General features: G+C 38.7%; 3 protein-coding genes across 4 annotated transcripts; 1 reads left to right on the plus strand and 2 right to left on the minus strand.

The window, feature by feature from the left end:
* Positions 1-9,950: 9,950 nt before the first annotated feature.
* Positions 9,951-69,432, minus strand: SLC26A7 (solute carrier family 26 member 7). The gene is made up of 18 exons (XM_072329441.1): positions 69,141-69,432; positions 57,127-57,237; positions 54,341-54,517; positions 50,490-50,650; positions 45,030-45,182; positions 44,367-44,449; positions 42,937-43,084; positions 40,537-40,650; positions 37,334-37,411; positions 36,179-36,274; positions 29,726-29,832; positions 27,092-27,158; positions 22,255-22,392; positions 19,940-19,988; positions 16,836-16,936; positions 15,865-15,919; positions 15,673-15,776; positions 9,951-13,588 (listed from the first exon to the last, which is right to left on the minus strand). The coding sequence occupies exons 1-18, from the start codon at positions 69,328-69,330 to the stop codon at positions 13,553-13,555; spliced, it is 1,968 nt and encodes a 655-aa protein (XP_072185542.1). The 5' UTR covers positions 69,331-69,432; the 3' UTR covers positions 9,951-13,552.
* A 23,960-nt stretch (positions 69,433-93,392) lies between these two features.
* On the minus strand, positions 93,393-102,322 carry OTUD6B (OTU deubiquitinase 6B). The gene is made up of 7 exons (XM_072330080.1): positions 102,153-102,322; positions 100,733-100,887; positions 98,737-98,832; positions 97,841-98,153; positions 97,157-97,218; positions 95,875-95,981; positions 93,393-95,602 (listed from the first exon to the last, which is right to left on the minus strand). The coding sequence occupies exons 1-7, from the start codon at positions 102,241-102,243 to the stop codon at positions 95,518-95,520; spliced, it is 909 nt and encodes a 302-aa protein (XP_072186181.1). The 5' UTR covers positions 102,244-102,322; the 3' UTR covers positions 93,393-95,517.
* A 14,186-nt stretch (positions 102,323-116,508) lies between these two features.
* On the plus strand, positions 116,509-138,255 carry PIP4P2 (phosphatidylinositol-4,5-bisphosphate 4-phosphatase 2). Of its 2 annotated transcripts, none has more exons than XM_072330155.1 (7): positions 116,509-116,793; positions 122,443-122,591; positions 123,966-124,072; positions 125,492-125,615; positions 130,267-130,319; positions 135,555-135,645; positions 136,678-138,255. In XM_072330155.1, the coding sequence occupies exons 1-7, from the start codon at positions 116,688-116,690 to the stop codon at positions 136,819-136,821; spliced, it is 774 nt and encodes a 257-aa protein (XP_072186256.1). In that variant the 5' UTR covers positions 116,509-116,687; the 3' UTR covers positions 136,822-138,255. The 2 variants fall into 2 exon arrangements, with proteins under 2 accessions (XP_072186256.1, XP_072186255.1); XM_072330154.1 differs by having other exon boundaries at positions 116,549-116,793; positions 122,446-122,591.
* Positions 138,256-144,179: the final 5,924 nt, after the last annotated feature.

The raw sequence follows: 144,179 nt of genomic DNA on the forward strand, positions 1-144,179 counted from the left end.
TATTAGAAAGATTTAAGCACAGAAATTGATTACGGAAAATTATTTTTAAATATTGAGTGTGCTTTAGATATGCAGTTAAGTTGGCTAGATTTCTTGTTTACCATGGTTGAAATATGAAAAATAAATGAAGAAACACAATCTTCATACTTCAGTTAATGTTCAGGAATCAGCGTTAAAGTATTGGGAAGCACTTCACAAGCCCACCTTTGTTGGCATATCCTGGAATGCAAAACAACTTGAAAACAAAACAGCATAGAACTTCTGGTCAAGACAGCTCTGTCTTCTGAATTCTGAATTCTTATGATTCTATCTGGTCTACTGGTCGGCAACTCTGCACATAGCAGAGGGGTTGAAACTAAATGATCATTATGGTCCTTTTCAACCCAGGCCATTCTATGATTCTCTAAATTAAAATTTGGATCCTGTAAGCATCCAAAATATCAGATGCAGCTCAAAATTTCAGCAGAAAAGGCAATGTGGTTCTTACCTCCCATAAATTAAACTCATTTTTCCCCAGGACATTGTAATTTCATTTGCATCATTGTTATTCGCCACCAACATGGAAGGATTTCTTTCTCATTTTACAACAGACGGAATTGACAATTTGCTATCAAAATGTTTTGTGTAGTGAAAATTACTTTGCAATTAACATGTAAGATTTATTAAAAGAATTCAAGCATGTTGAGCCCTTTAATTAATGATGCAACAAAAACCAGCAAAACAAACAAATGAAAAACACAACTAACCAACCGAATTAAAAAAACCTCAGAAAATCTAAAAGAAAAATCCAAAGACATGAAATACATGTTCTGTTGGTGGTGAGCAAAAGCAATTTTATGTGCATGCTTCTGTTATTTGCCAAACCAATTTCAATAGTGGAAAAAGGTGTTGTTTTTTTTTTTTTTTTTTGTTCTTATAGTGAAAAAAAACAGCAGCTTTTTCCCCAAAATCCATCCTGAAAGTGTGTGAAACTAGAATAAAATGTAAGGATTAATTTCTTCTGACATACTTATCCCCTCTTTAACCATCTCTGTTTTATGATGCTGCTGGGTACTATCAGAATTCACCTCCTTGCCATGGCAGGGAATATCTCAGGCTCAACAAAATTTCAGGGGAGGGGTCATTGCATGAATCCAGCAGTTCTTCAATGATGTTTTTTGATAACCAAAGATCTGATCTCTGTCATGTCGATAAAGATTGATTCTCAGGAATGCTCTGCTGTCTCTGTCACTGCAAGGTCTGGCTCCTCTCAATTGCTGGCCAGAAGACAAGCCTCATTGCCATTATTCCAGAGGTAGCCCCACAAAATCATTTTTAAAAATTCTGGCAATTCAAAAAATATTTTATGTCTGATAACAAATTTACCCTGTTTTCACTTTTCTGTGGCTGGATTTTGATGTAAGTTACACCAAAGGACTTCTAGCAGTGAGGATCTTCAACAGATGAAGTCATAATCCATGGAGGATGCTTTTACTTGTTTGCACTTCCAAACTCAGGCTGGGCAGCATGTGAGATTCCCATGAAGTCTGAGGTGGGATTCTGAATGCTCCCCAAAACCTTCAGACCTTTCTAATGCAGATTTTGGCTCAGAGTATTGTTTGTTCAGTGCTTAAAAACCATACTGAACAACAACGAACAACAACAAAATCATCCATAGCCTTCATTCAAATTCTGAAGTGTTTATTATACAAACAACGAAGGGCTGTAATCAAAGATACCTGCTGTTAAAATTGCTATTATGACCATATTTTAAAGTAAAGACACAATTTTTCTGTAATTTACAATGTTTTATGTTCTGGAAAGCCAGATGACTGTTCAGCCAAGAGTGGCAAGGAAAGTAAACTGGCAGTTCCTGTCTCCAGAGATCAGCTGATGATATTGATTATGCAGTGGTATAAAGAAGGAAACGAGGAAGCTGCATTAATTGTTGTATACTCATCATAGTATTCAACATAGAAGGGTTAAAGAATGAATGCCTGATGAAAACAAGTAGAAAGATTGGGAAGGAATTATTCACAAGATGAGAATGAAGAAAATACTTGGGATGTGTGTATTTCTGTTTGTTGTTAATGACATTACAGACTACTAAGTCTAGGGAGGACCGATATGTAATAATACTACTTATATTTGTCTATAATATGGATATAGATGCTTAGAATTATACCTACATTCAGGAAATTGTTGGCAACTTAGTAGTCAGAGCCTGTAAGTCATAGATACAGATGCAATGGAAATGACACGCTTGGAAATGTAAACTGTCTGAATAGGGCTCTCATGTCATTTGATAGATTGCCCAAGGAGCCAGACAGCCTTTGCTTTTCTCACTAACTGGTCTCTTGAACTTAAACATCTGTTGGGCATGCAAGGACATTTCAAACACTAGGATAGCTGGTGGGAATATGTCTTGCTACTGTTAACCCCTTAGTGTGACCATCTTTGAGGATAACGATCTACACTGTCAGGAAAACTGGTTCAAGTTAACTTGCTGCACTCTTTGCATGCAAACTTAGACCTGGCCAGGGAAAATGAATTAATTCTCTCTGGAACCAAGTTTGAACTGATATTTTTCCCCTTCCTGTGTTTTTACAGGAGGTAAGTTGGCTGCAGTTCATTCTGCAGTGACCACTGGATTTACTATTGAGCAACTGTCCATTTTGAGACAGTGCAAAAGGACTCAACCTATTGAGTTTTTGCCTTTACTGCATTACAAAATAATTCAGATGACAACATAAATGAAATCAAATACATAAGAGAGTCCACAAACATTTTAAGGGACAGAAATATTTTCAATAGTGGAGCTTTTTTGTTATTTTTTAAAATCAACTCTTCCCCTTTGGTTTATCTTTTGGACTGTTTTGAAATATAGTGTGATTATTTTGTTCTTCCACCCTTCTACTGTCACAGTTTTTCTCTAGGACTGTTTTTCATCAGATAGGAACATCCTGTACAATACAAAAAGAAAAGTTTTTTTTTTTTTTTTTTTTTTTTCCTTTTTCAATAGAAAAAAAGAAAAATAATAATAGTCCAAAGGTTTCACTGTGGAATGAGAAAGGGTCTGATGACATTTTCTAGCAGCCAGCAAATCATGCTGTCATGCATAGGGAAAAAGCCACTAAAATATCCCCATCTAAAATATCGCAAAATTATGTAGAGCTCAATCCTAGGGAGCCATCTGCCATGTGAAAGCTCCACTGATTTCTAAAGGCGTTCATTGCAGGCAGGCTTGCAGGACTGGACGCATAATTTGTCCCTTTTAGAAACTGTAGCTGTCGAAAAGATGCTTTCATCAAACCACGTGAGTGGCAGAGGCAGGCTGACAAAATGGCCATGAATCTCACTGGGCAAAAAAACAACAAAACAACATACCCTCAAAAGGAGTTTTCATGCTGGCTGAAGAAGTGCCACAGCTACAGGTGTGGAAATGAGCTATTTGTGAAAGGATATGGCAAGATGGCAGGATATCCTGCCATGTGTATGCATGGAAATCTGGCTGCTCTCTGTGAGATTTCTCTTCAGAAAGTGTGCAGATAAGGTTCCTCCTCTGTAATTGCCCTTTTCTGAATTGTAAGTCCTTAAAACCAAAGTTAAACAACACCAGCCCACATGGAGGAATATTTTTGTAATATATAAATATATATTTGTATATATATAAATATATTGACTGAGATATGCATATGGGCATTTAATATGTTGGCATTTCTTGTCATTTTATTAGCAAATAAATGTTGATGGTGGCTTGTTGTGTCCTGCCTTGGGACAGAGAGGTGTTCTTGCAACCTCGCGGTTCTGTGTTCTGGAAACACTGAACTTAGATGTGGAGGAAACAAGCTGCAGAAAGGCAGAAGGGCATTTGTTTTACAAATTGCAGCCTGATGAGCTCGGCAACAACATTAAATACCCATGGAGAGTTACTATAATACAAATACTAAATGAAAAATCATTTATGGCAACAGTGAAAGCAAAGCCTTTGATATATAACTATATAAAGTAGACAAAATTCCATTAATTTTCAACTTGGGACAGACGGCATATTTGAATTTCCAGACATGCCAAATGGCAATTTTGGCTTCCAGTCTTTGAGATGTGGCTGATCTATTATGGGTGATAACAGCATATGCTACTTTCTGAGTCAGTTTCTGTTATGTCATGCGAAGCACCACTGCTAGTAATGGGAGGCATTTTTGCATTAGCTAAGTTGCAAAGTGAGGTTCATAATGTAGCAAATATTGGAGCTGCAGAGGTAGATTCAGTACTTGAGATGGATGTCAGATTAACAGTAAATAAATCAATGAAAGCAAACCTCACTTGGCAAATCAACATGGCATGTAGTTTGTTCAGATTGTTTTTATTCCATGTCAAAGAGTTGTGTTGTTTCTTGACAACATCCTTTAGCCTGGGAGAATAAAAGAAGACATTTGGCCTTTGTGAGTCTGTGTCCGAACTTGTATGTCCTGGGGAGGTACAGGGTTGCTTGAGATGCTGCCGAGCAGCAGTGAACAGGCGAGGAACAGCAGCGTCTGAGAGCAATTTGATGGAGCAGATGTTGCATCCCGGCACTGCTCAGCTTCCTCAAGGCTCTGTCTGGTGTCATCCCTTTCCTAAATGAGTTTTCATAATGAATTTATTTGTTAATTGACACATAAAAATCTGTGTTAATATGGAAGTAAGGGCCTATCTTGAATTTACATTGCTGTGAAATTGTAGAAAATAAAAAGCATGAGCTTGACTACCACCAAAACTTATCTTCTCCTTTCCATGGGGAAGAAACAACTGGCACAGCCATACTTTACACTGCACACAATCAAACATCACTTCTTTTTTGCTGGTACTTGCTAAAGGAAATAATATTTATATTGGAAGATTGTTTTTGATACTTAGGAAGAGGCAGCACCTCCAGTCACTGGTAAATGTTTTGGCAGATGCTCCTGGCCTTGTTGGGCACAGCAGCACTAGAATACTATGGCTTCACATGGTGCCCAACCGGCAACTCTGGTGTCACCAGTTATCCCTCTGCTGCCCAAATCAGGCAACGAGGAACATCTTTTACGCCTGACACAGGTGTAAAGTTGTTCCCACTCTGTCTTTCATGGTTTCCCCAATTTTGACAGCAGAGCTAACAAAACACAGAAGTGGTTTTATTTTCAGACATAATCTAGGGCAGCTCCTTCAGTACAGTAGCCTAGTTGTTACCAAATGGCACGAAAAATCCAGAAACTAGCTCCCTCTTGAGATGATGTGATTCAAATTTACCTTTTTCCTTCAGATGAATACCCTGTCTGGTAGTTGGTGAGGATACTTTCTACTAAAGCTATGGCAGGAAAAGTTGAAGCCTAACATGAGCAGTTTGGACAAGGAGGAAAGACTGTTTAATGCCTGGAGAAGTTATATGAATGAGAGGTGCTGGGACATCAATCTCTCTTCCCAGGATATGTTTATATTTAACACTGAATCCCCACTTCAAAGATCAGAACCCAGGAACTTCACCTGAGCTTATCATGTGTCTGGGCAGAATTGAGAAGAACCTGGCTCCTACTTCTCTGCTCCACACATCAGGCATATATATATACATGGATACAATCCCCCTGAGCCTGGTTTTCTCCACACTGAACAGCCCCAACTCCATCAGACTCTACTCTTATGTACTCATGGAATTCAACGGACTCCCTTGAACACACCCATATCTCTAATACTGGGAAGCCCAGACCTGGGCACAGTAGTTTTGGGTCAGATTTTGTTGTTCTGTCAGCTCGTAGTTTAAGCTCTCAGACCACACTTACATACACACAGCCCAGGTGAGCAGGATGTTACCTTTATTAGCTGAGGACCAGGAAGAATATAGGTTTGGCAGCCATACAAACTACATGGACGTCTTTACCCTGATCAGTAGGGCTGTAAGGCCTCCAGATACACTTTGTGTCCTCTACGTTAAATTAGTTATGCTGTCCTCTGCATCATGCCTGCATCTGCACAGGTCAGCTGAAGGCATCTCTCTGCAGCACTCTGTTGTGCTCCCTGCTCAGTGGCACAAACCAAGGCACAGGGTGCCAGGTCCACACTAAACACTGTCAACAGTGCTTGTGGCTAACTGCTGACTGGCCCTGACTGACTGTCTAGGTCTGTTATCCTAGCCGTGAATTAATCACATTACTGAAAATATTTCTCCTTTACCTTTCTCTCCTTTAGTTAGCACACTTCTAATTCTATCCAAAGTTTTCTTGGAAACATGCCATGAACTGTGCCTGCCATTACCCCTGCTGGTTCCTGATGAAGTACCTGAATAGCAACACTGATGGAGAAATGATTGAAGTGCTTTGAGCACGGTGTTTGCAATGACTGTCCACAATACGGAGGTGTTAATGCTCAGGATACACCTGTTCCTCCTTATGGACCACCTGTCTGTCTGAAAAGGTGTACTCTTGTGAGGCTGGAAAGAGGCAGATGTGAGTATCCTCATATCTGTACTTAATGCTGTGATGGGTGAAACACTTTTAAAAGCTGCAATTATTCTTACTCTAAGAAATCTTACTATAGAAAAAAACAAAAACAAAAACATAATAACACACCACACCAACTTCTTCTTTTATTGCTGTAAAGAAATTAGAAGGTTTTTAAACCTACGTCAGCAGGATCTATGGCAGTGTGGGGGAACTATCCCTCTGTGAGGCAAGTGGCTTCTCTGCAGATAATTAACTTTCCTGATGACCAAGTGCCTGACAATAGCAAATGGTTCAAATTTTTATCGTCTACCTCTCTCTCACCCAGTATCTCTATACAGCCTGACATTCCAGCTGCCCAACATGCTTGTCAGCCTTTTCACTTATGCACAATATCACACGCTCCCATTCCCTTGATATTTCTTCTCCCATCTGTCCTCTTCCCACACTCTACTGCCTCCTCCTAGTCCCAACTCCTGCACAATCCCACAGTCCAGCAGTCTGGTCTCTGCCTTTGCATCTGCAGTTGTGCTGCAGCTATTGTTGCACCCAAAAGCATTTGGGCTACTCAAGCTGCAGATGAGACTGTAGGATAAAGGACAAAAGAAAGGGGTACAAGCAAAGACTGCAATCTCCTGGTCTGCAGTGTGTCATGGGTCCCCTTACAGTCACCATCATCTCCATTTCATGGGGTTAGGAACTGAAGATATTAGGCATACTGGAGATATGTGAAGTGGAGGCAACAACAGAATCAGGTCAGCAATGAACGTGAAATATGACTGGAAGATTTAAACACAGATTTACTGCTGAAAATAAAATGAAAATGCAGATTGCAAATGTAATATTCCAAAACCTGTTTCAAATCCGGAAATGTTGCAAGATCAAAAAAAAGAGATTTATTTTTTTCTCTTATCAGTTAGGATTGCTCTCATTCTATCAAAACATGTCTTCTCTTATGGAGGTTCTCTAAATTAAGAATTTGGCTATAGGAACCAAGCTAAAACAGAGTGAAATTCTATAATTTGAAATGAGTTGCAGACAGCTGAAGAAGGAACCTGAAAGAAAATGGAAAGCATGTTTGAAATTATTAGTTTGTACTTCAGTACTACACTGGAGTATATACTGAGTACAAGTCTGTGACTGCCAAATTTTATTGGGTGGGAAATGTCATTATGTCATTTCAAAATATATTAGAAGAGACCTTTAGTAATAGAGATGCAGAATCAGCGGGTCCGCAGAAGCAGAATGGAAAAATAAGCTAAAGACATTACAGTTAATTACTGTAGTGACCACTGATGATCCAGTTGAGATGGGCCCTAAGGCAAGCATGATGTTTGGCATCTGATATGTGAAGTATGCAGACAGTCCTCCTCAAAAGTACGGGATTAGTAAACATTGTACTTCTTCCTTTATCATAGAGATGACACAGGATGCTCATCAGTTTACGGATGGAATAGGCTCGAGGAGCACGTCTCTATGAAGGCCTGTACTTGTGGAGGACCAAATCAGCAAGAGGACATGTGATAGCAAGAGGAGGTGTGTGATGTTTGCCAGCATGAAGCCATATGGCTGCTGCTTGGGTAATACTGCTTCCCATTTCCCAACACTATCTCCATCTTCAGTCTACCACAGATGAACTGTTACTATAATTACTATTGCCTGTTCAGGCTTCGAATGTTTGAGAAAGCAAGTCCCAAGAAGTTATGAGTTTGATTTAAAGATGATTCTGAGATTATAAAATAAGGTTACCAGATGACATACACACACACACACACAAAAAGCACCTCTTTGATGGAGCACGTTCTTTCCTGTCTCCTCATGTTTCTAAAAACTTTGTCTCTTTCAACCAGTTTGCTGGTTCAGTCTCCTCAGAAGCTACAAGCTGTCCATATCTGTAACCAAATGAGAGCTGTTAGGAGTCATTCTGTGATGCTCCTGGCCCTTTGTGGACTAACAGAGACCTTTTGTCCTGAACTGATGAGCAACAAACATTTTTAACCATATCACAGGATCTATGGGTGTCAGCTTAATTTGATCATGGTTTTGTTTATATAGTCTTTGATTTACTCAACAAGGCAAAAAATGTGCAAAACCAGTGATCTCCAAAATCTCTCAACTGCTAGTAACTCCTTCTCACACGGAATATAAGACTATGTAGTTACTGGGAGACAGTGGGATTTGGGTGAATGTACAGGGTGCAGTTTAATTCAGCACTGTGGAGTTTTATGGAATTCTTAAGTTCTGGTTGCATTTTTAAAGCACAGTGGGGATACAAAGCATTTACAATCGCCGAGTCTGTCAGAGGGATAACACAGACATTTACGACCACCCGTGCAGTAGTATGATTCACTCCCTCAGTTCTCAGTCTTTATTCACCTGAAGGTTCCAAGCATGAAAGGGTTTTTTACTACTGGAAAGCACATTAGGAAAAAAACTACAGATATCCATTTCTCTGCTTCTGCATGTCATGCTTTTCAGAAGTGTCATGGAGCCAGAGGATTCCTCTTAGGGGAGGAGCTGCTCCTCAAGAGACCTCTCAAATCCCTGGTGAGAGATGACCTTGGACTGCAACACCAGTTCTGGGAATGAAAAGACTGGTGTTACTCAGACGTCTCACTCCAGAGTGGTTTCCTCACCATTTTGTGGGTGTCATCGAGTAGTGCAGCTCTAGAAAATAGCCCCTATGAATTTGTGGCATTGGAAGTTGTTTATGCTTTGCAAACCAGTGTAAAGTCAAAATGTGGACGATGCATTCATTTTGGGGCAGATATTTTTATAAATTTCCAGACATGAAAAATTAAGCTGCTACTTTCAAGGCCAAAGTTATAAGGGAATGTCAATTTCTTTCTCATTAACGCTATCACAGTCATTAGGGATGTGAAAGAATTTACCTATAATTTCCCTAGTACTAGCGAAGGCCACAGACTTTTATATACCATCAGTGTGCACTATGTGTAAATGCAAAAGATGTTCAAATTGCAGTATATACAAAGAGGAAGTATTGGGAATATTGGTCTGAGATTTCTGTACCTCTAATGGAGGTAAGAATCTCTGCTAGATGCTATACTAAGAAATGTGAGGAAGCCAAACTTCTGAATATAATGTAATTTATCTAATTCGTAAGATCTAATGCGTGAGTCTCAAGAAAGCAAGGTATCTCATTACAGACCAGTTAGTAAAATGTGTAGTTAAAAAAAAAAGCTGCTAAGTATTGTAGTAATGAGGATGGTTTCCTCCTTCCACATGTGAATTGTCTCATACTGCAATTTGTTTCCACATAAATTTATTGCTGTGCATGCTAATATTCAATGCTGAAACACGAAATAAAAATAAAAATAAAATGCATTGTAAAACATATGGAAACATGCAGATTATGTGATCTTTACTGAAAATCCATCTTCATGATGAAAGCACCATTTAGCATCCACTCTGGAAGTGCACTCGTTCATTTATTTATGAGATGCTACTTTCTGTAGACAAAGAAAATCTCTTCCAAAAATAGGAGTGCCATATTTTCAAGGCATACTGTGTATTTTATTTTTGTAACCAGTAAATGTCAAACAGTATTCACACACAGTATTGACGCATTAATGTTTTCATTCAACAGTGCAGATACCTTTCCTCGTTACATTATATATTTATGGCACACAGAGCTGTCAAATAAATTATGTCAAAGCAGCTAAAATCAGACCTTGTGACACTTGAATCATAGAATCAGGGCAAATAACCTTTAAAAAGAAAGACATATGATGAGAATTAGAAACATTTAATTTGCATAAATATAATGTTAACAGTCTTTTCCTTATTACATATTTTATGCCTAATTTGTAATTGTCACTATGTTCATTTCTTTACATCAGTTTGCACTCAGTTTTTTTTTTCCTCATTGATTGCTTTGTTTTGGTATGTGTGAAACACAAATTCTGCAGGAAGCATATGATCAGATCCCTATTTTAACATATTCCAATTAATACATCTTAAATTTGAGGGAAAAGTCTTCATTTGCATAATGTAATATCTAACACTTACTTAGGATTAATTCCTAAAAATAGCTGAAAATTCCTAAACACGACAAGCAAATGAAATCAGTGAAAGTATTGAGCATCTCTTGAAAATAATATCTTAATGTTTTCCTATGAAGTGCAGAATATACCAAAACGTGCAACACTGAAACATGGATTTTCATAATGTAGATGATTCATACCCTTTGAATTAAGGAATAGAAAATGTGAGCATGGAGTACACATACAGGAAGCAGAATGAACTGCTAGACTTTCAGAATTTCTTTCTGCCCATAGCCCTTGTTGCATCACGCAGAACAGCACGTTAGGAGAGGAGATACTTCCTCAAGCCTCTCAAACCTTCAAAACCAGCAGGAAGCAAGGGAGTTCAGCACTTCTTCAGTCCAGGATCTTGTAATGCTGCTCAGTCTTAGGCATGTGAGCACAATTTAAAAAACTCTGCATTCATCTGAATCATCCCTATAATTATTCAGGTAAATAAGGCCAGAATATACAAAAATGAATGTCTGTATCAAGAGAGCAGAATAACAACACTCCCTTATACTTCTGGCTGTATTTTATCTCAGTTTTTAGATCAATGCCAGGGCATTTAATGCTAACTGCTTTGTGCAGTCCCTTTGCTGCAGGATGTGTTTGTCTCACTTCCCCTCCTGACTCAGAAAAAACACAGAATGATAGAATCATAAACACACCAAAGTTGGAAAAGACCTCCAAGATCATGCAGTCCAACCATCCACCAATCACCAATAGCTCCCACTAGACCATGTCCCTCAACAAAATGTCCAAACGTTCCTTGAACACCTCCAGGGTTGGTGATTCCACCACCTCCCTGGGCAGCCCTTTCCAGTGTCTGACCACTCTTTTGGAAAAGCAGTATTTCCTAACATCCAGCCTGAACCTCCCCTGGCATAACTCGATGCCATACATGGTGTGCCATACATGGGAGATTTGGGGTACACTCCTACCTATCTACAGTCTAATACTTCCTGATGAGCTTGAGGGAAGTCAGAGGACAGTCTATACAGAAAAGCATTTAAGTTGTTACTAAACTCCTTATCAGGTTGAAATTAATACTAAAATCCAAAACTAAAATGTTTTGGGTGCTTCTTTGAATCTTCACAAAGAATTGGGCAGCTGTTGGTCAGTCGATGGAACAAACATACCATCAGCAGAGATTTGCTGAAAGTCACATGGATGAGACACTCAGCATCTCACAGCCTACAAGCAGAGAGGTCAGTTGTTCTGTCAAGCAGCTCTGGTCTGAAAATGCTCAAACTCAGCACTAATATTTTAGAAGTAATTGTGCAGCTTTCTTTGCTGCCCATCTTCTACCTGCCATCATACATGCCATGATGCTCTGTACTGCTGAGATACAATTGTTGTGATACCACTTGCCAGAAAGAGAAGCTAATTAACAATCTATAGTCTCAAAAATAAAATTAAAAATTGGTTAATGGTATAAAATAAAATATATTACAGGAATATCATGAGTATCCCAAAAGCCAGTGTTAGAATATAAGCAAATTCAGAGTTAAAAGGTAAGAAATGTATTTCATTCCTGATTCTACTCCAAGAGACAGTCAAGCAGTAATCACAGCATAAAGACAATTTGAATTGTAGTCTTACACTGATTAAACACATTTTTAAACAATATTGTGCTACAAGAAGGTCCTTGATCTAATGCCCATCTCAAAACATCCATTTAGCTGTAGAAATAGTTATTCCTATCAAATACTGGGGAAAGTGGGAACCACTTTGATTAGCAGTACAAAATCTTTAACTTAATGCAGAGTTCCGAAGGACTTCATCAAGAACTGACATTACAAATAATTTTAACAGCATCTGTGTTACTCCATTAAGAAGATAATTCAGAACAAAATTGAAGGTCTCATGGAAGGTGTTATTGTTTCTAAAGACAATGTTTTAACAATTCTATTAATCAAAGTATCTCTAAATTTTCAGAAAACACATACAGCTATCAAATGATAAAAACTTAGTAGGAAAGATAGCTTTTTTACATTTACTCAGCTTGTAGTTAAGGAGAGTTCTCCATTCAGCTGTGACATACAATTGATTCTTCTACAATGAAAGTACAATGTAAATAGTGTCTAAAGTGTTCATAAATTACTAAGACTGTCTGAAGAATTTAATAATTAAATGTTATTGACTGCTATAACCTGTCAAAGTCATTTGCAATCAACTTCAGCATCTGACATGAATGCACTTTGAACACCTGGACAATGAATAAAACTTACTTCTTACACAATCAAATTCCAGCACTGACCAAATTACAGCTCAAGCTGGAAATGCAGACTACTCAGTGCTGAAAACAACAAAACATTTTGGAAAAATACGACCAGATTTTCCTCTTCAGTCTAAGATAAAAAATACCTGTGGCACTGTAAATACAGCAAACCATTATAATAACTCCTGACATATACCAGAGTGGGAGACAATCCAACCAATATCCATCTGCCTTCTTTCAACAAATAGTGCTTCCACTGACCTTGGAAGGCATAAAAAATCCTACAAAAACCAAGTACAAAAAATGCAAGGATATGTTGGCTTTGCTGTGATGCTGTTACTGTAAATGGCTGTCTTGAACAACGAAAAGGGTAAACAGCTCCATCAGAAACAAAGTATGCATTGGTATATGGCTTCCCCAAATATAATGTACCGATTATAACACTGTGCTTTTAAGAAATCCTAATGTCTCATTATTCCATGCACAAAACTACGTATATGTATTACAACTAATAATTACAATAGAAGATATCTAAAAGAATATATCTCACTGTTAAACACAGTCAGTACCCAACATCTGCTTTCTAATAATTTGTCTCTAAACGTGTATAAGAATATTATAAAAGCCACTGCAGATCAGCCGCAGGAACAATCATTGAGCGATGGCAGAGGAAAGATCTTTTCTTCTGAATGGCAGATCTGTCATTGCTGAGTGTACTTAACATATATGGCATAGACAGTAGCATCTATGATATCTCCTGGAGGAAAAAAAAAAAAGGGTTGAGGAGAAACCATGGTGTAGATCATTCCGCATGTGAGCTGGTTAAACTCTCCACATGGGATGGCTTGGCATCACACTTCACTCTGTTCACTGAACTTGCTGTATTTCTGAATTGTGAGAAACAGAAAACAAATTATTACAATGTTTTCTTAGAATACCACGTAAAATTTGCAGATGAAACAGTGCTAGCTTGCAGTTGCCACCATTAAGAAGACTTACAAAACAGAAAGTTATTTATGATGAGAATGAGTGGCATAAAGCAATAAATATGTCTCTTATCAACTTAAAAATGAACATGGCACAATATTGACCTTGGATGTACATAAGACTACCTTTGCCATCCTGAATGCAGCAGAGACACAATGGAACCACCAAGTCTTGCCTCTAGCTTTCTTCCACTAAAAATCTGATGTGGGGGTATCAGAAATGGAAACCCAGACAAAGCACTTTCTATAAATCTCCACCTCCTGCTCTTTTGTATCCTGTTCTGCCACTTCTTCTTTTCTCGAAGTTCCTGCTGACCTCAGCATCTTAACCCCGGTCACAGCATAGTGATGCTAGTGAGATCACCCTGCCACTCTACTTCTGCCCATCTTCTTTTATCTTCAGATGTGAAAGTGAGGAACTCACTGAGAAACCAAACCACATATTTCAAACACTATAAAGCAGAATACTAATGCCTATACTAATTACAATTGGAATTTCAGACTATATTCAAGCCTTTCAGACTGCACCACTTCACCAGTTTGCTTAGGAGGTGCGGTAGAAGCATGTTCTCAGGTCATGGCAAAATGGACTTGAGCTCCTTTTTATTTTGAATACTTCTCCTGTTCTTTCCATGCCCAGCTCCCATAAAGTGGGAGTACCAGCTATCTCACAGGAATGCTAGGAAGATTAACTAGTGTCTATAAAGAATGCAGACTTTTTATAACACAACAATCATTCTAATTTATCTAATCAGGCAGATTATTTTGCAGAGCAACAAAAAGAATTGTTGGAAAGCACTGAAGAGAACACACTTCTACCAGTTAATCCTCCAGACCAACAGAGCCAAATCACCTAATCTAGATATATCAGTGGAAACAAAAAGTGACTTTTTGTTTTTGGTGTTTTTTTGTTTTGTTTTGTTTTGTTTTTGTCTAAAGGCAACTCTAATTTTATTAGTAACATGTGCCAGATCATGGTAAAGGGGGGAAAAGTGAAAACAAAAACTGCAGACCATAATTAGTTAATAATTAGTCCCTTGAACGGGGTTCCAAGAGGAGCTTTACTCTGGTTTGGAATCATAAATACAACCACAGGAAAGCACGCTGCTTTACACTGGGATTACAACAGTGGAATCACCAAAGTTGGAAAAGACCTCTAAGATCATCCAGTCCACCTACCACCATATTTCCCACTAAACATTACAACAGAAAAGACTCCATTATAAGGAAGGCTCTGGTTTGTAGTTTTTTAGCAAGGACTGCAAGACTTATTATTGAACAAATAATGTATGAGCAAATGCACTTTCAGGCCTCAAGTCTCAGTTTCCAAGACAAACTTTCTTCTTCCTTTTCCCTCTAGCTCTCCCTTCCACATCATACACTTCCTCTCTCCTCTTTCCACCAGTGAGCCAGCAGAGCACTCTACACTGCAGGGCAGACATGTTATTAGCTCCAAACAAACCTGCCAAAAATCCAAAACTGTTTTGGTCAGTCCAGCACAGCACTCTTCTTCAGTTTATCTCACTTTTCTCTTACCAAGCACAAGTACACCCTAGGGCCATGTTACTGTGCTAACAGAGATGTGCTGCTTTAAGCAATGCAGGCTGAGGAACAGAGTGTTGCTTTGCAATGTATGACAGAGTAGAAGATAATTTGCTTCACCAAAGGCTGCATTGGTTATTCTGAGATGTCATTACACTTTCCAATGGAGCATGCACACAGATTAATGAACAGAACAACAGACCTCTTGATCCAGCTTAGAAGATGGAGAAGTTACTGCAAAAGGAGAGAAGGGGATAGGAAGCAAGTGCAAGCAGGAAAAACATGGTAAATGCAATCCAGAGACTAAGGACTGGCTGCAGAGAATACAGATAAAATATTTCTGCACAACAGGTTCACTGAATACGTGATGTTTCCCCACATGAAAGCTTTATCAAAGCTCAGTGAGCACCCAAGACCTCCCCTACCCCTGCTGTAAGCCTCACCCTGGGAATCTGACTGGCATCGATTGCTGAGGAAACAGACTCAAAGAAGATGGGGTTTTCAGATTCGAGATTTCCACCATACTGCATTGCTTTAATCAAGGAAGCTGTAGATAAACAAACACATGAGGGCTGATAAAGTGGCAAGGACACATAAATGACACAATAAAAGTTTTGCTGGAAGTTGATACTTGCCTTTGCAGCATGCGAGCAACACTTCGATGTGTCTATTTTTACAATCCATGTAAATCTATAGATGTGAAAATGTGAAATTAAGAAAAGAAAGAAAGAAAAAAAGAAAAGGGGTTTAAAGCACCAACATCATACACAACAAGTACATATTCAAATAGGCAGAGCATGATGTGCTGCTGCTCAAGCTATACTGACAACAGCCACCAGAGAGAGCCCCTCCATAATACAAACAGCACCGAACCATGCTGAGCAGGGAAGCATTATTTTCTCCCCTTATCCAGAGTGTTCTACAGCTTTGCTGGTAATAAAATCAATTTGATAAAGATCTGATTAATAATGTACCATTTAAAATAACATTTTTAGGATTTCTTTTTCCAGTATGCCCTTTTTCAGCAAGTTTCCCCATCTTTTCACCATAAGCTTACCTACCAGCCCCTAAAGTCAAGTATTGGACCTAGGAAACTTTGGAACTTGTAGACTCGTATACTCATAGAATCCTTAGAGTTGGAAGAGACCTTTTAAAGGTCATCTAGTCCAACTTCCAGCACTCTGTCAAAAAAGTACCACAGACAGTAAGCCACTGTTTTGTGGGGTGACCTCATTGCAACCTTATAGTACCTAAAGGGAGCCTACAAGTGTAGATAATGGCAGGACAAGGGAAAATGGTTTTAAGTTGAAGGAGGGAAGATTTAGGTTGGATATCAGGGGGAAGTTCTTTACTATGATTGGTGAGGTGCTGGAACAGGCTGAACAGAGAGGCTGTGGATGCCCCATCCCTGGAGGTGTTGGCCAGGTTGGATGGCACCCTGGGCTGCCTGGTCTAGTATTAAATGTGGAAGCTGGCAGCCCTGCCTGTTGCAGGGGGGACTGGATCTCAATTATCCTTGAGGTCCCTTACAACTCAAGCTATTCTGTGTATTATGTGTGTATTTATAATTTTTTAATGTACAGAATGCATCTGGTATTACTAATACCTGAAGCAACATGGAGACTCCAGTGTAGTCAAAGAAATTCAGTCCACTGCAGTCCAATATCAAAACGCGTTGCTCACCCTGACATGGCTGCAGTGACTCACCTGAACATTTGATGGAAGAGAAAATGTTAATAACAAGGGATAAGTCAAGAAATGTGTATAAGAATAATGAAAGTTCAACAAAATGAGCCCAAAATATCATAGTAAAATTTGTCGATTGCATATTGGGATATGCATTAAGCAAATAGCACTGTTTAAAAGCATAAATGAAGTACCATCAGAGCAATGGGATGAGATGATGACAGGCAGAATACATCATAAGATGTATTAGAAAGAAACAGTCTCTTAACGACAAAAAAAGAAGTTCATCTTCACATTTAAATATCTAAATGAGCCTGGCTTGTTTGGGAAAGTTCACATGGGATTCAGAGAGCAAATATATTTTGCAGATTCTGATGCTGTGTTCATTTCTGTAGTATCTAAACACTTTCTTATGCTTTTACGATAATTCTCCTATAAGGAAGAAAAGTCCGTAAAGCAGAGTGTTTCATTTCGCCTGTTTTTTGTCTGGTTATTTTTCACATATATGCTAGAAAAAAAAAAAAAAAAAAAGGTAAGATTTGTGAAGGTCTTATATTCATTCTTCAGCCCCTGGCCACCTTGTGCTTAATCTAAGCATATACTATAGTAAGTGTATCCTGAACTACCACACAGATGATTCCTGGCTTTCATAAAAGGAAGATAAAAAAATAATGTACATCTTATTTATACTGCTCTGTGGATAAATTGCAGCTTTAATAGCAGTTATCATAAAACATAAACTCAAAAAAGGAGAGTCCATTTGAATGCAAAGATAGGTTAATAGACATGGTTTTGACGTAGCCGAGGAAAAGACTTTAAAGCTCCAAAGAGGTGCAGCATTTCCCTGTCGAGTAGATTTATAATGGTGCTAATTCCTTTCTGACAGGAGTCTGAGAGTCGGAGCTTTTTGGGTTTACACCTCCAGAGCTGTGCTGTCCAGCATGAATAAATGCCCTGCAAACAAAATAAGGAATTTCAAAGGAAACCTGCAGCCTGCCATTACTGTAGTGGAAACCCAGGAAGGATATATGGGATCTGCTGGGTTGCTCACTGTCATTTTTCCTACACACCTCCTTTGTTTCCAAAACAGAAGAACCTTTTATCTCTGCTGCTCATTCCCTCACAAAGCACATACACAATTATATCTGCAGGTTCTGAAAGTTTTACTTTAAAAAATGCCCTGGGGTTGATTTTCCCTTTTTTATTGTTACATTGCTTAGATAAAAGTTAATGTTTGACGGTTCAAGAATAGACTTTGAATAAATGTAATTGCACATAACTTAGTTCAGAATAGCAGTAAAAATAATAAATAGAAAAGGAAATAAATAGGAAAGGACAGAGGATAACAATACCAATTGCTTTAGCCTAGAAATGTTGCATCTTAGCATAGAGGCTGAGATCACCTTAAACATGAACTGCACTTAGCTGGTGTTAGACTGGTACAGTATGAAAAACTTCTAGTATTATACTCAGAAATCTCTTCTCTGACAAACCTTGTGATGGTCAAGCCAAGCTCACACATGCATAAATGCTTAGACAGAGGCAATACTGGACTGGATCTTCCAATACTCTCCCACCCAGTTGGCATCCTGCAATTCAGTGGAGGGTGTGCAGGTACAGACCTATTGCTTCTCTGAATGACTGGGAAAAGGCAGCAGAAGCCATTTAATATAGTGCTGATATAGACAATGTCAAATCAGTATTCCCTAGAGGTAGAAGGGAAAGATTTGGAGAAAGCTGCCATGCTTTCCAAGATGACTGCTGTGCCAATAAGGATTATGACTTCCCTTCCACCCCTTCCTAAACATTTAAACCCCTTGTTTTTTTATCCTTTGCTATGGATTTTTCTTTTACTTCTTTTCTCTCCAGTTTTTAAGCTCCCATGAAGAGTCACCCTACTCTGCTCAGTACAAGGTACAACAATTAGTCCTCATGGAAACCAGAAATGAGGTCTTGTGCTGTTCGTCATTTCTGTAATGTAAGGAACCAACTTATCCAAAAGAAGATCGAAATGCATGCTGACAAGACCTTCCAATAGACTTTCCACAAATACAATGCTGTTCACTTATTTACTATTTTACAGTACAGCACTGCACAGTCCTCAAGAGCCATCATCACTACATTACTGTGTGTTGCAGAAAGCATTCTATTGCACCCAAGTAAAGTAAACACTGCAATATCATAAAAATGTCATGAGCCTAGTTAATAAGTGTGAGATGTCAAAAAACAGCCCCCAGATCAGATTCCCTACTGAGGTCTCAATGCTTGTATGTGTTTTAAATAAACACGGCATTTGAATTCCCTCCACAGTGAAGTCATCTGTATAAAGTATCTTCTGCAAAAGGTTGTTGCAGCTGTCCCAGGGGAATGTGCGTGCTCTGGTTTGATTTAAGCCCAATAAATTGTGGGATGAGTAGAATCATCTAGCATAATCCCTAATTGAAAGCAAACTGTGTAATACTGTATTGTACTGGTGGCCATAGTGTCACCGATTGTTCAGCTGACATTTATTGTGTTTTTCTCTTCAGTGCCTTCAAAGACCACAATGACTTCTCATGTTTCTAATTCCATCCTATTTTTGTTTTGCATACTAATGTTCAAGTCTCACCATGAACTAAAAACAACTCAGGAGCAGAGCTCAACAAAGCAGTTTATCACACCTTTGGCAGAAGACCAAGGAAGGTAGCAATGTTCTTAGCGGTGCTCCCATTCCATATCAGTATGCATATGGTGGTTTGTGTGAAAGAAGCAGACTCCTACAGAAAATATATTTTCATTGGTTCCTCACTTTTGAAATCTTAAGAAGTCAGTCAAGAACAGAATAAAACCAGAACCCATTAGGCCAAGGTTAATGGAGCTTAACAATTGTTAGCACTCATGCTTCACTGAATGCGTGATCTATCTGAAAAAATATAAGTTTCCAGACAATTTGAATTCGCCTAGAAGTAAATAGAAAAATCTGGAGCTATTTTGCACACTTACATCCATCCTGGTTTTAATATAATGCATAGATAACAAACTCACCATGACAACTTCCATTGGAAAATGAGCAGAGTAAAGTGTTTTGCTCACACTGAAATAAAAGCAATGAACAATTAGAATACCAAGGAAAACAAATCCGATGCAGAGTAACCAAAGAAAATCAGTGCTACACACAAGAATTATCTTTCTCTATATAAAGTTTAACTCCTTCTCTCCAAAATCATATTGTATGCAACATTCTACTGGATATATTTGCTGAGTAAGAGTTCTGTTATTCTTCTAAAGACATATCAAGTAGATGTCTCCATTTTTTAATTCATTTTTTTTACCCCACACAACTCAACTCGATCTTTATGATGTCTGGATCCACTTTAAAGCCTATGCGGGGAAGGAGGGCTTAAGAGTGATAGAAAGATGGGAAATATGCTCTTAAAAGGATAAACAAATGATAGAAATTTTACAAGATTATCTTCTGACTCACTTTCCACTTGATGAAATCTCATTTAGACTTTTGTGAGAACAATTCTGACACATAAAATTATTAACAAGTTACCTTTATCCAGATAAATGCTTTTATAATCATTTCCACATGAGTGTTGTCAACATAAGTTTAAAAGAGAAATGCAACACAGAAACAAAATTCAAAGGACAATTTTTTCACTTCTATTGTGTTATGTAGAAAGACAGTCATTCCACTCAGGTTCCAAACACTATGCACAGTACTTCAGGTAGCTGCATTGCCAACTACCTTCTAGAATAGGCAAAGGATAACATCTCCCTCCATAGTAACTTATAAATTAACTTATAAATTAACTTACCAGCTTACTATATCTTATTAAATTAACAAATAAATTAATCCAATGCTAATCTTAATTAACATCTGTCAATTTAGAGGGGGTTTTTTAATCATACTAATCAGTTCATCTAACAGAACCAAGGGGAAACGCAGCAAAATTTCAGTGCTGAATTTCTGAACAATGAAGAATAGGTATGGGCAGCACAGCTCTTCAGCAGGCAACAACAGAGGTTGTGGGCCACTATGGTCCTTTTCAACCCAGGCAATTCAATGATTCTATGATTATTCAGTTCTTTATTAACAAACCATTTTGGAAATGGCTGTGATTTCCTCAGTCCAGCTCATCAAACTGGATGGATTTGGCTACAGTTAGCCTTTTAGCTTATTGTATTTAAGTGCTTCCCTTGTAGTGATAGAAAAAAATGATATGTATTTTTTTTTTTTCTTCTAGGGAACATTGTAGGAATTTGCAGTAGTTGTGTGCAAATAAATTTGAAAAATACAATCTTTTCTGGGACATTTTCCAAAAAAAAAAACAAGTTTTATATATATATACATATATATATATATTGTGGTATTTGTTTTCCAATACTAACAGTATAGAAAAGCACATTACCTTAGAGGAAAACTTGAACCTATTTGTACTGTCTTCCTAATTCTGTTAGAATTATTTGTAGTTAGAATCTGAAATGAAACATCTACCTATATATATATATTTAATAAAAAGCATTTTATTCAAGTAGAATTTTAGTTACTCAGTACTTTCTTGAAGTCACATCATTATCTTAGCCAAGTTATGTAAGATTTGACATTAATTCTGACGAGTTTGGTGTAAGTCCTTTAACGTCTTTTACAGGACAGAGAGAGATTATAGAATCATAGAATCACCAAGGTTGGAAAAGACCTAAAAATCATCCAGTCCAACCGTTCACCTATTACTAATAGCTCCCACTAAACCATGTCCCACAACACAACATCCAGTCTTTACTTGAACACCCCCAGGGTCGGTGACTCCACCACCTCCCTGGGCAGTACATTCTAATGCCTGACCACCCTTTCTGAGAAGTAATACCTCCTAATGTCCAGCCTGAATCTCCCCTGCCGTAGCTTGAAACCATTCCCTCTGGTCCTATCACTAATGACACGAGAGAAGAGGCCAATCCCCAGCTCATTACAACCTCTCTTCAGGAAGTTATAGAGAGCAGTAAGGTCTCCTCTGAGCCTCCTCTTCTCCAGGCTGAACATACCCAGCTCCTTCAGCCGCTCCTCATACGACCTGTTCTCCAGACCCCTCACCAGCTTTGTTGCCCTCCTTTGAACACGTTCCAGATAATAGAGAAAAAATATTTTCATGTGATTATAAGAAAAAAATATATATCTGTATCTACTCTGATTAAAATTAGATTAACTTTATTTAGTCCCAAATCAATCATTTGCAACATTACCTTTTTTAAAAAAAATCTGTTTCAGTATCTGATGCCATTCTCTACAAAATGCGGGGAAAGTAATGATGACCTTCAGCATTGTCACCATGATAACTGAAGCATGTAGCACATCCTACCTTGTTTACATCTTCCCATGCCTGGCTGCTCGTGCTATCCTTCTGGATTATCTTCATCAGGTCTGCATGAAACTTTCTGGCGTTGAGAAAGACTAATGGGTTGCTGACTGAAACTATCTTCACCTGTTTTAATGATTCCTGTGCAGTGAAATAAACAAAATGCCACACAATTTATCGTCGTTGTGGAAATGTATACAAAAAAAAGTGATTTCTTTAAAAATTCTGACAATTTCTGTAAACCAACCCAGAATTAACTTTATATTGCGAGGATGTTAGTTGATAGCTGCCTTGATCAGCTTTCATGCAACTGAACATAAGTAGGAAATAAGAAATCTACAATTATTCATAATTCAAGTTAACACAAAAGCAAAATCACATTCAATACAAAGCACAATATCAAGAACTATCATCAGGCAAATAGGAGGAGCACTGTTTCGGTTGCCGTAATCTCTAGACACAGACAAGACAAGGGTTACAGACTGGGAACATCCTCAATTGTGCAAACATATGTATTGGAAAAAGTAGACTAAATTTGGGAGTATACACTTGTGTCTGGTCTGGGGAACACTCACAATGTTAACCTCAGCCACCTGGAGACTATCAATCATAGTACAACAGGGCAACAGGGATATTCATAGAAATGAAAAAAAGCCAGCACTGATTTCAGTACTGGAGGGAAAACCCACCAGCCCTGCAACCCTGGGTCTCAAACCTCCCTGAGCTGGAGCTGAGAATCAATTAACAGATACAGCTTATAGCTGAAACTCCTGTCTGGGAAATCTTCCTGGAGCCACTCTCACCTCACTGAGCTTTTCAGCAAGTGTAAATTCTTGATGGTCCCACTTGTACCCACTGGATGCAGACTGAGTCTGAGGGACACATTTTAACATATCTAGCACACACAGTCAGCAGCACACAAAGAAGTGAATTTATAAAATGCTGTCAAAAGCTAGTAAGAATGTATATGTATATATGTGGATTGCTCTGAAAGTAATGCTTCCTCTTTATTTCCATGGAATCTATAACAGATATAAAGAGCACAATAATGCTATGTGATAGATCGAATTCTCAGCTAAAAAAAAAATAAAAAAATAATAAAAAATAATAATAAAAAAATCTATTTTTCAATATAGTCACCACAATTATCTATGCATTTGGACCAGTAATGAACCTGAGCCTGCATTCTGTGCTTGTAAAAAACTGCAGCAGCAGAAGTGACCCATCATTTCACAGATGACAGTGTCATTCTTAGGAAAACATCGCCCACATAGTCATTGTGCTAACATTCACTGTTTGGTCTCCATAAGTGTTGAGAAAGCATCAGTGAATGTCAGTGGGTGACATTTTTTTCTGCATAGAGGAATTTAGTGACACAGCTTTGCTTCATATGAACTTCTATGTCAGATGCCATATTGCCATTTGTCACACGGCAACAAAATGTAATGGCATACTGGTGGGAAGGCTTAGCCTCTACTATCATAGCACCAACATCAGCCTCTGACATTGTGGGCCAACATAATAAGAGGTACAGGCCTCATACAAATATATTATATTGGGTATTATCGTCACCAGTTCAATTGACATGCAGCTTTTGTAAGTGGACAAAATTAACCTAATTCTAGTCTCTTTTCCTTGAGAAATAATCATATTTCTGAATCATAGATGCCAAATACTTGTTCCCTATCACTATTTGAGATAGACCTAGCTCATTGTGCAGCAGCTCTCATTTGCTTTGGTGTCTGCTATTTGTATTTCAGACTGAAGAAAGACATGTTGGCTGTTACAGTCTTCTGCTTTTCCAAGTGTATTATCTTATCTTGTAAAAGATACTACATCTACTTATAATGTTATTTGATTATATTCAAATAAATAACTGCATTAAGTTTTTATGCATCTAGTGCTGCAAAATAGGAATAAGAAGAATCATGTAAAGCCTGTAAAACTTACCAGCATTTTCAGGAAAATTTTCTAGCCAACTGGCACATAACCAGAGATCTTTAAACAGCCATAATAACTCTACTAATATGGCCCAGTTGGCAAAAACACAGTAGGATTATTTTGCCTTTTAGGCGTGTCTTTCATGGATGCAGGGGATCTCAAGATTATTTATGGAAGCTCAGAGCATTTTGCAAGTAGATGATGGAACAAGAGGATCCTTGAATCCACAACTGAACATTAAAATAGTAAAAATTCTCAGTAAAAATTCTGTTTATTTTCACTACTGAAATATTTTTCAGCACCAAAAAAAAAATAAAAAAAATAATTTAAAAAATCTGATTTATGCAGAGTCAAATCCCAAAAATGAACTATTTGCGACGAGTAATCAGAAGTAAACAAAAAATAGATTTTGAAAGAGAATATAAGCTCCAAAAGTTTCCTAACAAAAGTCAGAGACATTTAAAGTTACTTAACTAGGTCATACTCAAACAGAAATGCATTTGACACAGAGATCTCTTCTGTAGTCATTCAAAGAAGCATGGGACTGCACTGAAGAAATAAATTTCCCAACAGACCTTCAAGCAAAATAGGACTGGAAATCTTTACCACAAACCACACTAACTACCTCCTCGTTGCAAGCTATTATTCAGACTTCTGGGAACCAGGCAATCTCTAGGACACCACCACAGCGGCCTTCATACAGACTGAAACATTTCAAACATCCAAAACTGTGGCAAGGAAGCTCAGTCTACATATAATGATTTGTGCAATTAACCTATGAATCTAATTACGGTAAACACCGCAACACCAAAATGCCTCAGTCAGTCAAGCGGCAAAGCCTAACTGGCAATTAAAATGGTCAAAAATATATGAACCAGGCTCTAAATCAGGGACAAAACAGAAAGCAATATATGGCTTGAAGCAAAAATACTCTGAAATCCCACAGATTCCCTTAAAAACTGTCCTACATGGAGATTGGTGTGGAGACAAGTGAGAACTTTGGCACCACACCAGAAATGACCAAGTAGAAGATTAAAATAAAAGAAAAATAGAAAGACAGATGTGGAAAGATCAAAGTCTCTGGTGATGAAAAAGGAGAAAGATGTGAAGGACTGAAACTATAGAATCATAGAATCAAATATCTCTGCAAGAGAAAGGCTGTCTACCAAAAAACATTCAAGCAGAGGGCAGACAAGTATAACCTTTTGTCTGGAATGGGCAACCCAAATTTGGCTTAGTTATTCTTGATTTGGGTTGAGTTCTAGCTCTTGACTTAAGAAGAACAGTTCTAAGAAAAAATACATTTCTATTTTGTCATGTCCTTACCTAGAAAGGAAGAAAATGGTCATTATAGGTGGCCTATTCCCTCTCTCACTCAGAAGGATGCTTACAATTGCCCCTCACACTTTGCAAAGCTCTCTCTGTGCTCGGGTAAGAATTCATGTTAGTGAATGCCTCTGATGCAATTTGTTTCACACAAGCTTCTAAACACCCTCTTGATTCTTTTCCACATTAAAGTGTCTTTGCTCCTATTGATGAAATAATCCCTATAAATCCACAGGCTTTAATGGCAGGGTAGATCATTAAGCTTGCATATTTTTGTGTTTAAAAAGCTCTGTTACTTATGTCTAAGCTGTTATTTACCAGAGGAACCTGAATAACTCTAACATTCATACATTAAAAATTACCCTAAATGACTGCTGCAACCCAGTGGCTCCATAAATCAAATTAAAAACATTTTTTAATAAATCTTAAAAATATTTTCCTTTATTTGTATAATAAGCTCTTGAGCAATTTGCTTTCTTAACAAAATGTTATTTTCCCCAGTGCCTGCAGACATCAGTTTGTTATTATTGGTGGCTGGCATTAATCTTAATGATTAAGGCGCTGTGGAGTAGTTAGCTTAAATAAATAAATAAATAAAAAGATGCTCAGAGATTCGTACAAATACTGTGTGAATTGATACAAAAGCAAATACAAAATAAAAGCAGGCAAATCAAATTTTGGTAGCCCATCTCTGACAAAGTTATTCTAACAGTTTCCACAAGAATGAAAAATGATATAATAATTGACAGTTGGGACAGCCTCAATAACAGTGTTTTGAATTACCGTTTTAGAGTACTCTCCATTTTTATGTCCCTCTCACATTCCATCATTGTTCAGCATGCCAGAACAGTAAAACCACCCAAGTCAAGCTTGGATGTTGAGCCCAAGATAGCTCTGAGAGAAAACTTTTGCCAGAAAAAGAATATATTGAAGAGAGTTTCTTAATAATGAGGTAATAACTGCTGAACACATTACATTTAACCCTTCACAGTCATTAGGAAAGGAAAGCAGACACAACAGAAACTGCCATGATGGAGGGCTCAGGATGTCCCAGTGACTAGACGCTGTGCTGGAAGGACACGTGGTTCCACTCTGCTGTTGGCTACTGATCTAAAGTTTCATTTTGGAGGAGGAAGGTCACCTCCGTGGGTTGTTACTCATCTCTTCTTGCCACAGGCTTGATAACAAGCAGCTTGGATGGTAATTGTAATGAAAATGACCAAAAGAATTTAGAACCTCTGGCTGGTAAGTCTAAGTTTGTGCAAAGCAAATTTAAACAACAGTCTTCAAGACAAATGCTCCCATCCATTTATGACATGAGAATAGGCTTGTCTGAGCAGTGAGGTGCATGGAGAGGAGAGGAGAGGAGAGGAGAGGAGAGGAGAGGAGAGGAGAGGAGAGGAGAGGAGAGGAGAGGAGAGGAGAGGAGAGGAGAGGAGAGGAGAGGAGAGGAGAGGAGAGGAGAGGAGAGGAGAGGAGAGGAGAGGAGAGGAGAGGAGAGGAGAGGAGAGGAGAGGAGAGGAGAGGAGAGGAGAGGAGAGGAGAGGAGAGATGGGGGTGGAATTTAACTTACACAATTATCTTCAGCTTTGTATTTATATTCCACTTCTTTCATATTTCTCAAATTCAGCGTCTTTGCTCTGTAATCAATACATACAGAAAATACGTGACTCAAATCACTAGTAGATTTGAATAGAAAGAGCAAGATACCCCAAAACCATAATGTAGAAGTTTAAATTTATGACAATTATTTGATGATCAGAGGGCTGGAGCACCTCCCCTATGGGACAGGCTGAGAGAGCTGGGGCTCTTCAGACTGGAGAAGGCTCTGGGGGGACCTTACAGCATCTTTCCAGTACTTGAAGGGGGCCTACAGGAAAGCTGGGGAGGGACATTTTATGGGGGCTGGTAATGACAGGATGAGGGGAAATAGCTTTAAACTGGAAGAGGGTAGGTTTAGACTAGATATCAGGAAGAAATTCTTTACTGTGAGGGCAGTGAGACACTGAACAGGTTGCTCAGGGAGGCTGTGAATGCTCTCTCCCTGGGAGGTGTTCAAGGCCAGGCTGGATGGGCCTGTGAGCAGCCTGGTCTAGAGGGAGGTGTCCTTGCCCATGGCAGGGTGGCTGGAACAAGATCTTTTCTAAGATACCTTCCAACTCAAACTATTCTATGATTCCATGACAATGCAATCCATATATATTTTTCTTCATATATATTTTTCTGCTTATAAAATTTATTTATCATAATGATAGTGCAGTCAAAAGAGCAAATGGCAAATTTCAGAACTACAGAATATGACTTTGAAAATTTAATAGAATTTTATTTTATTCAACTGCAGATGATAAAACCTTTATTTTAATTTTCATTACCATTTTATATCTGGCTAGAGAGCTAGTCTCAAATCAAGGTAGCTAATACATAAACTACCACTTCAAAAGTTCAGAGATTTAATTAACATTTCCTTCCTTTAACTAACGATGATTTATTTGTAGTTAAAACTGGTGCATGTCTGTATGATAAAGCAGAACACTGCACTCTAGCTGTCAAAGTGGAGGAAGAAAAACAGTGTCCGTGTGCTCTCTATGTGGTCAGCAGAAAGTTGCTTTGAACAGACAGTTCAGCATAGGACTTTCTACATCCATACATCCTTTGCAGGAATGCATTAAGGTACAGAATAAGTCTATAAAGTTAGCTGTCATCTGAGATCTAGGCAATCTGAAGCTAGGCAATGGGAATAATCCCAGAACTAGACAAGGCAATGCACAGGGAGTATTCGCAAGTACTGGGGTTGGCTAAATGAGGCTTGCAAAACTCAGCTGTTCTTTCCTGTCTGCATAAATCTCACTGTAGCTCTGCTGTTTTTAATGCACCCTGATAATGTAACATACCATGTCCAATACTCTGATGTCTGAACAAAGATTTCATGATAAATCATCAAGTTATTTTTCATGCTTTAGCTTCTAACTCTTTTGCAACAGTCATTGTTGAGAACACGTTTGGCCATGACTGGCTGACCTACTGTATGTTCTCATGATAACCTCACCTGTGCAGCACATTTTTTAAGGTTACTAGCTCTTTTGGTGTCCTTAGATTGCATGGACAATCCTGTACAACCTGATGAAAGACCACACTACGCAATAGAAAGAGTGTTACTTAGTTAATTAGTGCAGGTTCAGACTGAGGTTTTGGTCTGACAACAGAGGATCCTAATTTTTGTGTCAAATATCTCTCCCTTTTCTGTTGCAGATCATCAGACATCCAAACATAGTGTGTAAATAACATGGAAACTTACTTTTTCCTTTACCAGAAGAATTTACCAATAACTTTCTGAGCACCAGGAGGTTACCAGAAAGGTTCTGATTGTTTCAAGTAGAAACCATCTGCTATAATTTGCAATTTTGTGCTATTTTCACGCTGATTCTGCAAATTATTCTGTAAGAACAGAGCTCTGCATAATTTTAACAAGCATTTAATCGAGCTGTCTATATTGTATTTAATTCCTGTGCAATTAACTGTTCTTGCAAACAACTGCCTGCAGGCAGCAAGTAATTCACAGGATTGGTGAGCTATGGATTAATTCTGTAGTATGAAATGACCATAAATCCCAAACAGTGTTTTTCCTTTGCTCTTAATCAAAATTAGCAAATGAAAAATTATATGAAAAAAAAAAAGAATATATGAAAAAAGAATATCTGTATTTGTTTCAGCTCTAGATAATTCATCCTGACTTCTCTAACTCATAGATAGTGTCTACAAGGCACATGTCAGGCATTAGAGAATGTCATGCAATTATCTTTCATTGATGTGTTTTAGCAAGGCAAATACCAGCTTGCAACTCCTGCACAGTGCAGTATCTAGGAGTTGATAAAGGAGCTTTGTTACTAAGTCTTGCCAGAAATATTCTTCATGAGTAAGAGTATGAAATGAAAGCAAAATGTATTGTTGGCTATCCCAATTGACTTTGTGCTTCTTTCACCTGCTGAGTGAAAGAGATATTGTACTACTAGGTGGCCCTGCCTGGGCAGGAGTTGAACCAGATGGCCTCCAAACGTCCCTTCCAACCTTGGCCATTCTGTGCAACTTAAAACCAAGATTTCACTGTTAAATTTAGTGTAGTGTAGGTAATATCCCAACAGTGAAGCAGTGTTCCAGAAAGAAGACATAATTATGTGCTACTAGAACATATCAGGAAATTACACCTCACCTGGGAAAGCGGAAAATCACAATTACTATCGTGCAGACAACACCATACAACAATCCCACGTTAGCAGCAAAGCAGATTGTGAACATGTAGGTAGTAACCCATATGCTCTTTAAGGAGGGAAACAGAAAGAGATGATTAGCTTCCATTTTGTAATGATGTACATCTTATGAGTTAGAAATAAAAACAAACACAAACACAATAGTTTCCGAGAGGTAAACATTCAGGTGTTTGAACTGGCAAGTATCTGAGTTATCATCAAAATAACATCTCTCCACTGCAGAACATGTGCAACAGGACATCCTGATCTTCCTGATGCTCACAGAAGATCATTCTGGAGGTCCTTAAAGTAGTACATGTAGTTGAGCTAGCAGCTTAATTCGGAATGAACTTGGTTTGTTGGTTGAAACTATAACTGATTATTCACATTGCAAGTTATTGCTACTTTCTTTGCAGAATACAGCTAAAATCCTTCTTCCCTTTTACACAATGAAGTACTCTAAAGGTCACACGGAGAGAGCTCTTCTTCCACTAATTACTTAAGTGGGAATTATAATTTGCAAGGAAGTTAATTAGAAGTGGCATTTATCAGAGTACAGCTGACTAAACCAACTCTAAAACAATTAAAAATTATTGAAGAATGAATCCGTTGACATTAAAATGGTGAGTTTTCAGACTGCTTCCCTGTCTTTCAGTGTTTGATTAGCAACACTTTGGATTCATTTTAAATTTAAGATTTTTAAAAAATACAAAGAATATCAGGAACCAAATTCACTTCAGGAAGGAATTTAAAATTCCTTTAAATTCCAGATTTTTACATTAAAAGGAGAAAAGTTTTAATGACTTGGTTTCTTAGATAGCCCTAATGTCAGGGATATTCAGTACATATTTCTTTCCCTGAGGGATCCTTCAGCAAAGACAACCACCTTATCTTCAAATAAAATGTGTTAAAGAAGAATGGAAAGTATTTTCAATTCTATGAATCCATTGTTCTCTACAGGTGTCCATTTCAACCATTACAGCACCCTGTGATAACGTTTGCACAGGAACAGATTGCACTGCAATGTCATAATCACTATTAAAATGATCCTTTCTGATGCTTTCACTGAGCTTAGGAAAACCAGAGACAACAGCCTACTTTCAGCCTAACCACAGGAATTTTGCTCAGATTTCAGAACTGTTATTTCATGAATTATAAAATGTAAGCCATACTGTACTAAATAGTTCATGCACAGAGGGCTACATGACGCCACTGAGTAACCTTTTCCTCTCCCATCTTCGAAATTCTTAATGGCTGCAAAAGGTTTTGCAAACTTTTTAACGACCCAGATGCGGAGGAAAGAGGTGTCTCATTCAGTGAAACAGTTCTCAGTCTCCAGCAATATCTTAAAATGAGATCTTATACAAATTGTGTAAATATTTGCAAAAAATAACTTCATGAGTAACAAATGTTGAGTTCTGACTAATCAACAAGAAATTATTTCTACAAGTTACACAGTTACAGGGAACCTTTCTGAATATGAAAGGGCTATCATAAGAACTATGAAATTCAAACTCATTTGGATCAAGAGTTCTGATTGGGATGAACATTTGACAAAGCCTGACACCAAGCAATCTGTTTCCACTGCAGAGCCTCATCATCACATTATTCTTGATATCAAATCTAATTAAATCTCAGCTGCATGACCTTCAACATTGTTCTTAGTGTCTTAAGAAAAAAGGAAGGATGAATTCCAAATACAAGGCCTGCACAGGAAAAAAATACTCTGCAAAAATTTGTTTATACAGCAAAGTCCTCTGAGCTCTCTCATGAAGGAGGGTCCCACAATGATGAATATATGAACAAACCCAAAAGGCTATCTCCCTCGTGAGGATAAAATGTTAAAATGTTCTAAAATACATGAAATTACACCAGTGGGCTCCAAAATTCCATGAAGGACCTTCCCTGATTCCCATATTCCAACCTATTTTTACAAAATTGGTTGTGACTTTGTGTCTTAAAAACTTCTCTGGAAAGATGCTGGAGGGCACTTGTCAAAAGTAAGCCCCATCTTGTCACTACCTTAATTGTTGAGTTAATATCATTCATTATGCCCCTTACAAATCAAAATATATGCATACATATTCAATTCATGCATCCATAAATACCTCTCACATCATGGTATCACAAAAGGAATGCATAATTTTTACCATAAATTGTCTCTATTTTTTTCTGCCTTTACAAGTCAAGAGTAAAACTTAGCTCTGTCTCAGCTCTGGTCATTTCCTGGACAAGTCACTCATACAGTGAGCATGCTGTTAGAAAACCTTGTTGGGCTTTCTTCTTTCTGGACATGGTCTAGGTTTTCTGCATATTACAGATAAGGAAAGTGTTTTAAGTAAATTTATAGATGGCATAGAAGACAACTGTGATAATTAATTTAAAGTGGAGGTTGAAACATAAAGAGCTTTCATGGAGAAAAGTGATGCTATCAGACAACGACATATCCAGTATTATCCTGGAGAAGATGACAACTCCTGGCTTGAATAGCTGTACTCTGCTGTATAAAATTTCTATCTGGCTGGATAGGCCCAGAAAGTAGTGGTGAATGAAGTTAAAACCAGCTGGTGACTGGTCATGAGTAGTGCTTCCCAGGGGATGGTACTGGGGACTGTCCCGTTCAATATCTTTATTGGTGGCCTGCATGAGGGCATCAAGTGCACTCTCATTGAGCTTGCAGATGACACCATCTGTCTGGTGGTAGTAAAGCCCTTTGGAGGGACCTGGATAGGCTGCATTGCTGGGCTGAGGCCAGTAGTATGAGCTTTAACAAGAGCAAGAGCTGAGTCCTGTATTTCAGTTACAAAAAAGCTTATGCATTGCCACAGGCTTGGGGCAGACTAGCTGGAAAGCTGCATGGAGGAAAGGGATTTGAGTGTTAGTAGCTGGCAGAACATGAGCCAGCAGTGTGCCCAAGTGGCCAAGAAGACTAAAGCATCCTGGCTTGTATCAGAAATAGGGTTGCCAGCAGGAGCAAAGGAGGTAATCATTCCTCTGTACTCAGTACTGGTGAAATTGCACCTTGACTACTGTGTTCTGTTTTGGGTCCTTCGATACAAGAAAGACAGCAAAACCCTGGAGTGTGTCCAGAATTGAGTAATGAAGCTATGAGGGATCTAGAGCACAGATCTTATGGGGAGTGGCTGAAGGAGCTGTGATTGTTTAGTCTGGAGAAGAGGAGGCTCAGGGGAGACCTCATCACTCCCTGCAATGACCCAAAAGGATGTTGTGGTGCGATTTTCCCAGGTAACAGCAAAAGGATGAGAGGTAACGTCCCCAAGTTCTGCCAGGGGAGGTTCAGTTTGGATACTGGGTAAAATTTATTCTCCAAAACAGTGGTGAGGCATTGGAACAGGTTGCCCAGGAAGGTGGTGAAGTTTTCAAGAAAAGGTCACTAATGAAGTGACATGGTCTGGAACAGTCATTGGCATAGGTTATAGTTGGACTACATGATCTTAGTGGTCTCTCCAACCCTAATGCTCCTATGATTCTATTTTTTCTCTTTAAATGCAGTAATGTTTCTCTGTTAAATTCTCTAAATCTCTTTATATAATTATTTAACTGAAATACTTTTCCTTGTGTTTGGTCATTTTTAAGTCCAGCAGTTAACAACAAAAAATATTTTTCTTTGGCATTCCTATATCAGTTTCTGCTTAGTCTAAATAGATGTGGTTCATTTGGGATTTTCATCCTTAAGAATATAACATAACAAGAACTTTACGGACCCTTCCCCTTACAAAGGGGGAACTTATTGAGCAAGAAGAAATTAGGGTTGCAGGAAGGATATGGAAATCAACTCTTGAAATGATAACATGAAAAGAGAGATACACTTAAAAAGTCCAGATCAGCTTTTTGGTAGTTCACCAGAAAAGAGGAAAAATTCAAGAATAGTCATTTACAGATCAGTGTACAAAACACAGATAATTCAGGGAACAACACCTTGGAAGCATCCAAAATACGAAGACACCAGAGGGAAGAGAAGTGCTGTATTGTGAACAGTTATGTATATGTACAGTTGTTTTACAATAAATATCAGTGGAAGCTTAGATCTGAAATGATTGAAGTCATCTTTGAAGATGCTGGGAATGACAGAAAACCTTCACTGAAAAAAGAGACCTTCATGTGAAAGTTGTGAGTGACAGGAAAGGATTCTGGAGAAAGAACTGTGGAGTTCTAGCTGGAAAGAAGTTGAATGCAATTTGAGAGACGGGATGTAAAAATAGGATATTCCTGAGGGCTGATAAAAAGAAACAAACCAAACTGAAAGAAAAATGAAATATTCAGCTGATAACATATTGTATCAGCCTGCTCCTTCAAATTTGGCTGCTTCTAAACACTAAATCTGCAAGAAAATGCAATCCATGGCTGAATGGAGAGATTCCAAGCTACCTTTTATATGTCAAAGAATTATGTTGTATAAATCACTGATCAAACAGTAAGTATTACTCATCCTGTTCATGTTCATTAAGAAGTTTAAGTGTGAAAGAACAAAGTAACCAAAACTGTAATGATCCGTTTCCATGCACTATTTGCCAGACATATGTGCATAACAAACCTATCTTCTATGTTACATAATACATAGAAAGAATCATTTCCAGAACAGCTACTAATTATTTCCAAATGTTTTGTCAGTGTTTTTCTCTTCAAAATGCTCTGGACAACCTGGGTAGTGGAACTGATTTGTTTCCAAAATGCTGTCAGTTCTGGAGTGAATCTGTCAGGCCAAAGTCAACACCACTGAAGTTATTCAAATCACTGTACATAGTGGGGTTCCTCAGCCTAGGCAGCAATGTAAGATCAATGTTTGCAGTTTTAGTTTAGATTAATGCTGTTTAAAGCAAGATGATTTATCCTGTCAGGCTAAGGATCGATGGCACAACTACTTGAAGATAAATCATTTTCCAAGTATATTCAGTCAAAAAGATAAACCCCAGGAAGCTCTCCCTCTCTATAACCTATCTTAAAAATCATAACAGATGCCAGAGATATTATAACTATTCACTCATCCTTTTCTGTCAAAATCACAAGAGCAAAAATCAATCAGGTTACTCTACCTATAAAAATGCACCAAGTCTAGCAGAATATTCTTTTGAAAAACTTCACTTATTAAATCAGTGTATAGTTGGATGAGCTATAGCTCCCTCATACCAATTTTCTGAGGCCCACTATCCCCAAAACAATTTTTGATCCACACCATCCAATGTTTTTATCACTGGGTTAGAATGAAGTACAGCACAAGTAGAGAAAAACATATTCAGAATTTTCCTGTTTGAGGGATGTAAGACTTCATGAAAGACAGAACTTTTCTACTGGATGACACAAAACATATAACTCAGGACAGGAGAATGCTGTCACTGTAAAGTGCAACAAAGTCCAATATTATCTCCAGAATCCTTTACCTCCCACCAAAGAACTGGGGAATAAGGCCAAGATACCTTTCTGAGTATTTGCGAATTGAAATTGCATAAACAGGAGTTACAAAATCATTACAGGATGTTGATGTGTTTATATAACCTAGAAAGCAGTTAGAGGCCTGGGTTCTGCTAACTGACCAATGCATTCAAAACTCTCAAGGAAGAGAATCTAAGTGTCTTCCTAAACATGACTCATCTTCAATATTTGCTGGGAATTCTGTGCAAACGCATGTCAGACTGCTGAGATCTTGTATTAAATTGTATTTATCATCATAGTATCACAGTATCATGTGAGTTGGAAGGGACCTTAGAGATCATCAAGTCCAACTCCCGGAATTCGAGCCCTCTAGTGTACCAGAGCGGCACTTCTACCACTTGCACCACAGGGGGGATTCGAAGCCGGGCCCTCCGGTGTTGCAAGCGGCGGTTCTAACACCGTGCGCCACCGGGGGCACACAGTATTTTCACACTGTTTCTTTCTGTCTTCTCTTTGTGATCTATTTCACCTCTCATACTGCAAAATCTTTTGCATAATAAAAGAATACATTTTTGTATCTGCTTGCAAAATCTCAAAGAGTTTATTAACATCATCCTAGGACATACATCTTTCTGCATCTCTAGTGTTTCCAGTTCTGTTTGTCCTGTACAGTCATTTCGTATACACAGAGAACGAAGATAATGAAATCTTTCTGATACAATAATGCTAACTGGCCAGAGCAGGAATACAAAATTAGATACATATCTGCCCAGATCTGTATGTATATACATCTTCAGCGTTAAACTTTGATCTTTATCAAAATTTCTTTTTGCTTTTTCTTATGCAGACAATTGATATTTCTGATGCTCCTATCGTGAGACAAAAATTAAGCTGATAATACACAAATAATAATAATAAAAATGACTTGCAATTATCTCTTCTAGGGCCACACAGATATTATAGTTTATCCAGCAAGTATTTTTAATGGCACTCAGGAAAACCTCCTAAGAATAGGTCTCACTTACCCAGTCTATTTTATCCACATTCCAATATTTTTTCAAGTCACGGAACTGCATTAGCATCCCCTTCAAGCCCACAACAATAATGCTTGCTAGCACACACTGGTGAAAGAAAAAAAGAAGTTCATTATGAAATTAGTAGAGGAGATGAATGTTCTTTCTCAAATCCAGTAATTGTTATTAAAAGCAAGTTATTGAAAATCTGGTGATAGTGTTTCAAAAATGGCATAAAGAACAAGTATCCTTCTGATACAACAATAATAGTATCAGAACCAATTTTTCATTCTCGAAGGCATTCTAGAAGGCTCCTGACTATGAGAAAATGACAGAAACTTTAAGACATCCCAAGATTATCCATGTATTGCCAGATCAATGATATTTGACCACAACCTGAAAGACTCCAAAGCAAATAAACACTCAAATTCTCCACCGTGAAAATATTAAATTCCCCTTTCTAACCACCTACGGAAAGACTTTAAAGAAAAAAATCAACAAACAAACAGGAAAAAAAAAAAAAAAAAAAAAAAAAAGCATCCATTAGCTCTGTGGTGAGCACAGTAGTTAATTGTTCTCCAAATTGTAGAAGAGGAGAAGGATGAAGAAGTCTTCATGGGCTCAAGAAGGATGGGGAAAAAGTGACTTGCAACAGGGAGGGAGGAAGGGGTGAAAAAAAACGACCATACTCCTTTACAGTCTTAGTGTAAAGGGTGCATTCCATGACAGAGATAAAAGAACTTTAATTAAGCTAAGATTGCTAACTTGAATCATGTGTGTTTCATTTATTTGAAAAGCAAAATCATACATCATATGCATTACTGGAGTAAAATTGTGGATCTTCATTAATTTCTATTCAGCTCCATCAACTTGCATCCATAACAATCTGGACATAGATTTCTCACAAATTACGTGCCAAAAGTAAGTATAAATGTTTTATTTTATGTGATTTCCTATATATGGAGCTATATATGTGTAAAATCTACATGTATTATGCAATCAACTCTATATTTTATGATTTTGGGACGCATTCTACCCTTGCTGTTCTTTCTCCCATTGAAATTAAAGAGGGTCATTTCAGATATAGTACCATCTTTCCCACAAATAAATTCAGGCTTTATAAATAATGTTGGAAGTGACCTTTAAAAAAAAAGATAGGCACCATACCATGGGCAACCAGTACAGCATTGCTCCAACTGTGTAGATAACCACAAGAACTAATGCACAAGAGATAAGGCAAGCCACCTAAAACAAATAAACATGAAAATCCAATCACTCAATCAAACACAAAAGTAAAAATCTTTATAGCCAAACATTGTAGACAAATGCAAGAAGGAAATATTGAAGATGCCAGGTATTTATAGGTTGCTTAACCTATAAATTTCTTTATTTTATCTGAGGTGATTACCTTTAGCCAACTACAGTGAAAATACAGTAAGGATGCCAGTATCTGTGTTTGACCCTGATGTCAGCAGGCACAAACCACAGCACCACTGACAGAGTTGTTAAATGGTATGTGTGTTGTGTAACATCTCATTATAGACTTATTCCAGCACACACAGTCATCCTGTAACATGTTTACAAAATTGCACTCTATGTTGCATCAAAACACAGATCTGTCATTGCACTGAGCAAAAATTATATATGAAGAACTGTGTCATGGTTTTTGCACTGGAAAAGTTTTCTAACTTCTTTCATTGGGATCAGAACTTGAAGATATTGTGTCCAGTCAGAAACCACCAATGATCAGCGTGTTATAGAAGCTATGTATTTTACTTTAGAAAATACAGCAGCAAATTATAGAATATTATATTTATATTATGTATATATAATGATAATTAATGAAAGTAACATGAATCTAGACAAACATGTGGTCCATAGATTTTATGTTACTTCACAGTGCTCATTGTGATCTGATAGAGAGCTACATTAAAATTGTAGTCTCCCACTCCACTCTGATCGTTCACAATGTATGGCATTTCTGGTCTTGCTAATAACGAAATAGTAAATCAATACGATCATTAAGATTGGAAAAGACCACTATGATCATCCGACCATCAACCCACCCCACACCATGCCTGCAAACCATGACCCTCAATGCCACACCTCCACACTTCTTGATCACCACCTCATCAACTTGACCATCAACCCCTCAACAAATGCCTGCTAGGGACACTGAATAAGTGCTAAGATACAGTCCAGATTCACAGAAGGTTTTGATGGTAAGTAGACAGATGCTTACTTTATTTTTATATTGATACAATTTTTCCCGACTAAAATATTTGTTTCATTTTAAGAGAGGCTGTTAAAAATAAAAACAGCTAAGTTGTTAAAAGAGTAGAAAATGAGAGTCATTTGAGAGTCATTGAGTCAATGAGAGAGATAGACAGGGTGTTTACAGAAAAAAGAACACAAAATCTGCTAGTACAGTCACAAGGAACTTTTGCCTTTCTCTGCCTGTTCAAAACATACAAAACAAAGTGTTGATTCTACTGGAAGGACATTTCTCAGTTGATGAAATGGTTCTTCACTTCTGTCCTTTTTCAGAAAGAATATCACTGAAGGATAAATTACATCCCTGAATCCAAAGTTTGGTCTTTGGAGAAAAGCGGGCCAGGCACATTTCTGTCATGTCTCTTTGTGGATGCAAAGCAAGCCATTGCTTTTCTTTTTGTCTGTGATCTGACAAACATCTATGACAGATATTCTTCTTAGTTGCTCATTCTACCTAGACAGCTCCAAAAGAACAGGCAAGAGTGAGTATACTGCTTTCTAAGCCATAGGCAAAGAAGACAGGTGAGAAAATATTATAATTTGAAGTACTGTCATAATGCTAATGCATAACCACACTCTAATTTGTGGATACAAATTCTGCTGTACTATGAAACTTCTGGATGAAACCTAGCAGATATTCATTACTTTTACCACAGACTTCCCACGTTGACTTCAAGCCATGGTGGTTTCTTTTTCCATCTTATATTTTGAATAATTCTCTAATGGAGCCTTTGTCTATATGTACCATTGCCAAAGTGCTCAGATGCCCTATACACCTTCAGGCTAATTAGTTTTCTTAGAAAAGCCATGATGCAGTAAAACTTTAATTTGGAAAGGAAAGATATGAACAGGTAACAGAAGAGAATGTCAGTGATGGTGAGGGCACATGATACAACATTGAATCTAACTCAAAAAATTTGAAGTGGATAATAGCAAAATGACAGCTAAACTATTTGCATATGAATGCTTTTAAAAATGATTATTTGATAAATTATTCATTATAATTAACAGGGTTCAGAGAAGTGTGTAGGCTAATTAGCAAGTAATTAACATTCATAGTTTTGAAATAAATCCCCGTATCATTTCTTAGTACTGTGGTGTCTGCAAGAGAAACAATTGCAGGATATAGACAGGAAGAATCACCACCTACAGACTGTGCTTTGCCTTGTCAGTCACATCTCATTACCTTTCTTTTCATAATTAATGACCTTTGCACAGGCAAGGGCAGGAGTCATAAAAGGACAATGGCAGCAAACTTTTGAGGATACAGCATTTATATGGCAGGATGGTGGTCATGGTCTCTTGAATTTCAGAATAAGGTCAGAGAGGCAGTGTTCAGTGCTCACCCACATGGTGCCATCTCACACCAAGTTCACAGCGTTTAGCTGCCTCTCTTGCTCCCAGACACAGATTGGACAGGTTACAACACTACAGAACCCCAGTGGGCATTTTCTTCAGTTAAAATTCCCTGTTTCCCAAGGTACTGCCATGGGAACTTTTGGGTTTCATTCCAAACAGAAAGAGAAAGCAAAACAAACAATCCTGAAAAAAAACCCATATGCCCCATCTATGGGCTGAATACATTGTGAGAGTCAGAAGGAATACACAAAGACATAGGACAGAAGTTAGGACATTGTTTCTTTTAGGAGCAACTCTTAAAATTGCATTCATTTCCTTTTGAAAATCATACAGGAACACAAATTATTATTTAAAAACAAACAAACACACACCACTTCAAGTTAGCCTTTACCAATAAATCCACCAGATACCATTAGAGGGCACTTTTGTTACAGTGCTGACAAATTTGCACAAAACTGAAAGGGCTCCTCCATAGTTTCCTGCAATCTGAAAACACAACATCCTCACCTCCATACTGTCCCAGACTTCAGAGACTGTATCAAATTAAACAAGCAAAAATGCGTAAGTGGAGACATTAGCTTTTCTATGAAGACTGCTGACAAACATGTAATTCCATGCAGATGGTTAAAATTGTTAGGGATTCTGCAGGATGGTGGAATGCAGTGGATTAAACAGAGTAAGCTCCAGTGAGGCAGCATGGTCACTGTCCTTCAACTTACTGCACTCTATTGCATTACCTGTGTTCTGGCACCTGTACTGTATAATAGTGCTGTCCGTCCCATCGCCGCCGCGCTTGGTATGCAAAAGAAAAATGAAGGAATCACGTTGCTGAGGCCATGAGCCAAAAGTTCCTGCAAAGTTGTTAAAGAGAATGAGATTTTTTTAGTTTTTTTTCCTACTACTCCATCATTTCAATGCTTCTTGCCAACAAATGAGTCCTCAATGAAAATATGCCCTGATGGAGGATGGCTGTAACTTTTAGGGCAAAATATAACATATGTACATATCTTCTCACAACTCAGAAGTAACTTGAAAGGTAGAGCTGCTGAACTAGATTCATCGAAAACAGGAGACATATCTTTTTTCACAGGATAAATGATATTGCTGAGTTTTGAACACAGAATTCAGTAAAAATATCTCCACCTTGATCCCCATCTGCTTTGTAACAGGTCAGAGGCTCAAGTAGTGGAATCTGGACACTGTCCAGGTTTTTTCTGGCTTATTACTCTACGGGAAGAAGATGGTCACCAATTTTATTTTATTTTTTTCATATATGCATTAGGGAAAGTATGAAGTATAGCAGCAATATTATCTGCATGCTCTCTTTCGTACAAAATGCATTTTATGCATTTTCACAAGCAAAATGCAGATATGTACAAACAACTATTACAGACGAAGAAAGAATGCATAGGAATTTCTGCATGAATATGTGTAAGAACTTCTTTACAGTGAAGGTGACAGAGCATTGGAACAGGGGGATTGTGGAGTCTCCTTCTCTGGAGATATTCAAGACCCACCTGGACGCCTACCTGTGCGACCTGGTGTAGGGAACCTGTTTTGGCAGGGAGGTTGGACTCCATGATCTCTGGAGGTTCCTTCCAACCCCTACGATTCTGTAATTCTGTGAGGAGGCCACCTCATATCTGAAAACTGAGTTGAACAGCCTGGCTACACAGCACTAGCCTCCTGCTCTGCGTTGGGAGGAGCTTATCCATCTGCTGAGGGCAATGCATCAAAGACACTGGTGCTGCCAGAAGTGCTTGGTACACATGTGATGCTATATCCAGCCAGGGAAACACCTCCTGGTGGGTCAGTCTTCACAGCACCAGAGAGAAACACCATGAAAGTCCCCAGATAGACTTGTACACCCATGTGACACCATGCAAAGAGCTGTTTCTGACCCCTGAATGCAGTGGAGCTTTACCACCATGCTGCCATATATGCTCTTTTCTCATATAGGTTTTGTTCTTTGCTCCGTTATCCTCTGCAGACATACACATCCTTTCCACCATTTCCATAGTTAAGCAGTAAGAGTTACAAGTTTTCCAAAAGTACAAAAAGACAAGCAGGCTGCTGTGCTCACTTTAGTGTCCTCCAGGCACTACAGCACATTGCCCTAAGGCATAACTTATTCTAAACTCTGCTCCCTAGAAAGCACTGCTCTGCAACACCACAGAAAATATGGGCATAATGCATTCATTTAAAAAAAAATATAAAAATTTAGAGACCTGAGTAGATAAGAATATTGTTGCCTTATTTTCCAGAGATAGCGGGAGTTGCTAAAGGTATGCACTGATGGAGCAAGGCCAGTCAGTCTAGATGTGATAATCAGATAGGTCTCCAGCTGCAAAACCAACTGCTCATCATACATTATGTTATCTATCCCAAACCATTTAACAGGAAGTTGGGAGCAGAATTCTCATCGCACAGCATTAATTACCAGTTAGGAGTGTTTCTTATCAGTGTTGACTCCATGGATTCCCACTTGCCTTTAAGCTGCCTACTCACCATGGCCAGTAGTGAGGTAGCGCAGGAAGAAATTATCCCACTTCTATTTAAGTAAGCACACTGCAGAGTGGAACTCTACTCAGAGAGCTCCTATGGCTGCAAATTTGGCAGTGCTTTCTGAAAACATCCTGCGCCTTTTATAAAAACAGACCTTAATTTCAGATGAGACTTCTTCATTGTATAATCCTTATTTTATAACATCAGATATGACGTTACAGTCCTACAACTGTAAGTACCTTATTTATTTATTTATTTATTTTAATCAGTCATTGGCTTAAAATCTTAGCTGACCTTAAAGATCTCAGTTGCCAGAATAGAAGCTGTCTCACCTTGAAACACTGGGAAAACACTCTAACACCTAAACTAGCTGCAGTCTGTATGTGGAGCAGCATTATGAGATTATCTTTGAAGGATGATTTCCTCAGAAAGCGTAGCTCATCCAAATAGGATATTCTACAGAGCTAATTTGGACTAGATTTTAGTTCCATAGTAATCACTGGAATGTCCCTGGATGTCATACAGAATTTACCCTTACTGGGCTTTCATCAATAACACTTCTCTAAAATGGTAAATCAGTTTCAAAGCTTATTGACCTTCTGGTCTACTTAAGTAAAGAGCAAGAACTTTACCTGGTTATCATCCACAGCGTACTTAAACCTTTTAGCAGAGCTTTGAGCTAGAGCTAGTGATGCTACATAACCAACCAGTGCTACCCCAAAAGCTTCTGTGACTACTTCAGGTAGGACATTCATAGGTGGCAGTTTGGGTGGTGGCAGCCTGTAAGAAATAAAGATAGCCTCAGTACTTCTTCGATTCAGGACAATATAAGAGAAACAGTCTTTGCATGCACGGTTAATTTTGTTTAATACTTAAGATGTTTGTTAAATTTTAGATTAATCAGAACAGTGTTAGTATTCAGCACCTCCATAGGTATGGAAACTTACTCCATCTAATGGTGATTTACTAATGCTATAAAACCCTGCAGTTAAGAATCAAATCACACCAAACTATCTCTACTCTACAAAAAGATGTCAGATTCTTCAGAGAGCAAATTATGTTACCTCAGATCTCAGAACACCTGAGGTTTCTAATGACCTCCACTGATGAGGCAGTTAGATATTTCAGGTAAGCACCTAAAGATATGTGGGAAGGATCCACCTTTCTGCTTATGTTTTTCAACACTACAGAACCTTGGTATGTGAGTTTAGACAGAAAATAAGCCTCTGATTAAAGCTGTATCAGTACAATTTAACTGTCTATAATGCATATCAAAAGAAGTACATAACATTGTTTCAGCCTCAGAAACACATAGCCTGTAACAGCATAATCTAAAGAGTTAATAATTTTCTCTCTCAGCAACTTCCCATATTTTACATAAGTGCCAGCTGCTGCACATGCACTCAGAGCTTGCCTTGTGAAACTTAGGGAAACCCTACGATCTCCAAGAGGGAGATTATAGAACAGCTGTGCTGTTCCTTACCAACCCTTGGAGTATGAACATTCTCCCTAACACCTAATCTAATTGTTTTCACAGCTAATTATACTGAATATCTCTTTCCTTCTTTTCAAACTCATGGAGGAAAACGTATCACCCATAGTCAGAATATTCTTCTATAGATTAAACATAGCTAAATCCTTTTCTTCAGAAGCCACATTTTCTAAAATTATCGTATAAATGAGTAGAGAAGAACTAATTGTAGCAATCTTTAGGCCTTATCTCACTGTAGTTCACTGTTACACCAAACACAGGTAGCAGTAATCCAGTTGACTGCCTACATGTCATACATCCATTAGCCATCATCAAGTATACAATAGCCACTTTTTACTGCATAAAGAATGAGATAACTATGAAAATGTACAAAAAAAGTCTGCATTTTTATGTATATATCAATACACCCCGTTAATGCGAGACTGAATTGTGAGAGTATTCGAGAAGGTAAGGAATGAAAATGATAGATTTTGCAATTTCTTTCTCCAGAAAGACTACTCTGACCTCCTCACAAGCTGTTCACAGATCTAAGCATACTAAGAAGCCACAAACTAATAAAAACCATATTACCCTTGAGGAATATGCCCCACAACTTCTAGCCCGTAGACGTATTCCATATCAGCATAGCAGCAGGCAATGGATGTAGCAATTATCTATTGGGTTCAATATAGAAAAAATACATTATGTTTCTACTGCTTTCAGGTTCTCACATAGTCCATGTTACCTCTGCCCTAGAGCTGGTTACTCTACCATAGTTTAATCCTTAACACTGTGATTTACTGGACAATAGAGAATTTCAATTTAGCCTATGCTATAAGAAAGGAAAACTTATAGAAAGCAATAATTTAGGTATTTAACTTTCCTGCAGATAAATAATATGAGGTATCTAAGTCAGACCTACTCAGCACAATGCTTGCCCAGAGTTATATCAGTTACTTTTCATTTTCTACATTAAACTTCTTATAGTTTAACATTCTAGACTTCGTGCTCTTGTAATTATGCAAACAAGCAGTAAAAATATTATAAAAATTGGGAACATATGTCACTTCTTTCTTAATTATTTAGCCAAACTCTTTCCTGTTATTGCATTTCATACACAGCCATGGAAGTTAGTTATTCATTTCATAAGTGGCAGGTGTGAGCAACTATAGAAAACATAGAAAACTTCAGGGAATTAGTTGAACCGCTGAAAACTCTAAAAGCAAAAAGTCTGATATTTGGCTTCCTACTTACCAAAACTAGATCGATAGGAAGAACAATTTTAATGTTTCTTTGAAATTTCTCATTCAATTCCTTAACAAGAACAAGCACCACAATGCTCAGCAAGGAGAGAAGTAAAGCCTCTAGTTGAACCGATCTGATATTCTCAAATACGTAGGCATAAATCTGCAGTGATTGAGATGAACAATAGATTATATTCACAAATCATGGAATATGCAATTCCAGGTCACATGCAATGGTATTTTTTACACTTTAAATGTCTGAATTACCTGCGAGAGTTGGATCAGTAGCCAAGAGCTGTGTCATCAATAATTTATACATTCCTATTGATTGTAGAAGTAAGAAAATCCCAGCAAATCTGATATATGTCCTTTCCTTCTTTAGTTTCATTAACTTCAGTGAATTAAGTGAGAATAGCATAACATCACTGAGGGAAACTTGTACAAAGATGCATTATCGGTGTCCACAGCACATGACATCCACCAATTCTAACAGCAAATGTTAAGTCTGAGGAAAGAATTAAAAAAACAGAAAGAAGGGGAAAGAGAAGAGAAAGTGGAATAAAGAAAAAGGAAAGAAAGATGGAGTAGTGGCTGTGAAGGAAAGCAAGAGGAGTCTTCTCAGATGACTGTTCACTTCATGGCCTTTCCTCCAGCACTTAGGAGATTCCATCTAAAGATTCTGTACAGAGCAAGATACATTCCATGTCCCTGTTGACTGCTCATGGCCATTCCACTAACAGTGCTTCATGAAGCATGTTTTGATCAGGTCCAGATGCTGCACACACTAATTACCTGACATGCTTTGTGTGTATGCATTGTTGGCTATTTAAATGACTAATGCTGTCTACTCGGCTCTGTTTCTGTCTCTAGCACGAAGTTTTAAGTTAAAAGCTGCAAATTAACTCCACCGCTTAGAGGAACAAAGAAGCATGAAAATGAAAGTAATTCACATGCTTAATAAAGATGCAAGGCGGTGAAAAAGTAAGGTAGGCTAAAACACTTAAATTCAGCATTAAGATTTTAGGAGCTGTTACGTAGCCCAAAATGTAAGCTGTATAGAAAACAGAAGTTAAAATCTAGGTTGTAGTTTCAGGCTGCTTCACAAATAACTTCTCTCAAAACCACAACATGGAGGATAATAAAACCAGGCAACTGATGCTTGAAATAAAGTATAATTTAATGTTGTTTTTTTCCTGTCAACAACTAGGCTGGACCTCTAAAAATGGTGACAGAAAAACAGAAGAAATGTAATTTTTCTCATAAAGGGAAGTCCTCTCAATTGAAATACAGGCCATGGATTTTTGATTAACGATGAATGGCATAAACCAGCACAGACATTTATCCTATTCCCAAAAACTTGCTAAACTTACTAAATAACATGGTGTGCCTATGTCATGAGTATGGTAATCAAACCAATTTTTGATAATATATTTCCCCACTGCCATCGGACAGTATGGACTATATCTTAATGTGCCTTGCAAATAGTCTGCAAACCCATAATCTCCCAAGGATACATTTTCAATATGCCTTGGCTTGGTATCCAGCAGAAACTGTGATTAATCAGGACAAATGAAGGCAATCTAGAAAACTGCATTGCAAACTGCACCCACAAACATGGGGACGATTGAGCTATATCGAAGATAAAGCAGTAAGAAAATAGATTGATTCTTAATCATAAAAGACAAAGAGATGTGGGTTTTTGGTTTTGTTTTCCAAATGAGTCTTGTCAGCTTTAGCTATCTATGTATTTTGCATTTAATTTAATTTGCTTAGACAAAGTGAGATCTAATGCAGGGTGAATAAATACAATTTTAGTGAAAGATTACTAAGAAATATGCACAAACTTTTAGAACATCTTTCCTTACAAATGAACAAAAAAGAAGATTCCATTTATTTTATTATTATTTTTTTTTAAAATCTAGCCCAAGCTTCCAGAGCTTTCACAACATCTCAGAATCCCAGGGTAGCTGCTGCTGACAAGGGCCCCTGGGTCTATTTGCTTTCCCTCAGCCTTCAGGCACTTCTCCCCTTTGCCTTCATCAAGTGAAAATTATATACAGTGGTCTCACAATCTCATCTCCCAAGAGAGCCAATGGACTTACAAATGCCCAATTTTCTAAAATAATCTCTGACCTAATTCTGTTCTACCAAGGTTATATATTCCATGCTCCAGTCATTCAACCTGGCCTCAGGGACATGGGATTTCTGAAAGCCAGAGTTAGTGGTAAAGACTGAGGCAATGAATGCATTCAGTAGCTTGGCCTTTTCACTGCCTACAGTAAAAAGGTCTCCCTTTTCATTCAGCATAGGGACCACATTTCCCTTAGTCTTCTTTTTGTCACCAATATACTTGTGTATCAGCCACTCTTGGTGTATCAGCCACACTTTCCCTATCCAGATTCAATTCCATCTGGGCTTTAACCTTTCCCACGTGATCCCTGACTGCTCAGGCAATGTCTCTGTACTCCGCCAAGGTTAACTGTCCTTGCTTCTATCCTCCGTATGCTTCCTTATTGCATTAAGTGTAGCAAGGACCTTCTGGTACATCCATGCAAGCACTCTGGCATTTTTGCCTGACCTCCTTTTTGTTGGGATGCATCACTCTTGAGTTAATATAAAGTTTTGTCATACCTTTATCAGACTGCCACAAACATTTTCCTTGAACAGCCTGCTGTATTATTTGATGTTTCTCTCTAAACCCTACCCTTCAATATGTACTCTACATCAGCGAATGAAAAATCAATACTTCAGAGCTAACAACAAACAGCCGTACCCCCAAAGGATGGCATTTCTAAAAAAGATATCAGAAATATCAGTGTCTGTGAGAAACTGAAACAAATCTGGCAGTAATATGTATAAATATTACATCAGTTACCACATCAGACTCCAGAGCTACCGCTGACTATTCCCTGGTAATCATTCCCTGAAGCCCTAAAAACACATTCATGGTGATATCAGCAAAGCAAGGAGAGCGTTTCACAGACCACTCGCTGTTTCTTCAGAGGAAAAACCTGCATGTGGCTAATGTGTACTAAAGCCAACAATCTACACTCTTCCGTTCAGATTTCATACTGTCCATTAGATTCCTGTGCTCATCTAACATAAAAGCGTGACCACCACAATACAAGCAACTAAAACTCAAGCCACAATTGTAATCTGATTCCAAAAAAATATTTGCAGATGATTTCATCAGAAAAAACACTATGAATTCAGTATTTTACGTATTCAGACACACATTTTAATGACACACACATATTTATATATATTTATATATATTTAGTTGATCGTCTCTTGCTTTTATGTTTACTGTTACTTGCATGCAAAGAATTTTAATAGAAGCAATGCAGTTATATGAATAATGATGTAAATTTTAAAATAAGCTAAAAAAAAGCAACTTTCTAACTTTGTTCACTTATGTATACACACCAAATGTCTCTGTTCTCGTGGGAAATTAACAGCTTTGAATTCCACCCAATTTTCACATAATTTCAAATGGTAATAATGCACACTGTCATGGTTTACACTCTGGAATCAATGTGCATTCTGATAGATCCAAAAGATTAGCTTTAAATCGAGTATGGAAACTGAAGCAAATAAAATAAGAAAAAGAAAAGCAACACATTTGTTAAAATGCCTGGTTCTATTTGAGGGTAGGTGACCTTGTTACAGTTCATAATATGTTTCTTTTTTATTTGATTTGATTTTTTTTTTTTTTAAGAAATACAACACATTGTAGATGAAAATAATCATGCGGGCAACTACTGTGAACTGGGAGTGGAAATAATAGCAAAAAAATAAGAGAAGAAAGGAAGAAGACTGGTAGTGGGATAGTGTGAACATGAAGACTTTCTCAGCCAACTTGCAGCAGAACCACAAGGATTTTGCAAACAACTTGCAACATAACCACAAAAGACCCAGTTTTACCAAGCAGGCTCCTTAAACTGCAAAAGTTTGTAGTGCTGCATTCCATAGAAACTTGTGGAAGGATGAAGGGCAAATACAGATATAGATTTCTGTTTTCAGATATGAAGTAAAACTTAATGATAGTTTCCTCATCCCTTGTGAAAACCGGATTTCACATGCAGCCTTCCCTCACCATTTTCCTTCTTACCTTCATCCAGCCATTCCCATTTGTAAAATCTCCAGTGATTCTGCAACGTGCAGCTCAGTTGCAGTATGGTTTGTAACCATACACAGGGAATATGAAATGTAATAAACTACATAAGCTATGAGTAAACACAAAAATCCCATAGGCTTGATGCAGGTGTAATATATTCATTCCCCATACACAAAGCTCATTTGTACATATTTAATTGTGATCTCACTTGCTGTAAAAGAACACTTTTCAATGGCTTGCTCTACTTTCAACCCTCCTGTTACACTTTATTAAACATCCTTATTCTTGCTTTCTTAACCCAAAGGCTGTCTGAGACAAAACAATGTGAGTGGGAGGTGGTTTGAAGAAAGAAAACAAAGAGTAAGCAAAAACCTAACCTCTGGTTTCATGAATTTGGAGTAAAGAACATGTCAAGAGACACACTGACAAATTCACTACTGGGGACTGAAATACTGGAGCTTCTTGAATTAATCCACAAGTCTAAACAGACACCAGAAACATTCCAAAGCATGTGCATGGTAAAATTGTTCCTTCTAAATGTGGAGATTTTCTCATTTGTTATTATTTTAAATTGTACAGAGGGGTTTTTGTTTATTCATTTGTTTTTACACAATTCTACAGAGAAATTAAAAACCTTTAAAAAAAACATATCGAGTTTTTTTTTAATCTGGAAAATGCCCAGAGAGGGTTGATTTCAAAACTGAAGTGAAAGGCAAAGAACTTGCAAAGAAATTTTTTCATATACATTAAAATATACAAGGGATAAGGGAATAGATTTCTTTCAAAGCATTTGAATTACCTCATTTATGATATCATCAACACACCAACATGGAAATATTTCCTTCTATCACTGCTGTTCTTTATTATTGCTCATAATCTGTGTTTTGATTATTTCCTGGCTGTTGTACTTAACATTATCAACTCTACAAGATGCTAATATGCCCATATGTTTCTCCTTGGAAACACTATAAAAAAACAACAATGGCTGCTTACATTCTATATTAAGAAGCATTTATGAAAAAGCTTCTAAAGAAGTAACAAATATTTTAGTAGATGGTGAATCTCTCATTGCTAAGGCTCATGAAGATAATTACTGATGCTGTATACACATACACTGAAGACTTGGTTTCTGAATCCTTCCAAAATAAGACCGAGCCTTGCTACCTCTTCATCAAGTTTTCCTAATCTGTTTCTACAAAAAAAGAAGTAGCAAAATGAAGATTTTGGTATTACATCAGTTCTTTCACACACATACATCATAAATATATATTTTAAAAAAATACATTAAAATTAAGATTTAAATTTAATTAAACATTAGCTAATGAAATAACCTGTCTCTTTTACTGGACTCACTTGAAAAAATCCTAGTGGTCCTGATATGTATGGCATTTTCATTCCTAGAAGGTACTTCACTTGTGAAGTCACAACATGTGTCGCAGCTCCTGTGGTCATTGCACTGATCACTGGTTCTGTTAACAAGAAGGTGGCATGGCCCAGCTGCAGCGTGAACATCACTACCTGGAGAGCAAGAGTATGTGCATTAGCAAGTGTGATAATGTGCAGCTTCCTGGTGACAGATCAGTGAGATGGGTTCCTTCTAGTAAACTGTAAGGTAAATGAGGTTTGAAAGCAGAAGTCTTTTGAAGGATGAATACAGCTTACAGTGGAACCACTGAACCACCTGCACCACCTCACTCACATCACTGCTTTACCAGACTCTAACATTAAACATAGTAATGAAAGCAGAGTTGAAGAAAATGTTTCCATACACTTCTTACTACCCTGGTCAAATATACGATTCTATGATTCCATATGAGAAAAGCAAACATTGTTAAAGATCATTCCAGTAAAGGTGGTGCTCAGACTCATTCCTGTTCCACTGATATTTGACTGTCGACCTAGTTGACATGTCCATAGTATGATTTCCAAAGTCAGCAATGTCTATAGCTACCAAATGTAACAGGTGCTGAAACTACAGAGATATGAAACTTAAGCTGAACTCTGCATAATTCTGTAGAGACCTACTCTGTCCCAAGTCACTGTAATATTGGTGTCCTCATCCCACAGATTTTCCACTGCTCTGGCAGATCCTAAGCTTCCTGATATCACACTGGCCCCACACACATACAAATACATGGATGGTCAGTCCAATACTTTGAGTTGCAACAGCTTTATATGTTGAGATTTCCAGTTTTGCAGGTATTCAGAAAAGGAGCTACTGATTTTTCTTCAGAAGATGGGGCATCATCCTTGCTTACAGAAAATCAGAGATATTTGTACAGTTACGCATCCTGTTTCAACAAACTTCATAAAATTATAATAAAAGTAAACAGCAGAAGTGGTGAAAGACAGGATTATAGGAAAAAACAACCAAACAAACAAACAAACAAAAAAACAAACCTGAAACGAAAAAAGAAATTCTAGAAAAGTATTAAAACTGAATGTGGGACTAGGAGAAAGATAATGCAAAAGGAACTTTTTCTAGCAGTGATCTTTGCTGTTCCATAATTTGAACCTGATAGCTACAAGAAGAGGATGGAGAGTTAGCCAGAGAGAAATGAGTAATTGCAGAAAACCAAACCCCTCTCTGTTCATTAATTCAAATCCTTTTAGTTCTCGTCCACTTTCAATACTTACTTCCCATGACAACGAACTCAGTTTATTATTGTTGAAATTCCACTTTCATTGTGTAGTCAATTTAACTTTATGGACAGTAAAAAATTTTTATCACATAACAAGCTCTTTGGAAATGACTAATCTCAAAATTTCTGTCCAAATTAATTGAGTCTGATAACGTGTTACCTGTTGCATGAACTCACTTTTGGAGTACAAACTTTAAAACCCTCAGAACTCTGTGTTCTGGAAGGTGCTGGGTGTTTTTTCTTTGAGCTCTACTCAGAATAAGACGTGGTGGTACTCTTTCAGATCATTTGGTTCCTGGGCTAAGAAAATGAGGTCAACTACAGAGAATGTGCTTAGAGTGCTTAGACAGGCTACTGGAAAAACAGTATCAAATTCCTTTTCTAGCCAAGTGGATTGGTGTCTCAGCCTATTTTTTCTCAGAGGGAATCAGCAATTTTGGAGAGAGACACTTCATCCCATGAGAAGAAAATGCCCAAGTTATGGAACAGTCACAGCATCAGGTCTTTTTTTTTCTTACTTTTTTTTTTTTTTTTTTTTTCCTTTTCTTCTGGTAGTTCAATTAATTTGATTAATTTTTGCAATTCAGGATGTCTTCAATGGAAACCTGTTTCCCCCAAATACACCATATTCTCACCCCAGAATGCCATATCTTATTGCAAGCTATCCATTAACTTCTAGTTTAGTCTGATGAGAAGAAGCAGGTCACTGTCGCAGCTCTCAACTACAGAGAGATTTGTAGTCTCTTTATCTGGTAATTGCAGCAACTGCCAGCCAGAGGACTGGAATCAAGCTGACAAAAATAGACCTATGATGATGGTAAAATTTATTTACAACCTTGATCTGGACTTCCACTCGAATATCTCTGAGTATCCTCTGGGATATGGGAAAAAAAGGATTATAATCTTTTCTCTATGTCCTAGGCTGATGCTCTGATCATTTTGCTTGCATGAAGTATTATTGGCAGCACAAGCACCAAGTTTATTAGCAGGACTGTAATAAACGCAGCCTTTCTGATCACGGAGAGAAGCCCATGCACTTGGCTCAGCTCCTTGCCAGACACACTTTGAAGATCCATACAGAGGATTTTCTAGTTCTTGTTGCAGTCCAGCTTGAACAGGGCAGAGGCTGAGATAAGTCATCTGGGACAGTTTAAGGCATATGAAAAGGCAGTACTTTTCAGAATGAAAGAGAAAATGGAAGCGGATTTACACACCTAATGGGATTCTGCTAAGAACAATTTTCTGCACTGGATTTTGACCTTAGATCAAATGCAGTCACCAGCTTCCTGCTGTAGGCATTTTGGCCTCTAACACACAAGCAGAGATGATGTAAGAGATTGTCAGGCTCTGAGCACAGCACTCCCAAGCATGTAATGCTCAAAGGACCTTTTTCTGTTACAAGTGCTCTGCACACGATGCAGTGGTGTGATGCACTCACTGGCACAAACAGACATACACAGAAGCCAAGCACAAAAAACAGAACATCAGAACACCAGGATGACTGAGGCTGGCAGGGCCCTCTTGGCCATCTGGCCCACCCCTGTTTCTGCAGGAACACCCAAATCGGGAGCCCAAGCCCAGGTGGCTTCTAAAGGTCTCCAAGGAGGAGACCCCACAGCTTCTTGGCAACCTGTGTGATGTGATCAGAATTAGGTCTACTCTGTATTCCGCCTCTGGGTTTCGTCTTATATGGTATATTTAAGTAAGCAGTAGAATTAAAACAGCAACAGCACAGCAGAAATGAATGCACTTCTTGATACCTCCTACCAACTAGCATAAGTACATGCCCCAGTTACAGCCCAGTGCCAATACACTGGACATGCCAGTTCTGGGCTCTTTAACTCATCCTTTTTATGGTGGATGGACCTAAAACACCAAGCATGGGGATCCATCTTTCTTAGGAGGATGGGTACTAGGAGGTGTTGCCATGTCAAGAGCTGAAACATTTCTTCCATTTAAATATTTACAAGGGAAGTTAGAAGCCTTCTTTGAAGACCTAAGCAAACGGCACTGGGTAAAGGAACTAAGTGTCTGTGGTCAGAATAGGAAAAGAGAAAAAAAATTAAAAAGATCTCTGATCATTTGTGTAAGCTTTGGTAAATTATTTGAAGACATCTGTTCTACTAATTTATTATGCTTTAACAACGGGTCTGTAAACTCAAAAGAGAATTTAAAGATTACTGAATACTGAATAGTATTTCTCTTCAAGACAAGAGCGACAGAAAACCTCAGGAATATGTCAGTGCTTACCAGAGAGATGATTCATGTCTTGTTTCCAAAGGAGAAGGAAAGGGAGCACCAACAGTGACTGAGCATTATATTGGAACTGACTGAATGTGGTTTTACTTCATATTGCAACACTCTATGAGCGTGTACAGAGACAATTACTACATCTCAACCAAGGAGCAACAGATTCTTACACCAAATTCTTACACATTTCATCATTCATGAATACTAAGCCAGACCCAGGGTCAGCTTTTCTAAGTGAAAAAAATATATTAAAAATGCCATATCTGTCACAAATGCTGAGCTTCAGCAGCACCAAGAATATGTGTTCGCCACCTACCTGAATGATTCCTCCCAGAAATGAAACTGCTGCAGCAACTCCAATTCTCTGCATTTCAAACTCTGACAGGCCCAAGATTCCTGAATTATTGTTCGCAGTGAAATTAGTGCCAATGGAAGGAACAAGACGTTCAACTGCATTGGCAGATATTAAGGAAGTTAAGGCAAAAGTTCCTGTAAAAAACAAAAACAAAAACAAAAACAAAAAACAACAACAACAACAACAAAAAACCAAACAAAACAAAACAAAAAAAAACAATAAACAACACAGATTAGCTACCAATGATTCTATATGCATACTAATCACTAATGGCCTCTTTTAAAAACTTGACCATTTTGAGTGGAAGTATCCTTTTGAGCACTCTTAAGAATTTTTTAAAGCACTTTTAATGTAAATTTCTTCATGTAAAATACCATTTATACATTCAAATTCAAATGTATTTGTGTCTGTATTAATGCACAGTGTCATGTAGACACATTAACAAGAGAGGCTGTAATACCACAATTCACAGTGATTGCAAGTTAACATAAATGCTTTTGGCTCACCATATGTGTGATGAAATGTTTTTTCCTGAGGGTCACAAATGCTCACCATTCAAATTTCTAGGTTAATCAAATCATGCTATATACATAATACCTAGCCCAATAGAGTTCACTGATGTGTGTGTTCAAGAACTCAACAAATAATCTGCACTCCAATAAATGGAGGCAAGCAAGAAAATAAACATTTTCTCAGAGAGGAAAAGCATGTTTAATGAAACATAGATAAAGAAGGATTCAGTATTTAATAAGACAGTCAGAGGCATTACTCAGGCAAGGCACACAAGCCTGGTCACTTTCTGCAGACCATTCCCTACATAATCCCCAATATAGTGTAGCAGTTGCACTAGGGATGTTAGCAAGTTTTTTAGATTTTGTTTATGGACTAGCATTCATGAATTTGTTGAATCTCTGTTTGAACTTGATAGTATTTTCTGCCACTGCAATGTCCTCTGGGAGCAGGTTCCAGAAGTTTAGCATCTGCTGTGGTATATCCTATAGACTACACTTTCTTCTAAAGTGATCTCTCACCAGTTTCATTGAGCTATCTGTACTTCTACTGTAGCAAGACATGGTGAGTACAGTTCTACCCTATCTAGCAAACTTCCCAGCACAATTCTCAGGGCACCTACAAGGGACTCCTCCATACTGAAAAATGACCATTGAGTCCTGTCTTATTCTTCTTATCCTACAACTAGCTAATCATTAATAAAAGAACTTTCTTCTATCACAAGGGCGACTTAGTTTTGTTAATAACCTTTGCTGTGCAACCTTATCGGTAACTGTTTGAACATTTTGATATCTTATATTCAAAATATTTCCTTTCACCAGTTGCTTACTGGCACTTCTTTAGAACTCCATGAGTTTAGTGAGATGGGATTTTCCTGTACAAAAGTCACACTAACACCTTTCGTACAGACAATGATTACACATAACTTTCAGTGATCTTATAGTTTTACTGTAATCTGTAAAAATAAGGGTGAAATTCAGGTTTGCAGTTACCAAGAACCAGAGCCTTTTTGGCAAGTGAAATAAGAGTGGTAGCTCAAAAATCTTGTGACCTTGTCACAGAATGCACTGGTTATGCTTTCCTCAGAAAGCTGTCCCACCAGTTTCCTTCCAAGCCTCCTGATTTTGATGCACTTAGGAAACTTTCAGTCATCCAATTGATCTTCCTCTCCATGGCATGTTTCAAATTCCTCTTTCTGGCCTTCTAATCTTCCTACATATGTTTTACCTACCACTTCTCATGGCTTTCCTGCTCACTTCATTTAGTCACATTTTCCATTTTTTAAGCACTAAACTCTTCCCTATGACAGAAATATTAATTTCCCTGTCATGTTGAGGCATGAAGGGACTTTTGGAGGATCACACTTTTTTTTTTGATGACGTGACATATATTACTTGGGTTTCTAATATTCATCAAAATTGCATTTTGATGCAAAATTCAGGATATTCACAGGTATCTTTCAGACTGGCCCTTCTTTTTTTTAAAATCCATTCTCTTCTTTTGAAATTTTTTATCTAGTAAGACTGAACTCGAGAACAGTTTATGTAAGACTGATACTGTCACGGCAGAAGCTGCCTTCAGACAATTGTCAATTCTATCAAAAGTAGTCAAGGAAAAGATGTAGGGATTTGTTATTCAAGTGACTGATCCTCACATGACATAACTGACTCCACTAACAATCATCATTCCTGTTGTCTGTGTATGTACACAGAACACCATTAGTCTTATAGAAATTGCTAATAGGGAAAAAAAAAATCAATGATGGACATGGGGACTTATATAGAAGTTGTGGATAGAGCCTTTTTTGTTGCTGTTTGCACATAGCTTCTTTGTTAAAATCCTGTCTTGAAGCAGATTCTAATTGATTAATATTTTAAAATCTTAAAAATTATACAGTAATAAAAATATAGAGTAATAATAAAATGTTAAAAATCTGGGAAACAAAAACAAAAAAAGAAAAGATTTTAGTTGTTAAAATCCCAAAATGCCTTATTAAATGACATTCACAAAAGAAATGTAAGTACAGTATAAAGTTACAATGACAGAAGTAACTCCAGTGTATCCTTAATGGGCTTTTTAAAGTACTTAAACTGGGGAGGAAAAAAATTGTAAAAGGAAGCACAAAAACATTTAATTTCTGTTTATTTATTTTCAGAGAATATCCCTTTCATTGATAAAATGTTTTTTTCCAGTTTCATATATCTGAAAATGTTTAGAGCAAAAAGACACTCACCTGTTGCAACATGACGTCCCATTCCAAATATGGCATATATAATGGCAGGGAAGAAAGACCCATATAAACCAAAAACTGGATGGACTGAAGAGAGAGCAGCAAAGGCCAATCCTATGGAAAATTAAATGGGGTTACCTCCATGAATTAAGATAAAATAATTCAGTTTTTGAATGTCCATGATTTTAATAAAGGCAGGGGAAAAAAATACACTTTCATTCACAAAAATCTTGAGTATAAGCCAACTACTTTATTGAGAGGATCAGAAAGAATTGGGAAAGGTTGTTCATCTACAGCCTATCAAAGTCATCACACTTTCTGCCGAGTCTTGGTCGCGACTGGAAACAAATAGGTCACATATAGGATCTGTGGCATCAGCTATTGTATTTCCAGATTGACTCCATCAACCATTTCAAACTTCTTTAATAGACATCTCTCACAGGAGGAGGCAATGCCATTCCACTTCACCCCAACAAACAAGGCTCCAGCTCTGCCAGAGCTCCAGGCAGACTAATGGTTATTTCTTACAAACAGTTCAAAACCTATAATTTTGGTTTGGGTGGAGACCCTTCAGTTTGATGTCTTCTAATTTCATGAAGAAAAAAAATAATAAAATGAAGAATTCCAGAGTTTATTCTCTATAGGTGGCTGGGTTTTTTTAATCCTTCAGTCGTTAACAGATTTTTTCTCTATTTTAAGCTGTGAGTCCAGAAATGTAGAAAGTATTTTAATAGCATTTTAAACCAGATTTTAATAACATGGAGGGTGTCAAAGAGTATATTTGTTTAAAGACTTTCAGTGGAAATGTAGAACACTTTATTTCAAGAGCTCCCTTCTTGAATTTGGATTTGAATCTGTGACAAAGAACAATGGATGGGGGAGCAACAAAACGCTGAAAGCCCAGACTTGTCCAGGCATCTGTGAAGCAGCCCCCACAGTTCATCAGTAAAACATCATGAGGAGAAAAGGAAAGGGGAGGGGAGAGGAGGAGGTGCTATAAAACACAAAATTTGGATGCCTTCATTCAAGCGCAAACTGACCCTGTTGCTCTTCTGCCTTATAGTTAACACGCCTACTCATCAGTTTTGCTTTTTTCTCTTCTTTAGCACATTGTTACCATGAACCAGGAAGATCTCTGAAATTACAGTTCTATGCTTGTGTTCACTTGACCAAGAGATGTAAAAGACCCAAGAGCAACAGAAAAGGGTGTGCCTAAGGAGAATAAGACAGCACAGAAGAGAAGTGTATGACCCCGTGCTAACAAAAATGAGCATAGGAAAAATAAGAGAGGTTGAAAAAAGAGACTGAGACTTTTAAGGCCTGTTCAGCACTGAATACATCTTCCATTGCTAACATTTTACTAATAAAAATGAAATCAAACAAAAACTTTGTAATTATTTACACAGTACTCTCAGAAATATTCTATTCTTGCAAAAGAGCATTATGTAAAACTAATTTGTTTTCCTCTCCAGAAAATAACAGAGTAAGCAAAACCTGTATAACTCCAGCCATATTTCTATTATAGCAACATAAGTGAAGTGAAATGAGATCTCTGTGTGAGATATAAGAGAAATCTACAAGATTCACAATGGAATGCTGAGCCAGTTGCATATCTATATTGGGAAGAGGTCGATAAATGCTGTTTAAGTCAATTGGAAAACATTTCATTTTCAAATTCAAAAATTGCTAAATCTCACACTATGGAACAGTTGCATCATTCCTAGTAAAGTCATTCTTCCTCTGCTAGTTCTTTAACATGCTTTCTGCCTCACATTTATTAAGCGTTTGGCTTCCACAAGAGATTATAAGGGAAGCACAAGAACTCCCTCTTCATTAGGAAGTGGTAACAATTTGGAAATATGTGATTTAAGATATTGGCAATTTTTTTCAAAATCACATTACATTCATATAATTTTTAACTTTGGAAATAAACTGTGTTTATTTTGGACCTTGAAGTTTTCTGTATGAATCCATGTGGTTTATTTTTAATAGGTTTCCACTCTAAGAAAATCATTCATGAGGAGGTTAGCTTTGAAGATGTACAAAACAAAACTGGAGGTTACAGTAATATACCGCTGGCTAAGCTAAAATACATCCAGAAGTGGGATCATAGCTCTTCTACTATTTGATATTTCCATTTCTTACAGCCTTAAGAGCAGAGGACGTTGTTTTTTCATCTCAGTATTTACAAGGAAAACAAAGGTTCAGCTTCCACAAAATACTGTCACCATCTAGCTGTAAAAGTCATTTCCTTCCCCCCTGATGTGTTTATTTTTGTGTTTCCAAATAACAGTCTGAATCAGAAACATTTGAAAATTACATTCTGAATGAATCTGATCTAGCATAAACTGTGGAAGTTTTGGGTAGAGCACAAGAAGCAACACTATTCTTGATCACAAACAAAAACACTGCTAGTATCTCCATTTGGCTCTCTAAATGATGCTGAGAGAGATACAACACAAACACCACCATGTTCTGGGAAACTGTGAAACGTGCTGCCCTGCCCAGCAAATACCAGAATCCATAAGGAAATTCTGCTTTGCTCACAGGCTAACTTTTGGGAAATACAGTTTGTCTGCAAGCAGATAATCTGAATATAAATCTGTCCACTATTTTTCTTCCTGCATAGTATTTTATATGAATTTTCTAGAAGTGGTGGCTCATTCTCTTCAAGGTGAGGTCATTGCAATAAGGACAGAGCTTAAAATTGCAGCCTTGATTTCAATTTTGGCTTTGCTTGTTGGCTTTATTTCCTGTTACTGAAGCACATCATTTGTGTGTAAGAGTAGAGGAAACATTATAAAATAGAATTAATAAAGACTTCAGGCTTTCTGATTAGACATATAATGTTCTAAAATTTCAAATACATTTTCAAAATATAAGTAGTCATATATTTCAGATCACTTCATTAATTTTCATATTAAAACTTGCTACAATGCATTCCATATGGTCAAAAAATAGTCAAAAGACGTGGAACCTTTTTAATTTTTTTCACTCCAAACAGTAATAATACTTAGATCATAAACAAGGATCTCACATAATCTTTACTAGTAATATGGAGAAGCCTTGATGGCAGTGACATTAAGATTTGCACGTCAGAATACAATTCCAATGGGAAGATATGCAAAAAAAGAATGAACAGTACATCCAAATACAGCACATTAATATTGTGAATCTTTTTATTTTAACTGAATTCTTATCATAACATTTGTGTAGTGCTTTTTCATTGAAAGTCATGCTGTCTGGCTAGCACCAGAAGATTAACAACCATGATTTGCCACATTGGAAAGCAAGAGATGTGATGCCCTTACTAGTAACCATCAAAGGCAGTTAACCATAGAATAGCAAGCTGAATGCAAATAGAAATAAGCTCACGTCCCACCGCAGGAGAAAGTTCTCTATGTTTGTTTATTTGACAGTTTCTGCTAACTACACTGCTAAATCCAGTCTCAAAACAAACAAACAAAACTATTTTCCATTAAAAAAAACCAACATGATTTGACATATGACCAGTGAGTTAACAATTATCTGCATCTAGAAAAAATAAGGCTTGTGATACATACATATCAACATATGAAAGGAAAACTATACTATGTCTTTTGGAAATTAAGTCTGCAAACCAAACTAATCAAGGAGCAGGAAAAGTAGCAAGTATACAGTTTATCTGTGGATCTTCAAAATTTTCATCATCTACTATTAAAGTGAAAAGCTACCCATTTAATAGATTTTCTGTCACATATACATTCAAACACCTTATGGAAACTTATGTAAACTTTTCTTAAATGTAGTCACATTGTATATTAGGTCACAGTGTAGTCACAATGTATATTAAGATGGCTAAATTTCAAGTTTAAGGAACCCAAAACAACACTCGTACATATTTTCCACTCAAAATGCAATATGCAATCTTGAACTATCTCTTACACTTCAAAAAAACACAATTTCTCCCCTTGTTGGCAAAGGTGAATTATGTAATAGAGATGATATTTCCTGTAGGTGCCCTGAGATGTAGAATTAACACACATTTAATGAGCATTCTATCAAACCCCCTTGGAAAACCAGCAAATTAGATAAATTTATATCATAAGTTTTAATTTATGACTTCACTTTAGGCAATTTTTTACTGAGTTAAGAAAAAAAAATCACATAAAACATTTTAAGTATTATATTTCATAATCATTTCTTAATGCAAACCTACAGTTCTGGAAGATTATTTGGCACTGGCTTGTAAAAATGCATCAGCACAAAATGATCCAATAGAAATAATATTTTCCTCCAAAAAATTGGAAGCTCAGTATTGATTCTCTCAATGGAGCATAGATACAACTTATGCTTGCAAGATCTGTTTCTTTATTGGCATCATTTGCTGTGGCTACACAAATGGATTGTAACTTCTGCTTGACTTATTTAATGACAAAGAGCTAAAAGTCATTCTTTATTTCTTCTGTCATTAAAAGCTTGAGAGAAATGAAGAATTCAAAAGCAAAATGTGAGGACATTTTCTGCAAAACCTACCACAAATCTTTCAGAGACCACAGAGTACTGAGTTAGCAACCGTTCATTTTTTTAAAGGGATGCTTCAGTGCAGTGTATTCTCTAGCAACAGTCCTTCAACCCACTGGAAATTAAGCATCTTAGTTGTATTAATCATACAGTATCCAAAATGAGCTCTCCTCATGTGAAAATTTCATTGAAGGGAAGGTATATTTCAGAAAACACAGTTCTACTCTGTTATTATGCACATCTCCAGATACTGACACTTGTATCTTTCTGATAAAAAGGTCTCCATTTGATCAAAAGATATGATATCCAAGTATCATGGCAGTAGAAATAAGTAGACTGTGTGACTCAGTTACGAATTCTCTATTAAAGATATGTTGATGCCTCTATATGCAACAAAGTTTTTATATACCCAAAAATAGACAGATAGAAAGAGAAAAAGGGGGAGAAAAGTGGAGGAAAAATAGGGGAAAATGGAAAGAAAAAAGAAAAGAGCTTTAACATAAGCAGAGATTAAAATATTAAAGGTTTACACTTATTTGGGATAAATTTGACACAATATCTGAACATCACAGAGACAGAATCCTACAAATATTGCACGCTGGTCAGCTGTAATTCATGAAGAACATGGTTATCTTCAAGATAAAATGAAATAAGTATTCTTAAACAGTATTTTTCTATTTATTTATAAAGAGCATAATTGCAGGGAGATGGCGCTGCATCTAAGTATAAACTGAGAGCCAAACTAGGACGTAGCCTTTTGAGAAGCATCAGCACTATGGAGAAAGAAAGCCTAATCATGACTGAAGAGACAAACCTTAACAGAGATGAATCAGACATTATGAAATCTGTGAAGAAGACACCTATCTGGAAAAACTGGTGGTCAAGGTTATCAGCACTAACAGTTTTCTTGAGCTCTCTGATTAGAGGTGAAGTCATTGCTTTCTCCATGGAGTCAACACTCCCTGGCTTTGTCGGTCTCTGTCCATGGTGCTCAGGCTCCTCTCAGGCACCAGAATGGCACATCGGCACAGTTCATCTGGCCACACTAACACAGGTCCACCTTTTATGGTAGGCTCCAGAGGTTTCACAGGTCATTCAGAAGCTGAATTTCCTTTTCTAGCATTCTGTCAGACTGATCTACATGAGCACATATAATTTGAAGAGTCTTAGCAGACATTAGAAATGATTAATACTGCATGCACAGCAACATCAGTTCCTTAATCTTTTGCTGGAAAGCTGTATAAATATAAACACTGTCCCTCATTTGCTTACTAGCACGTTACATTTCATTATCAGCTTACATCATTATTTTTTTATATTGGAGAACTATAACAGAGCTCAGATGGAGACTTTCTTACACAAATCATTTATGAACTACATGGATTCTCCAATGCATTCTCTAGGAAACTTTTCTGGTTCTGTTGCCAAATATGCTTATTCAGTTTCATCTACACATGCTATTTGTATGCCAGATGTATATTTGCAAGACAGATCTGCTCCTTAATAAAATTATTAGCTCCAGTTAGTGTGCTCAGAGTGTATTTGCATCTAAATTTATGGTTAGAACCTGGGGGGAAAAAAAAAAAAAAAAAAAAAAACAAACACAAAAACTACAACAAAAACAAAACAAAAGACCACAAAACAAACAGACAAACAAAAAATCAAACAACAACAACAAAACAAAACAGCAACCATCACCCTTGAGAAGATATGGCTGAGTTTCTTCCATGGAACGCTGAAGTAAAAATTGGCATAATGCCTTCCAAAACACTGGGCAACAATTCTGGAATGCATGAAGGCATTAGAGATGTTGTTGTTTGTTTTTTTTTTTTTAAACAACAAGGTCTCCAACCGGTGTTTAGGAATTAGTTGTTCAGCAATAAATCCAACTCAAGACTAAATTAACTTTAATTAAAAAATACAAACCACACCAATCCTCAGTGAGTTATTATTGGACTTGAAGAATGAAAGTGTTGGCAGGAATAACATTACTGATTTCATCAGATGCCATTTATGTATTTCACTTCTAGAAGAAACATGCCTCAAGGGCCCTCCACACCCTCTCACCCCCCCAAAAAAACACAGCCCACTAAATCCAAATTGAGCCAAAGCATTTCTTTCTTTCTGGATGGGTCATAAGTAAGCCAGCTACTGTATGACACTACATACAAATTCTGTATGAAGTGTATCGATGTGCCAGCTGACCAGAGGAAATATATATTCAAAAAGTCTGATAAAATTTAAGGTCCATATTTTATAACCACATACCTTCAAATGGATAACTTTTGACTATATACAGTATACACAGATGGGTACAACTTTGATTCAAAATGAATGTCACAGTGTTTATGAATTCAGCCAAATATCAAGAACTGAGCAAGATAAAGCTCAAATCAGAAATATGGTCAGAGTTTGTGGGAGTTGTTTTGTTTTCACTTATTAAACAACAACAACAACAACAACAATTTTATCTTAATTTATCAATAGAAATATCTCAATTTAAGACTTCTCTTTTTTATTTATTTATTTTTTTTTGAACAACAGAAATCACAAGGCACCAAACGTGTATAGGAATCTCCTTGTGTGTAGTGTTCTGATTCTCATAACTGGCAAATTTGTAATTTGCTGCATCTACAAATGAAATATGTAATAAAGATATGCATCATATCCCGATTGCAATTGACTGTTTTTAGATTTAAAGTCTAAAAATATTCATGCTGTTTTGTAGTCATTTATGTGCTGCAGTTGTATTTAAATGCCTCTCAACTCTTGTACTTACCCATCTGATAAGGAACGCAATCATCTATCTTTTCAGCTTTCAACTGATATGTATAAGCCACTTAAATCTTCTCTCAGACATGATATTTATTTTTCTGATCCTCTTCCTAGCCTTTGCCTACAGAAGTTTAGTTACCTTCCATGAACACAAGCAACCAGAATTACATATTTCAGAAAAAAATGTATCATCACCTTCTTTTCACCTTTTGATCTCCCTAATACATATTTTTTCCAGTAGGCTAATAATTTTCCAGCAGTTTATAAAAACTACCCCTAACTGTGAACATCAGTACATTGATCTTTAGATTGTGTAGACCTGAAGCAAAACTTTAACTCTGAAATGGGTTGTACAATCAATTGCTCTCCTAACCATTATAGTTACACATGCAAATATTATTGTATTCCCATTAAAGGGAAATACACCTTTATTGCTTCCATCTGGTCCAGTCTCTTATCCAAACTGCAGACTTGCAACTGGGATGCAACATCACACGTGCTACTATCATATCACAGAATATAATTCCAAATTTGACAGTCTTTAAAGGTTAAGGCACCTTCAGTTGTTAATCAGAACACTTAATTTTCACATTATATGATGTCTTAACCAAAGTACTCTGCTTTACAGTTCAGACACATCTGTATCCCCTAATTATATAGAGAACTAGCATTCCTAAATAAGTTACATAAACTAATATACATATTCAAGTAGACTATAACTATGAACTCAGCTGCATGACGAGGGGTAAATTTGCATTGCCTTTTTCTGGCAAATTCAGATGAACATTTTTGCAGACCACAGCAGTCAGAGAAACAGGCTTATAAGATTAAGTTGCATGAAAAGACTACATCATAATGCATCTTAATACAATCATGCAAGAAAACTCAGGAAAATTCAGGTACTGCTTGATCAGATTACACCTCTTCTCCAAGTAAGTGAAGTCCAAGTTACATGAAAAAAAATCATACAAATTCTGTTGTTAATGTGTCAGGTTAATGGAGAAAGTAAAGGAAAGAAAAATAAGACCTATCTTAAACTATTTTTAAACAGTTTATTACCCACAATGCTACAGTTATAATGGCTGGGAAAACACATCACCTGAAATCTACATTGTCTGTGCTCACACCTGAGCCAGTCTCCTGTTGTGCTTCTCTATCTAATCAATATAATCTTCTCAGTAACATCAATTAACCTCAACAAAGTAGATGTCTGGATTCATATGAATCACACCTGGGGTGGGCTGACTTTGGCCAGCAGCTAAATATCCCTAGCCTCCTCTTTGTTCTGCTGGTGGACAGGGGTAGGAATCAGAAAATCAAAAGTGAGAAAGCTTTCAGAACAGTTAATAAATAAAGATAGTTTAATAAGTGAAGAAAATAGAGAATCAAGCAAACACATACAAAGAGCTGTAAAGGCAATTGTTTGCCGCCTCCCAAAAGATCAAACACCCTAAGTTTCACTATCTCTTACAACTAGATGTCCAGTGACTTCTGAGGAATGCAAGAACAGCTTCCTGACAACTACAGGGAAGAATATTGATTATATTTACACAGATTCTTTTTGGAAAGGAAAAATAAAACAGCATATTAGGAACTTCTAAATAATCTTCATGAAGACAGTAATTGCATTTGTGTGTATTGGAGAGGAGCAGTGAATAAAACAGAAACAAAACTCTTCCTATTTCAAAATCATCTTCATGTTGATGGAGTATTAATGAGTTTTAAAAGGGAAATGAAGCGCTAGTCTGAGAATAAAATAGAGGATATATTTGTTAATTTACTGACTTGTTTCTCTAGTCTATCAAAAATATATTTTTCAGAATCACAGACAAATTAGTAATTACCAAAACATGAAAACTCAGGTTTCTTAGCTATCTGTTAAAGTATGTGGCGTCAATATGGGGACACAATGTTCGTTTTAGATTCTAAGGCTATTTTCCAGCCCTAAGAATAATGATTCTGTGTTTGAAAAATGAGGTGTTTAGAAATGTGTTATTAAGTTATAGTTTTGTGCTCTTGAACTAATGAAGCCTAGTTTCTTTTGTTGGTTTAGACTTAAGGTTGACTGGCTTTGCAGTCTGAGACAATACAAGCTTCAGCTGAATCTTTTCAGCAATTAGAGTATTTGAAGTTCCCATTATCACTTTTTGAAATTCGTAGGATCTATTTTCACTGTCTATATAATTTATAGAAACATAATTAAATTGGATAGCTCTTTCTCTCTCTTCTGTTGAATTAGCAAAAAGACTCTTAACATTAAAGGACATGCATAGTGACAGTAGAAGTATTGTTTCAATAGGTAAATAGAAGAGTCTGGCAGTGAATTCTGAGGCCCATTAATTAGCTTGGCATTTTTTAGTAGGCAACTACAGGAACACAAAGAGGAGGACTGCTTGTTTTCAGCCATAACTTGGTGTGAGCCCTCATTCTTCAGAAATGCCAAGCAGCACATCATGGTAATCCCATTATTTTCCTTCTCATCTTTCTACCTTCCTCTGTCTTGCCTCCCCTACTTAGAAATCTGTTGGTTACATGGGATGTTGTTGATCAGTGTATTCTGACCACATGGTTGAACATGACCTAGTTGTGTTTTGATTAATCTTCAGTAGAGGTAGAACGACAGTTTCAGAAGATCCACTTCCTGCAGAGACTTTTTATTTGATAATGATTGTATTTTTAACTGGATAGAGAATTTGATTGGAAAGAGTATTCATAACACCTTGCACCTTCTAAAGGTCTGTACAACTAATGACAACCGAATATTCAGGTAGCATGCCATTCTCATACACTGTTCCAAGGCTCTGCCCCACAAGACACAGTTTCTAGCACAGGACTAGTTTCTAGTGTGTCACTATAGAACATATTGAATCCTAAATAAAGTAGCATATGAGTTGGAGAAATTTAATTTTCAAGTACCTGATGTGAAGCTAAATTACTGGGTTTAAAGATGTAAGTCACACTTAGATACCAAGAATTTTGACCATGAAAATCACTAAATGATTGGCAGTAGCTCTATAGACTGTTGTCCAAAATAGTCATAAGAACAGCTATTCTGAACTACGATATATGTCACTCACTGAAAATGTTGTATGATGGTAATTGTAAGGCTTACAGCACCATTAAAAGAAGTAATGCAGCAAGTTCTAGAGAAGTAAGTTGTGCTCAAGTTACACCACAAACATGATAAAGCATTCTGGTATCTAGCTCTCCTCCTTTTCTATAACCTAAAATCCTTCCAAAACCTGAAGAAGCAGTGAGGAGAAAGTAAAGGAAAAGGTCAGTAAGAGGAAAGAGCTTCAATACACTCATTTTCAAAAAGATTATTTCTAGATTTCATAAAAATAATACAGAAAAGCAGTATTTTCTATCTTCATTAGAATGTATCTGCCACATTAAATTGTTTTTTAGTACAAGACTTAAACAAGAAAGTTCTATCGAAAACTACTAGCCTTATAGAATTGCTTTTTTTTATGAATTTCAGCAAACTGTTTTTAAAGTTTTAATTACAGTTATGGTAAAGGCACATACTAGTGAAATTGGATATTTTACAGTGTTATAGTATTAAGGTTCTTAAAGTTCAATCATGCCAATGCAGATGTTACTAATTACCTTGGAAGCACAAATGCATACACAAGCCAGTTGTTTTCAGCTGCAGCACAACTCAGTTAAAGTAGTGCTTATAATTTAACGGCATTAATGATAGTTAAGCATAGCCAGTATGGGGAACTGTTAAGAAATAACATATATATGTAAAGTTTACATAAGAGAAGGGATTGAAATTTATCTGAGGCAGATAAGCAGCTGGGATTATCTGAGACAGGTATAAAATACTGCCTAAAGAAGTGACACTTCAAAAGACATGTTGAAAACAGACCAAAGCATGTATTTCCCAGTAGCAACCACTCAGAGTTGAAAGCACTCAGAGATTCAGATTGCTGGGACTTTTGTTTTCTGTAGGTCACTCTGCAGAGTTTTGTTTCTAAGAGTTTTTCCTTTTTTTAAATTTTTTTTAAATTTTATTTTATTTTATATTTTTATGTTTATGAAGCCAAATAGAATCTAGCTCCACCTCACTTTGTACTGCTGCTTGACAAGAGAAGTGATAGGTAATGTAATACAGCACTAAATCAACACAGAGGCAGAAATACGCAAGCTATGTGCACACACTCTCTCCGTGGTTCATGTCTCTGACAGAAGTGCCCTTTTAGTACAGAACGCTGTTATCTTTTACTGCTGAGCACTGGGCTTCCACAGCTAATAGTATAATCACAATGATTACTCCTGAGCAGATTTTCTTAAAATGCAGACAACATGTAGATATATAACAGTGCAATTACCATGTAGATACATTTTATTTTTCATATGAAATAGAGAAATGTGGACATATAATTGAAAAAAAAAAAACAAAACTTGCATGTAATCATATGCTGTGTGAATAGAGTTAATGCTTCCTTATTTCTTGTATTAAGTGTGAAAAATTGTCAAAGGGATGGAATATAGAGGCAGTTTTGGTTCACAGAACTATTCAAATAACACCATGTATTTCCATCTGCACTTGTATATACGTAAGAGTTAAGAATTTTTCTTGTATTTTTATTTAGATTAAATCTACTTCTGACAGATAAGATGTCTTAACCAAAGTTTTAAGACAGTATGAACAGGAGGAAGGTGCAAAAGAAAACCAGGCAAATCCAGCAGGATTGGATTTCAAGATATGAGTCTCAGAAGTTTAACTGTACCTTGAGTCACCTGCTGGATGGCCAGCATCATCCCAGACACCGCATCAGGAACCAGATTTTCCTTCCAATCATAGATGGGCACCCACTCCAAGATGGGCAGCCGCCTCACGCACCACTCCTTGATATCTTCACAGCGAACAGCCCGGATCTTCCCCCACATCACGCTCCTTCTTCTCTCTGCCCCCATCATCACCAAAACCCCCAAAAGAAGTTCCTTGTGCAGAAGAACGGGTGGCTGAGAAACCTCCCCGATCTGGGTTTTTCTCCAGGTTTCTTCTGAGAATTTGTGGTTCCAAGACTACAGGAAAAAGAAAAATTACAAAAAAAACAAAAAACACCACCAAACAACACAGGAGCGCTCACATTTTCTGCAGCTGTGCTCTCACTATGCTCAATAAAAGCACTTACTAAATGCCATAGTTGTACAGACAGCCACGTAAAGCACTCAGAGCAAAGCTCACATTTTCAGCTCGTCTCCCCTCCTGTCAGTTCGTGGCTCTCCCCCGTCACCTCCCGCTTTATATTCGGGCAGTGCTGTGCTTTTGGCCTCGGTCCAGAGGGAACATGAGGCACAGCGGGGCGAGCGCTTGCCAGGGGCTGCGTGGTGCTGGGAGAGGTGCCGGACCTGAGGACATCTCAGGGCAGCTTCAGGGTCACATCAGAGCCAGTGATGCACTGAGGTCAGGGATGGGGCTTAGCTCCATCAGCCCCGCTGCCTCTATGGGGCAAAATGGGACTCAGTTCACACAGTAATTTTTGGTCGAGAAATAACCTGAGTGTGCACTGAGTGTACAGGGACAAAGTGATCAGTGTGCAGAAGTCTAAGCGTCGACATACTTAAATGCTTTGTTCCATATGGGAACAAGGGCACAGGAGAGCCAGAGTGTCTGTAACTCTAGCTGCCAAAAACCCCTCAGATCAAAATCCATTACCTGTGTGAAAGTGTCCTCCCAAACACTGTTCCACAGTAAGCAAGAAAAAAATTAATAGGTTAAATATTTTATTTGTACTCATATAAATTTACATTTTAATGTTTAGATTAAGATAAACAAAGCTGAAGCATCATCCATTCCTGATTTTGATATTCTGCTCAAAACACTCATTTCAAATGAGATCTTAATCATCATTTCAGATAAAAGTTATTTCAGAGTCCTTGAAATTGTAGAAAAACATTACAAGAAATTTAAAACAGCAAATAAAAATATTTAAATTTCATTTTTAGGCTATTAACTCAGTCTTACAATATTCTGAAGCCTGACTCAATTTTTTAACTGCTGACATTGATGATTCTGAAACAAAGCTCCACTTTTGGAAATATTTAATCGCACACTTTTCAGATTTAATTGGAGCTTAATATAACTTAGTTTCCCAATTATTACCAAAATGGTTTCTTATGATGTATATTATAAGAACTCATAAAAGCTCCACTTTAGTTTTTCTTATTCTGAATGATATTACATCTCCTATATTGTATCAGTACAGATACTAGATACTAGATAGATAATAGATCTTTGCATATTTTCAAATGACCAGAAGTGGACAGGATTCCTCCTAGCTTCAGAGCCAAGAGTTTCTGTCGGCCAAGAGCTACTTAGCTTTGATTAAACATTCAGTATCTCTAACTGTAATAGCATTTACTAAACAAAAAGGCACGTAAATACATTTCTACACATAGATACATATGTACAAAATGTGAATACTGATGTAAGATGGACTAGTCCTAATTTAATAAAAATATTGGTTCACTAGGAGCTATGAATGAGTATTCTGGAACAGTCAGAAAAATACCACATTATGAAAGCAATAATTCAGGATTAAACACACAAGAATATAATCCCCCAACTCCTCCACAATCCTCTGGGTTTCTTGTGGCAAATGCTGAAGATGTTTGAGAGTCTGTAATTAAGATTTTCCCACCTAGTTTTTGCAGAGTCAGTAAATTTGGACAGTTTTGTCAATCCCAGATTGATATCTGAACTCCTAGGATTAGTCGTGTCAACAGACCTCCAATAACAAGGGATGGTTTCTCTCTCTATGGCTGTGTGCATACATGAATGCAAACATCTTATGGCTAATGCTTGAAAGTAAACACTGCTAGTTGGACACAGACAGAACTGCACATGCAAAGTCCTTGGAATGTCCAGCCTGGTGTGGCATTTGTGTGGAAATTTGATTTTACTCCAGCAATTGCTTTGACGAGTAAAAGACAGATTGAAGTATCATTAAATCTGAAGTTGATCAACATCACCACCAGTCATGGAAAACATTGTTCCTCACTGTAACTTTGAAATTAATTAAGTGTTCATACCAACGCCACAAAGCAATACATCATTTACAACAGCACAGACAAAGAAATCAAATTTTTTAAGGGATGGCAGATGCACAGGTGCACAAAACAGAAAAGCTCTTTACTACAGAGTAATGCAACCTTAAGGAATCATCAACAAATTCATCTGTTCCTTTGTAAAACACAATACCCTAACTAAAATACATACTGCAACATCCCAAACAAACAAACATTTTCACACCAGGTGGCTTTCATTAACCTACAAACCTGTGATCAATAAGCCCCTAAAGTACACAAACACGTCATTCTTTAAACTGCATTACAGTGTCTACCAGGACTGTGAGAGCCTCTCCTTCCTGAAACAGGTGCATAAAACATGGAATACTAAGGGATAAGCATAAGAAACCCTTCATTTTTTGCATTTAAGTCAGTGTGTTCATGCAGACATTCATAAGGTTGGATTGCTTACAATTAGCTTTATTGATGGTCTTCAGTAGCTAACACTTGTTTTCAAGCAACTAGATGCTTGTTGTTCTGGAAGATACACAAAAGCACTATTCTAATAGTGGACATACATATAATGCTAAAAAGATAACTATGTAAGTTGACATTTAGAATGCAGATATAATACAAAAGGAAAAAAAAAGGCTGCACTACAAATTTCGTAGGCTTCTCACACTTAGTTTAAGTTAGCTTCACTGAAAAACAGGGTACATTCTGCAAGGACAACCTGTATTTTCATCATTCATTGGATATTTACATACATGGTTGACACATAAAGTTAGGAGGTTTGATTTTATGCCTCTGACCACAAAGGATGAAAAAAAAATCTAGCCTAAAAACAGAGAAAAAATCAGGTATCCCACATCATATGGAAGCAGACTTTGTAGGAAACCACTTAACTTTTGCTCAAGAAGTGCTTTTAGTCTTCACATAAACTAGAAGGAAAATTCAACTATGAATATGTTTACATGTCCTTCTAAAATTAAATGAAGCTCTTTGTACCTTAGAGATTCATGATCCTTGAGGTCCCTTCCAACCCAGGCCATTCAGTGATCCAAGCCATTACCAATGAAATTTAAGAAACTTCACCTCTAATATTTTGGTGTCAAAACAAAATGTACTTCACAAAGTCCAAAGACTCCTAGTGCAGCTTTCAAAATCAGAAGAAACACTTTCATTTGCAGTTAAGTTTAAGGATACTCCTGATTTCAAATACTTAAACATGGTTATCATTGAAAATGATCCTAGCCCTTCACACAAGAGACTAAGCCAAAACCTATCCCTTCATCATGCAGCACACTCAGGAGACACTGTGGCTTGCCACAGTGAGAGGATCCGGAGTTATTACAAGATAAAGGTGAACCTCCAGGCAGCACAGAAGTCAGGTCCTGACCCACACGGCTTGGGTTCAGCTTCAGGATCTTTCCTGGGAATGCGTTTTCAGTGCTCTCTAATTACGCCGTGCTATACAAAGCTGTGTGAAGCAACACTGACATCCAGTGTCTTTGTTCGGTATTTTTCTTCTATTTTTGCAAAGCTCGAGAGCACTAGCTAGACCAAATTGTTCCACTACATGACACGTTTTGAGCTGTCTAACTTTCAGTATACTGCTTAATAACGCAATATGGTAAAAAAATCACAGCAGTAGAAGTATTATCCGCTGCATTTAAAATGAATTTACCAGCCAAAAATTGAAGACTGGGTATAAATTAGCAAGTACTGAAACAGGAGCTCCTATGGCTCAGGTATATTCTGCTCTCAATGAGCCTAATAAATGAAAAATGCAAGCACAGAAGAGGCAGAGAATTTTATAGTGTGACCATTCTCTTAAATTCCACTCCTGCTCTGTTACAGCTGCCTTCTAATAGCATGCCACACAGCTTCTAATGAAGGAAAAAAAAATAGTATGAATGTGAAGTGATAACAAATTATTTTAGAACACCTAAAGTGAACATGAGACACTTAGCGGTGCCTGTCTTTTATGGAAAACATCTATAAAGAAAATCTCACTTCTTCCTTCTTTCTTAAGATTGCATTTATCAGCCATTGGAAGGCAAAGCATCCTTCAAAGTAGTAAAAAATGGTTAATATTTTATTTTATTTTATTTTATTTTATTTTATTTTATTTTATTTTATTTTATTTTAAACTAGGGTAAGGTCACTGAACGAGCTGTGAATTGAGTTTTGTGAACTTCCACATTTGAGAACTTGTCTTTATAGCCAAAATACACATAATGTGTATGCACTGTATCAGTGCTATCAAACACAGAAGCATTTTGTGGTAACCCCTAACCTTGGCACTGTAGGACACAATAGAAAAAAAAATAAAAAAATAAAAAAAACCAAATTGATAAAACACTTAAGTCACAAAAGTTTTGTTATTATTTTGCCTATCAAAATGTTCAGACAGAATGCATAAACCAGATTTCCTGATCTCTGGTTGCACAAACCAATCTCTAAGCCTGACAAGGCCAGATGACTTTTAGCGGTGCATGGTGACAGAAGGAGACGGCCACAAACTGAAGCATAGGAAGTTCCGCACAAACGTGCGTAAGAATGTCTTCTCATGGGTGACGGAGCACTGGAACAGGCTGCCCAGGGAGGTTGTGAAGTCTCCTTCACTGGAGATATTTAAGACCCACCTGGATGCCTACTAGAGGTCCCTTCCAGCCCCTACAATTCTGTGATTCTGTGAAGCCACACAACAGATAGAGAACACTTCGGATTTGGATGCAAATAGCCCCAGGTTCAAGCAACAACTTTACACTTCAAACTTTTCTGGCTGGCTGTGAGCAGAGGCTCAATGGCTTCAGTTCTAGCCTTGATCTCCAAAGAACGAGGTTCAAAGCCTCTGCTCACTACAAATCTTCTTCCATTTAAGATCACTGGGTGCTAAGCAGTTAAACTTCTTGAAGAAGTATCCATCCAGAAGTATGTGAGATTTGTCCTGGGTCCAGGCCTACCCATGGCAGTGGGACATCAATGCTTTGGGAAGACCAAATCCAACCTCCCGTGACAGGGCTTGCTGGAACTGGGGTGCAACAGCCTTGCCAGCTAGATAAGCAGCCGATAGACCTAAAATGTAACTGTTCATATGGTACAACACACTGTTCCCAAGCCTTCAAAGGACTTGTACATCCAGTTACTTTCTACCTGAGTAAATCTAAGGTTCTCATTAATTAGGAAACATTTGTGTTCAGTGACTTAGAAAATAATCATCTGGGAACAACTATCATGAAACAAGCATTCCTGCAGAATTTTATCTCCAGATATCCTTAGTGTCATAGACTCATTTAGGGGAGGAAGGCTCTCCACAGGCCAGCTAATCAAAATACTTCTTCAAATATGGGATAATTGTAACGTCAGATCAAGTTACTCAGGACCTTGTTCAGGAATGTTTTGAAAACTTCCAAGGATGGATATTTTCTAATGCTTAACCTCCCACCACATTTGGTGTTGACTTTTATATCAACCAACAGCACGTGTTGATTCCAAGCCTCCAGACCCAAGAAGTTTATTAAAGGACAACAGAACGAACTTCACTTTTGGTCTTGGATCCTCAGCAATGCGTGACTAAGAAGGGCCGCACTCTGAGTCACTCCCACAGCCACTGTGAGCCTGTGGGCATGCAAAAACCAGGAAAACCTTAACTGCTATTAGGATCATGAACAAACAGATCAATAAAATGAATTTCACAGAAGAGTAGAAGAATGATGAAATGTGAAATTACTGCCCTTTTGCTTCGAAAAGTTGTGCAGAAGGATCCACTTTTCTGTTGCATCCTCAGGGTTACCACATCTTCCCCAAAAGACACATTAAATTAAATAGTATGAACAATGCAGAAAGTTTTACCACTCTTTACCTCTCTGTACTGAGCGCTACATTGTCTTATAACAGAGGGATAGACTATAAAATTGAATATTATCCCAAAAGTAAATTTTTGCTCTGACAGTGTTGCAGATAAGTTACTGCTCACTGAACAATGAGCAATACTTTACCACCAGTGCTTCAGCATGAGAAATCCCTTATTTTGCACCCCATGATAATCTTATCACACTCCTTTTTCTGTGTAAAAGCCTCTAAATGCCTCATTTCTACCCACCTTATTATACAGTATGGCACTGCTACATATTTTACAGAGGTATGATTCATTCTAAGTGTTAGTTACAAAAACTGTCAGCTTTACAGTCCACGGACCTTATTCTTTGGGTTAGTTTTATCCAGCTGAAATAGAAACTCAATCACCTAACTGAAGAAACTGTTTATATATAAAGCAACGTATTAATCCAGTGCAGTAGGCTGTCCTTACAATCACAATTGTAATAGACTTTATAACTAATGACAAAAATATGGCCATTCAAAAAGGAAAGGCTACAAAGGGTAGTAATTAAAATTTAGATTAATTAAGCAGCTAACATCTTAGTGCCCTCTGAGACAGTAAGCCAGTGGAATTCCAAAGTGGCAACCAGATGAATTTGCTGAAAATAAGGAACATCTAAAACAATTCCCCCCAAAAAAGAAAGATCTAAAAGTATTAACACATTCATACAATCCTTGGTTTTCTCACAGCAATTCACAGTGTCTTAAAACGTATTTTATGGCACTATTATCTTGTAATCTGCATACTTTACAAAAGCATTTCACATGAAGAATGTACAGTTCACATTACGTTTTATAAAACTGTTTCATTTTCAAGCATGAGCCCAAAAACACTTGAATGCTTTCCCTTCCATAACTTGTTTGCTAAATAGACTTAAAAATGTTCATCAAGTACATATGAAAACACAACATATTGTGTACTATGCTATCCTAGGGGCCAAAAAGTTAGAGAGAAGATGAAAACTGCTGTGTTAACAATATTCTGCAACATCAGGTTTTACTGATTCTAAATACAAACTGGGAAGATATATATATATATATACATAAGAATATTATTTTTCTAAAAATTTTAGCTACTAAAGAGCACAGCAACCTCAGAAAAATCAAACAACAAAGACTTGTTATGAATATCTTGCTTGCTTCAACAAAACATCTCAGCCTTTCTTGTGACCTAGTAAACTGCACACAAAAAATAATTAGGTTTGATATGAAGTATTTTAAACTACTCCATAGGTGCGTCTACAGCTATAGAAAAAATTACAAATGTTAATGGTTAAGAAATAAATCAGAGTAAGCCACCAGGTGTACCTGCCGACTGCTGAGAAGTTGGGAGCCTTGCTGCTACCACTCCGGCACTTTCTTCCCAAGTGTTGGGAACAAAACCAGTGCAGTCTCTGAACAGTCACCCAGCACACAGTGATTCTGCATGCCAGGTCCTTAACAAGCCATGACTTATTCAGGGACTACATCCAGACAACTCCATATATGTTGTTTGATGCTTCCACTATACGGATGTATATTCCCTCAATCCAAATTTTAAATTTGCCTTCAAAACACAGAATGAGATAAGAACACAACCAAATGCAGCTGCTTACCCATTTTATGCCACTGGGTGCCTTTTATGCAACCAAGTATATGATAAAAACTTGCATGGTCTGGACTCTATCATTTGAGCATTTTACTTCTGTTTTCAGTGCCCTATATTTACAGCAGAAAAATCTATTCTAGATCACCTTGAACAATGCATACTGTCCTTGTACCTCCGCTTCACCTGTTTTTTAAGATGTAATTCTATTCACTTATTATGTGCATACAAAGATTGCATATATGAGTCATTAAATGATAGAATAGTTTCAGTTAGAGAATGAAGAAATGCTTGTTCTGCTGCTTTCTTAAGTGTCTGCTGTTTCTCAGATTAGATGATTTAAAATTAGACACAGTTCTTTCCCAGAATGATTTTGCAATCAAGTCAGTAATCTATGGTTTGAATTGTTACAGCTACATCTTAGGTGCAATATGGTGCCCTGAGTAGGTAGGTATAACTCTAGACTTTGTCCTAGAAGAGGTGAGCCAAAACTCTCGGTGCAAAGGACAGAGAGGTGAATTAAAAATAAATAAACTTTAACATATGACACACATCACATACATAGTACGTATAGCTTCTCCTGGGTATATGATAATGGCAGCAATTAGAGAGTGGAGAACAGCTGGTAAGGATCACAGAATCACAAGGACCTCTGGAGATCTCTGAGGTCAACCCTCTGTAACAGCAGTTCCCCACAACAGGTCACACAGGTAGATATCCAGATGGGTCTTCAATATCTTCAGAGAAGGAGACTCCACAACCTCACTGGGCATCCTGTTCCAGTGCTCCATCACCCTTGCTGTAAAGAAGTTTTTCCTCTTGTGTGGAACTTCTACTTCCATTTTTTTATGGCTGTTGCTCCTTGTTCTATCGTTGCACACCACTGAAAGGAGTCCGGCCTCATCCAATTGCCTCCCACTTTTTAGATATTTGTAAACACTGATCAAACACTTCTCATTCTTCATTTTTCTAGGCTGAACACACCCAAGTCTCTCAGCCTTTTCATATATGGGAGATGCTCCAGGTCCTCATCATCTGTTGCCACTGGCTGCATGCTTAGTGTGGCTGTGGCATGCATATTAAACCTCACTTGGAAGAGTGGGGAAAAAGGACCTTTGGTCATCGATGTCCCACTAAAAAGAGACAATTCATTTTTATCTGACAAAATTTTGTGCATTTTAATTAAGTCATGATTTTAAGATGTTTGAAGTGTGCTTGTCAGGGCAAGAGAAATCCACCACATGCTTCACAACTGTTTCAGGACTACAGTTGTTTTTGCTAATAATCAATACCAGCCCCAGCTCCTAAAAAGTCATCATTCCTCTCTTGTTATGGCAAGAAAGCACAGTCAGTTTCACAGAATCACAGAATGACCTGGATTGGAAGGGACCTCAAGGATCATGAAGCTCCAACCCCCCCTACCTGGCAGGGCCATCAAGCTTCCATGTTTACTAGATCAGGTTGCCCAGGGCCTCATCCAACCTGGCCTTGAACACCTCCAAGGACGGGGCATCCACAACCTCCCTGGGCAGCCTGTTCCAGGGCCTACCCACTCTCCTAGTGAAGAACTTCCCCCTAACATCCAACCTAAATCTATCCTCTTTCAACTTAAATCCATTTCCCCTTGTCCTGCTATTATCAGCCCTTTCGAAGAGTTGACTCCCCTCCTGGATATAGGTTCCCTTCAGGTACTGAAAGGCTGCAATGTGGTCACCCCGCAGCCTTCTCTTCTCCAGGCTGAACAAGCCCAGCTCCCTCAGTCTGTCTTCACATGGGAGGTGCTCCAGTCCCCTGATCATCTTTGTTGCTCTCCTCTGGACCCTTTCCAACAGCTCCACGCCCAAACAGAAATACACTAATTGATTATACGTACATTTTCCAAATGCACTTTTCAAAGTACTCAGGAAGACTTCTTTTTACTGTATTAGCATCAAAAAATAAATATATATATATGTATATATATATAAACTTTTAAATCATCTTCTCAGCCTCATTTTCTGTAATCCCACCAACAGTGGGAACACAAAACCTAAGCCTTACTGAAGTGAAAAAGACATCCGAGGGACTAAACTAATTCTCGTAGCAGTTATGGAAAGATTTCTGCAGACCCCAGTGATTGCTTAATTGACTGTGGAGTGCTTTGTTAAATAAAAAATGCACTTGAGCATATGGCAGGATAGTTTGCTGATTCAGGTGCTCAGCGGTTGCTTTTGTTTAGTTCCTTATTTTCTTAAGCGACACAAACCACTTTCCTCTGTCTTTCCCCCCCTACTTTTGAAGTTTTGATTTTTTAGATCCTGTGTTGATTTTGTTTTCTATCCCGCTGATTTTTTCTTCTTCTGGAAGATCATTTTCTTCTTCTGGAAGAGGATGCTCTTTCTCTCATGCTCCACACAGACCTTTTTCTTCCACCTTGTTAAAGCCAATCTCATGTGCTCAAATACGCTGATGGGATGGGATTTTCACTGATTATTTACTGATTTTCCTCCCACAGGCCAGTTGTTCAGTTTCCAGTTTTGGAATTGTTTCCCTCCAACGAGTCTTTCCTTGCCCTACAGGAACATACAGTGTTTGTAACTAAGAAGTTAGGCAGAACAGTGGCTCAGGGAGGGCATATATAGCATAACTTGGTGTCTGAGAGTAACTCAGTTCAGTGCCTTGCCATACTTGGTGTGTATATTCAAACATTTTCAATAAGCAATATGGTACGTTTGAGAGGTGACATCGGTTTGTCATCTTCAGCTAAAACTTTAGTTTCCATAGATCAAAGTTACGATCTTCTATTACATTGGAGGGAAGGAGCCCTCTGGATTAAAGGAGCAAATGTTACAGAGAAGTTGATGACAAGGAAAAATGGTGGCATGTTCTGTAGACTTTCATTTACACAGTCGGTAAAGAACAAAAGCGAAGTAAAGGGAACCAGTATTGATAGAGCAAAGATTTGGGCAGCTGTTAGACCGCAACTGTGATTTTCAGCTCTTTCTTTCACCTCCTGCTGTTTCAGGCCATCTCAGACCCCAGTGTCTGATAAATGAGAGCCCTCTCTGCCAGCAATTACTTATTTTATTTGCATGTATAATTAATATCTGCCACCTTTATATTGCCTCATTTGCATTTGTGCAGTGGTTTTTAAAGCATGTTATTTAAAGAGACAATGGCTTAAATCAATGTCATGTAAGATCCTATAAACCTGATGCTGGAATGAAGCTGTTTCTGACAATGAAAATGAGATAAACAGTATGAATTACAGCACCTACATTCAACAACAAAGATTGTACCAGACAGGATTTCTTTTTAAATCCAAAATATAGAGAATTTTTAAAGTTCTACAAATTCTACATGTATATATATATATATATATATATATATATATATGTATATATATTCCTGCATATGGGCAGGTGCAGCAGTCCACACAGACATTTACTCTGGGACAGCACATGTGTAGAAGTTAGTAATAATTCTTTTTCTTTGTCACAAATGGATTTGGACTTATGCCCCACATGAAGGAAAGACACTATATAGATTGGGTGAACTATATAGATTAGATGCACACAAAATATAAAATTGGCATAGGTTCTCTTTAAACTTTTGAAATAATTGATCTTCTTAAGCTTTAAAATATCTATAACAGCAGTAGTCATTATTGAAGTAAATTCAAAGTAGCTTTGGAACAGCTGAAGAAAACTCAAAAGCACAACTCAGGCACATGGAGAATCCTACTGACACCACTAACAAGTCACGTACTTGGGATTAGGAATCCCTGAACCAACTGTATCAGTGTACCACCATGATTATTTCCAAAGGGTGTGAAATGAGAAACAGTTGTAATTTAAGGGAGGGAGAAATGACACAGATAAATTGATTTATACCAAAAAAAGAAAGTGAGAATATTTTTTTTCTCCCACATGAAAAGACCCGCAGGAATTAAAAGAATGAGTATAGGTACAGAATTTCTGAAGATAAAACAATTCACGTTTTTTCAGTGTTTTCTACAACGGATAGGAACATCCTATATAGTAGTCCCAAGGTGGGGGGGGGGGATAAATAAATAAATAAAAGCAGTAATAAAACCCCAAAACCTCTAAAAAATTCATACCCGATCAATTTACCTCATTTTTCCCCCTTTATTTCATCATTTTCTTCTTTATCAAGACATCCATGCACCAAAATCTAACAGGCAATTTATAAATGTATGAAAAGCAGGATTTATAATGGAAATGGCAAAATATATTACAAGTAACAAGTGAACCCGAAGTCTGTAAATAGAAAGCCATTAATCAGGATATCACGTTAAAGTACATGGATCACAAGAAGAAGCCAATCAAAAAGCAATCATATTTCAGTTGTTTACAGCTTACCCAATAAAACCCTGAGTAATGCTTAAGAAATGTCATCCACTTGATCTATGCATTGCTGAAGTTCCAGCAGCCAAAACCACCACCATTACAGTTACAAGGAATAATTATATATATGGATAGATTATTACTTCAGAATTAATCTTCTCTCCATCTGGTGTACATCTTATTTTGACCACAAATTAGGTACTATGCTAGGAAACTAATTAACAATCATTGTAAAGAATACCAAAGAGAGCAATCTGATTGATACACTGAGCATATTCCTTCCTCGCTTTGCATTCCAGTAGCAGCAAAGACCACGCCAGATTGGAGTATAGCAAAGTTCTTCAACTATTTTAATTTTCTTCTCATAGTAAAAATGAAAAAGGATTTTTTTTTTTTAATGCATCATTATTTTGCAATCACTTTCCACTATTTTTTACCATAGATGCTGTTGAATTCTTATTCTGTCAAACACTCTGTAAATACTGTTAGCTTTTTAAAACATATTACAAGGCACAAAGGTTTCCAAGAGCAAAATCTAAACTCAAGTCTAAACTCAAATGTCTTCAAGACATTTAAGCCATTTAATGATCACTAGGACAAAGGCCACTGCTAACTTCCGGGTAATATTCAACACAATTGAAATATTCAGAACTGTTATATTTTTATACACTTCAGAACTCAGTACCTTATAACAGAAGGTAGTATTACAAGATATTAAGGAATTTGCTTCTTTAAACTATCTAAGGGAACAGTATATTAATTAGTGGCAGCCAATGGTTGTACTTCATGTCCAGAGCTTCTAGATAGCCACTGTTTTGTTCAGTGTGATCTGCAATTAGCTTCTTAACATTTATTGTATTATGCAGCTGCTGATGGCAACTCTGTAATTCAGACGGTTTTATAGTTAAAAAAGGAATTCTGCCTCAAAAAAGAATGTTTCTTCTTCATATTTGAAAAGTTTGTATCTGCAGTCTGCAGAAGTTTTCTGAGACCACGGAAGCAACTTAGATTTTGTTTAATTTCGGGAGCAGGAATTAAAGTATCATTGCAAGGCAGCATGACCGGCCTGGCTGGATGGGAGTCCATGGAAAATATCTGCTCCAATCAGTAGTCTAAAGGCTGGAAATGACATTTCACCTTGGACCCTCAGTGACCATACTGAGTCATTTTTAACTCATCCTTTGGGACACTGGCACAGCTTCAAGTACATGAGCAAAGTTAGGAGGAGGATAAGGCTACTTCAGCTTTTCAGCATAGCCAGTGCTTCTGTACTATATACTATAAGTCCATGCTTCCCTACAGACCACTAAAAATCCTCATGCTGTAGGCTTTAATGTACTTAGATGCTTTCTATAAAACAGGTCACCTTCAGCTGGCTCTAAATAGATTTTCTAAGGTGCTGACCATCTTCAGCGCTCCCTGCCAACACCCACATTGGGACACAAAGTATTCATTATCTGATATCTTCAAATGCTTTGCAAGCCTATAAATCATTGAACAGAATGTACTGTAAGGCCTCATTCGAGTAGCCAGATGTATAAGAAACCAACCAAATTCCTCCAATGAAAAGCATTTAAGTCCTCTTATTGGCGGTTGGACTAGGTGACCTTAGTGGTCTTTTCTAACCTTTACAATTCTATGATTAACCCAGGATCCTCCAATTGAGCTTTAAATTCAGAAATTTATGCCACCCCTTTTAAATCCTCTTACTTACAAAGAAACATAGGCTCATGCACAGGCTTTCCTCTTTTACAGTACTGTGCAACCAAATGCTTCCTACAGGTTTACAATTCACAGAATCATAGAATCATGGACTGGCTTGGGTTGAAAAGGACCACAATGATCATGTAGTTTCAACCCCCCTGCTACGTACAGGGTTGACAACCACCAGACCAGGCTGCCTAGAGCCACATCCAGCCTGGCCTTGAATGCCTCCAGGCATGGGGCATCCACAACCTCATTGGGCAACCTGTTCCAGTGCATCACCACCCTCTGATTGAAAAACTTCCTCCTAATCTCTAACTGAAACCTCCCCTGTCTCAGTTTAAAACCGTTCCCCATTTTCCTATCACTATCTGCTCTTGTAAACAGCCATTTCCCTTCCTGTTTATATGCTCCCTTCAAGTACTGGAAAGCCACAATGAGGTCTCCCCATAGCCTTCTCTTCTCCAAGATAACCAATCCCAGTTCCCTCAACTTTTCCTCATAGGAGAGGAGTTCCAGCCCTCTGATCATCTTAGTGGCCCTCCTCTGGACCTGCTGTAAGAGCTACATGTCCTTCTTGTACTGGGGGCCCCAGGCCAGGATACAGTGCTACAGATACTCCCAGAACTCCAGATGGGCCTCACAAGAGCTTAGTAGAGACAATTCCATCTCAGTTTCCTAACCGATGTACACAATTAACCTGACTGCATTTTCTGTTATACTATTCATCATACTACAGACAAATCATTTAACCTGTTACCTTATCTACCATAGCAAAGCAGTGGCCTGTGTAACTAACACCACGATGCACCTGTGTTCAACTGATAGCACAGAAAGAGCAACCATAAATCACAACTTCTCATAAAAATTAAGTCTGTGTAAGAGCACATCCTTTACAACCCAGCGATGAACAAAAACTAAGAGGAGATGGAACAGGAGTTATCAAATCAGGCTTTTATTTTGAAGTGTCCTATCTCCTTATATTCCTTGGCATACAGAAGAGAAGTGTTAGTGCGCTTAAGTGGCTGTGTGCCCGTGACTGAGAAGCCAACCATGTCCTGTTGGAAATCTTTGGCTAAGACATTGCTCCAGACTCTTTAGGGAATGCGAAGCAGCAGCAACAAAGAACAATAATAATAAAGACAGATGAATTGTATTTCCCTTTAAGTTTCTAGTTTGATTTAAATGAAGCTACTCATCTGATTTCCACTACGGAACGCTTAAGCAATTAGTGAGCTGACAAGTCTGTCTCGCACAACACTGCTACAGATACAGTTATGAAGGCCGAACTGAAAAAATCCAATATTTTTAACAGATGAAATGTAACCATCTGGTTTTACTGTAAAAAACTTGAAGGCATCCTGATAAGTATATAAACCCTGTCCATCTGAGGTAATTCTGAGGTAGACAATTGTGCAATTTGATTTTTCTTTCATTACAAAGATCCCCAGATCCTATTACCTCTATGCTTGCATTAGATTTAAATAAGTCCAAATTCTACCAAAGGAAACAACAAAACTACAAAATAATATAAGCGAACAAACAGACAATGAAGTTCTAATTGGTTGTTTTCTTTCCACAAGTTACCAGATGATTTCAAGGCTAGAAGTATTTCTTAATGTAAAATATCAGCAAATTCCAACATATCTCTGCAAATCTCTTTCTGTCCAGAGATGTGGTGGATACTCCATCCCTGGTGACACTCAAGGTCAGGCTGGAGAGGCTCTGAGCAACTTAATCTAGTTGTAGATGCCCCTGTTCATTGCAGGAGAGTTGGACTAGACACCTTTTAAAGGTTCCTTCCAACTCAAGTGATTACATGAAATAAAATAAAGCCAAACACTGTGTTTTTACTATTATGAAATAACTGAAATTTGTTTTATTCGAACAGATTCAGAGCAGGACCAATCACAGCTAAAAATAAGGAAATTCATTTTGTCTCTTAGCACTTAAATATATGGCGATAATATGCATATATTAAGCAGGGTTTAGCACAAGTACCAAGCTTAGCTGCTTTTCACTGACTTCATTCTGTCCAACCTGGTGAGGTAATTTTGCCTGGCATGTTATAAATCACTGGCAAGATTAACAACGATACACATTAAGATGATATATGTTTTATTGCTGCTCAGCTAAACATGTCAGCTAAAGTAATTATGGCTATGAAACTGCATTTATTTTTCCATTGTGTGTTCCTTTAAGTCACTCACATATGAGATGAGGAATATCCACTTCAGTCTCTTTCAAAAGCAGTTATTAACAGCATTACATCATTTAAGACAGAGTTGAAAGTTCATTACCCAACACACAAGTCCTAAATTCTATGACTTTAAGAGGATCTTGGGAAAAGTTAGGATTATCAGCACTGGAGAAAGTAAGTATGTATAAAAGTGTGTCTTGGGGACTGTATGGCTGCAGGAGATGGCAAAGGAGTTTAGGACCTTCACTTTCAAGTTGTTCTTTTCATTATATACTCAGTGAGTAATAACTGGGAGCTGTAAAAACAAACTGATTGGTATTCACTCCCTGGTCTCAATCCAGATACTCATGGATGAAGCCCAGGTTTTTAAAAGTTCATTGCATGGTGGGAACCCTTACTGGCAGCTGCAACAGAAGCATTAAGCACTGACTGTGCGGAGCAATTGTTATCTACTCTAAGATAGGGAAGTTCTTTCAAAAGAGATGTAAGTCATGTTGAATGTGTAATGATTGATATAGTTAAGCTCTGAATAGTCACTGATTTATTCATAACAAAATCTCATAACAAAATCTTCCAGAAGTGCTCCGTAATTGTTGGGGCTGGAGCTCCATGAAATAAATAGACTTGGGGCAAATTGCAGAAGGACAAGGCATTATCTAAGTGAGACAGCTAATGCTGTGTGACAAAGCACATTACTGCAGTCCAGCCCTGCCTTACGCAATATTCATTAACAAGATGCTTTAATAAGACGTACAGCTGCTGCTAAACTGGAGAGAGATGCTGTAATACAGAGATCTCTGGAAATACAGATGGAAAAAAAAAACCTAACAGAAATTGAAGTGGAAACTGAAGTGTGAGATTCTCACCATTTGCACATATGTGGTAAGTACACCTCTTTGCATGGGATGTGCTCCCAGGTAAGAGCTCTGGGAGACTCGGGTAAGGACTGAGGGCAAACAAGGAGACTTATTAGGTAACAAGTTCAACTGTTCCGAGCCCCATTAAAAAGAGATGACAAGACAGCACTATAATCCTTGACAATTTTCCAGTAAAATTTATCTGAAAAGACCCAAGTATGAGAGCTCAATAAAGAAAGGAAAGGTTAGGGATAAGAATGGACTGAATTTAAGACCTGTCTAAAGAAATCAGCATCAAACCATTTTGTCCAATTGAGCACAACACACTAACATCAGAAATAACCTGAAGAGCCAGAAATATCTCCCAAGCTGTTCCAGTCTGTCAGTCGGCTCTATTAATTCAAGACAGTAAGTAAGCAGAAAGCCCCAATTAACCCCATCCTTCACTATGGCCCAGGAAACAGAATCCAGAGGAGCAGTAAAACAACACAAACTGAGGAAACCTTCAGCTGAACTTTTCAGAAGTGTCGTCCCATTGACCAGCTGGATCACAGGAATATGGCAACTGCAATCAGAAACACACAGAACAAATGTTCCTCCTGTCTGGACCTACAGAATTGCTGGGATTCAATTGGAGGACCTCTAGAGAAATCTTCAAAAATGAAATATTTCCTGATTCTCACAAACTGTACACTAGAACTGAGTGTAGATGTGAAATTTGTGCTTCACAGTTATTTGTCTCTTTTGTATTGAATTTTAGAGAAGTGAGATTCAGTTCTGGCATTTAGAAATCAGCTGTTACGAGGTACTTGAGCGGTAAGCTCACTCTTATCATAACATGGATGTCACTAAGGCTGCTGATAAGCCTGTTAAGAATTTTTTGCCTATTTTCAATAACTACATTCCTACTCCACTCCACCTCGCTTTTTGTTCTTTGTTCTTTTTAAACAGGTTATCAACTTTTAGAGATAAAAAGTAAAGGAGAATTAGTATGTGTCACTTATCTTGGTGTACAGTCCTTCAAATATTTGGTAAAGTATCCTTGTGGACACCCACTGAGTGAAGAAAATGATACGACGTGCATTAACCTTGTGTGCTCAGCATTGTTTCCAGAGCTGTGTTTGGGTGTTATTCTTTTGCTTTAAAAGAAGGCAGGAACAGACAGAATGTAGAAGATTTCCTTATATGCCCATGGGAAGATGAGTGGTACTTGTTTCAAACTACTGTTTCCTGAATTGAAACATAGATGTATAGCTATGGGTTATCTATCACTAGATTTCCGTATTCTGAAACCAAATGTTTGTAAGATATACTATATGCAGAATCACAATTACAGTTGCTACCATAAATTTTAAGGCTCTTCCATCAAGGTTTACTGATAGCTCAATTCTTGACAATGCATAATTAATTTGTATGGTGCTTTAATTAATAATCTGCCAAGTTTCACTTGGAAGCAAGAAGAGTTTCTCTGCTAAGAGAGTATACTATTCCATTGATCTGCTATATGCACTGAAACAGTTCTAGATACCAAAATTGAAGTACATCTAAAAATAAGTTAAAGCAGAAGGCATTTTAATGAGTTAATGTCAGGTACTCTGATCTTTGCATCTTCAAGGGGTTACTTTTGGTGATTACTGACTCTCCAGCAAGCTGTCACTCAAGCAACAAGATTAATCTAGCAGAGCAAATGAGGATTGGTTGTCTGATTAAAATATGTGAACTACTTATTAGAAGCTTTAGGGAACTATGTGCTCCTAAAATCTTTGCAAAGGAAGAGGAGCTTGAACTTAGCATGCTGCATAGAACCTCTGCCCTTAATTATTTATGCTTTTATTTTGTGGATCATCTGTTCTGTTTCTCATGCTCCTACTTCCTTCAATTGCTTTCTAATGTGTAAAATTAATGTAATTTGTAAACGGAAGCAGCCAAACTGCTCAATTATTGCTATTAGACATTGCAAACTTTTTTTCTGTTGGAAGAAGGAATAAAAGGGAATGAGAGGAACCCACTGCCTTAGAAACAGCCAATCAGTATCATTCTGAATGAATAAGTTTGTCCTCTTTAGATTGTAGCTTCTTCTCTGTACTCAGCAAACTCAGTTCCCTCAATCTCAATGTGTTCATCTTACAGGCCCCCAGCCAACTCCATGGCCCTATGGTGGACCTTATGGAGCTCATCAGCCCAAAACTGGGACTGCTCTTTCAGCTGCAGCCTCACCAATGCCAAGCAGAAGAGGATCTGCTTGCTACACTCCTAATGTCGCTCACAATGGCGTTTGTGTTATTAATGGAGAGAAAGCGACGTTGCTTCAAATTCCACTTGGTGTCTGCTGTGACATCCAGCTCATATATGATGACCCCACAGTAGACCAGGATATAGATGAATCATTGAGCTTTTATGGGGTTATAGTACTTTCCTCTTTGGTCACTATTTTATCTTAGGATTATCTTCTGAAAGGATCAGATTTGTGAGAATATGGTTCCTATCGATGCTGAAGTATTTGGCAACATTCAAGAGAAATCAGAGGAGAGAAGCCTTGAAAGACTTTCCTTTAAGAAAATAAAATGAGACGTCTGAGGAGAGCCCAGGGAGCTTGGTGGAAATTGCACTGGGATGCTGAGAACAAACAAATTAAAAAAGCATATCTATCATCATCTGAAAATTATGACTTTCTAGAAAGCAAACAAAATTAAATCCCAGACAGGTATGTACAGACAAATCATCTCTATAGATACTATTCTCTCAGAGCATCTGTAATTGGAAATAAAAAGGAATTAAATCTTGTTTGTTTTTAAATTTAAATGAACCATTATAGGCTTTTAGCCCATTAAAAGTGCATTAAATTGTAGCAGACTAGATAAAATCATATCCATATTTTAGGTTTTCCTGCTAAAATCTGTTGGATCATCACATGTTCCTGACTAACAGTAGCTACTAATGATCATTAGAAATTATTCAGGTTGACCTAATTTTGCCCTGTATTTTGTACTGGAGGCATGAAGTGAACAAGGGAACTTCTGTAAAGGAATGGTAATTTACAATGTGCTTGTTTCTCCTGGGAGTCAAGGCAAACAAAGTGAATGGAAAATGTAACTGTTATATGGAAAAGCCAGGAAAACAACTGTGAATTGCTTACATGAGAAAAATGACATCGGAAGTAATTACATTTGACCTTGTTTAAACAATACATTTTCAATTATTAAACTCCTGACTGTAAAAACATTGTTTTTATGTCTGAAAAATACAGCCATGTTTTGCTGATCTTTGTAGTTTTCAGCGTGTCTTTATTAAACACACATTTGCTATCTGCATTTTCAAGTGTTTTTGTCTAGGCAGAAATTGAGCTATCAACTGAATATGTTATCTAGTCAAGCCTGTAGGAAGCACAATTAGAACAGTTCTCAAATATTATGTTAGGAATGCAGGGGAAAAAGTGCATCCTGGAAAATGGTGGTGCTCATGTTGCTTGTCAGTCATCAAATTCCTAATGCCTTGAATTCCACCGTCACCATGCTGATGGACAGAAATAGGTCATGTGGATGTGCTGCAGCCCTTGAGAAGCTGAGCATGCAATCAACTTACCAATGATGGAATCTGACTGCAGTGCCTGCAACCAAGGAACTTCTGGTTGGTCTTGCACCTTCTTCAAAAGGCTCTTAGAGGGTCTCCCAGTTGTTCCGAAGTTTTTGCATATCTCCCCTTTTATACTGGCAAGTGTGTAGCAGGCACCCACCTCCCTGACCCTGACCCACAAGCTGTGAACAGACAGGTCCTGGTCCCACAGCACAGCGCTGTGCACCTGAGCTGCTCTTCGTGGCAGAGCACAACCCTCCTCCTCCTCCTCACCTCCCAGCTGCCTGTTCCCAACACACACTAGTCCATCTTTATGACAACATCCTAGATCTGCAATGGTCCGCAGGCTTCCATCATCAATAGCTAAGACAGTTTTCTGAAGGGACTGTCCTGTTAAGGGCTCCTTTTAATTAAAAAAAACAAACACAACAAAGCAAAACAAAAAACACCCAACAACTACTGCAGCACTATTCCTACTGACACCATCAAGGCTATGTCACTGAAGACAACAGAAACTAAAGGCCATCCAAGCAGAGAGATGCCTTTATCACAATGTTTGTTACATGTCCTTGTACTGGAGGGGAAGGCTCACTGTTATGTCGAGGAAAGTTATCACTCCTTTAGAAATAAGAGTCTGCAAAAACGGAGTGCACTATCAGAAGTGTGACATCCAGTTTCTTCTCTTTTACAAACAAGCAAACAAAGCTTGTTCTGTGATAGCCACAACTAAAGCAGAAAAAGTAAACTTTCAGTATAACAGGTATTTAATTTTCCTTGAAGATCTTTTTCATTTCCCAAACAGTGTCATTTTGCAAGTGATGTTTAAAACGTTCTTACTCCATTCTCCAACTTCTTGCCTGCCTATAAATATTTTTCATATTATTAAGGAAATTATGGGCCAGTAAAAGCAGTCATTGTGGCAAACACCTGTCTCGGTTTCTTTCCCCTTTTAGAACCATATTTTAGCAGAGAAATAGAACCTGTGGAGAAACACATGACCCACCAGTGTAGATCATGATTTGTTTCTGGAAAACACGCTTCTGGCTTCATTTGCTTTCTGCTGGTTAATTTTACAGCCACTTGGAGTTTGTATTCTTTCTTCCTTTTTATGCTTATTCACATAGCCATCCCCAATCTCCAGCAGCCTCCTCTGTTCTACTTTTGGTGTTTCGTGCTCCAACATTATCAGCATAGCGGTATGAAAAAAAACACTTCTTTATAGAATCATAGAATCACCAAGGTTGGAAAATACCTAAAAGATCATCCAGTCCAACTGTTCACCTATTACCAATTGCTTCCACTAAACCATGTCCCTTTCCTAGATGTGCCACCTTTTATCCCTCAGTGATCCCAAATTCAGTGCAGCCTCGCTAGGATTTTGCAACAAATTATTGCCTATTTATACTATCAAGTTGTTTGTTGTTGTTTCGTTGTTTTTATTTCTTTTTTGATAGGACATGCACGTACATGAAGAAGAGCTTCTAGTTTAAAATCACCCTGCCCTTAGTTTCATCAAAAGGATCTTTCATAAGACAGCGCTATTTTACCATACAACATAAAATCTTTAAACAATAAAATAACATTACCCACATCTGGAAGGTCCCTAAGTTTATTTCTGAACAAGCACAGCATCTTCAGACTCGTCATGAAACTGATCTCTTCGGAGTTCATGACAAAACACCTGAAGGTCAGATAAAATCTGGGGAGACTCTACAGAAAACACAGTTTCCCAGAATCATATATATCTATTATTTTTATTTTTTGCTACTTAAAAGTATACACCTGAATGTTTCTAACATGCGAAGAGGATAAAGCTTTTCAGTCAGTACACCTAATGTATTTCATTTGGAACACAGAGATTACCTTGTTTTATTTGTGATTTTACTAGTCTTTGGTTCGTGAACAGTTCTTCTTATGATACACCTATTTATAACACACAGGGGCAGTTGCTAAGATTTTAATTGTATCTGAAAGTACCTATACGTACCTATACCATATGCCTCTTGTGATTAATCATAACCCATCTGCTGCTTTTATTAGTTCCGCAAAACAAAGGAACGGGTGGGTTAGTGCTCTTCCCAGAGCCAAAGAAGGCAGAGAAAATGCCTTTTATATTTCAGGTCCTATTTTTAAGTCGGCTCAGCTGCTTACCTAGATTAAGTAATCAACACAGGCTGCTTGTCATTAATAAATGCATCGCAGGAGATCAGCTGGAAGCTAAAGGGCAGCTTGTGTCTGAGAACTAAAAAGTCGCACAGAACTGCATGGCTTACAAGAAAAATACCACCTGATATGTTGCCTTTTGGACTAACCAGATGATGCAGGTGGGACATCCTCACACCCGCTCTCACAAAAGCCTTCAAGGTGGCTCTGGGGCATTCGGTGTCCATGCCTTTTGTATGATGGCTGCTGCAGCCCCGAAGATGTCACTTCTACACAGCAAAGCAATACACAAAATCATAGATTCATTTGACTTGGAAGGGACCTTTAAAGGTTATCTAGTCCAACCTCTGCAACAAACACAGATACCTACAGGTAGATCAGGTTGCTCACAGCCCCATCAAGCTTGATTTCAAGTGTATTCAGGGACAGGGCATCCACTGTTACTGTCTCGCTGAGCAACCTGTGTCACTGCTTTACTGTGCTTACTGTAAAAATGATTTTTCCTTATATCCAATCTAAATCTCCCCTCTTAATTTGAAGCCACTTCCCCTTGTCCTGTCACCACAGAACCTTTAGTAGGGTCTGTCCCTTTTCTCACAACTCTCCTTAGATACCAAAAGGCCACCATCAGGTCTCCCCGGAGCCTTCTCTTCTCCAGCCTGAACAGCCCCCAGCATTCCCAGCCCATCCTTACAGAGTTGTTGTTCTATCCCTCAGATCACTTTTGTGGCCCTCTTCTAGATGTGCTTCTACAGGTCTGCCTGAAACATCTGATTCGGGCCTCCTAGAAGACACCAGACTGACTGTAAAAGCTGCTGCTCCTCTTCACTTACTCAACCTTCCTAGCAGTGAATTCACAAACCACAAGGTGACAAGAACCAGCCAAAGAGGAACATTGGAAAGAAATGATAGCTAACCAGAAATAGCGGATACCTGGAACGATTGGGATGTTGGTAAGGACAATGTGAACAAACTTTCTGTTATTACTGGAATTTTTGCATGGGATTTCATGTTAATACCAAGAATATTTGGTATGCTATTTACCTGTGTGTTCCTGGTGATAACTAAGTAGTGAAAATCAGGTAAAAGGTGATTTCATGTTTCTGAAGCCACAGCGCCTTTCCATTCTGAGGGACTTGTTATTTATCTCCTGTGTTCTTACTACATCTGACAATGTAAAATACTCACGAACATCAGTGTTTCATAGAATCATAGAATGGCCTCCCTTGAACTGCTGGCCATGCTTTTTAATGCTCCCCAGGATGCCACTGACTATCTTCTCTACCAGGGCACACTGCTGGCTCATGACCAACCTGTTGTCCAGGTAACTTCTGAGTACAGTAAGGAAAAGAGGAGGGACAATGTGGTTGGGAGATAAGGATAGAATGGGGGCTACAACTCCAATACTTTGAGAGACCCTATAGGTGAAATGCCCCCAGCAGACTCTCCCTTTATTCAAATAAAGAAAGCTGGAGACTCTCCTCTGTCTATTTTGGGGATAACTGAGCAAGCCTATTTGAGCAGAAATTTTCCAAACCATTACTACGATTCTGACCATAAAACTCATCTATAAACACCATTTTAAAAAGAGCAAAGCTCTGCCTGCTTGAATGGGAGGATTCATAGGGAATTCATCCTACAGTAGGATCTTAAAGTCATAAAAATTAGTAAATTTATTAATACTAGAAATTAAGAAGTGAACGATTCATGTACAGAATTAGAAGCGACCACAACAAAAATTGCCACATATAAACCAATTTATTACATTTTGGCAAAGTCCACAAAGCGCGAGCAAGGATCCGTTGCTCACTCTATTAAAACATTCTTTTTCTTTATACAGATTGTAAACATAATAAACAGCACAAACTGTTAGTACAGGCATTCCAGGATTCTGACATTTTCCTCTGTCAATTAAAGAAAATACAACAACGGGAACCCAGGAAACCAAAGAACTTCTTTCACAAGGTATCTATGAGAAGCAGCGTATGCATTTTGTATCATGCCAATTTTAAGCAGCACTGAGAACACTATTTGTTATTATTTTTGACAAAATTTATAGTGGTGTTATGAATAGGGGCGTCTTTTTCATAATAACATCTGATTTTTTTTTATTGGAAATTAAAAACGTGGTTTCATACAGGCAAGGTAGTAAATCAAATTCTGCAATAGAAGAGCTGCTGTAAATAGAGCGATATTTGCTATATGTATCTGATAAGTAAGGATGCAGCAAATTCTTGATCTTGATAATACATGGTTATCTAAACCATTCTAAACAACTCTTAATGTGTGTTCTGGTTGTTCAACCAGCACCTCTCTGCCGCCCATAGACCTCTGCTACGACTGCTTTTTAACTTGTACTTTTCCCTCTCCCAAAGTGCTTTAATTCAGACATAACCTGATCCATAAGTGAACATCCATCTATTTGATCAAGAGCAGATTTGCAGTTCTTAAGTCCTAGGAACATCAATCCACCTGCTAAATTCACCGAAGGATTACAGTATGTGTACTGTTACCTCATAATCTTCAATTGAGGGCATATGCGTTTAAATCTGACAAGAACTGCTTTTCTCCAAAGCAATCTACCGGCACTAAAATAAAGCAGACAATTAGGATGTTATTGGCTACAGCTTAAAGAACAACAATGCTTCTATTGTTAAAAAACAACTGATTGCATCACAGTTTGCTGACAGTTTTGAAGTCATAATTCTAGCAACCTCAGGACAAAAAACTACCTTCCCAATGTAAAGATAAACGATTGAAAAACAAAAACAAAAAACCTTTCAAGTCTTCTCTGTGCATAATAAGGAAAATATAAATTATTTTGCATATCACCCTTCAAGTTACTGATGAAACAGAAGGTGGTTATTTTTACACTTGTATGCAACCAGCTGTTTTAAGCCGTATAAAATACTGCATTTTAGGCCACGCGTAGATCAGTGGATCCATACATGATGAGTTCAGGTAAGTCTCACTACCTGAACTAAGGAAACTGAGGACCTGCTTGTAAGATTTCTGCACCATCAAAACACATGGATGAAAGATGAACAGCACAGCTGACTCATCCATGTTACGATGTGCAGTCATCAACAATTCTCTACCTAATAGATTCAGTACTAGGAACAGCATCAAGTATTCCTATTGCAAAATAAAAGTGAAGCCCTCAGATCCTGGTAAAAAACTTGATCAGGTCTGTAAAAGTTTAAGACACTTTTTGTAACTCCTTCAGTCAAGCTCTTCTCTGCCCAAATAAAGGGGATCCCTACTACTGTATCAAAGCTAGTTTCTGATGGAACTAAAATGCATCAAAGAACACTTCACCAATCTAAACAAACCGATTATTTTGAAGTCCTCAGTTCTTCCGTGATCATGAATTTCTCCAAGAAATAATGTAACAGAAACCTTTCTAAAAACCTTGATTCTTTAGTATATTGCAGATTAACCATTTGCTGCTGAGCATTTTCACCGTGGCATGAGATGAAGTTCTATGAAAAGAAAAACAAACAAACCAACCAACCAACAGAAAAATAGCTCTGACCTACACAGTCAGCATTTTAGAGATCTCCTAAATATGATTAATACCAACAAGTTCAAAGTACTGTGGTGGTCGGAATTTTTTGTTTCTGTGTTTCAAATCACGAGGTGTTTATGATTCCCAGCAAAGCCTCGTAGGTCTTCATTATTTTTATCCATTCCAGGTAGTTTTACTTTCTAGTCCATCTAAGAATTGTCTGGAGCCCAACATATCAAGATGCCACTGTTACCAATGTGGATTTTTAAATACTAGCTGCCATTTTCTGTAGTTGCATCTGTTAGAAGTTTTACAGAATTGTAATGTTCTCCTAATCCATAAGCATGTCTCATATACCTGAAAAAAAGTTAGAAAGCAAACATTTAGTTTAACTAAAATATACTGCATGCCAAACACTAACAGCACTGGAAGACAGTCTGAATAAGTTCAAGTTTTAGCACAGAAAAATAAATGGTCATTAAAAGAAACAACAACAGAGTATTAATAAAGATGGGTTTTAATGTTGGTGACTTTCAGACACAGACTGACATAAACTTTGAAGAATAATAATAATAAAGTTTTATTAACGTTTGTAAGAATTTTAAGAATGGATAAAATTACATACTTACACAAGTATTATTGGTTTGCCTGAATATTCTTCACCAACAACAATTGAAGGGGAATCCATCTGCACTACCTCAATAGGTGTTTGCAGAATGTGTGACAAAGCCCTTAGCTGTAAGGCAAAAAAAAAACAACCCACACCATTCATCAATACGATTAAATCCAAGAGTGGAGCAGACTTGCTATTTCGTTCTATCAAATATAAGTTTAGTTATAATGTTTCAGACTTTGTTAGAAACTAAGTTTTATTAAAAAGCAAAATAGCTAAATTGCCTTATTTATTGTCTTAATAGAAACAAACAACGCTGTGCTAGCTACAGTAATAACTAATCTTTCAGAAAGCAGTAAAGAAAAAAAGGCCATAAAAGAAGACCTCAAAGCTTATTACAAAAATCCAACATAGCTTCATTACAGTTAGCTTTGTTATCATAGAATCATAGAAACACTGAGGTTGGAAAAGACCTCCAAGATCATCTAGTCCAGCTTTTATAGAATCACTGAATTGCTTTGGTTGGAAAAGACCTTAAGATCGTCAAGTCCAACCACAACCTAACCACACTACCCTAACTCTAACAGCCTTCCGCTAAATCATGTCCCTGAGCACCACATCCAAACGGTTTTTAAACACATCCAGGGATGGCGACTCAACCATCTCCCTAAGGAGCCTATTCCAGTACTTAACAACACTTTCCGTAAAGAAGTTTTTCCTGATATCCAACCTAAACTTACCCTGACACAACTTGAGGCCATTTCCCCTAATCCTGTCACCAATAAGAAGAGACCAGCCTTGCTCTTGTTGTCAGCACCTTTCAGGTACTGGAAGAAAGCAATCAAGTCTCCCCTCAGCCTCCTTTCCCCAGTCTGAACAGCCCCAGTTCCTTCAGACTCTCCTCGTCGGCCATATTCTCCAAGCCCTTCACAAGCCTTGTTGCCCTTCTTTGGACCTGCTCCAGCACCTCCATGTTCTTTCTGTACTGAGGTGCCCAAAACTGATCACACTCCACTTAGCACCAGCTTGCACAAGAAAATACTTTCTTCCCCTTAAGACCTAGTCTTCCCCTAACCCTACTGTGATTCTTTCTAACAATATTTTAAGCTACTGAATTATTTACCTGCTATGTTGTCAAACAGAACATCAGGAGACCATCAGAAATGCTGACATGGGGAAAATTATAACCACAGAAGAAAATTATGAATCTGTTTCCCTATGCCTACAGGCACAGTTTCCTAAGAAGTCCTTTTTTGAAGATACCTCAATAATATGAACTGAGTGAATATAATACTTACTTCCAGTTGACCACCCCATGCAGCTGTATTTGCTATATCATCACAGTATTTTTCAAATTCTTCTGTGGAGAATGAAAAGAAGACAACTATTAGTAGTCCTGTCCTCTGAGAACAAGCAATTGAGGAAAAATAACGGTCGTACAATGAACAACTGGAACCTAAACAGTCCAAACACAGGAAAATATACACGGTCACTGAAGGGAAAACAAAAAGAAAAGCAACGGAGGCCAGAAAAAAAGAAAGAAAAGTGTAACTGCTTTGGAAAGAAAAATGAAGACTGAAGAAGGGAATAAGGAAATATATGGGGGGAAAAAGTAGTTTACATTTTCAACTTTTTATTCCAGGAATTGTTAGTAACAAAAAGCATGAAATTCATATGTGTTTCAAAACTTGTTGTTGTGAGAGTCTAGAATAGAATATGAAAGCAGGTATTATGCTTACATATCTGATATGGTTTTAGTATCTTGTAACTGCATGTAGTTCAGCTGCTGCTTTTTAAATTCCAGATTAGCCAAATAGTTGTTCACTTCTACAGCATTTAGAACACAGCAGAACCAATAAACTAATGAAGTTCAGGAACAAATATATAAAAACGAGTTAGTCACATCTCAGCTGTAACTGATTGCAAGAATTCTCAGACATAACTATAACATTTTCTAAAGTCTTTTATGCTACAACTCTTACCTTTGCTATACATGTCTCCAGTATTGGGGTTTGTAAGAAACGGCAGGAAGTCATCAAAGTGACTCTGAATATACTTCGCTGTTTGATTTCTCAGAGTTGCAACAGTCCAGGAATTGTGGTGATCCTTGAGCTGATCTTCAATAGCTCGGTACATGCAATGGCCATCTGAAGGAATCTGTTTAATCTCCAAGTGCCTTGCTGCCAACAAGGAGGCAAGTTTCTGACTTTCAAGATGTCTTGCTCCTGTTAAATTTTCTATCTCAGCTTCAGCTATTCTTTCTTCTCTTTCTTTCTCCAAGGCAGCTTTTTTTTCCTTAGATTGTAAACATAAATTGTATCAACTATTAGACTTAAGGATATGTCTGTACAGCTCTTGACTTAGTAGTTGTAACTCTTTAATTGAAATGTTTTCTCAGTACACTGAAGTTTATGAAACGTTCTCCTGAATCAGTACTACTAAGTCTCACAAACCTCCTAAAGCCGAGTTTTAGCAAATGCTGAATGACCAATAAATCCCCTTTTGTTGAATCAGTGATGTTCTATTACTTTCATCCTTTCCACATATCCTGTATTATTTTTCTTTCTTTCTTTATTACTCCTTGCAGTGAAATTGTTACAAAACGGTTTGGTTTTGATAATTTGTTTTCTTTTTTCCCTGTCTTCTCTCTCCTGAACCATTCAGACTTCCAGCTGAATGTAAAGTAGTGCAGCTATTCTAAAAATACTTACATATGTCTACATAGCAACTTCACAAGTTTTCAAGACACCCAGTAGGTGCAAAATCAATACTGAATTAGCCAGGTAATGCTCTCTGTAAAATCATTACTAGTTACTACAGTTTATTTTAAATGAAAGGAACTTAATTATTTGTCAAATGTTTTGATGTTACATCATACCCGTCTCTTCTGTGCTTTTGATATTCGAGGATGCTGAATCTGCTGCTCCCGTCCCTCAAGCTCGAAATTTGCAACCCCATCAGCTATAGAATCTATCTGAAAAGAGAAAAAGAAGTGTTAAAAGTTCTTATCAGTACAAATAACTGAGATGAGCGTCTCCTAAAACAACTTCAAGCTATTTCAAGGTACTCTCAGTATATATTTACAATGTTTTTACACAAAAATCAGCATAGCACAAAGCCTCTCAAAGCTGACAGTCCAGCATTTCACATCCCAACTCATCTGATTACCTTCTTCCTTTAATCTCAAAATAAAAATAGTTGTGAACTGCACAACTCTACATGTTGTCCTACAAGCTTCCACACTGAAGCCTGAACACAGCTCACTGGCTGCAGGGGAGTTTTCTTCTCCTTTCCTGCAGATACACGTTAAGCTGAAGCAGCAAGAGAGCTGTTACCAAGTTCTGTGCTAGTCAAAGTATACGGCTCTACCCTTGTTAACAAAGACTAACTCGTACTGGGAAGAGACAAAGAATTGACATTTCTAAGACAGAAGGTCAAAAACCAGATGTCACCCTGGAAAGCACAGGTGTACTTTCGGTCTGAATAGAAAAGTTGAGTAATAAATGAACCCGGGTATCTCAAACCAAAATCCTCACAGGGAAATCTATGATTGCCATAGGAATATCAGCTAGTGCTTTGACCACTCATTGGTAAAAATGAAACAAGCCACTGAAACTAATCTTAAAAGCGTTACGTTTAATGCCTATGAATTAATCACCTGCTTAAGAACCTGATTAAAGAATACTACATAAGACTTGCATAGGTTCACAGCGCTTGCAACTGAAAACGTTTTTCAAAAGGAAATCTCAGCAGATTTAACTGTCAAGACAGTTCCTCTGAAAGTCCTTCACTCATCCTTTTCTCTCTTGTTTTCAAACAATAAGCCAACCTGCTTACTTCCTCCTTAAGTTAGAAATCAGAATTTGGGTCCAGAAGGCACTGCAGGGAAAGGTTTTTATTTGTTTTACAAGATCTACATAGCAAAAAGATGCACAGTTAGGAAATCATTTAAGGAGATGGATAAGCGAGGAAAACAGCATCAGTCACAGATAACCATGTTGTGCCAATGTTGTGCCAATTCAGCTGCAAGCTGTACTGCCTTTTAGATAGAAGAAAGTATATGAACAGGCCTGCTTGCACCAACTGCATTTAAACTCAAGTACATGTTAGAAATAAGGGTTCCTTTCAGTACTAGATATACAGAATTAATTCTGTAGAACGTGAATGGTTTGCAACGGGAGTTTCAGTCACTTTATTTAGTAATTGCTAAAACATAAGTTAATTTTTGTAGATTATTGAATTAAATGCTCATATGTAGTTTACTCATCAGTATTTCCCGCAGTTAAACCGGAATAATACCAAGCCTCTGTCAAAAATTAAGTGGTTTGCTACCGAACAGCACACTGGAAACACTGAAGTAAGCAACTATACTGCCAACATGGCCTAACAATAGCAATTAAGTCAGAACTCTCATGACTATAGAAAATGTATTTGCAAAAGAAGAATGCCACCTGTACTGTTGCCAGAATCACAAAACCAATCAGAATGCACTTTTCAATTGCCTACTGAGGTCCACCACTCCAATACTCGAGTAGCCCACTACTTACGGTAATCAGAATGACAATATAATATGTACTTTTATAGTTCTTGTTATTTATTAATAAGACTGAGCTATCAACTTAGCCTTAAGAGCAAAACCAAATACTGTTCACCAGTAAGAACACAACTAAATGCTTCTTCCAGTAATGTTTGCTCAATCAACATGGCAGCTGGATCTTTTCAAAGATTACAGAAGCTACTGCAAGGAAATACTGCAAGGAAAAGGAGAAATGCTTTTAAAAAAAATATTGCACATTAGTCAATCTTTTAAAAAGTTAAAGAAGTCTGAACACAAATTGCATCTATGCAACTTCAGCCGAAGTTAAGGAATATACCTTATTCTGCTCAGGCATAGCTTCTTTCAGCTGCTTTAATTCCTCCTTGTGCTTCTGTTCAAGTTCTGCCTCTAGTTTGGCGACTTCTTCAGCCAGCTGTTTTCGCCTCTTTTTATCATTCTTGGGAACAGCATTTTTCATGCCTTGAATTTTTGCTGTTAAATAAGCAGTGTGACAAAACGTTACAGCAACTCCACAGTCATGGCCTAAAGGACTGCTAGCTATAAAGAAAAAAATTATATATCTCAAGATATCAGAATGCTTTAACAGTTTAGATATCAGAATGCAGCTCACACTTATCACGTTTTAAATTACATATATATTTCTTAACAGTTGAAATCATGGTATCTGAAGTGTACTACGGTACTATTACATAAAGCAGAATGGGTACTCAAGAAGCAGTAATTCAAGCATGCTCCCCTGTTATGTGCAGGGCTGCCACCCAGCAGACCAGGTTGCCCAGGGCCACATCCAACCTGGTACTGAATGCCTCCAGGGATGGGGCATCCACAGCTCCTCTGGGCAGCTGTGCCAGAACATCACCACCCTCTCAGTGGCAAACGTTCCCCTCACAATCAATCTGAATCTCCCCTCTTTTAGTTCAAACCCACTTTGTTCTATCAGTACCTACCCACGTAAAAAGTCAGTCTCCCTCCTGTTTATAAGCTCCCATCAAGTACTGGAAGGCTACAATGAGATCTCTCTGGAGCTTTCTCCAAGGTAAACAAGTGCAGCTCCCTCAGCCTTTCCTCACAGAAGAGCAACAGCCCTATATCATCTTAGTGGCCCTCCTCTGGATCTGCTCCACATCTTTCCTGTGCTGGGATCTCCAGACCTGGACACAGTACTCCAGATGGATCCCAGCAAGGACAGTGCAGAGGGGGACAATCCCCTCTCCACCCCTGCTGGCCACCCCTCTTGTGATGCAGTGCAGGATGCAATTGGCCTTCTGAGCTGCAAGAGCACACTGCTGGCTCATGTCATGTTTTTCATCTACCAGGACCCGTTGACTACTGCCTCTTTTTCAATATCAGCTTTATCTAAGGAATGAAAACGTGTCCCAAAACACTATGTTCCTGTAACAATAAAGCACTGCCAAATTAGCCCTCTGATTAAAGGCCTCAGATTGATCTCTTATATTAAATACCAAAGAACCCAAATAAGGAAAAGCTCCTATCGATACATCAACAATGGGAAACGCTTAACGAACAGGTCACGGCCAACGACACAGCTCAACAAAACCAATGTAAAGGAACGCTCTGTTATGCCGCGGTACCGCAGCACATCGGTGAGATGCGGCTCAGGGCAGCGCAGACGCAGAGCCGCAGTCACCGCCATCACCGCGGCCGGACGGGCCTGGAGCCCGAGCGGGCAGGCCGTTCCCTCCTGCTCTCGGCCGCGCGAACCCGGCCCGCCTCACCTTGCAGCTCGCGCTTCTCCCTACGCTGCCGCTTCACGAGCTGCTGCAGCGGCCCGCCGGCCTCCGCCTCCTCGTCCTCGGAGCCCTCCATGGGCGCCCGCAGGCCCGCGCCCACCGGACGCCCTCAGCCCGACCCCGGCGGGAGCCGCGTGCTTCCGGCAGCGCCGCACCGCCCGGCCCCGCCCGCGCCTGGCGGTGGGCCTGAAAGTAATGCCTCCTATCGATTTCCATGAGAACTACATCAGATAGAGCGCACCACATACAATAGTGCTGTTTGATAGAGCAAGCTCTCAGCCACAAAACGGTATTTTTCAGCAGATATGCCGCCATTAGCTGTACATTTTCACCAGCAGAGAACAACGGCCTGCACGCTGCCGCATTAAGATCTGCTCCAGTGGAATACCAGTGAAATCCTCGGGTCACCCATATTTGAACACCCCTCAAAAGAACTGAAGTCAGTGTTGGATTGGAGGGTATTAGGCCCTCCATTAAGCATGAAAGAGCAAATTCTTTTGCTGCCATGCAACAGAATAAATGAGAATTATTAAGATCATTGCCATGGCTAGCAGGCTTAATTCCAAGGCCTCAAACCTGACCTGTTAGGTTGGTTATCAACCTGTTGTGATAACCTGATCTTTGAACTGGTGGTTGTTACCAGACAACTATTGTGGTGTGTAATGCGGGATAGCAACAAAGGCCTTGAAAATACTGGCACAGGTTGAAAATAGAAGATTCAAAAGTGTGAACAAATCATTGAATAAACACATCAGAAGCTATGAGAAAGACTCCTCAGAACACACCAAAGAAAAGCAGCAGCAGTAGCTAAGCAAGAGAAAAACAACCAAACAACAGAAGGCTGAGACCTGAGAAAGTAAGGCTCTCTGTGATCACAAAGCATACTTATAGCTCAGGGGGCAGAGGGCAAAGGCTGCAATCTGTCTAGAAGACATGTTTCAAAGGGACTAAATTCTGAATTTGAGGAAACTGTCATCATGGGATCTGCAGTCATGATGTCTCTGTTGGACTGCCAGGGCTGTATATGTGCCACTGCTCTCCCTGTCTGTGCCAAGGGCCCTGATGTTCCCTGCCTGTTTGCTCCAGGATCCCTGGCTCCTCAAGGATGTCTTTAGGACCATTTACATCAGGATTATGTGCATGCATTTTCACCCCACCCTCCAAAACAAAAATCTATGCCTTTTTCCTCTCTGACACATAAATCAAATGCTTAAATAAAGCCTTACTGTGTCTAAGCTCAGTTTGGCTAATTATAATTTATGGACAGAAAGAGTAGTTTAACAACAAGCTCATAATAAACTCTATTGACTAGAAGCTGAAATGAAAAAAAAAAATAAATAAAATAAAAAAATAAAATAAAAAAGAAGAAAAAAAAGGAGAGAAATAAAATCTGAGGTAACTAATTGTGCTAAATGTGGAGTATTTTAGGGTATGATAGGTTCACTGTCACACAAGTCTTTAAATCAGGACTTGTGGATGCTTCCTTATAGATATGATTAGCTCACCTATAAGGTACGGGCTCCATGCAAGAAATGCTTCCTAAGTTCTCTCAGAAGAAATCAGACTGGATTTTCATAGTGGCCCTTTCTAAGAGAAAAATCTATTTCATAAAGAGAAACTCAATTTTCCCATCCAAGCCACTGGTAACTATAAGATGATTTGTACTAACCATATTGCCTTAATAGACATTTTTGGAATTAGGGGGCAGTTCTGAAATGTATCCCAGTGTTGACAAGATAGTTGAAATCCATGACTGAGGGTTAATTTTGATAACATCTGACTAGGACAGCGACTTTATCAGCTGTTATGTTCTCTTTATTTCGTATTTATTTTCTGAAAAGGAAAGCATACACAACTGTTTGCAGCGTCACACTTTGGCAGCCTCTTGAGTATCTTCCTCCCAGTGATTTCCTATTCCGTACTAAGCATGCGAAAATTCAGGAAGGTCTTTTGTTCACTGGTATTTTATAAAGAAATCAGAGTGGGATGTGTGGTACTTCTGGCACTAGGAAAATCTCAGTTGCTTCTTCAGTGCCAAAACCAGTCAGTGCTGTGTATCAGACAGTTTTCATGACAGCAGTAAAGAGCTTCCAAATCTTACTCCAACTGAGGTGGTGTAAAAAACTGGTTGAGCAAAGGGGCTGCATTACTACTTTTGGGTACGTGTTATCTCATTTCCCTCTGTTATCTCCGAGATGTTCCTTGCTCATCAGGCATTAAAATAAATTACAGACTGGTTGCAACCATACACAAAACTCTTAAAGTGGCTTTATTGTTTCAATGAGGCTTTATTGAGTTTTCTGCCTCATGCAGTATGTAAGCAGTAAATCAGGATCTGAGATACTGAATCAGAAATAGGTAAATTTTCCTTCAGTGCCATAAAATCAGATTGTAGTAAGGTTTGCAATTATTCTATGTAAATTAAGCATGCATTAAATTGCACTAAAGCCTCCACAGAATGAGACACATTCTTATTTGCTCCCAAAATCTAACATGGCATATGTGCACTCTGAGATGTTTAGATTGTATATGTCAACCTTCTGCCTTAAAAATGCCAGCCATGGGTCAGAGTACTGACAAAGTTATGTTTTCTGGAAACAGTGCAAACAGGTTTTAGTCACAGGATATCTGTAGCTAAAATCACTCATCTGTGAAGCTGTTTTCTAATATCTTATCAACACAATTCTGACGGGTATAGCCCTGTATCTGACAAAGTACTGGTCTGGGGAAGGGTGGCTGGAAAGTTGCCTGGCTGAAAGAGACCTGGGTGTGCTGGTCTTCAGCCAGCTGATATGAGCCAGCAGTGTGCCCATGTGGCCAAGAAGGCCAATGCATCCCGAGCAGGACTAGGAAAGGAATTGTCCCTCTGTACTCAGGACTGTTGAGACCACACCTCAAAGACTGTGTTCAGTTTGGGGCCCCTTACTACCAGAGGGACACCAAATTGTTTAAACACATGGAAGGATGTGCAAGAAAAGCTGGTGAAGGAACTAGAAAATAAAAGATGAGGAGTGGAATGTGAGGAAACTGGTGTTGTTAAATCTGGAGGAAAGGAGTTTGAGGAGAGACCTCAGCACTCTCTACAACTCAAGGAGGTTTCAGTAAGAGGTTTACATGGGATAACAGGAATAATTCCTTCATGGAAAGAGTGCTTAGGCAGTGGAATGGGCTGCTCGGGAAGCTGTGAAATTGCCATCCCTGCAGATATTGAAGAGATGTGTGGACATGGCACCCGGGGACATGGCTTAATGGTGAACTTCATAGTGTTACATAATGGTTGAACTCAATGATCTTGAAGGTCTTTTCCAACCTAAATGATGCGGTGATTCTAAGTGTCAAGACCTAATACAAATCCTATCAATAATCAGTCACAATTCCTTAAACCGCTAAAAAGTGTAACAGGACAGTTATTACAATCTCTAAGGCTGTCCAAGTATCATTCACTACTAGGAACTCCAGCTAAAATTGCACCATGTGTACATAAACAGACTTCTGGAAAAATATGCCATTAAAAATGTGTACTGTAATTAATGCAATATAGTTCCATATATATAGAAATACAGTTAACACCTTCCTCCTTTACCAGAGGTGTCCAATATACAAACTGCTGTCTGATTTTCTCCACCACTGTTACAACTCTGAAATATCCATCCACATCAGTCAAACAGCTGAGATGGCTGAGCAGAGAACTTACCCCTGCTGTATGTATCAACAGTAATGAGGGAGACACAGGAGACTCAAGAATAAACCATCCAGGTTACAATCCTAAATGCTGCTGGTCTGTGAATAGTCTCAAATGCCACCTGATGTATATACAAAGACTTTCACGTGTTTAGATCTGTAAGTAGAACCTTCACCTACAAAAGAGCACATAGCACACTTATTATGTGTTTGGCTTCCTCAGTTTAAATGTTTGAGCCCAAGAATGAAGTAACTACCGCAACAGATTCTTAACTAGCTGTGTTATCAGAAACATGCTGCTCTAGCAGAGTGTGAAGGTGTCCTGCAGATTGGAGAAGCATGTTCTGGCTAAAACTGAAGCACAGGCAAGACGTGAGCTCTACCTGCAAGGCCTGGCTACAGTTAGCCTCTATGAGGCCAAGTACTGGAGCCTACCTCTCATACTCTCATATGCCAGGTACTGAAGCAGGGAAGAAATGCATCTTTCCAGCTTTAAGTGCCATAAGGACGAAGAAAAGAAGTCAGAAAGGGAGTGTGGAGGCCCAGACAAGCAGAAGTGAACGGAGCATTGGCCTAGTGAGGAGGTAGATGGACATCAGGATTGCAGCTGTGCAAAGAGGATGGAAAGCCTGGAAGCTAGCACAGAAAATGGGAGAGGAATTGGAGAAGGCACATTGGCTAGAGGGTAATTTTAAAGTATAGGATGAACACTGGGACTAAGGTTAGTAGGATAGGGTGACAGGGAATCTCTGATTCCTATCTCTTGTAGGTGGAGTAGGGAAATAACTCTGGCAAGATACAAGGCTGCAAGATAAAGATAAACTGAATGAGCAAACAAAGAATTAAGGAATCATGTACATGGAAGACAAAGGGATAAAACAGGATAAGGACCTGTAGTGTGTAACTGTGCTGGGACAAGGAAATAGTTAAAAGAGATTTACAAAGCAGATGGATGAACTCCAAAATTCTTCAGTGCAATTCCAAGGAGAGTAGGCTGCACAAATACACAAATACTGACTGACATGCAGAGACGTTGTTGTGCTCACTCCAAAGAAAACTATCACCCTATGTTCAACATTTACAAACAAAGAGCTGATTAAGTAGTTGATGAGTTTGGCAACAGACTTTTGTTTGCTCTTCCAGCCTGTTAGAAGGAACAGCCTCTACGGGGAGTGAGTTATGACTGAATTGTGGAGACTGATGAGACGGAAAAAAGCAACATATGATTAAACAATAAGGACAGTTTAATTATTTGAAAAAGTGTGGAGCATATGGAGGATACAGCAATTGGTAAATAAAGAGAACAGGTCAGAAGAATCATAGGGCTATATTATATATATATATATATAAGTAAACAAAGCTGATGCCTACATCTATTCATCTTATTATGCATTTCACAAAAATAAATCCTTTTCCTTACCTAAAGAAAGCAATACGTACAAAAACAAACTGCCATTACTCCTTCATTGTTGTTGTTCTAGTGAGAAATTGTTTTTATTTTATTTTTGAGGTATGTTGCTTTTAGGACTTGAATCTGACCCAGAGCTGCATTTTCCACTTCCTTGGAAATGCTGAACTCTGAATCAGCATCTGTCTTTGAACTCCAGAGGTCCTCAACTTCCAAGAATGTGATCTCCAGACACACTGAAGAGTTGTTTACATTCTTGGTTAGCCATCTGTTCTAGTACCATGCCCAGAGATGATACCATAGCACTTTAATATTGTAAGGATATATCAGAGAACACAGATATTATAAAATTCACACAGAAGCAACATTTTTTGTGATCTATAATAGATAGCATAATAGAAAGCTCAAAGGATATAGTAGGTCATCTGGGAGGGATTATGGAAAGAAGGCAGGCTGGCTGGAACTGTGATAGTTGCCTGCAGGTAAAAAGTGAAATTGAGACTTTCTCTAATAGCTGTAATATTATATGCTTAACGAATAGGAGCAGAATGCAACATCTTCCAGTTCCATAGGGAGAGAAGGAAATATTATAATTTAAGGGAGTAACCTGATGGTAAGATCACAAGGAAACTGGGCCATTGGGTCCCAACACTGTCGCACACCAAAGGAACTTTAGCAGAGATACACTGGAATGACTCTCTTGTGCTTTTTTCTTTCTTTCTTTTTCTTTTTCTTTTCTTTTTCTTTTTCTTTTTCTTTTTCTTTTTCTTTTTCTTTTTCTTTTTCTTTTTCTTTTTCTTTTTCTTTTTCTTTTCCTTTTCCTTTTTCTTTTTCTTTTCCTTTTTCTTTTTCTTTTTCTTTTTCTTTTTCTTTTTCTTTTTCTTTTTCTTTTTCTTTTTCTTTTTCTTTTTCTTTTTCTTTTTCTTTTTCTTTTTCTTTTTCTTTTTCTTTCCCCAGATAAAGAGATTATGGGAATCTTTTCATGCTTTATCTGCTGAGTAACCACATGCAAAGGCTCCGTATCTATTAGCTCTCTATTAGGAAAACTACTTCTAAAGATACTGCAATGAAAGTTACACTCACTTTATTGCACTGTTTTCAATTGTATGGATCTTGAGACTTGTTTGTAGAAAGGATTTTTTTTTCTATTCAGTTGTTATCCTAATTGTACTATTTTACATTCTTTCTCCTTGTTATACGTATTGTATTTTTTCCCAACAATCTCAACACTGGTCAGTTGATAGGAATAAGTAGCTCACACCTCTGTTTTGACCTTCCTAAGGATAATACTGGGATTTCTATCAAAGATCTGCATGTTCCTTATGTTGAAGAACATGGTAATACCAGCATGCTTTACACTGTTCCATGTCAAATGAGTATCCGTGCAGTCAGAGGTCTCTGCTTCTTCTCAGACATGAGAGATCAACTTTATCCATGACAGCTGATGTCAACTCTTAGATTTTACATACATATTCATTGACCACTCTAAACAAAATTGCTTCTTGCCCACATTAGTAATCACTCACTACAGACTCTTTTAGCATCTGCTTGTTGCATTTTTAGAAGTAATTTTTATGGCCTATTGCACACTGCTTTGTTCATGCTTTATTGGCTTGTTTGAAATATCACAAGTGAAAGTATTAGCATTCTGGTGAATCCATTTTGAAAGTTTTTCTTTCTCTTTGTACCTTCTAGCAGTGATATTCTTGAGCAACCACTACATCTACAGCATAGTCCTTGGCTCTCTTATTAGTATCCTCTATTATTGAATTTACTCAGCAATAACTTCTTCAGCTGTGATCTAATTGCATATTTACAGTGTGCCTAGAGGTATCATGCACTGTATGGGTCACTGCTAGGCAGTAATACATAGGTGTTGGCAGTGTATCAGTATATAATATTGTGCCTCTGGAACATGAAGAAAGAGTTTTTCATTTATGGTTTTTGCTCTGGTTTCTAAATACTAAAAGTATATATGTACTGTACCATGGTATTCCTGATATGCTTCTACCTAACACATAGGCTTTGCTATGCCCTTGCTCATCTTTAGATGTTGAGCAATTCTGATTTTGATCCCCTGTAAACCTCAGCTCCTTCAAGACACATCTCTGCATCTCTTGGCTTCGTGCAAGAGAACTACTGGTGATGGGTGGATGGTTGGACTGGGTGATCTTGAGGGTCTTTTCCAACCTTGGTGATTCTATGATTCTATGTCACTGAACTCATCAAACCTTTATCAGCTTCTCTAGTGTTCAGGTACTAGTCCTTGTAAATCGCTCACTTCTCAAATCTTTTCCCTTAATAACCTATGCTTTCACTTTTCCTATACTGATAACATCTAGTTAGAGATAAAAAAAATACTCCATTATTCTTCGAGATGGAAAGATGGAAATTAAGCTTTCTAGCAGCTGGGGTCCCTCCAGGCTTCTAATTTGTCTGGTTTCATACTGCTGCTATGTTTTGCAGTTAATTACAACTTTCTTCTTATCGGTGGGTGTGATTAGACTAGTTAGTGCCACCCTGGCATCACATGCTGAGGTACACACAATAGAATTCTTTATTTGTATAAATAAATTATTTCCTTATGAAAAGAATCAACTAGAGAGGTTATGTAGGTAGAGACAGTATTTAGATGCAAAGATACAAACAGTATAAATTTTGGGTATTCACAGTAAACTCACTCTCTACTTCATGCAAACACACATCAAGTTATGTGAAGGTTTCCTAACCCCCTGAACCTGGAGCCCTAACAGAGCCATGCTCAAGGCACCCAGTGCTCTTCAGGGTTTTAATTCGAACACATTCCTTCAGCAGCATCTCTTTTGGCAGCTCCCAGACATAAAGCTTATCTTGGAGAAAGGCCACCACCAGCATTTCCACTCCCCTGGCCTGATGTAATATGTTTACATTCCAAGTGCTAGTGATTCAAAAACTGCCAGCTAAATATGAATAGTCTTGATCACATATGAGCATTATATTAATGTATGAGCAACTGCAACTAAGTCTGAAAAGCGGCACCATGCCATTTCGGTCCATACAACCCATATGTGATCAAATCCAGAGAGTGGTGGTCAGTGGCTCAATATCTGGATGGACAATGGTGACAAATGGTCACCAGGGGTCGGTGCTGGGGCTGATACTCTTCAGTATCTTCATCAGTGATATCAACAATGGGGTCGAATGCACCCTCAGCAAGTTTGCTGATGACACCAAGCTGTGGGGTGTGGTCAACACACCAGAAGAATGGGATGCCATCCAGAGGAACCTAGACAGTTGGGCATGAACTTCACGAGATTGAACAAATCCAAATGCAAAATCTTGCATCTTGGTCAAAGCAACCCCCATCACCATTATGAGCTGTGGGATGAAAGAACTGAGAACAGCCCTGCTGAGAAAGACCTGAGGATACTGGTGGATGGGAAGCTGGACATAAGGCAGCAATGTGCCCTTGTGGCCCAGAAAGCCAACCATATCTTGGGCTGCATCCAAAGAAGTGTGGCCAGCAGGGCAAGGGAGGTGATCCTGCCCTTCTGCTCTGTACTGGTGAGATCTCACCTGCAGTACTGCATCCAGATGTGGAGTCCTCAGTACAGGAGAGACATAGACCTGTTGGAGTGAATCCAGGGAAGGGCCACGAAAATGACCCATGGAATAAAACACCTCTCCTTTGAGGCAGGCTGAGATAGCTGGGGCTGTTCAGCCTGGAGAAAAGAAGGCTCCAGGGAGACTTGATAGTAGCCTTTCAGTATCTAAAGAAGAGCTACAGGAAAGAAGGGGACAGACTCTTTAGCAGGGTCTGTGGTAACAGAATAAGGGGAGGTGGTTTCAAGCTCAGAGAGGGTAGATTTAGTTTAGATCTAAGGAAAAAAGTCTTATATAGTGAAGTTGGTAAGGCACTGGAACAGGTTGTCCAGAGATATAGTTGATGCAAGTGATGAAAGTCTCCCTTAAGACTTTCAAGGTGAGGCTGGGTAAGGCTCTGGGCAACCTGATCTAGATGTGATGTCCTTGTTCACTGCAGGGCAGTTGGACTAGATGGCCCTCAGAGGTCCCTTCCAACACAAGGATTCCATGATTCTATGTGTGTGCACAGCAGTCTTTGCAGTACAACTTGAAATACTGTCATGAACCTGTTAAGCACTAGGTCATCAGAGAGACTGTACTTAGAATAGATAGCAATACTCACATAATAACAGGCCTTGTTACTCTTTTTTTTTTTTTTCTTTTTTCTTTTTTTGCCCTGGACAAATCATACACTCATTTATGTTAATCCATCCACTCCTGATATGCAGTAAGCCTTTAATTAAAATGCTGTGTGAAGCAAGTTCTGGTTTAAAATGAAGAATGCCGCTCTTTGAGACTGAAATGGCAGAGAAAATTCAAGTCAGATGAATAATTAACCAAAGTGGAGTTTCATGAAGATGCTGTTATTCTTGTGATAGGTGTCATGGGATACCTCATGATCTAAAGTCATCATAACCCTGACTTTTAAGCTCACCTGATTTGGAGCTATTGGTAGTAGGTGAACGGTTGGGCTGGATGATCTTTTAGGTCTTTTCCAACCTTGGTGATTCTATGATTCTAAGCTCATCTCTTTATACTTAATCTATAGCTAGCACCACAAATGAACAGCAACTCCATTTCTTCTTAGAGTGCCATCTACTGAAACACCAGAAGTCATTTCAGATCTTCAATGATTTTTCTTGTATTTCACCCATCTAGCCATTGACTAAGAGGAGTTTCTGGCTAGAAAAGTGATCTACTTCTCTGTTGTCCCTCCCACAGGACCCACCCAACCAAAAATCAATGATAGAATGAAAATCATATATAAACTAAAATGTAGAAGAATCTTCAAATCTAGAAGTATATAGAAAAACACACTCTGGAATATCCATCCATTCAAGAAGACAAAAGAAAGTAGAAAAAGGGAATTAAAAGTTTATTCAAAAGCAACCATAGAGTAACATCTGACAAGCTACTAAATGAATGTTTTCTAGCAGAAGGAAAGGTTCTATTGGTGTCGACTGAGCTGAAACATCTGATAGATAATAAAGGAAGGAATCTTGAGTATATGCGCTGTGATTAGGGGGAAGTGAATATATTACATTCAGATTTTTGAAAGCAGCTAGTGTCTTCAAGATGACCAAGAAGGAGCTAAGCAGTAACAGTAACGTACTGATATGAAGCTGGGCTGGAAGAAAATTTTAATCACATAAACAGTTTTCTTGCCAATCAAGATTATATTTTTCAACGTGAGCTACTTCTGAATTGAGACTGAAAATTCCTCCGTTTCTAAAAATATGGTTAGCTAAAATAGCGCCAAGACAAAAAGAAGTGACAGGTGTGCAATTAGGAATAGATAATGAGCTCTACAGAAACTGCAGTTCTAGCCAGGAATAAAAGAAGAGGCCTCCTATGTGTAAATTAAGGCATCTTTACCATTGTAATTTCTGTCTGTCATAATCTACTGTAGTAAAATGATTCAGGCCAATAAACTGTGGCTTTGTAACAGCAGCCTCCACACATAAATTTGCATTAGTGCTCTGTAGTGACAGAAGTAAAGCATATGGGATAAAAAGTTACCAAAAATAGGCTTTTAGAGTCAGTGGCTAAATGCTGTCCATCATTTCTGGTTACAGAAGTGACGTGCAGAATGCTCTGACTGCAGTATGAGTCTTCCTGCTGCTCTGTGTGCCATTAGTCCTGCACTTGTAGGTGTGAAGGAGCAGGTTGAAAACAACAACCACTTTCTGCGCCATTAGCTGCCGCCAACTTCTTGAGTCATCATTGCACCAGATAATGCTCTGTGTCTGTGTTTTCTAGTGGGCGGGTGATTTATCCCACAGCCGTGGTGATGGGACCAGAGATACAATTCTTCTGTGCATATGAGGCTCACATTTAACTCCTGTACTCTACAGACTTTCTTACTTCAAAACCAGCACAGGACAGGCTTGTCATTGTTTTCAGCCATCCTTAAGTACAGTTTTATCATACAGAGGTTAAGGTGTATAATAACAACTTCAGTTTCTGCCTACTTTGATTATCTGTGAAAACTGAGCTGAGACCGTGGAGGGGCACAGAGATGGGTCATGTGTGAAACTAACAATCCCAGGCCTTCCTTCTCATCTTTCAGCCTAGCAAACAGATCCTGTGCCTGGATTTAAGAAGCACTGCATTCCTTTTCTTATAATACCAGTGAGATATGCAAATGTGCACGACACATTAATTCTTTCTTTTTTCCCCCTTAAACAAGGCCTTTTAAACTGAGGTCTTTGAACAGCTCCTGTCACAACGGATTTTGGCTTGCGGTCTCTAAGCATTATGATGAAAATAAAAGCAACGGACAGATAAAAGTTCACTATTTTCTTTCATATATATATATATATATATATATATATTTGGCCTTCAAAAATAGAAAACAACCACAGAAGAACTTAGGGGCAGGATGCAGGGGTACATATGTGATTTAATTCCGTGACACTATGAAGGCACCTTGAGAAACATTTTGTAAGTTTGTTCTGAGATTGGTTCATTTGCCTGTACAACTTTCAGAGCTCTAGCAGTATGTTTTTCAGCTTACCTGCATTTACGGAGGCATGTACCTTATAGATCTTACATCCAAAATACTTCACTGAGATTAATCCTGAATACAGACATAGTCACCTGGCGGGCAGCACAAATTCCCTTTGTTATTAGCTGCCAGATATGCAAGTATTCCAAAATGGCAGTTCCAGTCCATAAACCTGTGCAAAACTAAGAATCTTTTGGAGACAGAGTCTATCATTCAGCCTTTACTGCTGAGGACCCTCAAGATTCACTGGCAACATGAACACACAACAGCCCTGAGGCACACATGGATATGGATGCAGCAAAATGCGCAGGTCAAAAGAGCCAAGGGGCAATGAGGCCCAGGGCAGAAAAACATGCTTGTGAGCTCATGCTTGTGATGCTCTGGCACTGAACTAAAGTGGTGACCCATCCTCTGGGTAGCCAAGAATGAAGCTGCTCAGGGGAGCACACCCCACTCATCAAACAAGGTAGGATTTTCATAGAAATTGCACAGTGGTGTAATTATACACAGAATTAAGCATTTATCCAGTGTTTGAATTCTTCACGTTACAGACTGAGCAACATCCACAGAATGCTTGTTACTAGCCTACCATATCATATTGCTTGACTGTACAGCATTTGGTACCTTCTCTTGTTACTAGTCGAGTCCACCTACCTTCTCTTGGAGACTGTGGGCTGTTAGCAAATCTGCATACACTCTACTTGCATATTCTTAGCTGCACGGACTCAAAATAATTAAAAACAGAGCTATTATCTAATTTCTTCTATTCAGACTGCTTAGCAGCTCAGGTGACTAAAAGGTTTAAAGGTCTTGGATAAGCAGAAGAGCTAGAGAAATACTTTGTTGTGGTTGTTTTGTTTTGTTTTAAATCCAGAGTCGGTAATTATTTAGATAGCAACTATATTTCAAAGAACAGGTCAGCAAGGCGAGATGCTTAATAACAGTAATTCTCACCTGAGCGTGAGCTGTCACTCAGAGGCGCAACACAGCTCTCCCTCTGGGCAGCTGAGGGTGGCCTTAGAGCTTTCAGTCTTCTTCAGCAAGTTCATGGGCTTAAAATGCACTGAAGTTACACCCTGAAGTACATTTATTAAAGATCTACGTTGGGCCCAAGGCAACAGATTTGGGAGCTCAAAATGCTAAAAATCTCTAAAAATCCTCACCAAAAAGAGCCTTTAAGTATTGACTTGATCCCTATAGAGTTCCTTGTAAAAGCTGATTGAAAGCTGAAAGCTCAATGTAATTCGTACCAAAAAAGAAGTTCCAAGTTAGTAACCATGTTTATAAGATCAGGTTAACGTGACACGACCGCCTTTCCTGCACGATACAGACAGTGTAACAACCAGCTGCTTTGTAGTGTGCTGTTCCTTACGTGCTAACATCAGAGCTAGCTCAGATTCAGTTTATTCCTGCATGAAACAATGACATTTAAAAAGGAGATCTTGTCACAAAGAAGAACGATCGGTGTTTAAACATTTACCAGAAAACAAAACCTTTTTTTCCCATTTAGCTTTGAAAGCATTGTTTTCCCATTGTAATATCACCATAGCTTATTATTTCCGTATTCTATTTATTAAGGTAAAAATTAAGCACTTAAATTCTAGAAATACATCAGTCTCTGTTTCATGCTGTGATTATTTCTCTTTATGATTCAGTCTCTGCATAAGCTTCAGATCCTAAATTCTAGTGTGTAAAGCTGCTTCTGTGGAGAATTTTCAAATGATGTGATACTATTTAATCTTATCAATTATGTCACCAAAAAACACGACCAGCTGGTGAAATCTCAGACCACAGTCTCATCTGATGAAGTTTTTTCACTTATGGCTTGTTACCAAATTCTTATGAAAACATCCAAAAGCTTTCCACATAACGCGTTTCACAAAGTGCATTAGTTTTGGGTACCCGCGTGGTTGGGACATGGGGTGACACTTGGCAGCCACAACTAAAGACTGATTTTGTACCAAGTAATTGCTTATCTCCTTGTGTTATCAGAGCCTGGCAGTCTCTGCCCTTTGGACAGCAGATCAACACGACGCCTGGGAGACAAACATCTGTCCTGTCTCAATATAGGCTGAAAAATCCATCAGGAAAGGCTACTCCCTCTTCACTGCCTGAGTCTTCCAGATGGTGACAGAATGGGCTTTCGGGAGGACGGAAATTCAGTCCTTATACCCTCAGGGTGACACACGGGAATGCTTCTCAGCAAAGCAGCCGGTTTTATAGCACACAGATTTATCTCCTCACGTTTTAAGAAGCTTTGGAGGCTACCACCATTTTCGCACCTCAGCGGGCCCCGCCTCAAGCCCTGCACTGCTCGTCAGGAGAAGGGCAGGTCACAACCTGCCGTAATACTTCCCCGGCCTTCTCTGATATGGACGTTCAGAACAATTGCAACGTTTCAGAAAAAATAAATATATAATAGTAATAATAACGCAAAAGCAATGTTTGGGGAAAAAAAACCCACCTATTTATTTATTTTCACAGAGCGTTACCTTCCTCCTCCCAACCCCTACCCGCAGAACCCGCCCTCGGCGCTTCTCGCCGTGCCCCCGGCAGCGCCGCAGCCCCAGACCCCGCGCCGGCTGCAGGCCCCGCAGCGCGGCAGCTCGGCCAGATGACGGCCGTCCCCCTCCTCCCCTCTGCGGCCTGCCCCGCTCATTAGCCCGCGCGAGGGGCCGGACGGAGGCAGGCCCGGCCGTCTCAGCCCCCGCCCCTCTCCTTGCCGCGTTCCATTCATCCCAGCCCCTTCCTCTGCGCTCCTTCCCGGGCGCTGCTCGGCCCGGTCCGCCCCCCCCCGCCTTCTCCGCCGCGCGGTAACGCCGCCAGCCCGGCAGCGGGGAGGGCCCTTCCCGCCGCAGCCATGGCTGCCGAGGGGGTCGACGAACGCTCCCCGTTGCTCTCCGCGCCCAGCTCCGGCAATGTCACCCCCACCGCGCCGCCCTATCTGCCGGACAGCAGCCCCCGAGGTAAGGGCCGGCGGGGAGGGAAGGCGGGCTGGGGGACCGAGCCGCGGAGCCGCCTCGCGGCCTTTATCGGGGGGCAGCGCGGTGTGGAGCCGGCAGGCCGTGTTCGGCTCCGTGGCGCGATGGGCCGCCTCGGAAATAATGGGGAGAGTGGCTGGTAGAGGCAGAACAGGTCGGAGCCGGTCTGCAGCGTGACTCGTACGCAGGTTGGAACCTGCGAGGTAATTGCGGGGCTTAAATCAGCGCTGCCATTAATTAGGAGAGGGATTAAGCAGGAGATACTTAGAGCCGAATAGCTAAATTCGGTGCGGCGAGCTGCGCGGATCCGCAGCATCCATCGGGCGGGAGAACTGAAGCGCTCGGATCTCTGCTCCATCTCTGGAGGGGGTGGGGGGGCGCGCCGAGCTCTGCATCCGGAGCTGAGCCGGAGAGGGGAGGGGAGAGAAGGGGAGGGGGCTGCCGCTGCGCTGCCCTTGCCGGAGCATCTCAAGGCCGTGGCTGCCTTCGTTGCGTTCCTAAAGCGAGGCCCATACTGCAGCCACCGAGCTGTAAAATGGTACGGGGTTAACTTTCTTCTGCCGACTTACGGAAATCACCTTGTTGATCGATATTGAGTCACCGGGTGAACGTTTTTACTTGCAGAGCTTAGAAAGGTACATTAGTAGGTGTTTTCTTCTTTCTAATCCAGTTACGTTGTTCACAGCAGAAATCGAGGGAGGGGAGAAAAGGAAAGAAAAAAAGCTGAGACTTAAGGCTAAATGAGATTAGCGTAGCTTTCCTAGCAGCAGCCTTTCAAATGTGAGATTGGTTCTCAGTGGCTCTGCTGTGTTGGCCATTTCTTGGGGGTTTCCATAGAACTGTGTAGATGGAGCATGCATGTACAAGAAGGCTAGAAGTGAACGTCTGAGTACTCTGAATAGTACTTCAACCGGTGGGTAGCTGGGTCTCTTTGCTGTGATATGAAAAGGTCTTTTTGCTGGTGCTGTGGCTGTTGTGCCCACTTGCACAGACTATGGTAGACCAAAAAACAGATGGGCTGCATTCTTGCAATCGAATTGTATAGGATGGCCATCAGCCCTGAAGCTTTGCTATGTGAGCATTCCAGAAATCCACCTTACTTTAAATTCTACTCTGTTTTTATTATGCAGAGTCCTCATTCTGTTTCTATTACTTTGAAATACATTCCACCTATTGGAAACACGCATAAAAACAACAAAAGCCCAACAAGTCTTTCTATACTTGTAAGGTAAGGAAAGTGCATCAGGTCAGGGACTCCTGTTTGGTCCCTGCTTAGAATGCAGAGCTGGGCACCAGCTGGGCCTCAGGAGCTGTGTGCTGCTATAGCTCCTGCTGACCAGTTTGGCAGCAGTGGGAGGGTGTGGCACCAGAGATAAGCTGCTTGTTTTCAGAAGTGGGGTGGAATCAAATACGTTTGATATGTAGAGGATCCTCTATGAAGAAGTGTAGAGTATCTTGTTTATTGGCTCCCTGAGCAACTGAACCTAGTAGCACTTCACATGCGTATATACTGCTTTAGAAAATGTGACTAAAAATGTCTGCAAAACAAAGTTTTGCAAAGGTGCCACCTAGATCAGGTTGCTCTAGCTTCCTTGCTCCATACCTGTGTGTGTCAGCTATCCTTAGAGAAAGCTGCTCCCACGTGTGGCAGCTAAAAGGCCTTTGAAGCTACAGGGCAGCCTTTATCTCTTTTTCTAGCACAAACAGAAGGAAGAGGCATTCTCAGGGTAATAGAATTTACTTGTAAACGCTCCTTCTTCTGTGCTTTCTTGCTTGGCATCACCTGAAGGTGGGGTTGGAGAGGTAGAGGAAGGAAGGATAGGCCCTTAGTGCTCAGTGCTACTACCTGTGTTACACTAACAGATTCATCCCTATACTTATAATTGCTGTGCCCCATATGTAATTCTGAGCTTTAGAATGAGGCTGTGGGTTGGAACTATCTTCCTCTTCCCTTGTTGGGCTGAGCCCCAGCTGACGTTTTTCAGCATAAGCTAGTGGGCAGCTGAGTGCCACAGGGTCCTGGTATTCCTTGATCCCTGTGAGGGAAGCAAGTGAGACTCTGGGATGTGAGCTCAGGGCACAGTTAAGAAACTTCACGTGCACAAAGGCTGGAATCATTATCTTTGCTCCCTGTTGTACAGGGGTTATTCTGCTTTTCTCCATGCTTGCCTACCAGTCCATTACGTAGTTCACTTTCTCCCTTCCCAGATCAAGATAAAAGAATCTGTGTTTAGAAAATGGCCCCCCATACCCAACAAACTCATTTCCCTCTTGCCAAGGAAAGCTGCAGGCATTTCCCTGTGGTTTCTGAACTTAAGAATATTGAAGGAGGAAGTGCACAGGCACAATACTTTTCTAAGGTTGTGTTTTCTTTGCTGCTGCGCCTCCTGTGAGTGTTGCTGGGGATATACACTGTAGGTTAGTCATGTGCTGCATGGCAGGGCACTGCTTCCCTTGTTGACCTCATTACCGTTGGGTTATTATTATTAGAAAAGCTGATAAACTGTTAACTGAAATGTCAGTAGCAGATCACTGACATGCAGTATAAATATATCCTGAAGCCTCTGGTGTGTGTGTGTGTGAAATTTGTCTACCAACTATTGGTGCCCACCATGTGGACCTTTATGAGCTGCTATTTAAGATATTAGCCTGAAATTCAAGCTGTTAAAAAACAACCACCAACAACAAAAACCAAAAAGGTCATATCAAGTACATATGTTAATGTGCTTTGGAAGTGGCCAGCATTTTTATTAAGAGATATGGAGCAGCAAACTTGGAGACGGTTCTTTTATTTCCCTTTATAGCTTTCCTCTGAATATATCTCTCTTTACACTTAATTCTGGAGGGCCTTGCTGGTTGTGTTTTCGGGAGCCCTTCTGAAGGCTCTTCTTTAAACACGAATGTTGCAGTGCCAAGATACTTCTGGCTTTCTGCTCTGTAGCAAATGTAGCAGCACCACTCTGAGAAGCAACCATTATTGCCTGCTGTTGTAAATCTGCTGAGGCAGCAGCACAGGAATGAAGAGGCAGCTTACCTGGAAGCCAGGCGGCTCCAGTGTGATGTTGGAAAATTGGTTGTCTGTGTACTTGCACACCTTAGCTGATTAGCTTTCAAAATCTAGAGTTGTTTCTTATGAAGAAGATACAGTCTTAAAGTCTTCCAGGATTGTGGAAGGCTGAAAGGCTTGGGGATATGTATTTACTAGCAAACAGAAATAATAATAATGCCCTTGTTTGCCTTCCTTTAATACAGTTGCCCTGTACCAAGCTGCTAGGAGTTTTGTCTCACTGTAAATTGAAAGAACCAAGCCAAGAAGATCTGCAATCTGGTTGTTGCTTTACAGAAGTAACCTGAGAGCAGGAATTGAACTGTAGTTTGGTTTTAGCATGCTGGGTTTGCATTCTGTTCTGTGGCTCTTTTTTCTTGTAACCAGGGAGTGTATCAGTTACTGGCTGCAGAAGCAGTTAAGCAGCCTGCTTACAGCCAGGGAACCCCCTGCAGCAACCTTAGCTTGGACTCTCACAGCCAAGATCTTGCTTTCTAAGTTGCCCACGTTTCGGAACTGTTTTCTGTTAGTATGGTGATCTGCTGGGCTTGAGATTGTTTGTGGTTGGCAAAGTGTGGGATTTTTTTTGTGTCTGCTGTGGGTGGATGTTTGTTTTGCTTTCATTTGTTTTCCTGTGTTTTGCTGCTGTTGTTTGTCAGTTGTATTTCTTCCGCTGTGTGTGGTAGTCTTGTACTAAAAGTACAGTATGATGATACTTCAAACTGTAGCTATCCCTGACAGTTTTCAGCTGGGTGCTACCAGTCCTCAGAAACAGAGAAGAAAAATCAGAATAGAACTGGAAGTTCTACTGTTTTGTTTTTTTTCTTAAGGGTGTTGATTTCTGCAACCACAGCATCAAAGCTGTAGGTGTGAGGTTCTCTTTCTGAAGTTATGAAGCATTGCTACACGGGAGTGAATTTTACCTCTCATCTGAAATAATTTAAGTCTGTTGGGATCTGTTCTGAGACTCTCAAGATGTCCGCTGGCCTTCTGCTGACTGGATTGTTTGGGTACCATGTAGCCAAGTGAGAGTGCTGAGCATTGGTGATGCTTAGAAGTTTTGTGGTGATATTTTGGATCTCAAGGCCTCTTAAATCCCTCCAGTTTAATACATTCACATTAAAACTGAGTGAAGGAACGATCTGCGTATCCTTACAGGCTTAAATTTACTGCTTGGGCTTGTTGCTTTTGGTAGTAGCTAGAGATTTCTCCCCTCCTCAGCAGATAATAATGCTTTGTAAACTGGAAGAAAGCTGATATCTTGTTGCTTCTCTGAGGACTTTGTTGACCATTTGGACGTAATCATGATATAATTTCTTGATGTTCAAGGCTACAGAGTATTTTAAAATAGTAGAAAAAATTAACTACTTAAATGTGCCCATTCCTTATCTGCTTACCTGAAGAACATGATGAAATAAAACTCAGTGGTATTACATGCCAAATAATTGCAGTAATAAGCTTGTGAGAGTTTATGTGGAATTGTTTTCATTCCATGAATTCTTAAACTGAGAAGGATCTGAAGTGTTTCCTCTTTTCTTTGTTGTGTGTTTGAGGTTGGCAGTGCTGAAATTAGCCTTGCCACAGGAGCACAGGGCTGTTATGTTCTCTGGTACTGGTCTATAAATGAAAACCTTGTGTGTCCTTGTGTTGGCTTTTGGTCAGCAGAAATATCTGGGACTCTTCAAAGTAGATGCTCTGAAGGTTTAATTTATTTCAGGGCCAGGTTGGATGGGGCCCTGGCATCTTCTTCTTGTGGTTGGCAACCCTGCGCGTGGCAGAGAGTTGGAACCGGATGGTTTTTAAGGTCCCTTCCAAGCCAAGGCACTCTGATTCTTTCGGCATAGCCCAGGTGTGCTTTGGTTGTACCTGAACAAAGTATTTCCCATCCCAGATCTGACCTGGGCTCCTTCAGGATCTGTTGCCGGTTCCCTTGACTTTGCTTCTTTAAGTGCTGTGAGTCCTGGCCTTTTAATTATGCCAAGCATGCACTGAGTACTGAACTATCTGAGCCTGAATACCTTGATCTTTGCAATACATAATTTCCATACATTTTCTCTTTAATAGACTTTACATTTATTTTTACCTGTAGTATATTTGATACTTTACTATAAATGTTCCTGGATGTTTCAGTCTCTCTAGATGTTTACAAATACTGGATGGGCTCTTCTGTCTACCCGGGCTGTATCTATTCTTTTGATTATCATCAGAAGCCAACCTTGGATTCTGCTAATCCATGTTTCTTCCTTGCCCCCCTTCTTTACTCCTAAAAGGCTGATTTGAAAATGAAATGGAGTTGCATGGACGAACCTTTCATCTGACCTACCTTTCTGGGGTGACTTACGGTGTTTTTGTGTTTCTGATACGCTCTATGTAGAACTATGATTGATGTATACAATGTTGCACAGAAGATGGGGGGGGATGCAAAGTAAACCTAGATTTATCTAATGTGGATATCAGTAGTTAACATCAACATTTTTTTCCCCTTTACTTTTCTTTCTTTGAGGCTGTGGCTGTTGGTGGCTACGGTTGCTGACTGTTTTAGGATGCCGTGTTTGGTTTTCCATCTGAGATTTCATGGTCTCTTGCAGCAGAGCTCCCACCTCCATATACTGCCATTGCGAGTCCAGATGCCAGTGGTGTTCCTGTCATAAACTGCCGTGTGTGCCAGTCACTAATCAATTTGGATGGCAAGCTACACCAGCATGTTGTTAAGTGCACAGTTTGCAATGAAGCTACGGTAAAAATGGGTTTTTAGCATTTTCTTTCCATGGGGGGAAGTGGTGGGAGGTTGAACTGTGCTGTTGGTAGAATTTATGTCCTCACCTACAAAGTGAGCTGCTGATGGACATCGCCATTGAGGGCCTGTTGCTGCAAAGCTGCTGGTGCACCTGGTTTGCTTCTGGCACAATCAATCTGTTCTTATGTAGCCAATGCAAATCTTCCCGTTGTGTCTAGTTAGCTCTGTGGGGTTTCATTCCAAGGCTGAGAACAAAAAGCAAAGGTTTCATTTAAGTAATGAATCCTTTCTAAAGAAGGGTAAAATGTTTTCTGGAACAATGTTTAGTGGGATGAAAATGAATGATTTAATTCTTTAAACACTGGAAGAATCTAAGTAGCCAGCCCACACCTTTCCTTGGATGTGTGCTTTCTTGAAGTGCTTCTCAGTCAATGCGCGTACATGCTAACAAACCACTGTGCAACAGTCCTGAAGCACAGGAGCTGTAGGTCCCATCCAACACTGTGGTGATCACAGACCTTTTTGCTCCTTCTCCCCATTTTCTTAATTGAAGTCTTCAGCTTTTGAGCTTCTCTGTTTCTATCTGTTTTATTCCCCACCGCTTTCAGTTTAGAGGCCTGATATTGCAGCGCTCTGCAGCTGCTGAGATAATTTGCTTGGAAAATGCTCAATTGTATTTATTTTATGAAATGAACTGTCCAGAGAAGACAGAAATCAGTAGGAATGTTTTTTTGTTTCGTTCTGACTTGAATGAAAAGTGAAAGTAGAGAAAATGCCACTAATACTCACCTTCCCTACTGATAGATAGTAATGCAGGCCGCAGTGCTGTTCAGCTTCTGAGGCTTGTGACTGTCTGTATTAAAGGGCTCCAGAAACTTGCCTGTCAGGTTCAAGGAAGGTGATTTCAATACATTTGAAAATAAGCCGACAGTTCTGCATATTCTGTTAGCGATTGAGAGCCAGACTTTGATTCTTTTGCTTCTGAATAAAGCCATTATACCAGACAAGAAGACTTAATAGTGGTATATAGTCAATATATTAAGCACAAATTCACAAAACTAAAGTTGAAGACTTGAGTTCTTTATTACTAAAGCATGAAAGCTTCTTTTTATTTATTTATTTATTTTTTTCCATTAGTTTGCAGGATTTCTTGTTACTGAAAATGTTCTTGTGAAGAATTTTCACTTCCTCTTTTTTTTGGAGGGGGGAGGAAACTTTTTTTTTCGACTTGCAAGTTTCTGTCTGTAAGAGGAACTCTGTATTTGTTAAGAACTTGTCAGTCATATAGCACTGTTTTGTCATGCTTCTATGGGGAAGAAAGTTGGTTGTGATGACTTCTGATGTGTGTTCTGTGCTTTCTTTTCCTTTGTTTAGCCAATCAAAAACCCTCCTTCAGGGAAGAAGTATGTTAGATGTCAGTGTAATTGTCTGCTTATCTGTAAGGATACATCTCGGAAAATAGGCTGCCCAAGACCAAACTGGTAAGAGTAACATCCATAACATACTGTAAACTTAAATGTGTGAGTTGCTCACTTTGCCTGATTGAGGGTGGGAAGTTCTGAAGTAAGCAGAGGTAGCAGTAGATTGGTCTCAGTCTGGTACTCCTTTCTTTGTTCTGCTGAGTTTTCAGTTTCTTACCATTCAGCTTTAACTTACACATTGTTTAGAGTGGAAACAAACGTGACTGCCACAATGAACATTCTCACTTGTGTGCACAGATAGGAGTGTTTCATTTCAAGTATTGCAGCCCTAATAAAGCAGAAACTGAGATGAAAGTTGGGTCTGTGGATGTTAGAGTGCAGACTCCACTGCACTGAGTGCCCTAGTTACCAGTCTGTTGGCTCTTCTGGTTTTGAATCATAGTTTTTGTCCTCGATTTTTTGTTTGTTTGCTTGTTTCCTCCTAGTTGATATGGCACTGGGGAAGATTTCAGTGAAGTCACACAGCTTTTTGTAGAGTTCATGGAATACTTCAACTGTAATACATCATGTGTTTAGTAACCAGGCTTAATCAGAAGGTCTCCAGTCTTGCTAAACTACCTCCTGAAAGCATATCTCAGCAGTTTTGCTAAGATAGACTGGGTACTTGTCTTATTAGAAGATGAGCTAAACTGGAGTAATTTGAAGCAGGGAGTTGAGGAGTACGCCCTAAATGGAAGGCTTCCAGTTTGCAAGGAGGCCATCCAGCCTGCAATATTGGTTGCATAAGTGAAGAAGGCATGCGTTACAAGTTAACTAATGCTTTCATCTTTCTTTTCTGTTTTAATGTTAGGAAGTCTGATTCTTGTTCAGCCTTTTGTTAGTTAATTTGGATACTGTCATTTTGGTTGGACACATTGTATAATAAATTAGAAATACACTGAGCTAAAAGCTAATGCTGACTTTTTGCTTAAGGTAAATTGATGGTGTTTAGTCAGGCTAGGGTGGTTTCATCCGATTCCCTCTCAATTTGAATAGTATTTTTACTACAGAATGCTGCTTATGTTGACTTGTTTTTTGGTAGTGGGAAGAAGCAGAATCTGACTTGGAAAGAAGAATTAGATTATGAAAGAGTAAACACTCTTTCAACATGCTTCACATAGACGTGTACATTCCAATTCACAGGCTTGCTCAGCCCAGTTATTAAGATTTCTTTTTCCTGAGGAGTGTTGCTACCATATGATAGCAAGTCTTTGATCTCTACAGGGTTCTGGCTTGCATGCCAGATGTTTTCAGAACTGAGAGGGGCAGCACTTCAGAAGAAGTCCAAAATTGTGTGAATCATCTGTTTTAAAACCCCCACAAAGGTTATAGTTTGAAGGGGCAGTGCTTTGGTAGTGACTGATTGAACTCATTGCTTCAGTGCATCACCCTTTTCTTTTGCGAGCTTAATTACATATACATCTAATGTTCTTAATACAGTAGACGCATCATTACGCTTGGTCCAGTAATGCTGATCCCAGAAGAGCAGCCAGCTCAGCCTGCCTTGCCTGTTCAACCAGATGGAACTAGAGTGGTGTGTGGGCACTGTGGAAATACTTTCCTTGTAAGTAAAGCACCAGATTCTCCTTCTCACCAACATGTGCTATTGGTCAGGCTATTGCAACCATTTCTAAGAGCTTCTGCCTTGAACTGTGTCATCTTGAAGGAAGTAAAGCTGCTTCTGCGCTCATATTGCTATGGATGTATTTGGTTATTTCTACAGGCGTTTCAATAAAATGTTTATTGGTCTTTCTCTGCATGCATGAATGAAACCCAAAGCCACTGTTACTGTTCAGGTGTGAGAGCAGACACAGCTGGAAAAGGAAGTTGCGCATCTGTTCTGTTTAGACTTGCAGTGATGGGTGCATTCTGCATTGGCTAAGGTGCATGGTTTCTCTTGTTGCTGCATGGGACCCTGAATGCTGTAGCACTTTACCATCAGGTTATCTGTCAATTGTTAAGATCTGGAGATTGGTTTATATCCAAGGTTGAAAATTTCTCCCACTCCATGAAAAGATACTAAATAAAGATGCCTTGGCAGCAAAACGTTTCTTTTATATGAATAAGGGCCTAGTGTACTTGAATTTTGATTTGAGAACAGTTTCTGCTGTAAGTTATGTAGCAGTGCTAAAATGTTTATCAGATTTCTTAATTATGGCAGCTGGCTAAGATCAGTGATAAAGCCAAATGACCTGTATCATCACTGGAGTATTGTGCTCTTGAAACAAGGGACTCTAAGGTACGTAAGGGCCAGAGAATCCTCAAGTGCATTTCATGGAAGCAAAAAGGAAGCTCAGAAGATGGTGCTTTGTGTGGGTTGTTATCTGCAGTGAGAGAAACGTTTGCTTGTGATGGGATCTCCAGTGGAATAAACTTGTTCCCTGATTTAGATCAATTAAGTGTGTAATAATGACTTAACTACTATGGTAGATAAAGAATGCAAGAAGTAAGATATCTCTTCCAACCTCTGCTTTTAAAAGGAGAGTTAAGGATTTGATTGTAAATTAGCAAGTGATGGAACAGCTGAGAAACCATTAGGTTCTTGATAAATTCCTTTTGTTGATTCTGCCCATGTATGAAAAAATGTTTTTAATACTATTGTAAACCCTGATGAATAACAGTAGTCTGTAGCTAGAGATAGCGGTTTTGTTTTTTAATGCACATCTGAATGTGAGCTTAATTGCTAAGAAAATTTCATGCAGTATAAAATAATGTTACTAACAAAAAGTGACCAGATCTGTGGAAGGAAAAGGCCGTCTCAAGTCTGTATTTTAAACTAGGAGTATTTCACTGAAGGATGCCTTTTCTTCTAGTCACTTTTTTAGCATAGTAGTATGCCAACAAACTTAGATACCTGCATGGATGTTGCAGTCTGACGCAGGGCCATGATTTCATTTTTGTAGTGCAGTTAAGTAGTTTAGAACTACTGTTTAAAAACCTACAGGTGAAAGTAATGCTGTCGAAGAGTTAACACTACTAAGTTTTGTTTTCTTAACATAAAAGAAATCTCTATTATGTTATTCAGTCATTTATTTTTTTTTTAATTATTGTTAGGGAGAGTCAACGTTATGAATTTTTCTCTCATCAGCATTCATTAGTCCTCTTTTTTTCTATAGGTGCAATCCAAGTTAATTCTGGCAGTATTTCTGCACTTTGGTACCTCCTCATTGTGAAGCAAATACGTAACTCTAGTGGCATCTCAGTAAGGTATCTTATTTGCTTCATTGGGCAGTTAGATGGCTCTCCACCAAAGAAAAGGCAAAGCTAGAATGCCTGGGGTGAAAAAATCAAATGGTCAGTTGCATGTTCTCTGTTATCTTCTGAGAGTTTCAACTTCTTTTGAAAGAGTTTATTTTTGCCATATAAAAGCATAATTTTGGGGGGTGATTCCACCCACGTGTGTCAAGTGATCCTTTTAACTTCTTAGAAGCGTACTTGACGCTATGCAGCACCCTTGAGTTTCTCAGCTGGGAAAGTAACTCAATGGCTGTTACTATAGCTGAACTGCAGTACTCAGTTGTATTTTGGTCAACAGATTTTCTTTTTCCCCATGGATAAGGTACTAGGAGCCATTTCTGTATTAGGTTTTCTACTGTTTCTGGTAGATCTGAAATTTGGACAAATGTGGAAAAAGCGGTGAAATTGAGAGGGCAGAGCAAGAGCTTAATCATCCTGCTGAAGAAGTCTAATCTTGTTTTGGGCCTTGTTTGAGAGCTTCTGGACTTGGACTGTTGGCTGAGTTAAAACTCATGCTGGCAGTAAGCCATTCCTGCACCACTCTGCCAGAGGCTGTGCTGCTGTTGGTTTGTGTCTGTTGGATCAGGCTGAGTTCTCATTGCAGCCTTCCAGTAACTAAAGGGAGCCTACAGATAGGAGGGGAGTCAACTCTTAACAAGGGTAGATAATGGCAGGACTAGGAGAAATGGTTTTAAGTAGAGGGGGGAAGATTTAGGTTGGATACTGGGAGGAAGTTCTTTACCAAGAGAATGGTGAGGTGCTGGAACAGGCTGCACAGGGAGGTGATCAAGTCTTCCTACTCCAGAGATACTCAAAACTCACCAGGATGCTTTCCTCTGTCACTTACTAAAGGGATCCTGCTTAACGTGTTGGGGTTGGACTTAGTGATCTCCAGAGGTTCCTTCCAACCCTTATGATTCTGTGACATGGTGGTGGGCAGGAGGGGTCATGGGATCCCCCTACCCTGATTTCAGAGATCTTCAAGGTTGAAGAACCTGTAATGTCTATGGAAGGCTAATTCTCATGTAACCAACTTGAAATTTTATTAAGAACATGAAACAGCATCAGGTACTTATAATGAAAACAAATTATCAGTGTTTTTGTTATTTCCATCCAAACTCGACACTCAAAGGCATTTGAGTTTGTATCAGTTAATGACTGGTTAATAATTAATCAGGAATCTTTAATAAATCCATAGAAAGGTCATTAATGAGTAACTTTAGAAATGGAGTTGCCTACCGTGGGATAAAAGCAGTGATGTTGAATTACAGGTATGTAAAATGTAAGTCCTGGATTTAGACTTGCTTCTATTTCTGGAGCTGTGGTGTAAGAAGCTGAAAGAACGTCTCCAAAGAGGCCTGTCTCCATCTCTGGCACTGACAGATGAGCCTTATCCCACAATTACTGAGTACAACCAATGGAGATAAAGTAGTTTTGGGCACGTGTGCATGCAAATAGCAAATTCACTCCTCTGGTAATGTGGAAATAGCATTAAGGCTCAAAACACGTCGTCTTCAGGTCAAGGAAGTATGACAGAAGCTTTCAAATTAGACTTCAGGGGACCCAGCCAAACTGGTACAACAGTTGGGCTGAGTCCTTGTAAGCAAATACACTGAAAAAGCAACTGTGTAACTTGGATGCTTCAAAACTGAAGAGCAAATAAATGGAGTTTAGTGTTTTTTTGGTTTTTTTTTTGGTTTTTTTTGGTTTTTTTGTGGATGATTATATCTCTATTATAAGTAAATAAAACTGAGGGTTGGAAGTAGGATAAATACATCGTAAATATTACAGATTGGACCCTTGCTTACAACAAAGCCTCCTAGTACTAGCTAAGCATTATAAGCCACTTCTGTTTGCTTGAACAGAAGTTTGTAAAGTCATTTTCAACATTTAAATGGTGCTAAGATATAGCTAGGTCCTGTATTCCATGCAGGTTGGGGCTTTGATATTGATTTGTTTGTGTGTAGCAGTTAGGATTTGTTCAGTAGGCTGACTTCTGATTTCTCACAGAGATAAGGAGGTTCAAAATGGAGGCATTAAGATGCTGTACTATAGTTTCTACCCATGCTAGTTATTTGCTGTGTGACTCATGCATAGACTAAGGAGAGACAGAAGAATGTGTTTAACAAGGAAGCTACTTCCAGGTGAGAAAGGCAGCAGAGCTGCAATTATGGTGTAACTTCTTCAGAATGAAGAGCTGTGGTCTAACCCCCATTTTCAAGGCAAACGTCTTTGAAGTGTTTGTTTTGTACTACCACAGAATGCTGTGTTTAAAAAAACAAACATGAAAGATAAACCCAAGACCAACAAAACAACAACAAACTTGCTGTTTTTAACGGAGTACATGAGTGGATCCTTCCAAGGTGGTGTGTCAGGTGTTGCTTCTAATGATGTTTCCCGGATAGATTTTAGGCTTTGTGGAGGTTTGTAGGTTTGTGACTGTACTTTATATATAAATTTCCTGAAGATGTTATGTAACATTCTCTAATTTATATCTGTAAAACTCATATTTCAGAAAATATGTCTTTATTCTTTCATTAATGTTTCTTTGAATGCTCAACTCATTCTTCACAAGTGATGTTTGGGGTTGGGGAAAGATGAGAAAATGCATCTGTCTATAATTATGCCAAAAGAAACACCATTTACTTTCATTAGGAGAAGTTTGTAGTCTTGGAATTGGGGGGGGGGGGGGAGGGGGAACAACAAATACTATGTTGCCTGTACTGCATCTGTGGATGAAACCCTATTACGTCAAGCAAATCTTGCAATACTCGGACAAGTCATGGGAAATTTTCACATGGCAGTCCTAATGCTGTGTTGCCACTGACAAAAGGGCATCCCATTTATGGAAGAAAGCAAGAAACAAGTCAAAGAAAGCCTGAGAAGCAAAATGTTTTCACATTGACATTTAGCATGAAGTACAACAAACATTTTCTCAGGCCAGTTTTTCAACCTTATTTATTTTGTTCTCTTTACAGTGGATGGAACTGAGGTTTAACACACTAGCAAAATGCCCACACTGCAAAAAAATGTAAGTTCTCTGAAAGCAAGATTGTATAACTTAACTTTTAAGTTGAAGTTCCCTCTTTCTGCTGTAAACATTATCTGGAGTAAAATCTGTTTGCTGTGCTGGCTATTTTTGCCATTTCCCTCTGAGTGACAAGACTGAAAAGCATGTTATGTGTATGTGAGTTTTCTGCTGTGTGTACAATACAGTAACTTTGACAAATCCACCCCTTCACGTACTAAAATGCTCAGGTGAAGTTGTCAAGAGTCAAAAATTATGCTGCTAGCCATAGAGAGAAATGGGTTGCTAAAATTAAAAGCAGCAAGGACTATTTCTTATGCCATTGAAATGGTACTGCTTTGTGCGGTTAACGAGGTAACGTTTAAATGTAGAACTTGAATTGTCTCATTGTGAGCAGAAGAAAGGAAGTAAGCTTGTCTTAATTTGAATGAGGTTTTGCTGATTTCATAAACTCCACTAATTTGTGTTAAGCATCTTTGGCACGTTATCTTCTTTAATAATGATAACTTGTCTACTTACTGGCTGTTACTTCAGTAAGGAGGAGGTATTCCTTGTCGGAGGAAAAATTAGGATGTGAGAGCCATGAGAGGTTTGAGGTGGGTTTGTTTTTTGGTTGGGATTTATTTTTCTATTTTTAGCTGAGAATGGGTTTATTTATGTTGGAATATTGTAAACTTAAAAGTAACAGGACCAACGCACTTCAAATTTGGATGGAATGTCAATCACAGGGTGTGAAATCTGACTTAAAAATACTGCTTCAGAGACTTAACATGTAAATAAATGGGTAGAACAAACTTGTCTTCCTTTGGGTAGGCAAGTGCTATGGAAGGAGCATATGCTTCTACTACTGGGAACAGAGAACCACAGCTGTACTGCATGTTACGGGAAAACCTAACAGGCCCTTTGGGAACCAGAAGGCTTAGAATAAATGTACTTTAGCCATTGGCTAAACTGCCAGAAACTTTTTGCCTGAGTATTTGATAGAGAAGCCAGCCTAGCGGTGTGTGTCCTATCCTCAGGACTGTAAATGGTTGTGTACGGAACGGCGGTTATGTTCTAGTTTACTTAAGTCAGATAATATCAGGATCTTAATGAGTTGTTGCTTTGCGTGGCTTGTTTGTTTGTTTTTACTGCCTGCAGTTGCATTCAGCTTTTTCCTGCTAGTTGCTGATAGAAGGAGTTGGTGTTTTGTGGTGTTTGTTTTTAAAGCACTTGCAGTTAGTATTTGGTATTTCTTATCATTTAACCCTCAATAGTTGACCTCAGGTCATCCTTCTTTCTTGACTGTCCTTAAGTACAGAAAGATTTGCTATTTCCCCTTTGGGATTCGACAATGAAAACTTCCCAGAAGTATCAGCGCAGTAATTATGCCTTATATTATATTACATCGTATTATCTTTTGTTCTGTCTTCTGTAGATTCATATTGCTTGTATTCTAATAAAAAAAATGCCGGAGACAAAGATCTCTGTGCTTTGTCTTCAAAGTGCAAAGCATGCTATCTGTATGTAATAGAAATGGAGTGTAATCTGTGAAAGCTACAGCTTAAGTAGCAACTGAGTTGCACAAAACAAAACACTCTTAACAAATAGTTGTTCTGAGGATTCCAATTGTGAAATGTGATAACTTTGAATGAGCTGCTTGGTGTTTTCCTGCCTTTGCAATGTAGCAGACTGGAGTTTTGCACTTGCCATCAATATAAGCCTTTCTAGGGAATGCATTTAGGGCACAACATAGGTGAGGCAGAACTTGAAGTCGTGGGAATGGAATAAACAGCTGCCATGACCTTCTGTTTTTCTGTCAGCCCTTTGTCAGAGGTCACTGTATCTTTTAGCCAAGTAGTCAGAAGGGAATGTGGAATGCTGTATTTTGGCCAGTGAGTGAAAAGCTTTCTTCATTAACAGATGACACTTGAGATGCACAAGTGCTCCCTCCTTCTGTTGAATCTGTTGATGATAGTCACTTAAAGGATAGTGTAGACTGAGGCAAAAGGCACTTCAAATCGCTGCAGGTTTTTCGAAGAAGACAATTATTGAAACTCAAATTCTCGAACAGTTTGCATGACTTTCTTTACCACAGACTTCAGAAGTGCAGGGAAATGTCTGCAAATGGCTTCTTTGTGAGTACTTACCTGGTTGGTGCAAACTAGGTTTTAACACCAGGAATGCCTCGTATAATTACAGGGGAACTCATGATTTAGTAATTGAAGAAGTCAATAAGAAAACATAGTTCAGAGAAGGTGAAATGGCTCCGTCTCAGAATTACGACAACAAATGCAGTTAATAAGGAAGCTGTTGCAAAATGCTCTTAGTCTGTATAATTGAGGATGATCAGAGAGGGGGTAAAACTGTTTCTATCGCTGTTGTAGCATTCTTGTGTGATACAAAATACCAGTTGTTCCTCAGTCTGTTGTCCCATCTTTCCTCCCCCAAAATGCTGAACCCTGATGAACTTAAAATCTGTGCCCAATAAAGCCTGCAGAACCTTTAAGAAAAGGAGACTGTGGAACTCTGGCATTTCTATGGCCGATAATTTCAGCAGTACTTTTCATCTTCAAAATACTGAATTTTGATTTTTCTTTTTAAAAAGCTGCTAATAATACATCTGAAATATAGTAATAATTTGGGGGCATAGGACAGGCCCTGTGTTCTTTCCTGTGCCTCTCCTTTTAACAGCCTCTGTCTCTTGTGGTTTCCTTTTATTAGCACCTGATGCTGAACTAGCTTTGGTGTCTCTTAAATCTGCTATCAATGCCTACAGGTCTGCAGGTGCTGTTGCTTCCTTAGTAGTAACTCAGAAAAAGGCTGGACTACTTACTGCTTTCTGGATGGCTTTGTAGTGACTTTACCCTCATTAGTCACACAATAGAGACAGCTGCAAGCCTGCTACTGTACAGTGTTCTTTTGACCCCAGTTCTGATAACCTCTGAATGAAACTGTCAAACCTTGCAGATTATAGGTTGGGGGATATGGTTTCAGCTTTCTTTATTAAAATGAAGGGGTGTACGTGTGGTTTAGGCTGAGTAGAGGGTCCAGATTGCTATTTGAGTGGCCCAGTGACCAATATAACTGAGAAATGGAAAAGTAAAACCTGATCTATTGCAATTGCTAAATATACCCAGAGCTGTTATGTGACCGCAGGAACTTAATGCTTTTATTTCAGCTTTGCTTTCTGTAGAAAGGAAAAGGCAGATAAAATTAAATGAAGACTTCTAAACAGCACTTGAGGAGATGATTTCTCCCCCAGTCTTTCTAAATGGGTAGGAGGAGACACAGCCTGAGAGAAACAGATGGAAAATAAAGATGGCACCTTCACTATTAGGATTACAAAAACAAGGATGCAAGTCAGGCAGCTTTCAAAGTGAAGATTTCTTTTCCAAAATGAACTTTGTGAAACATGCAGTGCAATAAAGATCATGCTTGTCTCAGGTGTTTTAAACATGACACTTCTACCAGCTTGTTAGCTAGTTAGAGCTCATTTTTCTGTCTCCATGGTAGAATTAACATCCTTAGCATATAACTGGGAAATTTTGCAAGAGGAAGAAACCTAAGGTCAAGCTTAGTGCTCATTGATGTTACTTTTGGAGTGTCAGCATTTGGAGTCTGTCCTCATGCTTTCCCCATTTACACAATGTTTGTTTTGTTTTCCTCAAGGGGTTTGGGATGAGACAACTCCTTGTTCCTCTAGAATGGCTGCAGACTTATTTAAGGAGCTCTGGGGGGATGTTTTTTGGTTTTGTGTGTGTTCACCTTTGTCTGTTAGTTAATGGTGGTCACTGTGTTTAGACCTTGCCTTGCGAGATGAAGCCCAGTTTGTGGATACCAGCTCGAGGACTACTTTTCTTTTCATGGAGCCTTTTAGAAATTCCTTGTAAAGAAATAATGCTGGAGTAAAGCTGCTTAAGGGAATCTATTTGAAGGTTTCCTAAGATGAATGTATAAAGAATTTTAGTCACATGCAAAGCATATGAGACCATGCTATGTGGCTAAGCAACTGGAGCCAGAAATTCGGTCAGTCATATGATGGATGCGCTACTTCAGTTCAGGAGTGCTTTATTCTGTTGTGTGGTTATCTCAAATATGTGGAACCATCATGAGATGAAAATTACTTTCTCTTCTAGCTTTGAATGTGCCATAAGTTTCCAAAGGTATGTTGATCTCTTAGTGTGAGAGAAAGTACTTTAATGATGGTAGTGTGCTGCAGGATGCTTCAGAACTACCTCTAAGATGTCATGAAATAAACATCTTCCACTTGGGAGCTTTTAGTTCTCTGTGCTCAACAGAATCAAATAACATTCCTCCTTAACGTAGCTATATGTGATTGGAATTTCTTGCCTAGAGATATACATGCCATATAATTCTGAGCTTCCAGCCAGAATATTCTAACCTGTAGTGAAGAATGTAATGTTTTATTAGCATTTTATGTTCCTTTTTGCTGAAGCACGTTAGTAGTTAGTGCAGTGCAGCAGGCAGACAAAGCTGTCTGTCTAGGAGTTTGTAGTCTGGATGATGAGTGACAGAACATCCAAGGGATTTACTTGCTTTGCTTGCCAGCAGTGATTTGTGCAGCTAATTTGGCTTGCAGTAGAGGTCTGAAAGAAGACTGGAAAGCAAAAACAAAAACCCACAAAACTGATATGTTTCTGTAGTTAGTTATATTAACTTAAATGTCTAGAATTTCAGTTTTTCTTTGCTTTTAAACTTAAAGAAGTGGGGTAGTGCTTAGCCAACTGACAATACTGAGTGAACTATTCCACTACATAAGTTGTGCTTGCTGTTACTGTTAAGCAGCGGAACTGGTTTTCAGTTACTTAGATGTAATGAATAAAGACATGTACTGATGTATTAAGAGACTAAAGGGTGTCTTGGAGCCTACGCTGAAGCTTTAAACCAAGCTTGATTTTTGCAATCCAAAGGCTCCTTAAGATATTTATTTGGGTCTACTGTGGTTATAGGATCGATACATCTAAGCTACTGGTGTGTTACTCTTCTCTTTGTTGCAAGCATTTTGAGATGCTAGGTTATTGCTTTGTGTGTGTGTGTGTGTGTGTTCATGCCTACCTATAGTGCCCCTTTAAACAGACGTGGACTTTCACTCATCAGCATTACTGTAGGCTTTCCCTTCAATTTTATAAACTCAGGTGGGTGTGTATGTATTGCCATTTTTTCCCCTATGACAGACCTGCTGCTTTCTGTGTGATTCCCTTCTCTGAATTCAAAGCACCGTTTATTTTCTAACAGCTCTTCTGTTGGAAGTGCATTGCCTCGGAGACGTTGCTGTGCATATATTACAATTGGAATGATTTGCATCTTCATTGGAGTTGGATTAACTGTGAGTGATGTGCTTTTTTGTACTTAGAATGGTGTTTGGGGCTGTGCATGTACAAAGAGCTCCCTTCATTGACCAGCTCTTTTCTCCTTCAGAATATGAGCAAAATTGCTTACATTTGCGTATTTTTGTCATCTCCTATTAATATGGACACAATCATCTGAGTTAGCTAGCAAAATGAAATGTCCCTAAAGGATCTTCTGGCACTGTGAGATCCTCCCATTCCTGATGTTATATTTGACTTTTATCCTTCTGTGGGGGGAAAAAAGAAAAAGGCTTTATTTTAGAACTACTGGGACATGTTGCTTTTGCTATGGCTCTCAGTACTTTAAGGTTTCTAGAAATACATATTGCTGTATAGCCAGGAGTGTAGGCCTCGCTGTGGTGGAGGAGAACGGGATTTAAAAGAGTTGGTACTTGTACAAATGATAAAGGAACACACACCTTTCTATGCAGTAAAACCAAGTAATAAGCTATTTACTAACTGAGACTCCTCACTTAGCTGTTGCGTTACTCAGAAAACTATGTGGTGGGCTTCCTACTGCCCACGTTTTAACTCACAATCACAAACGTGATAGAGTTTGTGTGATTCTCACAGTATCTTTAACTTGTGTTGCAACACAAATCGTTTCTGTGGGGACAACCAGAAATAAGAGATTATATCTTCTTAAATTTTTACTGAGTTAGAAAACGATGATCTTGTTTAATTATGACGCATGTCTGAGAATCTCGAGCAGGCAGCATCCTTTGAAGGACATCCATGTCCTTCAAACATTTTGGAACCCAACTAAATTCAAACCCTGAGGGACTTGCTCTCATCTTTGGTTAAAAAGCTGGACTGAAGACCTCCTGACTTACTTCCTAAGGTTATGATTGTGCTCCAATCTGAAGGTTGTGTACAACTGAGCTAATAAAATATTTGGATGATCCTTATCAGAGTGAAAAATGTGCTGAAATACTCAATGAAGCTGCTCATTCTGCCTTGAAGAGCAGATATTGCTGTGTTTGACACTTCTTCTCTCTTTTATTTTTCAGGTTGGTACACAAGATTTTGCCAGGCGATTTCACGCAACCTACGTTTCTTGGGCTATTGCTTATCTCTTAGGTTTAATCTGCCTCATTCGAGCCTGCTACTGGGGAGCTATAAAAGTCAGTTATCCAGAGCACAGTTTTGCATAGAGAAATTGTTAGATTATAGCAGATGCTCATCTATTAATTCTGGATATTACATCTTGGACACTTTTAAAACCTTTCCTGTAAGGATTCCATTCTGTTCAAAGTAGTTCTAAGACTGGAGGTCTCTAAGAACAAACGTTCATTGCACTACATAATATGCAAATAGTTTGTTTTGCTGCTAGACTCCCTAGCTCTGAATACTAAAGCTGTGTTTACATGTTCATAACTCTGTCTTTATAGGTGTTGGATTTGATTTCAACAGACAGTATTAAGTTTTACATTTCCTTCGTTATGTTAAAACCCGTTTGCCATTTTTCTAGATGATCAGTAAGAATTCAAAAGCAAGAGTGTTTATAAGTGTTTCTACAGTAGCTTCACATTTGTACTTAACATTTTAACTACAGTTACGTTCAAAGTGGCTTGCTTTAAAACCTAAGCAATAAGCATTTTGCTTGAACTGCTTACCGTATCTTTTGCCTAAGATCATAGTGACCTTACTGGGGAAACGAAAGTTACAAGTGTACTTCAAAAGACTGACACTGTTGATAGAGACATTTGTAAACACTGTATGCTTTGAGATTTTCAGGTAAAGAGATGCTATTTTGATAGTTCGAATAAATTTCCACTTAGGATTGGATTTCAGTTAGGGTAAATGCTTTCTTCTCATGGATCCTGGGACTCGGGTCTTCTTTTGTTTTGTTTTTACCTGGCAGATTCTAAAAGCCATGCTCGGATTATGGAACTTAACTCTGGTTATTTGTGCAAGTTCCTTTACAGGGTCTAAGGGAAGCATTTCATACGACCTGTTTAGAAATACTTCACTGTCATGTAGGTGACTGTAAGGTGGTGATGGGTTGCCTCCTAATTTCTTTGGATCGTGTCAGATTTTTCCTGCTTGGGAAAGTTGAGCACTGGTCGTTGCAAAGGGAGACACTGTAAATTCACATGTAAATTCATATTAACTGCTGTAGTAAGAAAATGGGTAAACTTGGATCATTCCATCAGAGTACATCTAGTCAACTGAGCACTGACGTAATAAGAGAATACAGAAACAGAAAGCTTTTCCTAGTGATGTATTCACAAAGGATTGAGGGACCAGTTCTTGCACTGCCCATCTTTATAGTTTTAAACAAATTTTTTGCTAAATTCAGAAGGAATGTCCTGAGTGATTTAGACTGTAGTGATTTAGGTAATGGGGTTGGATGGGTAAGTTAATGTGGATGTTTCAGGGATACACGTAATTTAAATTATCTATGTTCCTCCTAGGACAAAATGATATTCAGATAAGGATTTTGGAGCACAATAAATGTAAATGATCAAACTGTAAATGATCTGTCTTTGTATGATGCTAAATGTATAAAGCAGTAGCTCAGGATTACAATGTACCTTTTACAAATAAACTAATAAAGAAATAAAGATTATTATTCAAACTTAAAATATTTTTGTCTCTTATATATAAGAATACAGAAATGGAAGAGGAATTTATTAACGTGAAAGATGCTGTGCAGTGGAGGTGAGCTCTGCCTTTTGCTGAACGGAAGATTCAGGAACATAAAAGGACAAGAACAAATTGCTTTGTTCCTGACATTATTGGAAGAATGCAGAGAGAATAAACATGGGATGGGACCACAGCTGGGATTGTGTCCTCTTTAGTGAATGACTGATTGAGAGGAATACAGTCATGTGGTCTGTTTCCTAAATGCTATTAATATCCCTTCGTGGCAAGTGATCGCTGTAGTCCTTTGCATCTTAAACCTTCAAATACTTTTCCTAGTTGTCTTGCATATAAATGATGTCTGCACTAAACATCCTGAAAGAGTCAGACGGAGCTGCACTGAAAGTCATCCACTGCTTTTGTGTCTTAAGGGAGGAAAAAAAATGGAGGCTGACTAATGACCAAGTAATGAAAACTTAAGGAAAAGTATGGCATTTTAAACATGTAGATCACTGGTTGCTTCCGTTGGCTCTTAGTACATCAAGAAAAAGATCACTGCATTGGGTAGGGGAAGGAACTGTCTGAACTCAAGATGGAGGACTCCTGTGCTTTCAGGCCTTATCTTTCACCTTTCCAAATCTCATCCCTGAAGAGATCTATGTAGTCAGTGTTGCTGACTAAAAACTGTTCAGACTTCAACTCTATTTTTTAATTACAAACCTACTGATGAATGTCTTATATATTTTTCTTTATTCTTTATCCCTCATGGATGGCACAATGTTTCATTTTTAAATGCTGTCCTTTGGTCTTGGTTATCGGAAGATCTTTGCAATGAGCAATATGTTGAAAGGAGATAGAGGTTTCAGATCAGCCAGATAAGGAGTTCATCGTGAAGTACTTAGAGAAGGTGATGAAATATCCTTGGAGCCATTTGTGTTTACTGTTGAAAAATAGATTATGAACGATACTTGTTTTTTTTCCTGGTCTTCCAAGGCAGCAACTTAATATCAAATGTTAGTAAATCCCTGTCACTCACAACATGGACTTGAAAAATAAGTAGGTAACCAGCAGCAAGAATGACTTGTCACATTAGATCAATCTAAATGTCCATTAAGATACGGTGCGAATAAAGAATGCAACATGCCCTCTAATCGTTAGCAAAGTTTCCAAAAACACTTCTGAAATGTTTTCCTAATCAAGCTTGCGAAACACAGCAGTAAAATTATTCAAAGATGGTTAAGCTTGGAGGCTGTGTTTGCCACTTGTGTTTTTAAAGTATGTATTTCATGTCTTAAGTGGTTAAAAAAAACAAAATGCTGGTAAAAACTCAGAGCAAGCTGAAAGGCTGGATTCAAAGTCAAATTCTTAAACTGAGGGCAAAATGCAATAAAATAAAATCAATTGCTATCTTCCATAGCGTGTAGCTAGGAAGAAATGCTAATGCATCCCAAAATGCCTGCACTAGTTAATAATATGCCAGTGGGATGGGGTTGTTGGCTAGAAAATGAAACAGCCCTTGCTATTCTGCTGTATTGGGAGAGTTCTCACTGAATGTCTGTGTCCAGCTTTGGGTGATGCATTTCAGGTAAGGTATTGACTGATTACTTCAGTTTGAAAACTGAAATGGGTAACTTAGATGTCCAAAGATTGACCTGCAAGAATAGGCTGAGAAGGCTAACAAGAACACTATTTAAATAAAGAAAAGGCTGCTAAACATAACCAGAGAAGAAGAGGTAGATATCAAAAGGACATGACGTAGATTGCAACGGAGTGTTAGGTTAGATGGGAACTTTAGCCGAAACTTTAAGGACAAATAAAAATGCTGTACTGATGTAGTCATGAAGTCAAAACATCTCAGGAATAGGACAGATGTACTTGGATGTACCAGGAGAGGGAAAACTCAGAGCCTTGTTCCCTATATACTGAAGTTCTAAGGTACTTTTGTTAGGTACTTCTGTTAGTTTCTGTTGGCTCATCCTCTGACTGTACGTTTTGATGTGATTATTAGCTGAATTTCTAGATGCATTAAAGATTACTGGAGATCTTTTTTTTTCCCATTAGACCATCGTGACAACAAAACACATTTGAACAAGATGAGATCTGGAATCAAATGCCAGAAGGTAGGACTGATGCGGTGCCTTCCTTGCTGTGTACACTGTTTTCCTCTGTGAAGGTCTTTCCTGTATTATTACTCTAACACTGAAACAATATTTTTCCCTTTAATAATGTCAGGAGTTAAATAAAAAGCAATAAAGCCTGGATTCTAATGCTCATAAACCATCTTTTCCAGATATACTGAAGGTCACCAAGGAATTCATGGTGTGATTTCGGCATGAAATAAAGCACAGATAACAGAATGATGAGTTATGATTTTTCTTGGTTTCCATTAGCCTGTTTTTCTGCTTTGGGGGGATGGGTGGTTTTATTATTACTTTTGGCTCTTTCTCACTCTTCGTGCCCTCCCCTTCCCACCCCCGTTATTGCAATAACGGGCGCACGCCCCCTATTGGCAAGGGAGAAAATGATCGCCGGACTGCAAAATCCATCCCATTATATCCACTAAACCCAACGCAGGTAATGCTTTCCTGGCTCTCATTCATTGGTTAAGCATCTCATCCATATTCTACAGTATCCACTTAAAGGGGTTACAAACCACGGCGTGTTGCTTGAGGGCTATTACATTTATTTTTCTCTGATCTTGCACCAGCCAATAAGTGCTGTCTGCCTTCCATACCGGCAGAATCGGGGTATTATAAGGCAAAATGCAAGGTTCCATCCTTAACCAATGTCCGTATTACAGGCTTTAAACCCATTCGCCCTTCTAAGGGTATGGGGTATTGATGTTGTTTCACTCCCTTCTTGAACAGTTATTTTCAATGGAGTATTTGTGAGTCCATCCCAGTTTCCTTCCCCTGCCCACACCTTTGGGTTTATTTCTTTTTCATCAGCAGCTGGTAACACATTCATTGACACTTTTGTTCCGGTTTCACAAGTTTTCAACTGTAATCCTAATTTAGCTATTAAATCTCTCCCCAATAAATTGGTCCCTGCTTCCAGCACATATAACAATTGCCCTGTACCTATTTTATCTTTCCATCTTAATTCTGTAGCATCAAAAAGGGGAACTATCATTTCTGACCCCTCAACCCCAGTTATTCATAAAGTATTCCCAGTTAAATCAAGTCCCGGTATTTTATAAGCTAAAGATGACCTGGCTGCCCCTGTATCCACTAAAAATACAATCTCTTCCTCATTAGGTCCCACTTTCAAATTTATCAAGGGCTCCTTGTGGGACCAAGTTTCAGGAAGCCCCTGACACCCCTAGTCTTCATTCACAACAGCTATTAATCGCTCTTCCTTTTCTAACTCAGGACACCTCCTTATAAGGTGGCCTTCTTTTCCACAGCAAAAGCATTTTCTTGTTGCTGGTTTCTGCTCTGGAGGTACAGGAAACGACCTCCTCACTTCTCTGTTTTTGTTTTTATTCCTTTTATCCCAACTGCCCTTTGAATACTGATTCGTCTCCTGCCGATTCTCCATTTTCTGTTTTACCACTTGATTTGCTGCAACAGCCACCATTTTTGTCTTTTGTTTTTGCTTCTCTTCCTCCCTCCTAACATACATACATCTTCTGTGCCTCTCTCAAGAGATTCACTAATGGTTGCTCATCTCACCCTTCTATTTTCTGCAGTCTCTTTTATATGTCTGGCCAGGATTTAGTGACAAAAATGACCCTCAATATTCCCTGTGCAACTTGATCCTGGGGATCCATCCCGGAGTACCTCTGCATTGGTGTTTCCTCTTTACCTTGCTGAATTTCAAACGCTATAGCAAAATTCTGAGACCGAGGCACTGCTCCCTTAATCCCTAAAATTACTATTTCCCGCAGATCTCTCATATGTGCCCTCTCTTTGTCATTATTACCATCCCATACTGGCTCTGTTAACAGGAATATCACTTCAGCTGGTACCACCTCTGCACCCGGAGGGTGCGTTTTCTCCTGTTCCCGCATAGCAGCTCATCTAATCATTCCTCTTTCCTCCCCATTAAACAGCAGACTCAGGATAGGCATCATCTCACGCCATGAGTAAAAATTTGGCCCCCAAAATTGATCAAACTGTTCTGCTGATCCAATTGGATCCCCCATTAAAGGTTTCATTTCCCTTTTAAAATTTCTCACCTCTCCACTAGTAAGAGGGGTGTTCACATACCCTATTCCTGTTAACACTGGAACTTCCCTGAGGGGGATATCTCTATTTGCATTGCTCCAGTTCTTTCCTAAGCTGGCAGAATTTTTCCTTCTTAGGTTCAGCACTAATCACAGAGCTCTTTTTGGGTGGGTTGTTAGGGGGGTGATCAAGGTCAACATCCTTCACTTTGTCAGCTGTCTCCAGCTTTTCTCCTTCAATTACAGGACTTGGCTCAGGATCAAGATTGTAAGGGGGGGATGCTGTTTCACTGAAGGGACAGCTCCAAGAGGAGGGAGGCTGTTTAAAGGGTCCCATCTGGAATTTCTCTGTTCTCCCTTATCTATAGAATTCCGCCTAGGCGTGATTAATTGCTGTACACCCTGAACCCAACAAGCAGCATATTCAGACTCTTCTGAAGAAAAAGGCATTTTTCTATTCACATACACGTTCAGAGCCCGACATATCCAGTCTTCATTAGATCCACATCTCAGCCAAAAAACTGATTCCCCTACAATTGGCTCCTTAGGCCACATAAGAATGCAATACCTAATCATCTTCTGCTTATCTTTATCTCTGTTTCTTGAATTTCTTTTCCAATTTTTCAACATATCTCCTAAAGGAATTATAGCAGGCACTGCTATGGGGGCCCTTTCTCCATCTCCCACCTTGGAACTCCTATTCCCCATTTCTCTCAGCAACCTATGGTTGTACTACTGCAGGAACTGCTCTTCTACAGCTTCATGCACTCCCTATTCTTGGGCAAGATGCTCACATACAACATAAGAGTCCCAGACTTCGACCTCCAAGGCAATACTTAATCACACAAGACTGTTCTTACCTGTTCTTGCACAGCTGTTCACAGATCTTGCCTCTTGAAAACAGCCTTGGTCCGCAGTCAGCTCCGCGATGAATCGCTACCACCACCCCTCCAGGCCACAGAAATCACAGCGGGGTGCACCATCCTGTGCTGCAGAGGCAGAGGTCCACCAAAGTTGATGTTGGTTCCCGGGTTTTGGGAACCAAAAATGTTGGCATCATGAGGAGGGTTATAAGTTCAGCATAAGTCCTTCATGTAACTCCTCCTGCTTATTTCCCGATGTGTGATTTTGGTTCACAATTGCAAGGGTTGAGGTTTCCATTTGTGGGAGGTAGACTGTGTTTTTGCAATGAAGCAAGTGCTTCTAGTATGTAGAGTAGGCCTTTGTTGTGGGACCAACATTTTCTGTATGTAGTGTAGGCCTTTACTGAACCCTCTCATGAAACAGTGAAGCAGTGAAGAGAGTCATTTTTCTTCCACTAGTTGAGTGAGCACTGACAGAGGTAGTTTTTCTTCCACTAGTGGAAGGTCTTTTTGATATGGGTAGGACTGAGCACAGAAACAACATAAGGCAGGTGTGCAGGGAGGAGGGAAAGCCTAGTACAGAGCAAAGTGAACGTGCCTCAAGAAAAGTTGCCTACCTGTTTCATGGTACAGTGCATCCAAAACAGGTTGGTAACCAACCACTTTGTATGGAAATGTAGCATAGCCACAGCATCACGGAGACTGTGAGCCTGAGATGCTCGACCAATGAGCAAGCACCAGGAGAGCATTACCTGCCTTGGGTTTAGGGTATATAACAGGATGGATTTCACTGATTGGCGTGCAATTTCTCCCTTGCCAACAGGGGGTGGGAGCCCATTATTGCAATAACCAATAAACTTTGGTGCTATCACTAAGATCCTTGCCTCACCCGAAA

This window comes from Excalfactoria chinensis, chromosome 2, assembly GCF_039878825.1.
Source record: "Excalfactoria chinensis isolate bCotChi1 chromosome 2, bCotChi1.hap2, whole genome shotgun sequence".
NCBI lineage: Eukaryota > Metazoa > Chordata > Aves > Galliformes > Phasianidae > Excalfactoria > Excalfactoria chinensis.

Coding starts and splice junctions, on each gene's coding strand:
- OTUD6B (XM_072330080.1), bottom strand. CDS start 102,243: ATGGAGGGCTCCGAGGACGAGGAGGCGGAGGCCGGCGGGCCGCTGCAG. Junction 95,982..97,156: donor CATGGGGTGGTCAACTGGAA/GTAAGTATTATA, acceptor TTTGCCTTACAG/CTAAGGGCTTTGTCACACAT. Junction 95,603..95,874: donor GGCAAACCAATAATACTTGT/GTAAGTATGTAA, acceptor ACTTTTTTTCAG/GTATATGAGACATGCTTATG.
- SLC26A7 (XM_072329441.1), bottom strand. CDS start 69,330: ATGATGGGGGCAGAGAGAAGAAGGAGCGTGATGTGGGGGAAGATCCGG. Junction 37,412..40,536: donor GTACAGGTGCCAGAACACAG/GTAATGCAATAG, acceptor TATTTGTTTTAG/GTGGCTTGCCTTATCTCTTG. Junction 15,920..16,835: donor GAGTCTCCATGTTGCTTCAG/GTATTAGTAATA, acceptor TCACATCTATAG/ATTTACATGGATTGTAAAAA.
- PIP4P2 (XM_072330155.1), top strand. CDS start 116,688: ATGGCTGCCGAGGGGGTCGACGAACGCTCCCCGTTGCTCTCCGCGCCC. Junction 122,592..123,965: donor CAGTTTGCAATGAAGCTACG/GTAAAAATGGGT, acceptor TCCTTTGTTTAG/CCAATCAAAAACCCTCCTTC. Junction 124,073..125,491: donor GGCTGCCCAAGACCAAACTG/GTAAGAGTAACA, acceptor TTCTTAATACAG/TAGACGCATCATTACGCTTG.